Here is a 108,873-nt window from a genome sequence, read left to right on the forward strand (position 1 = left end):
GAGATTACGTTCCTTGGCACCATTTCAGAGCATGTACTTATGGATTCTAGCCGACTATGTTCCTTCCTGTGCTATTTGGGGAGATTACGTTCAGCGGGGAGTCTGAAGATTTAGAACATTTTATGTGTTGTTGTGAAGAACTCAAGGTACTTAGAAGGGAAATTTTTGGGAGCGATGTCATGCATAGAAATTGTTTAAAAATTAAAATAGGAAATAGTTGTAAAGTGGATATTATAAGTTTGAGAAATTTTGTGAGTGCGGGGATGAGACATAGGGGGGGTTTTCTACACCGGGACAAGAATATGCAGCATAGCTTCACATGGAATTGCACAAGAATGTGCAGCGTAGCTTCACGTGGACATTTTTTTTTTAAACGAGATATTTATTATAAATTTGGAACAATATCAATCTTTGGAAATGGTTAACGATAACAAACATGTTTTCAACCGGATGGGTTTTTGAAAGCACATTCAGCATGGCGTGCGCTATTTTTTTTTTTTTTTTTTTTTTTGGCAATTGTAATTTTTATCTGATAATAGGTACCATTCATCGCGTTCATAGCTCTTAAAAATGGAGGGGAGGGGGGCGGGGTGTCTTAGAGTACTTGATTCAAAATTTTACCTTGAGAATTGATGTTGTTAGCAGAATTTTAAAAGGATCGTTTATGAGTGCTGGCGTATCTGATGAAATAATTTAGGGCGTATGATAAATTTAACTTATTTTTTTTAATGCAGTAGTTTTTTAGTAACGGCACTCGATATCCTAAAAGTGTTTGATTCAAACTTTTACCTTGAGAATTGATGTTGTTAGAAGAATTTCAAAAGGATCGTTTATGATTGCTGGCGTATCTGATGAAATAATTTAGGTAGTATGATAAATTTAATTTATTTTCTTTTAATGCAGTAGTTTTTCAGTAAGGACACTAGGTATCCTAAAAGTGTTTGATTCAAAATTTTACCTTGAGCATCGATGTTGTTAACAAAATTTCAAAAGGATCGTTTATGAGTGCTGGCGTATCTGATGAAATAATTTAGGTCGTATGATAAATTTAATTTTTTTTTTTAATGCAGAAGTTTTTCAGTAAGGACACTCGATATCTTAAAAGTGTTTGATTCAAAATTTACCTTGAGCATCGATGTTGTTAGCAGAATTTCAAAAGGATCGTTTATGAGTGCTGGCGTATCTGATGAAATAATTTAGGTCGTATGATAAATTTAACTTATTTTTTTAATGCAGTAGTTTTTTAGTAAGGACACTCGATATCCTAAAAGTGTTTGATTCAAACTTTTACCTTGAGAATTGATGTTGTTAGAAGAATTTCAAAAGGATCGTTTATGAGTGCTGGCGTATCTGATGAAATAATTTAGGTAGTATGATAAATTTCATTTATTTTTTTTTTAATGCAGTAGTTTTTAGTAAGGACACTAGGTATCCTAAAAGTGTTTGATTCAAAATTTTACCTTGAGCATCGATGTTGTTAACAAAATTTCAAAAGGATCGTTTATGAGTGCTGGCGTATCTGATGAAATAATTTAGGTCGTATGATAAATTTAATTTTTTCTTTTAATGCAGAAGTTTTTTAGTAAGGACACTCGATATCCTAAAAGTGTTTGATTCAAACTTTTACCTTGAGAATCGATGTTGCTAGCAGAATTTCAAAAGGATCGTTTATGAGTGCTGGTGTATCTGATGAATTAATTTAGGTCGTATGATAAATTTAATTTTTTTTTAATGCAGTAGTTTTTGAGTAAGGACACTCGATATCCTAAAAGTGTTTGATTCAAACTTTTACCTTGAGAATCGATGTTGTTAGCAGAATTTCAAAAGGATCGTTTATGAGTACTGGCGTATCTGATGAAATAATTTAGGTCGTATGATCAATTTAATTTTTTTTTTAATGCAGTAGTTTTTTAGTAAGGACACTCGATATCCTAAAAGTGTTTTATTCAAACTTTTACCTTGAGCATCGATGTTTTTAGCAGAATTTCAAAAGGATCGTTCATAAGTCCATTTCCCAACTTGGTTCATACCCGTAATAATCTTCTCCATGAGTTGCAGTTCCGTCTTCGCTGCCACTGTAAAATGAGCATCATCCGCATTTAGCGCAATAAGTAACTTTATGGTTTCGCTAACGGGAAAACTCAGGTCAAACGACAAACCCTCCACTGCTCCGCACAAGTCATTAATGAAGATTAAAAACAGTGTAGGCCCGAGCACAGACCCTTGTGGCACACCATATTCAACTTTCTTTGTACCAGATACGGCCCCTCCAACACTCACATACAAAGAACGATTATGAAGAAAAGACCTTAAAAGGCCTAAGAACGCACCACGAAATCCACAATTATTAAGTTTTGCAAGCAGAATACCATGATCGACCGAATCAAACGCCTTTACAATATCGAGTAGAATTAAGGCTATTTTCCTATCAGCATCCAGGTCTTCAGTTACTAACGTTACCAAAACCAGAACGGCTAGTTCCGTTAACAATTCTCTTCAGAATCTAAACTGGGTTGGACTTAAAAGTCTCCGCGATTCTAGAAACTCAACCATTCATTTATCATCTTTTCAAACACTCTACTTAACACTGGGAGTAGAGATATAGGTCTATAATCATTGAAAGAATTCTTATCACCACCTTTAAATAACGGAATAACCTTAGCCGACTTAAAGCAATCAGGAAAAATACCATATTTCATGCACTGATCAAATAGGTACACCAAATGCTCTGATACAACTGGAAATACATGCTTCAAAACTTTCAGGGAAAAATTATCACTACCTGCTGCATTACTCTTCATGTTCCAAACTGTCTTTCGGAGCTCCTCAACATTAATCGGACGCAAAAGAGCAGAAACATCACTAGCCACAGGTAAAAACTGAACAAAAGACTCTTCTGAAGAGGAGGAGGATCCTGTACCTATCATATTTTTTTCCAATATTTCTAAAGTGGTTGCCCATCTGATCAGCTGCTTCTTGTGGCGATGAGGTACAAAGTGGGGTAACAGAACTCTGGGTTGGGCGGATTACCGAGTTGATTGTTTTCCACGTCTTCGCAGGATTTCCTTCCGACTTTTAAGTTCTTCTCTGAAATATTCTATTTTACCTTTTCGAAGTAGCTTATTCAATTCGTCATTATATTTTCTGTACCTCTCTTCGGCGTATGGTGATGTATTAGAATACTTTAACCACCTCCTTTTCGTTATCGCAGCCATCAGTACTTTAGAAATCCAAGGTTTAACTGGTTTCTCGGTATGAACTGACTGCCTTTACATTTTACAGCATGACTTCAATATTTCATTCACTTTACCATATCATAAACAAAACTTTATATTTACATCAAGTTCACTATCTTCAAGAAACTGAAACTTACATTTTTCTAATTCATTTTTAAACCGAAGCAAAACATCTCCATCAATTCTCAATCCATCATTATGTTTTTTTTTTAATTCTTACTTCAGTGTGCAGATATTATTCACACACAGCAGAACGCAAAAGTGATCAGAAACATCATTAATCACAACCGAAACTGAATCATACTTAATATCACAAAAAATATTATCAAAGAGGGACTCAGAATTAGCAGTTATCCGAGTACAAATATTCACCATAGGAAACACATCATAACAAGACATCACATTCAAGACTTCACGAATATTAGGATTAGCACTCACTCTATTTAGGTCAAGATTAAAATCACCACACACGAACAAAGGTTTATTATCATCAGCAAGCTCATCCAATTGCTTTTCTAGGAGCTCCAAGAATTCCTCAGTAGAACCTGACGGCGGGCGGTACACTACAACCACAAAAAAAATTATTTCCCGATTTACATAATTCTAATACCACACTTTCAAACAATTTCCTTATTTACACGCTTTTCATTCCTCACCTTAATATCGAGACCATTCCTAACATAAACTGCCAGTCCACCATGTTGCCTTTTCTCTATTTCTGAACATGAAGTCGATACTATATCAAATAAACTTGTTGTATGATCTCTCAACCACGTTTCTGTCAGAGCAATCCCATCTAATTTCGAAAACAGACACAATTCCTTTAAATAATCCAATGAGCTATCTAGACCTTGACAATTCCCCGATAACAAATTCAGTTCACTGGGTTCTGACAACACATTATTAATTTCAATAGTGCATTTATGATATGTTTTAGGGTGTACCTCACAAAAATCCTGATCTAGATATCTATGGGGAATACCACCTTGTAAATCCTGAAAATTTAACGAATCTCTCTCAAGTGATCTCAATCTTTCCAAATCAACAACTAGAATAATAACGATTCATCGAAGGGGTAGCGAGAGAACGGAGAAACAAAACTACTACTTTACCAATTACTTTTCCATGTTTACACGAAATCGAAGACAGGCCGGCCGTAAAAATATAATAAACCTGAAAAAAGAAAAAAGATTAAAAAAACAAATAACAGAAAAATGGAACAGAAAATAAAAACAAAAAGAAAAACAAATTAACACACAGCTAGCAAAAGGAAATTCCACCACAATAATAAGCGCATCCATTCAACAACATAGGAGCCTACTACCACCTACTCATATTTATCCTTTAAACTAAAATAAAAAAATCTCTACTCTTAAACAAACAAACAAAAAAACAACAAAACATTTTTTCTTTTCATAAGCTAAAGTTTTCATATTTTTTCTAAACAGCCAAACTTAAACAAAACCAAAAAAAAACATAAAAAAAAACAAAAAACTATCAAATCAATCATTCCTTAGTGCCCCTCGGAGCTGCAGAGGGGGGAAGTGCATACGCTAATTCATCAATCCACTCATCACAAGTAAACCTCACTTTTTGACCACCCGGTCGTTCAAACTGGAGATACGGTGGCACTGTATTTGATACCCATGACGTAATACTGATCGAACTAAGACGCGATTTCTTTTCATACAGTCTTTTCCTTGCCTCTCTCACAGAAAGTGGGGCATCATCCCTCACATAAATATTTTGCTGGTTTCGCATCACTTTTCCCTTAAGCTTTTTTCCATTCCTGAGAATTTCGATCTTACTCTCAAGGTTGCTTGCATTAACCTTGAAACATTTCTTGTCCTTTTTAATCTCATTAACCGGAAACTGTGGTATCACTAGTAAAGCCAAACCGTCTGTACATATCTCAGTAAACATTCGTTTAGCCTGATCCTCGTCTTCACAAACTGCGTTCCATACTACCACATTATTTTCCGTCGGTTGATACTCTGTAGCCATAATCCTACCAGACATACGCAAAGTTGTTCTTTGTAGTACTTCACTTCTGTTTGCAGGGTAACAACTTGAGTTTTCAGCATAGAAATTTCATTTCCCACAGCAGTCATACGTGAAATTGACCCCGAAAGTTCAGACCGTAAAGTCATTTGCTTCGATTCTATTGCTTGTATTTTATTTTCTAGTGCTGATCGATCGAATGGACTGAGTTACGAGTATCTCGTAAAATGTCCATCATCTTCGCAAAATCCTCTGACAAGGACTGTAATGATGCCGGAGTTTTCGCCGACTCCCGAGTAATTTCAGACGTATTTGGGGTGCTTGTCGTCATATTCTCACTTAATAAATCCTCATCCTGACGACTCCTCTTATTCTTATTCCTAACCATTTTAATGTTGGAATAAACAAAACTGTCTTACCAGAAAAAGCACCAAATCTGTACCCACGTTGGTGCGAACGTGCTGTAATCTTAGCCGTTACGCACGGCAAACACCTTGATCCGCCTTTAATTGAATTCAAGATCCAAATCTTCTTTCTGTGCATCAACTGGTTACAGCAAATATTCCTTCAGACAGCAATGTATATTCTCAATAAACCTCTATTATTTTGCAAACATTTTCCTCCGATCACAGCACACAGAGTTTAGCATTAATCAAACTATATTCATTTCGTGACGTCACTCACAGAGCAGGCGATAGCAAGCGCCTATAGATGTTAACCGGCTGATGGCTGATTCATAAAAAAGAAAACCAAAAGTTTGAAGCTGAGTACATGTCGGAGCTAGAAATCGGACTAGCTTCAGTATAGGCATTTACGCTGCGATAAAAGTGACAGGAGAAAAGTAAGCGGAGGAGGGGTTACAGAGTTGTCTGCAAGAGCCGTGGTACCCGCTGGGCTTGCCCCTTAAATTGTGGGGACAAAGTAGACAGCCTCCAGCGCTTCCCTTACTTCGCTCGTAAGTGAATTTCTGCTATTAATATTTTTGGCTCCGCCCACTGGCTGAACTTGGACTCTGTGTGATTACGTTCTGTACAAAATATGCCATCGGATTATACTGGTGCGAAAGAGAGATTGATACGGAATGCCGTGTTGAATTTCGCAGTAAGAGTGTATAAAGCGGGAAACCAGAGTGCGGATATAATGAGCAAAGCTGCAGAGTTCTTTGAGTTGGATGATATACGGAATGCAAAGAAATTACTGTGGTCTGAGGCAGGCCAGTCAACTAGGCCAACTAATCGTGACAAACCTACTGACCACATATTCGATATCATAAAAGCAATGCAATACTGCGATGACAACAAAGTCAATTTGCCATATTTTGTTATCTATGAGCCTGACGAGGTTCCTATGATTGCCGAAGAAATCTCAGTGACACTGACCAGGAAAGTGAATGAGCTTAGTGCTAAGTTTGACAGTTTTGTGAGATCCGCGAGTCAGTCCCAACCGGCAGCCTCCTCTGTTCCACTGCAAACTGCGACAGTGTCGACTTATGTAGTTGTGCTAAAGAATCCCCCCAAAGGACTGGACGATCCCGTTTCACGAAAGGATTATCTCGATAAAGTATTTGGAAGCAACTGTGGAAATATTGTGGAACTGAAATCTCGCAAAACCGACTGGAAAGTTGTTCTAAATGATCAAGAGGCTGCGAAATCAGTTGCACAGGCTATTGCTAAGTCCGACTCAAGTATTAAAGCAAAAGTGTCCAGTTCTGCGTTCTTTGGCATAATCAGGCACGTATCCACCAGCGTTAGTGAGGAGGATCTTTTTGGTCTTGGGAATAATTGTGCTGAAGTCTCTCAGATCGGTAAAACGAGATCGTTCGGACTGAAATTTGTGACCAAGCATCATCTAGCCTCCGCAGTGAAATCTTCGCTCATTATAGGCTACGAACAAAATCCAGTTGAGGACTTTCATTTTCTCCAGAGGCGTTGCTACAAGTGTCAGGCCTATGGGCATATTGCAAAGGACTGCTCAAATAAAGCAAGATGCTCAAATTGCGGCGGGGACCATACTAATTCTAAAGACACCCCGTGCCAGAACCATATGAAGTGCGCCCTCTGTGGCTCCGATAAGCACCCCTGCTACAGTTTAAGTTGTCCAGAAGCCAAAAAGGCCCTATCTAAGCGATCACTAGCTCCAACACCCTGAAGATAGTGACGTGGAACATTAATGGCGGAGTACTATCTAAATTACCACTTTTAGAAAACCTTGCTGACAAATTTGACATTGTGCGCGTGCAGGAACATTTCCTGTCGGCTGAGGAACTCCAGCTTTTACATCTAAATAAAAACGTAAATGTGTTTGGCACTCCTTCTAGGACCTTGGGAAGAGGTCGTCCTTCTGGTGGTGTTGCTATCAGTGTCCGTGCCTCGCTTCGCGCCTTGACGTTTAAAGAAGCGGACTTTTATATTGCAGTGAAAATTGAAAATACTGTAGTGCTCTCAGTCTGTATGCCAACGAAATACAAGAATGTTCAATCTGACAATAAGTTTAATATTGCTTGTGGAAAAGTAGCCGCTGTTGCTACATTATGCGCGGCGGGAAAACTTTCATGTATTATTGCCGGAGATATGAACTCTAACTTCTCTGATGTTAATGATCCAAGAGGTCAAATCCTGCTCGACGCCTGCCCAATTCTGAGGGTACTGAGAAATAGAGTGGACGTCACGTATGTGCATAATTCTGGTTCCACGTCCTTGCTCAAATTTCTTCTCTGCTCTCCCGACTTGAGGACTCACGGTGACTGTGAGGTAGATATCGGCTTTTGTGTTTCTGATCACCTTCCAGTGGCTAATACCTTCATTATTAATTACCTCCTGAATAATGCCCCAAATGATGTTCCAAAGGAGAAAAAGTGGTTACAGAAGACTGAATGGCATAAAGCTAATTTAGCCATTTTCGGGTCTGTGTGTGACGGAATCCTGGAAGAGATTAAAGTCCCTTTCCAGCAACTACTCCAAAGCTCGCCGATCGCACATGATGAGAAACAAATACTTCTAAATATCTACTGTAGTGAAATAACTCACGCCTTGTGCTGTGCAGAAAAAAACCGCGGTTCCTATTCGTAAAGTGAGAAGTGGGTCAGAAGTTCCATGATGGTTGGAAAATCCAGCTGTGGTTAATGTATGTCAACAAAGTAAAATGTCGTAGAGTGAGGGGATTGATGCAGGTCGTCCTAAACAAGGCGTTATAAACAGTGTTCGTTTGTATACAAAGCGGCAGTTCTCTAAATTTCTCGCCTTGCATCATTATCGTGTGATTGATGAAAATAGTGAGTCGTTACGAGTCGATCCAAATAAAATTTGGAAGTTCGTCAAAAAGAATAGATCTGCTAAAGCACCTAGCAACGAATCCGTCCCTAGTAAAAGTGAATTGAATACTTATTTTCCGAGCAAGTTTGCTGCACCTGATCCTGAATTGGAGTGCAAGTTTGAGAGAGATCTTGATCTCTGTTTAGAATCTTTGGAACCGGATCTTGGCCACTCAGTGAGTGTGTCGGATGTTCGTTCGGCTATCCTTAAACTAAAAAAGAAGTACTCTAAAGGAGTAGATAATATCTGTGGTATGCATCTGATTATCGGTAGTGAACTGTTAATAGTACATCTAGCACTTATGTTCCAAATGATTTTTAGTTGTGGTCTAGTGCCAGATATTTTTTGTACCGGTGTAATCACCCCTGTCATCAAGAAAGGTAAAGACCCATCTGAATGTTGTTCTTACTGCCCGATAGCCGTTGCTTCCGTTTTTTGTAATTTTTTTGAGTTATTAGTTATTGAGGAGGTAAAGTATGTTTGTAGTACGCCAGATTCGCAGTACGGTTTCAAGAGAAATATTAGCCGCGAGCACGTGCATAGCCTATTGTCTAATGTTTTGTTGGACGCACATGCTAAAGGTGAAACCGTGGTACTTGCAGGCCACGACGTCTGCGGGGCTTTTGATTCGGGTATCCATGCACAACTGCTTGTCTCTGCGTTTAAGAGAGGTCTTGACAGATCTATAATTGCTACTTATAGGAACATGTATTTTAAGTTGAATGTTAGAGTAAGGGTACTAAAAAACCAGAGCCCGACTGTATCCGATTTCCTCATACCAGTACGAAAAGGCATTCGCCAAGGGGCTTCATAATCACCGTCTCTTTATAATAACAGTATCATCGAGGCTCAGAAGATGGTGAAAACTAGCTTTTAATTTTCGTGGAATTGATTTGTCTCTTGTTAATTATGCCGATGACATTTTAAATCTGAGTAGATCCGTCAGTGGCACAGAGAGTAATTTCAGAGTTTTGTCCAACGAATATGCTAACATAGGCCTTGAACTCAACTCAAGCAAAATCGAGGTGGTCGCCTGTAATTATTGTAAGAAGGAGTTGGTGTCTGTAATGTTTTGACTAAGTAATAATACTGTTACAGCAGCAGCGTCAATGGATTAGCTTGGTTTGTCATATGGGTCTAATCTTAATACTACCCGATCCTGTTTAATGATTGATCTCAAACAGAAAGTCCAAAAAGCGTATGGGATGATTTTATCATGCAAACGCCTATATAACCGCCGCATTCTAGCACGGATCTTCAATTCCTTTGCCACCCTTCATGTCTTAGCTTTGTCACCTTTCTGGTCTTTGTTCACTGTTGATGATAAAAAAACAATCCGTACAGTGTTCTATAAGTTTGCAAAATATCTGCTTAGCCTTCCCCCTGGCAAAGAAACCGCCCGATTTCATCACGTTACGGACTCGATGACCCCTTCGTCGTGATCGTGACCAGCAGGGAAAAGTTCCTGAAATCTTTAGACCCAACGCATAGTATGTTTGAAGCTATAGTTAGTACTGCGTAATGGTTGTCTTTTTATGTAAATAGTTTCGCCTTTGGTTTTTGAAGTATTAATTTAAGTTGCTCGTTTGTTTGATGTGTTGTTGTTTTCTTTTCATTTTCTCTCTACTCCATTTTTATTTTTTTTGTATTGTTAAAGATGGGTAATAAAAATCATTCATTCATTCATTCATTAATCAAATACCTATGAACAGACTGCCGTATGAAAAGACATTAAATTGCGTAAAGAGCAAAAAACTGGTAATTGCAAAAATATTTGTATATATTTTAACAAGGGATTTTAGCAATTCAAAAACCTTAAAAAAGAAAACCAAAAATTTGAAGCTTAGTAGAAATCGTTGTTAGAAATTGGACTTACTTTAATAATCAAATATTTTTGAAAAGACACAGGATGAAAAGACGTTAAATTGCATAAAGATAAAAAACTGGTAGTTGCAAAAATATTTGTATATTTTTAACAAGGGATTACAACAATTCAAAATCCCAAAAAAAGAAAAATAGAAGTTTAAAGCTTAGTATATATCGTTGTAAAAAATTATTCATTCTTTAATAATGAAGTATCTTTTAAAAGGCTCCAATATGAAGAGGCAGCAAATTATCTCAAATTGTCTGCGGTTAGAAGACGAGCGACACTGAGAATCCATATATAGAAGCTTGGTTTGTGTCGAGTATATATACAGCACCGCCAGATTTTATATTCTTAAATGGGTGCATAAAAAGCCATACTGAATACCAGATCTTAGGAATGATATTGCTCATATTTAAGTTTGAAGTTCCAGCAGACTGATAGGTTTGGCCAAAGACATTCCAAGGGCCTTTCGACTTTTTACTATTGCTATTATTCTGCTTGGATTCATTTTTATTCTTCTTTCTATCATCCCCACTAAAGGTTGTTGTTGTGACCAAGTGACAGCAGTTTGGCTTGATACTGATTTTTCTGGCTTTACAGAGCTAGGCTTCACCTTGCTAGGTTTCAATTCTGTTTGGTTTAACCCACTATTTCCAAATGAAAAATCATCGAGTATAGAAGAGAAACTAGGCAAAGGAACCGTCATAGTACTGCTGATTCTTGATTTACGCCCTTTTGATAATCCATATACACATAACATGTATTGATTTACTTCAACATTCCCCTCAACAATCTCTTAAACACTCACCTGAATGACCTTCGTCTTTTTTGAAAGTAAAATTCAAACATGCATGCCTTTCTCAATAACATATATTATAATTAAACAATGAACGAATGGCGTACCAAAAAGCTTTTTCCCTGAGGACTGCGGGGAGGTTGACATCCCCAAAGACATAATAACTGGACCCTTCGACAATGCTGGGACAGGGTCACTTACATATAATTTTGATCTGATGTTTTTTAGGGACAGACAGGCTTGGGAGAGGGAGGGGGGCTGGTTGCCTTCCATTCACTTTGACTCTTAAAAAGGGAACTAGAAATTCCAACTTCTTATTAAACGAGCCCAGTCCGATCCGAAGTTTATACGACCCCCCCGTTCCTAAAAACCTTACATGTCCCAGAGCATAACTGACAACCATTGCCCCTGGGCTCTGAGGGTTTGTGTTCAACCTGAAGGCATTGTTATATGCTCTTTGGACTATTGTTAACAAAATGGCTATCTCCAATTTTTGATTGTATGCGTTTGGGGAAAAGAGGATGTCAGGAATGGGGGGGGGGCTAGTTGCCCTCCGATCATTCTGACTCTTAAAAAGGACACTAGAACTTCTTATTTATAATCGAATAAGCCCCCTCCGAGGTTTATATGACCATCCTTTCCATAAGAACCTTATATGGCCTCGGGGCATAATTTACAACCCTTTTCCTGAGTTTTGTGGGGGGATATTTCATCTTTAAACACATAATTTCCAAACCTTTAAACTACGCCGAATAAAATAGATATCTCAAAATTTTAATTGGATGTGTTTTGGGAAATAATGGGGGTTTAAAGGGGGGAGGCCACTGGTTGCCCTCCCATTCCTATCGACTATTCAAAATGGCACTAGAAATTTCGAGTTCCAAAGGAATGAGTCCCTTTCAAAGTTTCTACGGCAACTCCTTCTAATCCAACTGCCCTGGTCTAAAAAACAACCCCCCCCCCCAAAAAAAAGAAAAAATACATTGTGTCTACATTGCTCTTTACTTAGGCAGAGCTTTTACAATGCATATGATCTTAGGACGATTTTTTGAACAAATTACTGCTACTACTACTACTACTACTACTAACAACTCACCGCAGCACCAAGCCACCTGATGCAAACACAGCTGCACGCTCCTCCTCAATCCCAATCCATTCGAAGCCTCCCTCTTTACACCCTCGCAGGAAGTTCCCGTTTCCTTTAAATCTTTCTTTATGACATCCTCCCACCCCAGACGAGGACGACCTGATTTCCATTTAGCTCTAGACGGTTGGCCGAAAAGGATTTTGGAAATCTGTTATCATTCATCCGCAGAACGTGCCCTAGCCATTTCAACCTTTATCTCATTATAGCCCTAGAAAACTGGATTGAACCACGCTTTTCGTACAGCCTACAGTTTGAAATACGGTCAGTCAGCCGGGTACCCAAAACAATCCGTAGGCAATTTCTCTGGAAAATATCTAGTAAATCTTCATCCACTTTTCGGACCGCCCATGCTTCAGAGCCATATTTGACCACTGTCATCATTGTCTCTTCCAATGTTCTAATCTTGGTTTGCAGATTTATCTTCCTATGCTTCCAAGCTTTTTTTTAAATGTGAAAAAACACCCTGAGCCTTGGCTATTCTACTTTTAATATCGCTACCAAGGTAAGTGAAGCTGCCCACCTGATCAATCCTTTCGTTACCCAATGTCACCTTTTCATCTTCACTTATTCCTAACCTTAGTGACTTAGTCTTCTTAACATTATTTTTCAAACCTATTCTAGCACCGTGAACTCGCAAAACCTCTAAAAGTTTATTTATTTTGCTCAAACTTTCATCTAGGATGCTTAAATCATCAGCATCATCTAAATCCAGGAGAGTTTTTCCTCCCCATTTGATTCCTAAGTCCCCCATTGCCTTTCCTGTGCTCCTTAAGACAAAGTCCATCAAAATGATCCATATAAATGGGGATAGTAACTTAACCCCTGATCATAGGCAGCGCAAGGGCGCTGCCTAAGTAAAGAACGATGTCGGAACAATGTATTATTTTTTTTTTCATTAGACCAGGGCACTTCGTATAGAATCAGTTGTCGCAGAAACTTCGAAAAGAGCTCATTCGGTTGAAAATTGGAGTGGCTAGTGCCCTTTTCAATAGTCAAAAGGGATTGGAAGGCAACTAACAGCCCTTCCACGCCCACCATTTCCCCAACCACATCCAATCAAAGTTTTGAGATAGCCATTTTGTTCAGCGTAGTTGATTTCCAAATAAAAATTATGTCATTGAGGATGACACTCTTCACAGCCCTCAGGGCAAGGGTTGTAAGTTATACCCCGGGGGCATATAAGGTTTCTATAGAAAGCATTGTCGTAGAAACTTCAGAAAAAGCTCATTCGATTGGAAATCCAAAGGGCTAGTGCCCTTTTTAATAGACGAAAGTGATTGGAGGGCAACTGACGCCCATCTCACGCCCAAATTTTCCCCAAACACATCCAATCAAAATTTTGAGATAGACATTTTGTTCAACGTAGGTGAAAGTTCGGGAAATTAGGTCTTTGAGGATGACCCCCCACACCTCTCAAGGCAAGGGTTTTAAGTTATGCCCTGTGGGCATATAAGGGTTTTATAGAAAGCGTTGTCGTAGAAACTTCAAAAAGGGCTCATTTGATTGGAAACAGGAATGGCTAGTGCCCTATTTAATAGTCAAAAATGACCAGAAGGCAATTAACATCCCTTCCACGCCCACAATTTATCCAAACACATCCAATCAAAATTTGAGATAGGCATTTTGTTCAAAGTAGTTGACAGGTCCAGAAATTATATCTTTGAGGATGTCAATCCCCCCAGTTGTGGTAAAGCGGTTTTTATGGTTGTTAGGTGAAATTGTGGTTGTTGCCTTTATTCTCCCTTTTTGGAGTAGATAAACTATGACCCTTAGGTAATTAAACTTTGGTAGTGTGCCTTAGGCTAGGATCTGACTAATGGGGCGTACCAGCTGGGTATATTCGAGGGACTAAATTAAGATTGTAGAGAGGTTGGTTATAACACAACACAATTTATTCAGTTAACATACACCAGTACAGGGATTAATAATAGATATATATTCTGCTGGGACTGGTTGTCCGAGGGAGACCACAAGTATCATAAATCTACAATAGTATATAATGCAATAGGATACTTAGACACTTACAATAATCCGACAATATTCCAAGGTATTTCTATATCAACGGACCAGAGGTCAGTCCGGCATAAGATTAGTATCAGGCATTCCCTTCCCATAAAATATATCTTTTATACATTTCCTCAACCACACCTTATCGGGACCCACTGACGCACATAGCTAGGAAGTGGTAATTTCTCAGTTTCTTGTTTCGACTAAATTACCAAGATGCTTTCCCTATCTTACTAAAAATTGTTATTTTTAAACTTTTGTTTTTGTCTCTTGATACTTGTCTAAATTCCGATTTGACAGATTTAGAAAGCGTCATACCATTACTCCCTATTTTAAGAAGAGTTGCCCTTAAAGCTCAATATTTTACTTTTAAAACAAATTAATTTTGTACATAGTTCTTATGCTGCCGTCTTTGGGTCATTCTGTGCATATACCCTCAATGGGTTTCTGTAGGGTCGTGTTTATGGCCAAATATATGCCATGTCCTTTGTTCCAAGGATATCAATTTTTGAAATTTATCCTTGTTTCTCTTTTTTTTCTGTCTTTAAAACTGTAAAATTCTCTTTTCACCCTCATCCATATATACATCTTCTGTTTTAGTTTGACCCCCAGTGGCTTAAGCATTATATTAGTGATTCTGATTAAATTAGATGTCAAGTTATATTAGAAACTATTTGATTAATTGAGTTTAAATCTAATTCCCATTAATAATTTAATTTATCTTAGTGATGTGGTTGATTTACCGTTTGTTTTCCGGGGTTAAAAACGCCTTGGATAAATTACACATAACAATTTTGGTTTTTAAACTTTCACATATTTTTTTCCAATACAAAGCATTTTCACATATTTCAATAATATAAAGCCATTTAGGCTACGTAGCACATTTTATAGGCCCAATTTAAGTTCTGATTTTATCTCACTTTATGATGAACTGGTAGCAATGTTCTGTAATACTTCATATAGTTTCCAAAATATTTTTGACCAGTTATGGTTTGGTATCTGATGGCATGAGCTGTTAGTATCAGGATACAATTGTAACGGCTTTGAAATTTGCTACTTTCCAAATATGCGTCAAAAAACGATTGAAAAAATGGATCCAAAAGGATGTTACGAAAAAGTTGATTTCCAAAAAAACTAAGGCTGTATCTAAAATAAATATTCACATTAGAATACACATAAAGCATAAAGTGTTACATATATATCAAAGAGAAACACTCAATTTTGTGTATATCACTGCTTTCTCTTTTTCTTTTAAGCAAAGGTTAATTACTTTAATCACTTTTCTCTCTTTTTAATCTAAACATACTATGCCGCTTAAATAGAAACATTATGTTTCTTGCTGGCGATTTGTTTCATCCTCCTTTTCAAACTTAATATAGAGCTATGAATCACTTAACTGATTATTTCACTATAAAAATATTTATACGTTGACTCGAAGCCAAGAATTTATATATAACATTAAATCACTAGTACAAACTTAGTTATTTCTAAAAATAAAAACATAGTATATACATCAGCATTGTGTAACAACTTACACAAGCATTGTTAAATCGCAAAACTTAAATGCAACATTTATCAAAAAAAAATTGGTTAAAATTTTTAAAAGTTATTTTAACACACTATATAGTAACATAGTAACATAGTAACATAACAAACTTAATATAGAACTATTAATCACTTAACGGATTATTTCACAATAAAAATATTTATACGTTGACTCGAAGTCAAAAATTTATATATAACATTAAACCACTAGTACAAACTTAGTTATTTCTAAAAATAAAAACATAGTATATACATCAGCATTGTGTAACAACTTACACAAGCATTGTTAAATCGCAAAACTTAAATGCAACATTTATCAAAAAAAAATTGGTTAAAATTTTTAAAAGTTATTTTAACACACTATATAGTAACATATCAATGTACAAAATAAATTTAAGATTCGGTATAACTTTTTTTTCCAAAAATCAAAGCACTTAAAATACCAATTTAATTACAATCAAAAGTATTATTACTGACATAGTAAAGAATTCGCTCCACTATTTATTGTAAATTACTTTTTTACTTTCATATTTATGTACTCGTAGTGCCAACCGTTGTCTGCGGTTCCATATAAAAGTTCTTTTTTTTATAATTATTTTCTTCGTGAGAGATTATGGTTTCGTGCAGACAGGAGGTTTCTACATTCTTCCCTCCGAAGGTTTGATGTTTCCTATAATACCAATATTTTAGAGAACATATAATTAATCCCACAGTGACGATAACAGTTATGAAAAATCCCAAAGTTGAGGCTAAAGAACTCTAATAAAAAGTGTTTTCATCCTTTTCCATTTTGAAAATGGGATAATTACTTTCCGGATTTTTATTTAGATATTCCAGGGTTGTCAAAAATCTGGGTGTTTCTTCTTTTATTTTTTCCGGTATGGATATATCAGTTAATTTCTTTATAAACTTTTGTATTTTTTTTATTTTTTCATTCTTTTGTTTAGAATTGGTTGGTTTAAAAGATTCATGTTGGGTATGGGTTTTACACTTCATTTGTTCATATTTATCTCCGTAATTTCCACAATTCGAGATGATATGATTGTCTCTTTTGTCGTTAAACGACAGGATGGGGGATATTAATCCCAATAGAAGGGCCCATCCCTTCTATCCGTATATCTCTTGTATTCCTTAATCCTGAAGAATTTTACATCTCAACTGCGCCATATAGGGTTGTGGAACGCTGAATATGAAATCATTTTCACCTATTTTTTCCCATAGTTCAAGATTAACCTGGCTCACTATACCAATCGCATTCTTTTGATAGGGGACTTGAGGGTTCCATCTCCTCCCAAAGTGTAATAGCACAGACTTTTCTTGCGCATAGATGTGATATAGTCCATAAGTTGCAAAAAGGTAGTTTATAATTGTGACATTTAATTATTTCTTGTTACTTTGGTATCCTATATTTTAAGTTGGAAACGGCTTTAAATGGTGGCAAATTAATTATCCTAATCCAGCTTGTGGTGTTCGTCAGTTATGTAAGGAAAGTATTTGGTTGGAACTGTATATATTCTCCATTTCTAACTATGGGTACCTTTACAAATATCCATAACTCCCCTCGCTTGATTTGTAAATAGTTTTCCGCCATGCTATGAAAAGTATAGGATATTCTCGAAATTTGGTTCTAGTCCTAGTATTGATTGATAAGGCAAATGGCTTTTTATGTCTTTGAGTACTTTTATTAATTGACTTGGGTTTAAAAGTCGTGCTGGCAAATTTTTCGTCAAACGGGTTAGAAACTCTAATTTCAATTGATTCAATTCATGGAATATTTCCCTGATGGCACTAAATAATAATTGCAGAGCCATCTGAAGATTTATATCTTATATAATTTCACTATTAATTCCTATTATTCGTTTTAGAGTTATTAATACTGCATTGCTGATATCCTGTTTAAAAATTGAAAGCGTATTGATCGTCTGATTAAATTTTTCTTCGATCTTTGATATCCTTGTTTCGTGATGTTTTAAGATTGTTAGTTGTTTGTCTGCTCAGTGTAGAAGATTTTTATTTGTTACTTTGAATTTTCCTATTCGTTTTTCTGCTTCTTACCACGTTGTCTCAGATACTGTACCGAATATATATGCTGAGATCTCCCCTACAATACCGATTAAGCTTCTTTTCTTTCTGATCAATGTATTGTTTGGCTCCTTTTATCTTGTTTTTGAAACGTAATTAACATTCTCTTTATACGTTCTGAAACCCCATTGATCTGGTTTTTCAGTACACTGAACAAAAATGTTACCCGAGTTTGAAATAACGATATTTTCGTTTATTTTCATATTGACTTGGGGTGTGTGAAAGGAGGTGGGTTAAAAAAAATTTCTAATTCTCTTCTTGTCATTTCCAGATTTTTTTTTCAAGTACCGTTATTTGGTTCTGGAGGTTATAAAAGGTTGAAGCATCAAACCTAATGGCAATTTGCCAGTAACCTTCCATGGGTTTGATGGTATTCATCCTGCGAAACGATACTCCTTTTACGACCCTAAATTCGGCCACAATAAGCTGGAATATCTTAAAAACGCAAATTGTTGTCCAAATTCTCATCTGTAATAAATATTCCTTATATAGATCACATATAAACACTAAAAAAAAATTTGAAAATGTTGTGAATTAACGCGCAATTCCTGCGTATTCTGCATATTCTTTGACCGTTTGTAATTGTCTTGCCGTTATCGTCAATTCTTGTAATTCAGTTACTTCCTGTCTTACACCTTGTATTTTACTCTTTTGATAAATAATCCAAGCTGTTATAAGTGTCAATAAACTTACACATACAGTGCCCATTATACACCCTACTAAAAATAATTCATTGAATTGAATGCTTTCGTCCCGTATTAATCTCAGTGTAACTCCTGCTTGACTAAGGGCTATTTCTTGTTCTTGTTCTAGATTTTTCAGTATTTGTGCCCAACTAATAGGTTCTTTAATTTTTTTTCACTTTTCTAGTAGATACTTACTCCTTTTTTATGAAAAAAATCTAATTTGCCTGGTAAAATTGATTTAATTTTTAATGAAATTAATTTAGTGATAGTTTCTTCTGATCTTTTCCTATTTTCTCTATTAAGAATGAAATTATTATCTTTGTTCCATAGGTTAAATTCTGACATAGTCGATATAATTAATGGAAAAATTGGTAATTTTTTGTATTGAATACAAGTTCCGTCCAGAGTAACATTATTTGAAACCAATACTTCGGATACATTTATTTTTACAATTCCTTCAGTTGCTTCTGAAGGTTTGGAAACCTCCCAGTGGTATGCTTTCTGGATGCCTTTTCGATTTTCTAAAATTATATTTTCCCAGGAATTTAAATTTTTTCCATTTTTTGTCATTTTCAGTCCTTGTATGATCAGTTCTAACTTAAAAATACCATTTTCTAAGACGTCCATGACCCAAATTTTTTCTAGAGAAATTATTCTTTCTCCTTTGTTTTCTACTAACACATACGCTGAAGTTGATGTCATGGTGATTATGACCCCTTGTGGGCCCCCTGTTGGAATGGGAAAAGCTTGATACATTGTAAGTAAGCTCTTTTTTCTGAACCAGGGGTAATTTTTACATTTATTCGGAGGTTTCCCGCTAATAGAAAATAAGATGCTTTTAATAGCTTAGCGTACCAGCTTAAGGGGTCAATTGGGTCTAACCCCGAAGGTAAATCATAATGCCCTTCCTCTAATACAAAATACTGTGCGTTTTGCAAGATTGCTTTTAACTCCTTCGGAGGCAACAGAAGTTTCGGAATCTGTCCTAACTCTAATAAACTTAAGGCTCCTTGTACCTCAATTGTATAGTCGCTAAAAATTTGTAAATCTGTCTTTAATTCTGCCAAGCTTGCCGCTAAAAATTCTCAGTAATGGCGTATCTTCTTTACTTTTCTTATTCAGTAAATTTTCTATCTTACTGAATATATTTTGCATTTATTCTAGATTACAATCGAAATTGGGAATTTTTTCATTCTGTGTTAGCCATAACGATTTTTTTTCTTTTTCAATATGAAAATGGGTTTTGCTTGATATTTTTTTCTTTTATTCTTGCCGGATATTGGCTTGTATTATTTCCAAATAATATTTTTGTATACCCTCGAAATCTATGTTCGTTTTATTTTGTTCTTCTATTAGTGATTGAACATTAACATTAGTACGGTGTTTCGTCACATGCATTATAGCTTCTACTTGTCTGTTTATTGCGTACAATTTTGCAAGCACCGATTGCTCGAAGCTATGGGATATATTTGCAATCCTTTCATATCTGGTTTTTTTGCAAAATTATTTTGTCTTCTCGGTTAATGGTTTTCAACAAAATGGCTTCGACTATCTTTTGATAAGCATCCTTTTTTAACCTTATGGTATCTAGCATGCCAGTAATTTTCTACAATTCCACCGTCAACTACTTGTACTTTCTCGCCCTCTAATTTTGTTTTTGTCATCTTAGCACTTTTTTGCAAAAATAATAGCGATAAAATAGCCCACCAGTAAAACTTCCAAATTGTCAACAAAAAATAGATATTACCAGTATGGACACTCCTTTTTCTGTAAGGTTTTTCTTCCCCGCCATATGCTGTCTTACATGATATAGAGCTCTCCAGCATATTGGGGGTTTGAAACAAAAGTTTGGCAAAAAAGTTTGTAGGCCTGATAATTGATTACCACTTTCCCGTTATCTTTCTATACTGTTTTCATTGACAGATCTAGATTGTGTATCGCTTCACAGGAGTGATTTGAGAATCTGATTATTCATTTTATATTACTTTTTGAAACACCTCTATAAGTTCCTTTGAATGTGCTTCTTCTTTTAAAAATTGTAACAATTACTTGTTTTCTTTCGTTATTTTTATGTTAGTTTCCACCACCCCCTTTAATTTTCCCAAAAATCTGATATAATGATATTTTCCTACCTCTGAGAGGATTTGTATTAACACGGTTAACATACATTCTTTAGAAAAGTCTTCTATCACTACGGGGTGGCGTTTACTGGATTTAATAAACTTGTTTAAACCCTCTTTGTCGCTTATTGGTGTTGAGAATTCGTGCGTCATGCCCTAGAAATTTATTTATTTATGTATAATTACCATACTTCTCTTATTGTTTTTTTTCCGCCAAATTGTGTGGTTTTCATCGCAGACATGTGTTTTTTTGCCTACGGTATTCCACGAAAAAATAGAAAAAAGTAGATCGTGCCAAATTCTGTTTTGCGATAGGGGTTATCAGTGCCCATTGCGGTTTCCCTATAATCTCTTATATTATTCGCGACTGGCGTTTATTTTCAGTTTAATTTTTGCCTTAGTTTTATATAGCAATTGAGTGTAATTGTGCCCTCTCACTCCTTTGTTAGGGTTGGTACTTGTATGATTGTAATAGAGAGATTCGGTTTATTTGAATTTCCAAACCTCTTACAACAGTTAAACTTGTCCCTTTCGTGATATTTTGACTATTACCTTGTCCTAAAGGCTTATGGGTTTAGTGCCCGAGTGAAGTTTTCAACAGGTTATTTATTTTTCTAGCCTGTTGGATTTCACCCGAATATTCAGCTCAAACCTTCTCCAAAGTTTGACTTTTATTTCTGATATACATTCAGTTAGCTTGGTGGATCCCCCAATGACAAGAGGTTTAGCAGTTTTCATTTTTAAATGCCGATGGTCTTGTCATTGGTGTCCTTCGCCTGCAATTTCCTCGCCCTGGTTATTTCTGTTAATGGTGTGCTGTGAATTTATTTAATATGTGAAATTATTTATACCTGAGAAAACTTTGTTTTATACAATTCTATACTGTTTAAATTGTGGCACTTTTTATCTAAAGATCTTATTTATGTGTTACCTTCCTGATTGGGTAAGTGTTTATTTGTAATCTTCTACTATTTATAATAAGATTACAGCTAGCTTATGCACGTATTGCGCACTAAATGTAAACTCCCGCTGCCTTTCCTATTATTATTTTTAATTCCCGTCAAAAAAATTTTCTTTCAAATTCAACTTGGGATGCTACCTCAGAGGGTCAAAGGGCAGTAGATGCTTTGCATATACTTAACAACGAGAGACCAGCAGTGATTGAGCTCACTCCAAATTTTCTAGCTTCCAATGACCCTATTTCAGTAGACTACCCTCCTTCGTTTTTTAAAAAACCCCCCAAAATAATTTTTAAATATACATATCAAATGAATCGTCTTTTAATGCTGATTCTAAATATTCATAATTCAATTAGTTTCTTTACACCCATGAAAAGTTACGAGACAATAATTAATTTCTTTTCTGAAACGTTATTTTTGAGTAATGTAAGTCTTATCGGAACACTATTTGCGAAGTTTTATTTTGTCCTGGAGACAAAATTATTGAAGGAAAGCTGTGATTTTATTTATATTTGGGTTTCTTTTACTCTGGGAACTTACGAGTCTCTAGGCTATAATTTTTGAGAGTTTATATTCTATGGTAATAATTTTTACTGACGAGATATATTATGAAGGAAATTTTGACGTTGTTAACATACCGATTAAAGAGAAAAAAATGCTGATGTTTCTTTAGAGGCTCTTTACTCGTCTTCTTTTTATCAGGTTATCATTAGTTTATTGAAATAATAAACAACTGGGAGCAACACTAGTTATCAATTTTTTTGTTTCTTGATCTGAATTTCGGATTCCAAATTTTCTTTATCTTCTCGATATTATTGTCAAGTTTTTCCGTGGTCTCTATAATGTGGTTTAAAAGGTTTCAAATTCGAGCGCAGTTTTGTTGCTTCGTCAAATGTCTTAGCCTCCGTTCCTCTTGACCTTTGGCCTTTTCTTTAGGGATATATCGGATTATGCTGCTGAAGAAGGGACTTGCTGCTGTCTTTCTGGCTTGTTTACTGCTCTCCATAATTTTTCTCTTAAGGGGGTTTTTTGTAACGATGGCCGAGGTTTATTTATATCTGTTTATGCAGAGGAATTATCGGTTTCACATTCTATTAGCTCGCGTCTGGTAGATGGGGTTTGTTCCAAAGCCCATTTTTGTGTTAAGACAGTAGGCGAGTCTAGCGTATGAAAATCAGGCAATTCTTGGGTTTCTTCCAATTTTTCTTCTTCTTTGGATTTAACCTCTGGTTTATTATCTCTTAAACCAGTAGGTTGTTTTTAGGCTCTTCTCTATCGCTTCCATCGCTGTTATCTGATGGGCATTAAACTTTTCCCTTTTTCTCTTGTTTGTTGTGGAAAGATTGTAGCCAAGACTGGGCTAAATATTCCTTCCACTTTTCCCAACTGTTGTGGTCGTTAAATAGGTCATAGAATTCATATGGCCTTCTGATGCATACTTGTGCAATTATTTCATCTATTTCTTCACCTGAGGAAATCTGCCTTAATTTCCATGGTTTTGAGAAAAATCCTTTTTTCATCCTGTTATAGCGCATAAATTCGTACTTTCCATTATGTGGATGTTTTAGAACATAGGTTAACTTATTTGGTAGATTTTTTACAATTCTTTAGGGCCCGTCCCATTTTAGTTTTAACTTTCTTGTCCCTTCTAGATTGGTTTTGTGTACATAGACGAAGTCTCCTAAACAATAATTAGTCTTATTTTTGCTTTGTCTGCCATATTTTTCGTTTTGTTCTGTCTTCGCATCTTCCAAATTGTCTTTAACCTGTTCCATAGTTTTTTTCATTCGCATAAACATTTTTTGTTTATATTGGTCAAGATTGTAATTTATTCTATCATATTATATTTCATCCATTCAAACTCTGGGATCTATTAGGTGTTGTACAAAAATGGCGTTTTTTTAAAGAATGTGAAAAAGCCGTACTAACTGTAAAAACTATAAATGGTGTATGGTCATCCCATTTCTCATTTTCCTCCATTGCGTGTATCCCAGTATGTAAGCCAATTCTCTATGTTTGCGTTCAGCTTTTCCATTAGTTGACGCCATTTCAGATGAGGTAAACAATCACTTTATACCCAAATATTCCTTAGTTTTGCCTAATAATTTGGCTCTAAAAAATGGCCCATTGTCACTAAGTAAAATTCTAGGGAAAACCCTTGTTCCAAAACTAGTCGGTTGACTAAAACGTTTGCAATGGATTTTTCCTTTTTTTCTTTAATGGGAAAAGCGAACAAATATAGGTTGAAATGATCAACTACGGTTAATACACCTCGGTATCATTATCTAAAAATTGTTACATCTTCCGCCACCCCCCAAATTTTAATAGAAATTATTTATCCTACCCCTCATGGGTTTGGGTATGACCCAATTTAGCTCTAGGGGTCTATTATGGTGAATTTTTCTTAGCACACTCTTGGCAGCCTTGTATGAAAGTTTTTACTTTTGAGTAATTTTTTAGAAAATAAAAAAATCCTTTTATTGTCCCGATAGTTTTTGCTTCTCCCATGTGACAGCCATTAGTTGCGCGTGCCATCTGTAGAATTTCTCCTTCTAGCAATTTTGGAATTACTTGATTGATTTTAAAGTTGTTTTTTCTATATTCTTGTATTGCTCTGTAATATCTTATCAAAAGATTTTTACTTTCATCCAGATCAAAATTATCTTAAGTCCTTCAAAAAATTTTTTAAGTGTTCTGGCAGTTCTGTTCCTTTTAATAAAATGGATTTCATGGCTGAAGAAAAATCATCTTTTTATTGATGATTCGAAATGTTTCCATTAGATATCATTTCTACCCCGGCCAGTTCGTCTTGGATGGTTGTTATCAAATTTCCTTCCGTGTCTGGATATCGTGACAAATAGTCTGGTAAAATGTTTCTACGGCCCTTTATATATATTGGGGGTATATGAATATGCTTGTATACGTAGTATACATCGTGTCAGCCGCGCCGAAGTATTTTGCATCGTATTTAACCAAATTAATGATTTTTGGTCTACGCGTAAATGAATTTCTTCCAAGCAAAAATTGGCGAAAATATTCTCTAAAAACTACAACTGCTAGGCATTCACTTTCAACCGTTGAATATTTTCTTTCTGCCTCTGCCAGCGACCTGCTGGGGATAATAATATGGCCCCAATTCCGTACCCCGAAGCATCTGTTTGTAAACAGAAGGCTTGTGACAAATCTGGTAGTTTAAGTATTGGCGCCTGTAATAATTGCCTTTTTATTTCATTCAACGCTTGTATTGCGTCCGATGGACATTAAAATTTGCCTGATTTTTTTCAAAATATTGGTCAAGGGTCGTTCTATTGTCGAATAATTGATCGTATGATCGTAATCATCATATGATCGTATGATCATATGATCATATGATCGTAAATTTTTCTGGATTTGGCAAAATAGTACCTTGGTTTATCAGATGTCCAACAAAAACTAGTTTTGGTACTGCTATTTTTAGCTTTTCTGGTTTTAATTTTAAGCCTGCTTTTTAAAATTTTTCAAGTATTTTTCTAAGTCCAACTAAATGGTCTTCCAGGTTTTCAGTAAATAAAATTACATCATCTAAGTAAGCTAAGGAATCTTTTTTCTTTTCTGGTTCGTTATCTTTTAACACCAAATTCATTAGTCGACTAAAACAGTTTGGACTGAAGGATAAGCCAAAAGGCATACGTTCAAATGTAAAAGTTCTGTCATCATCTAAGATTACTGTTGGCTTGTGCTTTGTTTCTGAATCTAAGGCTATTTGCCAATATCCTGTTATCACGTCAAAACTTGTGTAGTATTTTGAACCTCCCAGCGAATCTAATATCGTATCAATTCGTGGTAATTTCATAACATCTTCTACCGTGACTGCATTAGCGCTCTAAAATCTATGCATAATCTCCAGGTATTGTCTTTTCTTCTGACTTATACTAGTGGAAAACACCAATCGCTAACAGCCTCTTTAATTATACCTTGTTCTTACATTTTTTTTATTCGGTTATCTAGCCATGATTTTAAAAGATAGAGTGTTTTATATTGTGATTTTTTAATTTGACGACCCTGTGTTGGTATTTTTTGCGTAACTAAGTTAGATAATTCGTAATCCGCTTTGTGTCTTGCGAATGTCCATCTAAAATCCCAAAGAATATTTCCCACCCAGGTTTTTTTATGTTTTCCGGTAAATGTTTTAAATCAAATTGTTGCAAGAGGTCAGTTTTTGTCATTCTACACTTTTCGTGTGGTTGCGGTTTCGACGACATTTCGTCGTGGCTAGTAAAACTCACGCTTCATTCCGGGCTGCTAAGAGATTCCGTTTCCGAATTTTAAATCTTTTCCACGAACCCAAGCCCTATTTGGTTTAGCTTTTACTTTATTACTACTTAGATTTGATAATTTTAAATATGTGATACCATTTTCAATTTTAATAACTTGATTTTCCATAAAAGTCGTGAGGTATTCTTCTAAGGTGTATCCCCCTATCATGGCAATCATTGTTTTAATCTTTCTTTCTTTTGTATTTAATGTCGCTAGCACTTAAGCTGTTGTTCCCTCTTCTATTGTGATTTTCCCGTTTATTCTTAAGTTATAATCCGAATCGACACTCTCTTTATCTGTTGTTACACAAATTTGCCTATTATTTTCATTTGGCTGGCTTATGGTTGTTGTAACAGTTAGGGGTTCCCATACGATCCCATATTTTCTTATAGCATCTACTCCTAGAATACAAGGAAATGGTAGCTGCTTACATATTATCACCGTTACTGTTATTTCTTTATCCCCTGTGCTAAATTTTAATGGGCATTCCCGAAAAATTGTCAGCTTGTGACCTGTCACTGATGTCAGGGTACTCTGGCATCTGCTCACGCGATTTTTGACACTAGGAGGAAACCTCTTAAAAACTTCCTTTCGAATTAATGATTTAGACGCATTCGTATCAAGTAAAAATAGTAAATTTTGGAAACACTCTATTTTAAAACAACGCGAAATCGGTAGATTATGATTATTTACATTTGTATCACAGCACTCTAAACTATAAAGGGTTCTTTGTAATGATTCAGCTCTGTCGACCCTTACAGGCTGGTTTCTCCGTCTACTTCCCACTGTTTGACCAAAAGTTTCTGGGGTTATCCCAGTTTTCTTCAACGTTGCAATTTTGACCCTGGGTGTTCTTAACCGTTTGCCTTCTAGGCAGGGGTGCCATTTGGGGGGGGCAGGGGGGCCATGGCCCCCCTTCTACACTTTGAAAATTACCTTCTTATTTATATTTCACAGCTATTTTCTATTTTAGCTATGTGCTATATTAAACCAGCAACTGGTCCAATAAATACGACCAACAAACTGGTGCCCTAATTATATAATCTTGTTTTGAAATGTCTAAGAGCGAGCGAGTCTACACTATTTTATTTCCGAGTAGGGTTCATTCAAAACTAAGCTTCATGCGGTCAGTACCCGTTTGTTATTGTTCTTGTGAAGAATTCGTTGTAAACTATGAGTTTTGTATATTGCCTTTTTTAGTAGCTGGGAAAGGAAATGTGTTCTAGGGTTTCAAGGGGTTTTGGTCAGCAGATTCTTGACGTTGTTGAATAGTTTATGGGATAACTAGTCCCAGTGGAGTGTATGGGACTGTCGTGAACAGGAAATGTAAGTGATTGGCTTATGGGGTTTCTAAGCGGGGTAGTTTCACCGTGGAGTATGGGAGTGATTTTCTAAGTGAGTTTCTACGTGTTTCTTCAGTTCTTCTCTTGCCGTGTCTGAGTGAAGTCATTGTCTACTACTCGTTTAACTATGAGTAAAAAGCCACAACAAACTTTGGATTTTTTTTCGGTGAAAATGCGGAAGAAAAATGAAGAAACTTTAGTGCAAGAAATTGGCAATAGTGTCAGCGCCCAAAGTTTCGGGTTAGTTGAGATAAATTCCCCCACCTGTGACATAATTTCGGAAACAAGCGGAACAATAAATGGCTCAGATCAACATGAAAGTTCGGTCTGCATCACTGAACCCCTTGCGGGTTCCAGTAGCAGTCAAGAAACTCTCTCAGATATCTGTAGGACGCGTCACGACAAACCAGCTCAACCTATTCTTGAGAGATATCCGGCTTCCATTTCTAACGGAAGGAAATTCAGTGCACATTACTATAAGACTTATGAATGGATAGAATACTCAAAAAACTTGAATTCCGTGTTTTGTTTTGCTTGCCGCCATTTTTCTATGGGGACTCTAAGGGCTGGAGAAACTGCTAGAAAAAGGGCTTTCATTGAGTCAGGATTTTGCAAGTGGAAAGACAGTTCTGCTGTATTAAAGCAACATGATGGTTCTGAAAGACATAGGCATTGTATGTCAGCATGGACGGAAATTAAGATAGTGAGTACTGGTACTTCGAAATCTATAGCGAATGCCATAATTCAGTACAGATCTCAAGAGGTTCAGGAAAATAAAGATCATGTGAAGTACATTTTTCGCGCTATTTGCTTTCTTGGCCGCCAGAGTCTTGCTTTGAAGGGTCATGACGAATCGGAAACATCCGAAAACCGGGGTAATTTCGTTGAACTGATGAAGGAAATATATAAAGGTGACGAAAAGCTGAAGGCCAAGTTACAGTGCCGATATGATCACTATTGCAGTCATCAGTACCAAAATGACGCAGTTACACTGATAGGAAATGCCTTGCGCCAAGATATTATTTCAGAAGTAAAATCAGCTAATTACTTTGCTATTCTTGTCAACGAGACAAAAGACGTTTCTAGAAAAGAACAATTAGCGATCCTACTCAGGTACATATCAAATGGAAAAGTAGTGGAGCGACCAATCGGCTGCTATCACATGCACAAATTAGACGCCGAGAGCTTATCCAACTCGATTTGTGAAACTATAGAAAAGCTTGGTGTAGATTCGATGCTGTGTATTGCCCAATGTTATGATGGTGCATCCGTTATGAGTGGGGAATTTAACGGAGTTCAAGCAAAGTTTAGGGAGAAGGTGCCTCATGCAGTTTATGTACACTGTCACGCCCACAGATTGAACTTGGTTTTGACTGACTGCCTAAAAAATATCAGTGAACTTTCTGAATTTTTCTCCGTGGTGCAAAGACTTTACGCATTTATATCATGCAGCAATACTCGTCACGAGCTATTTGTGGAATCCCAGCGTATTAGCGGGCAAAAAGTCTTGGAGCTAGAGAGGACCGTCCAGACTCGCTGGTTTTACGCAGTCCGCTCTATTTCGAAGCTGAAGGCCAGATTTGATTGTATTGTTGCTGTGCTTGCCGCAGTCTCTGATAGTTCCAACGGCGAGGCAGCGTGTGAAGCAAAAGGACTACTGGACAAAATCAACTCTGCCTCTTTTGTTTCAACTTTACACATAATGGAAAAAGTATTAGTCATTGTAAATTGTCTATCAGAGCAACTTCAATCCGGAAGTTTGTTGATTTATAAGGCACTTGCACTGATTTCTGGGACATATGAGACACTCCAAAAGCTGAGAAATGATAACGAATGGAACAACTTAAACAAAAACATATCTGAATTCTTAGCTTCAAACGATATCCAGGAATCAAAATCTCCACAATCTAAAACCAGTGCTCGAAATAAGAGAAGTCAAGCCATTTCCATTCGTCTCAAAGCCTTTCTTTCAAACTCAACAACCGGTAAACGCAATATCAGTCAGCCAGTTGAATCAGACTGCGGTAAACTTCTGTACTTTGAGGTAATAGATTGTTTCACGAGTGATATGGACCAACGTTTCATGCAGAATATGCCTCTGCTCGACGCTTTATCTGACTTCGACCCCTCAAGTTCCAGTTTTTTCAAATTTTCGAAAGTGGAGAGTTTTGTGTCATTATCAAGAGATTCTCGGTGTCGACGACCATGCCATAGAATCTCAGCTTTCTCTTGCAAAGCTGCATCTGTCAAAAAGTGATATTTCAAAAATGGATCTTCTTCGAGCTATCGAAATCTTATCCGACCTCTCAGTTTCCTATTCTGTAGTACTAAAACTGATGAAGCTACTTGCTATTTTGCCTGTGAACACTACCAGTAATGATCGATTCTTCTCGGCATTAGGGCGTGTGAAAGACTATCTGCGATCGACGATGGGAAACGACAGACTCAGTGATCTCATGATAATGGCCGTTGAAAAAGAGGAGGTAAAGAAACTGGATTTGGATAGATTAGTCAACGATTTTGCCAAGCAGTGACCTCGCCGCTACCCTCTGTTTTAGGTCTGTTTGCTAAATGTTGTTCTTTTTTTGCATCTTAATTAAAAAAAAATCGAAAAAAAAATCCTTGCCCCCCCCCCCTCCAGTGTCTTGACTTGGCGCCACGGCTTCTAGGCCTAAATTCAGGGATACTATTAGGTGTTTGCCAAGTATTATTTGTTCCCTGCCTTCCTAAATTTCTTTTCAAAACACCCCTCTGCGTTTTGAACTAATGTCTTGTCTTGTACGTCTGGCCTTCTTTGCGGATTCTATGCTAGCAATCTGACGCATAGTGGTTTGGTTTGCCGCAATAATAACAATTAAACTTTTTATTAAATAGTTTGTTGGGTCGTTGGCTGCTTATAAATATTCTTGATCTATCATTGTTGGTTCTCCAACTACCTGTCTTTGGTGGAGTACTTTTGCAACATGGGGATAAACAAATTCACTACCGCGATCCGTTTGAATTTTTTTATACGAATCCTGTTCGAGAATACTTTCAACGGCCTGAGACACTTCAACACCTCTCTTTGACCGCAATGGAATGGCATATGCATAGCAACTAAAAACAGTGATTGCAAGTAGAATGTACTTTCACGGTGTATTGTGAAGTCTTTGAATCTCATCTAGAGTTAAGAGATCTGCTTGCATTATATGCAATGGGAAAAAGGCTTTAGTTTTTCGATAATGATTTGCACGAAGTTTATGATTTCTATGCAGAGTGTAACTTGTTTCATTTTGTAGATAGTCTTGTAAACTTTTAGTGTGAACACCAGTGACTTTGGAAAGAGTGGCGGGGGAACTTAAACTTCCCACTTCACCAACATTTTCATAAACACTTTTCAGAACTTCAACCATTTTGAAGCAAATGTATGCAAACACTTGCATTGAACTGCACCTACTATATCATCTACAGAGTTGTTCGTTGTTCTAGCTCGCTAATAACCCTCAATAAACAAATATACCCTGGGGCACCTAAATTTCTGCTCTCAGCGTACAATCAGGCAACTAATAAACCCTACGGCTATATCCTATTGGATCTTAATCAAAATACACCCGAGGATTGGCGTGTAGTCACAGATATTTTTGACCATGAAATTACAGTATATCTCCCTGTGAACAGTAAAAAGACCTATTAGTTGCTATCATAACATTGAAGAAACTACATGAAAATAGACATTTTTTTTCAGTTCTAAGCACTTCAAAACCCCCACTTAGGAAAGCCATACTCAAACATGGTATTGATAATGATTTCATTAATCTAATACCTGAACGTTGTTTAAATTTGACTGAGAGCAATGTTCAACTGCCAGAAGTAGTTAAGCAACAGGCAAAGCAACATCGTTCCATTGTACGTACATTGGCCTCTAAAAACAAAGGAAATAATTTTAAAAGTAAATGTCTTCTTCAGGTGGGCGGTAGCTTTTTCACACTTTTACTACAGATAATTGCAGGACTTGTAAACAGTTTTCTCTAGAGAATGGCCAAACCCTATAAATTGACTCCAATAGAACTCGCTCTCTCACCCGTGGAACACTTTGAGGGCAATCTGAGTAAATTCATTGACAACGAGAATATTGAAGATGATAAAAAACTGCTTTTACTTCGAGATGCACTTCGCCGAGTGGACAAACATAAGCCCTATCGTGCAAAGGCCAGTGTTGTTGATCACAAAAAAGAACTATCTCCTCAGGATTCTTCTTCTGGTGCTGCTGCTGCTGGAACACAATTAAAGAAGGAGGAATTGGATTCAATTGTGTCAAGCATTGGAAATATAAGCCCCCACTCATATCGTGAACAAAGTACACGACTCATAATATATCTCATGGAAAGTGGTCAAGATCATATTCAAGTTGATAGCAATGGGAAGGGGATTATAATTCAAGGCAAGAGCTATAATCTACTTGATTTAATCTATGATATGGTTACAAATCGTAAAGGACTATTATCATTTGACGCTCATCTATACATCTTTCTAAATACATTAAACTTCCCCAAAAGCCTTATTAGCAATAGGCAAATTTAAAAAAAAATTAAATGAACATGCACCCTCAACACCACTAAAATATGAACATAAAGAAGAAGAAGAAGATTTTAAATCAACTTTGGAAAATACTAGCGCACTTAGTGGAAACTTGAAAATAGTGAGGAGGAGCAGCACACCACTGATAGCTAGACAAAAGCAAAGACGTATCAAGTCAACGTCACCACAACCACCGCCAACCACTAGTAAACAAAGGGGTAGCAGACGTTACACTACACGTTTACATTCAAAATGGTTGAAGTTCTGAAACGTGTTTATGAAAATATTGGTGAAGTGGGAAGTTTAAGTTCCCCCACCACTCTTTCCAAAGTCACTGGTGTTCACACTAAGAGTTTACAAGACTATCTACAAAATGAAACAAGTTACACTCTGCATAGAAATCATAGACTTCGTGCTAATCATTATCGAAAAACTAAAGCATTTTTCCCATTGCATATAATGCAAGCAGATCTCTTAACTCTAGATGAGATTCAAAGACCGCACAATACACCGTACAAGTACATTCTACTTGTAATCAGTGTTTTTAGTCGCTATGCATATGCCATTCCATTGCGGTCAAAGAGAGGTGTTGAAGTGTCTCAGGCCGTTGAAAGAATTCTCGAACAGGATTCGTGTAAAAAAATTCATACGGATCGCAGTAGTGAATTTGTTAATCCCCATGTTGCAAAAGTACTAGCGAAATATAATACACCGCTCTATCATAGTCATAGTCCTATAAAGGTTGCATTAGCAAAAAAATAGATTAGAATTATTCGGCTTTTAATTTCAAAATATTGCATATTGAAAAATACATCTGACTTTTATTCATCATTTGGACAAAAACATTTTAATTTATGATCAACGACCTTATCGATCACTATCCAACTAAATTCTAATGGACGTTCATCATTCTGATCATGATACAATTGACACCTTTCTTAAACAATATTCCAATGAAACGATTGTCAAGAAGAAAAAATTTAATGTTGGTGATAATGTTCGAATTAATAGAACAACTAATGTTTTTGAAAAGGGTAATTACTTGTGGTCCACAGAACTTTTTAAAGTGGCAAAAATCCTAGACACTAAACCCTTAAATTATCATTTGCGCGATACCAAAGATGAAGAGATTCTCGACGGCTTTTATGAGTATGAACTGCAAAAAGTTAAAAATAATAGTGACATCTATCAAATTGAAAAGATATTAAAGACTCGTACTCGCAGGGGTAAGAAATAGTTACGTGTTCGGTGGCTAAGATACAGCTCGGACTTTGATTCTTGGATCAGTGTTGAAGATATTGACAATGCCCAATGATTTCTATGTAACATTTATGTCCAACGTTTCCGATCCTCTCTACAATGACTTGAATAAAACAAGTGATTTTTGGACTAAACTCTCCCCCGCCATCAAATTTGATGACGGAAAGTATGAAGTGGCTCTTGTCGACTGTATTCTCAAAAATACCTATGACATCCTGAGAAAGGATCGTGTATATGACATAAAAGTTATATTATTCGATTGGTCACTCTTTGTCGAGTATGAATGGGTTGAAGCACTTAAATCTAGCGAATATCCACAAGTTAAATTGAAATATATAGAATATGATGGTATGACAGATTTGTGTCATATAATCAATTGAAAAATCTCATATCGTAGGAATGGTACATTCCATTTTAAGTATTTAATGGAACAGAATAGGATTTACATTACATCACCTGTTGACACTGAAATAATTCATCTCAATGATAATCTGAGAGACGTTCTTGGCTTTAAACAGAGTATGATCAATGGGAAAAACGCTGACACTGTTTACGGGATGGATCAAGTTATTTTTGCTGATTATCCACCTGGTTTCGCCTCGGAGTCTTGCATATTTCTCTATGCATCGTTTGTGGAAACTTCAAGAGTTGGTAATTCAAATGTCCTCCTCCTATGTTTTCTTGAACGAAAAAAAAAACCCATGAACTTGTTCATCACTGTAATATAAAGAATCTTCAGTATGTTCCTGTAAACGCTTCATATTTGGAACTCTGTCAGTTAACACTAAGAAGTAAATTGGGTGATCCTCTAGCAATAACAAAAGGTTTAGCAGTGATTACATGTCATTTTCGACCCATCGTCGGCGACAGTACCTAAAATTAACAATAGAAGAATTCCATTTGTCTGTCCTGATATCAATTGCTATGTTGGTGCTCTGAGTCCACGTCAAATAAGCAATTGATTGGACTAGTACAAGGGGCGTACTACAATGTCTGGCTGTGGTCTTGGTAGCTGGTTTGCTAGGTTATTTCGTTTTGCACTACCCCTTGCCAGAAAATATCTTGTACCTGCTGCATCAAATTTTGCTACCTCGACACTACAGGATTGGGGGTCGGGTAAGAGTTTCAAGGAGAGTGTTAAGGAAAATATTAGATCTTCAGCAAGATCCGTTGGTGAGCAATTAAAAACTCAGCAAAATGGGAAGGGATTGAAAAGGATGCGTGCGCGTCATTCACTCAACAGTCTCTACCCAGGCGGGAAGCGAAGAACATCAACAAGAACTTTGAGGAATAAAACAACGAAGACCAATAAGAAGAAAAAGAAAAATATTGTTAGATCAAAGAAGGATTTCTTCTCTTAAGATGACTTATCTCCCCCACAAGAAATCAAATCCATCAATCAGTTCCTAATTGAATATGTTCGATGCTGAAAATATTGATGTCAGTGATGTCAAGTTTGGCTACTATGAACAATTTCATCCCCAGCAACCCCTCTCGTAAAATATACACTTTCAAATATTTTCCAATGAAGACTATTTCATTGATTTGTCATCAAAACTTATTGATTTAAATGTAGAAGTGAAGAAAAAGTCAGATCATACAACTCCAACTGCTGCGGATGGTCTCTCCTACGAAAACTGTATTCTACACAACCTGTTCAAACAAATTAATTTATTTATTAATGGAACATTGGTGAGCACTAGCAATAATTAATCCAACTATGCAAGCTACATACAATTTAAGATGATGACACCAAAGGCATATAAGGAGTTGAGAGGACAGTGATTGGGCTATGAATATCGATCAGGTTTTGATACTGACGGTGATTTGGCTACTGCAGTGACCCAGGAGTATCATCTATTTTGAAAATTAAATCATGAGATATTCAATATATCCCAATGGTTACCCCCCCCCCCCCCCAATGTCAAGATTGACCTCAAGTCGCAACTAGCTCCATCGAATTCCATTTTGAGAAAAACACTTGCTGCAGCACTCGATGCAAATGTCATTATCACATCGGCAATTCTCCACGTCCGAAAACAACAGGTTTTGAGCTCTGTTGCATTGGCAGTGGAAAAGCTAAGAGCCAATGGCAACAACAATAAACTTCTTGTCCCCCATACGATCACCAATCAACGTCACATTGCCATTGGCTCTCGTAGCTATACCGATTCATCATTTGTCAATGGAGAAATCCCATCAAAACACGCTTTGGCCTTTGTGAAGATAGCAGTGCCGTTGGATCCTGGACTGCACCCCCCCATGATTTTAATTTTTTTGGTCTATCTAGCCTTATGTGTAAAGTGAATGGTATTCCACTGTACACTCTATCATTTGACAAAAAATCCTATAGAACTCTGTATGAGTTGATCATGCAATCCCTAGATCATGACTCCCCACTATTTGAAAATGGAATAACCGATTCAATATTTTCAAAAAATCATGGCATAATTGTTTTGGACTTGTCGGGGACCAAGGATATGAGCATAGTACGAACAGGGAATGTACGTTTAGAGTGCACATTTGCCGATGCTTTGACTGAGAGTATCAACCTAATATCATTGAGTCAATTTGAAACCTATTGGGAGATCACACCCGACGGCAGTTTTCTACTAGACCTAGCACCATGAACACAAACCAAATAATCAACGTATTTAATATAGATCCATACATGTCCCAGTGCATGTTCTATTGCATACCATCGGACTTCTTTGAAAAAATTCAAAGTGTTAACAATACCCTAATCATTGTTAATAGTCCATCGACTTTGAAGACTGGCCATTGGCTATGCATCTTTCAAACAGCGAAGAATATTGAATTTTTTGATCCTTTTGGCCTATCGTATAAATTCTACGCTCCATACATCAGCAACTTTATTGAAAGCAGTGGAAAAACTATTTTTCAAAATCAAAGGATAGTACAGGATTTAACGACTAAGAAATGTGGCTTTCATTCTCTACTCTTTTTCATGTTCAGATGTCATGGTTATACCTACAAGCAGTTTCTCGACATTTACGTTGACTTACCTCGATTGAACGACTTTTTTGTGGAAAATATACCTAAAAGCGTGTTTAATATTGATTTTAGTGCCCTACGAATAAAATTTTCTAAAAATGTATGTGGATTTGTTTATTAATAAAAATAATGTATGTACATTATAAAAACGAATTTTCTACTCTTTAGATTTCATCTTCTACTACGCATAGGTGTTTTTCGATAAGAACTGATGCGGGTATATTATCCGAATTCACAGTATACTGATCCTGATGTGTTGCAATGTCAGGCTCGCATTTTCTGCAATAGAGTGTAACTTTACTCTTATCATGTCTCTTTGTATAGTTAATGATACTATTCTCATTCATTTTGTAGAATTCATATGTTTCAATTTATTATTTGAAGCAATGTCATAAACAGTGTCCTCAAGTGGCAAATCACATTCCGTCACAGCCAAATAAAAATCAGTGGGCTTATAATCATAGTAGTCATTCTCTTCACAACGACGACGTAAAATCCAAATTCTTTTGTTGTTCCAACAGTTGAATCGCTGACCCGGTTCCTCCTCGTAGAAAAATCTAAAGCCACGACGATACCAATCTCTAAGTAGTAACCAAGACTTAAGCATTGTATTCGTTCCAATCATACCAGGATGTGTATTCTCCCATTTGTTAAATTTATCACAGCGGCAATTGAAGAATAGATCCCCTCTATGGAGAGAGTCATCAACCTCTTCAAGACAGGAATTACAACCTTTATTTTGTACGGCATATCCTCTATGCAATTTACACGGGTTGCATAATCTGCTCTTTTCATCGTTCTCATCAATCATTGTACAATTCTCACATGATGACCAGCTGCCCAGTGTAGACATGCATAGCAGACATGTATGGAACATTTTTATCATGTGTTGACACTCTCACTGCTACAATGAAACTGAGCTACTAACAACAAATGGAGTGGGAGAGAGAGAGAGAGAGGAGTGAATCATCATTGAACTACATCTTTCTCATAAAAACAATCATAAATTTCTAAACTAGTGTTTAAAAGCATATCCACAATATCATTTTGCTGTGTCGTGATTAATATGTCAATAAATTGTATAAATGCCGTCGGTCCATGACGTAAAAGCTTCATGCAATAGTCTAATGATGGAGAATCAGTTTTCATTATATCAACAAGCGTTCCCTGAGAAAATATCTTCCTTTGAATAGATAGCTCTTGAAAATCATCATCTAGAATCAAAATTTTTTCCATAAACACAAGATTCCCCATGATTCGCTCTTTCTCAAATCTATCCATTTTTTAGAGTCCTAACACTCTCACGACCAACTTCAGACTAACCATATTTTTTTCTTCAACTCTTAAAAAAATACACGCTAGCCTACTATAGAAAGATAAATATCTTTGATTTAGAAATAGTTTTATTGAGCATAAGTAGAAAAACAAGAATCACTGATTCAATTTGTTTTCATCAATATATTTCACTAGTGCATCTAATGCTACCTGAAGTCTATTTATATGCACAATATTCAGTTTCGCATCAAAACATATTTGCTCCTCCATTTTAAATTTGCTTAATGATATCACGTATCTAGCATACATATCATCCCATTTAAGGCTTAGTCTACAGCCTCGTGTTATTTCCACAGCCACGTTTAATACTCGTATATCTTTGCTACTGCTGCTACCAGCTCCACCATCAACCTCCAATAGTGTAAATACTCCACTCATTTTCTCTACTAATATCGTCTCAAATAAACTATTCTCTCTGAATTCAATTCTCTTACTAATATGAATTGCAATGAAAATCACTCCTTTTATTCAAATCCAATTACTAATCAAGTTATCGTATATGGAGTAACCTCCGCTCTCTCTGATTGGCCCTAAAAAATGGGTGTTGCCTCAAAAACCAGTCTGCTTGCATTATACAATTTCGATTATAGTTTCAAAACGTGTTTGATAACTTTGCTTGGAAAGGTACCAAGGAACATAGGTGTGAGAGGATACTCACTCTCTTTGAAAAGGTGTAGAGCTTCAAGCAAATAGCACGGTAATTCCTATAGCTTTATCCCAGCAAAGTATAAGGCCAAGTGAGGGGGTACTCACTCTCTTTGAAAAGGTGTAGAGCTTCAAGCAAATAGCATTGTAATTCCTATATAACCCAGCAAAGTATAAGGCCATGTGAGGGGGTACTCACTCTCTTTTAAAAGGTGTATACGTCCCAGCAAATAGCATGGTAATTCCTATACGTCCCAGCAAATCCATACGATGCATTCTACTGCCATTTTGTTCAGCGTAGTTGATTTCCAGATATAAAATATGTTTTTGAGGAGGACACTCCCCCACAACCCTCAGGGCAAGGATTTTCAGTTATGCCCTGGGGGATATAAGGTTTTTATAGAAGGCGTTGTCGTAGAAACTTCAAAACAGGCTCATTCGATGGGAAATACAAAAGACTAGTACCCTTTTTAATATTCGAAAGGGATTGGAGGGCAACTAGCCCCCACCCCCACGCCCATCATTCCCCCAAACACATCCAATCAAAATTTTTAGCCATTGTGTTCAGCGTAGTTTAATTCCTGATCGAAAATATGTTTTTTAGGAGGAGACTCCCCCACAACCCTCAGGGCAAGGGTTCTAAGTTATGCCCTGGGGGCATATAGGGTTCTTATAGAAGGCGTTGTCGTAGAAACTTCAAAACAGGCTCATTCGATTGGAAATTCAGAGGGATAGTGCTCTTTTTAATAGTCGAATGTGATTGAAGGGCAACTAGCCCCCCCCATGCCCATCATTCCCCCAAACACATCCAATCAAAATTGTGAGATGGCCATTTTGTTCAGCGTAGTTGATTTCAAGATAGAAAATATGTTTTTTAGGAGGCCATTCCCCTACAACCCTCAGGGCAACGGTTTTAAGTTATGCCCTGGGGGCATATAAGGTTTTTATTGAAGGCGTTGTCGTAGAAACTTCAAAACAAGCTCATTCGAGTGGAAATTCAAAGGGCTAGTGCCTTTTTAATAGTCGAAAGTGATTGGAGGGCAACTAGCCCCCCTCCCACACCCATCATTCCCCCAAACACATCCAATAAAAATTTTGAGATAGCCATTTTGTTCAGGGTAGTTGATTTCCAGATAGAAAATATATTTTTCAGGAGGACACTCCCCCACAACCCTATGGGCAAGGATTATAAGTTATGCCCTGGGCATATAAGGTTTATATTGAAATCTTAGAAACTTCAAAAAAGTCTCATTGGATTGGAAATTCAAAGGGATAGTGCCCTTTTTAATAGTTGAAAGTGATCGGACGGTAACTAACCCCCCTCTCACGCCCACCATTTCCCCAAACACATCCAATCAAAATTTTGAGATAGCCATTTTGCTCAACGTAGTTTAAAGTTCTGAAAAATTAGGTCTTTGAGGATGACAACCCCTCACAGCCCTCAAGGCAAAGGTTGTTAACTAATGCCCTGGGGGCATACAAAGTTTTTTATAGCATGTGTTGTCATAGAAACTTAAAAAAGGGCTCACTTTATTGGAAATTGAAAGGGCTAGTGCCCTTTTTAATAGTCTAAAGTAATTGGAAGGCAACTAACACCCTTTCCACGCCCACCATTTCCCCAAACACATCCAATCAAAATTTTGAAATAGCCATTTTGTTCCACGCGTGAAAGTTCAGGAAATTATACCGTTGAGCAGGACACTCCGCTCTCAGTCTTCAGAGCAAGGGTTATAAGTTATGCCCTGGGGGCATATAAGCTTTTATTGAAATCTTAGTCGTAGAAACTTGAAAAAGGGCTCATTCGATTGGAAATTCAAAGGTTTAGTGCCCTTTTTATTAGTCGAAAGTAATCTGAGGGCACCTAGCCCCCCTCTCTCGCCCACCTTTTCCTCAAACACATTCAATCAAAATTTTTAGAGAGCCATATTGTTCGGTGTTGTGGATTTCCAGATATAAATTATGTTTTTGAGAAGGAAACTCCCCCACAGCCCTAAGGGCAAGGGTTGTAAGTTATGCCCTAGGAGCATATAAGGTTATTTCTGAACGCGTCGTCGTAGAAACTTCAAAAAGGGGTCATTTGATTGGAAATTGAAATGGCTTGTGCCCTTTTAATAGTTGAAAGTGATTGGAAGGCAACTAACACCCCTTCCGCGCCCACCATTTCCCCAAACAAATCCAATCAAAATTTTTAGATAGTCATTTTGTTCCACGCAGTTTAAAGTTCAGGAAATTATACCTTTGAACAGGACACTCCCACCACAGTCTTCAAGGCAAGAGTTATAAGTTATGGCCGGGGGGAATATAAGGTTTTTATTGAAATGTTTGTCTCGAAGAGTTGGAAGATTTTAATGTAAAATTGTGCATTTTGAGGCTTCAGGCACCCTCTCTTCCACCTACACAAGATTCGTCAAATTTTCTTCATAATTGCAGATACGCAACTGGACGTCACTACATATAATTTATGAAACCTCACCTGAATCAACTATTAACCGTTCATTTTACGTAAACTACCTGCTTTCTTAAAAACGAATTAGCCACCGCGCGGTTTTCTATCTCTGAAACTAAGAAGCTTGATAAGTCTTTTTTTTTCTCTTATGACAACAATTATGGCCTTTTTAAGGCCATAATTGTTGTTTAGCGCCACAAAATGGCAGAAAACACAACTTTACTATGGTGCAATTTTTTTGCAACTTAAAAAGGGCAGTAGAACGTTTAATTTCGGTTTGAATTAGCCTTCTCTTGATATTTTAGGATAATTGAATTGATATGATCATCCTACAAAAAAAAAGACAAAGGACAATAGATTTAAGCTCCGAACCTCTGTCATAGGTTTCTCTACTATGCTGGATTGGATGGTTTATGCCGGATGCATACTACCGAAGTAGCCTAAAGTTAAGCAGCATAAGCTACGGGATTTTACTTGTGTCTCTTCACATTGAAACATAAGTTTTATTTTTATTACTCCAAAAATATTCCAAAATGAAGGAAAAAAACTGTCTCTCTTCTTAATTATGAAAAATGCATGTTGCCTATTTCCCCCTATATTTTTGTCAATTGATACCCCTGATTACAACTATAGTTTGTAATATTGACTGAAATGTCATAGATTTCACTTCCAACAATTGAAAAAAAATAGTCCTATTTACCAGAGTAGAAAGGGGTCAGGAGGTCCCACGAGTACACCATATATGGGCATAGAGTCCCTAGGGAGAACACCTGTGCTGTCAGTCCGACGGGGCACCATTTATGGGCATGGAATCCCCAGGGAGAACACATTTCCGAGAAATTGCTGTTCGTCCAGGAGAATTGTTTCCGGGGCGAAGTTTATTAATGTCTTTGGAGTTCGTCCAGGAGAATTGTTTCCGGGCGAAGTTTATTAATGTCTGACAGATGATGTCAAGGTTGATTAATGTCTTTGGAGTTCGTCCAGGAGAATTGTTTCTGGGCGAAGTTTATTAATGTCTGACGGATGATGTCAAGGTTGATTGATTTGTCACGAAAGGGGAATTATCTCCGGGCAAATGTTTTGATCTTAGAGATGAAGAGATTAAAATAGGAAAGGGTTCCCTAGGATTGTCAAACGTGACAGTGTAGGGATACCAAAACAAAAGGAGCACGCAGAAATTACGTTTAGGGGTTATTTTGACGAAACTGATTTTAACATTTTAGGTAATTATTTCGGCGAAACAGTTAGAGTCAATTTTAAAAGAGGATTTTAGAAGAGGATTTAGAAGAGCATTTGAGGGTGAAACGCTGTGGTTATTATAATACACAAGTTCCATTTAAACAGTGTCGTGAGGTCCCCTACCCCAACCCCAAAGGGCTCCAATCCCCTGATCCCAACCCCGAAGCAAGCCCCCGGTCCCCAAAGGTCCTCCGGGCTCCCAAAGGACCACCCGGCCCCCAAGGGCCCCCCGGACCCCCAAAGACCCCCCCGGGTCCCCAAAGAGTCCCCTCTTAATTTTTTAATACTTTTTTAAGGCTTTATTATATCTTTTCAGAACAAGTTATTTTCTTAATGTCCATCCTAAGCCCATTTTACAAGTTGAAGTACCCATCCTTCTCACCCACAACTTTACTTTACGACTTTTTGCACATCCCAAGATCAAACAATACTTTTCAAAAGGCATTTCAGAACAAGTTCTTTTCTTAGTGACCGTCCTAAACCCATTTTACAAATTGAACTACCCATCCTTTTCACCCACAACTTTACTTTGCAGCTTTTTGAATGCTCCAACTCCAAGCAATACTTTTCAAAGGGCACTTCACAACCAGTTCTTTTCTTAATGTCCTTCCTAAACCCATTTTAAAAGTTGAAGTAATTATCCTTTTAACCCACAACTTTAATTTACAGCTTTTTGAATGCTCCAACAACCAGCAATACTTGTCAAAAGACATTTCAGAATAAGTTCCTTTCTTAATATTATTCCTAAACCCATTTTACAAGTTGAAGTACCCATCCTTTTCACCCACAAGTTTACTATACTGCATTTTTGAATGCTCCAACACCAAGCAATACTTTTCAAATGGCATTTCAGAACAAGTTCTTTTCATAATGTCCATCCTAAACCCATTTTACAAGTTGAAGTACTTATCCTTTTCACCCACAAATTTACTTTACAGCTTTTTGAGTGCCCCAACACCAAGCAATACTTTTCAAATGGCATTTCACAATAAGTTCTTTTTTTAATGTACCTCCTATACCTATTTTACAAATTGAAGAACCCATCAATTTCACCCACAAATTTACTTTACAGCTTTTTTTCAGCTTTTTGAGTGCCCCAACACCAAGCAATACTTTTCAAATGGCATTTCACCATAAGTTCTCTTTTTAATGTACCTCCTATACCTATTTTACAAATTGAAGAACCCATCCTTTTCACCCACAATTTTACTTTACTGCTTTTTTGAATGCTCCAACACCAAGCAATACTTTTCAAAACGTATTTCAGAACAATTTCTTTTCTTAATGTTCATCATAAGTCCATTTTAGAAATTGAAGTACCTATCCTTTTCACCCACAACTTTACTGTACTGCCTTTTTGAATGCTCCAACACCAAGCAATACTTTTCAAATGACATTTCAGAACAAGTTATTTTCTTAATGTCATTCCTAAACCCATTTTACAAGTTGAAGTACCCATCCTTTTCATCCACAAATTTACTTTACAGATTTTTGAATGCCCCAACACCAAGCAGTACTTTTCAAAGACTTTATTATATCTTTTCAGAACAAGTTCTTTACGTAATGTCCTTCCTAAACCAATTTTACAAGTTGAAGTACTCATCTTTCCCCCCACAACTTTACTATAAGGCTTTTCGAATACCCCAACATGAAGCAATACTTTTCAAAAGGCTTTATTATATCTTTTCAGAACAAGTGCTTTATGTAATTTTCTTCCTAAACCCATTTTACAAGTTGAAATACTTATCTTTTTCCCCACAACTTTACTTTACGACTTGTTTGCACACCCAAACATCAAGCAATACTTTCCAAAAGGTTTTATTATATCTTTTCAGAATATTTTTTTTTCTTAATGTCCTTCATAAACCAATTTTACAAGTTGAAGTAGTTATCTTTTTCACCACAACTTTACTTTACGACTTTTTTGCACACCCCAAGATCAAGCAATATTTTTCTAAAGGTTTTATTATATCTTTTCCGAACAAGTTCTTTTCTTAATATGCTTCTTAAACCAATTTTACAAATTCTAAATTTTTCCTTAGTAGATACAAAAGGCTATATCATAGTTGTGAATATTTTCCTGGAAGACAAAAAGTTCTAGTTCAATTTTCAATTTTCTCAACGAAGTCAAGGAAAGTTCAAGTTCTATTCTGAATTTTCTCAATGAAAAAGAAATAAGTTATTGATCATTTCTATTTTTCCAAATAATATAAATATTTTCCACTTTAGTTCAGATCTGTCTGGAAGAGATGAAAAATTTTAAATACTGTTCCAAATTTTTCACAGAAGATAGAAAAGTTCATGTTCACTTCTGAATTTTACCAAAGAACACAATTAAATTCTAATTTCTCCAGAGAAAATAAAAATATTCCACTTCAGTTCTTTATTTCACAAAGACATAAAGAAATTTAAAGTTCACATCTAAATTTTTCGGTGGAAAGATAGAAAAAGTAATACCATACTTGTGAATATTTTCCCGGAAGATAAAAAGTTCTAGTTCAATTTAAAATTTTCTCTTCGAAGAGAAGAAAAGTTCAAGTTCTCTTCTGAATTTTACCAAAGAAAACACTTCAATTCTAATTTCTACATAGAAAATAAAAATCTTCCACTTCAGTTTTAAGTTCACCAAAGACATAAAGAAATTTATTCAATTCTAAATTTTACCGTAGTAGATAGAAAAAGCTATACCATACTTGTGAATATTTTCCCGGAAGATAAAAAATTGTAGTTCAATTTTTAATTTTCTCAACGAAGTCAAGGAAAGTTCAAGTTCTATTCTTAATTTTTTCAATGAAAAAGAAATTAGTTATTGATCATTTCTGTTTTTCCAAATAATATAAAAATTTTCCACTTTAGTTCAGATCTGTCTCGAAGAGATGAAAAATTTAAAATACTGTTCCAAATTTTTCACAGAAGATAAAAAAGTTCAAGTTCTCTTCTGAATTTTACCAAAGAACACAATTCAATTCTAATTTCTCCAGAGAAAACAAAAATTTTCCACTTCAGTTCTCTATTTCACAAAGACATAAAGAAATTTCAAGTTCAATTCTAAATTTTTCGGTGAAAGATAGAAAAAGTAATACCATACTTGTGAATATTTTCCCGGAAGATAAAAAGTTCTAGTTCAATTTAAAATTTTCTCAATGAAGTGAAGAAAAGTTCATGTTCCCTTCTGAACTTTACCAAAGAACACACTTCAATTCTAATTTCTCCAGAGAAAATAAAAATCTTCCACTTCAGTTTTAAGTTCCTCAAAGACATAAAGAAATTTTAAGTTCTATTTAAATTTTTCCGTAGTAAATAGAAAAAGCTATACCATAGTTGTGAATATTTTCCCGGAAGATAAAAAGTTCTAGTTCAATTTTTAATTTTCTCAATGAAGTGAAGAAAAGTTCAAGTTCTATTCTGAATTTTCTCAATGAAAAAGAAATTAGTTATTGATCATTTCTATTTTTCCAAATAATATAAAAATTTTCCACTTTAGTTCAGATCTGTCTCGAAGAGATGAAAAGTTTAAAATAATGTTCCAAAATTTTCACAGAAGATAAAAAGTTCAAGTTCTCTTGTGAATTTTACCAAAGAACACAATTCAATTGTAATTTCTCCAGAGAAAACAAAAATCTTCCACTTCAGTTCTCTATTTCACAAAGACATAAAGAAATTTAAAGTTCAATTCTGAATTTTTCGGTGGAAGATAGAAAAAGTAATACCATACTTGTGAGTATTTTCATGGAAGATAAAAAGTTCTAGTTCAATTTAAAATTTTCTCAACGAAGAGAAGAAAAGTTCAAGTTCTCTTCTGAATTTTACCAAAGAACACACTTCAATTCTAATTTCTCCAGAGAAAATAAAAATCTTCCACTTCAGTTTTAAGTTCCCCAAAGACATAAAGAAATTTAAAGTTCTATTCTAAATTTTTCCGTAGTAAATAGAAAAAGCTATACCATAGTTGTGAATATTTTCCCAGAAGATAAAAAGTTCTACTTCAGTTTTTAATTTTCTCAACGAAGTGAAGAAAAGTTCAAGTTCTCTTCTGAATTTTCTCAATGAAAAAGAAATAAGTTATTGATCATTTCTATTTTTCCAAATAATATAAAAATTTTCCGCTTCAGTTCAGATCTGTCTCAAAGGGATGAAAAATTTAAAATACTGTTCCAAATTGTTCAAAGAAAGTAAAAAAGTTCAAGTTCTCTTCGGAATTGTACCTCAGAAGCCAGTTCAATTGTAATATCTCCAGATAAAACAAAATTATTCCACTTCAGATCTCTATTTCACAAAGACATAAAGAAATTCAAATTTTAATTCTAAATTTTTCGGTGGAAGATAGAAAAAGTAATACCATACTTAGTAATACCATACCATAGTAATACCATATTCACCATGAAGATAAAAATTTCCACTTTAATTCTAAATTTTCTCAATGAAGTGCAAATTGTTCAAGTTCTCTTCTAATTTTTCCAAGAAAATAAAAAGGTTCCGCTTCAGTTCTGTTTTTTTCTCAAAGAGATGAAAAATTTAAAGTTCTATTTTAATTTAAAATTAAATTTTATCTCCTTTGTCTTATGGATTTACCCATCAAATTTTTAAATTAGAAAATGATTGACTCGTTCTACTATTAAAGACAATAGTTCAAATTTGTTCATCTAACCTCCAAAACAATAGGTTGGGTTAGGTATAAATAAATATTAATAAATAAATAGAAACATTTCTACATGTTTAAGTTAGGTTAGGTTAGGTTAACTTATCATGAGCGCTCATGATAAGTTAACCTAACCTTTTCTGGCAGTATGGTTAGGTTAGGTTAGGCTAGATTAAGTTAGGTTAGATTAGTTTAGGTTAAGTTAGGTTAGGTTAGCCTACGGACGCTTCTCTTAGGTTAGGTTAGGTTAGGTGAGAGACATGCAACAAGTTAGGTGTATGATTAGGTTAGGTTAGATTAAGTTAGGTTAGGTTAAGTTAGTTTAGGCTAGGTTAGCCTACGTACGCGGGTGTACTTAGGCTAACCTAGCCTAACCTAACTTAACCTAACCTAACTTAATCTAACCTAACCTAATCATACACCTAAGTTTTTGCCTGTCTCTCACCTAACCTAACCTAAGTGAAGCGTATGTAGGCTAACCTAACCTAACTTAACCTAACCTAATCTAACCTAACTTAATCTAGCCTAACCTAGCCATACTCGCTGGAAAAGGTTAGGTTAACTTATCATGAGCGCTCATGATAAGTTAACCTAACCTAACCTAACTTAAACATGTAGAAATGTTTCTATTTATTTATTAATATTTATTTATACCTAACAGAAGAGAACTTGAACTCTTCTTCACTTCGTTGAGAAAATTTTAAATTGAACTAGAACTTTTTATCTTCCGTGAAAATATTCACAAGTATGGTATTACTTTTTCTATCTTCCACCGAAAAATTTAGAATTGAACTTTAAATTTCTTTATGTCTTTGTGAAATAGAGAACTGAAGTGGAAGATTTTTATTTTCTCTGGTGAACTTAGAATTGAAGATTGTTGTTTAGTAAAATTCAGAAGAGAACTTGAACTTTTCTTCACTTCGTTGAGAAAATTGTAAATTGAACTAGAACTTTTTATCTTCCGGGAAAATATTCACAAGTATGGTATTACTTTTTCTATCTTCCACCGAAAAATTTAGAATTGAACTTTAAATTTCTTTACGTCTTTCTGAAATAGAGAATTGAAGTGGAAGATTTTTTTTTCTGGAGAAATTAGAATTGAATTGTGTTCTTTGGTAAAATTCAGAAGAGAACTTGAACTTTTTTATCTTCTGTGAAAAATTTGGAACAGTATTTTACATTTTTCATCCCTTTGAGACAGATCTGATCTAAAGTGGAAAATTTTTATATTATTTGGAAAAATAGAAATGATCAATAACTAATTTCTTTTTCATTGAGAAAATTCAGAAGAGAACTTGAACTTTTCTTCACTTCGTTGAGAAAATTGAAAATTGAAGTAGAACTTTTTATCTTCTGGGAAAATATTCCTAACTATGGTATAGCTTTTTCTATTTACTACGGAAAAATTTAGAATAGAACTTTAAATTTCCTTATGTCTTTGGGGAACTCAAAACTGAAGTGGAAGATTTTTATTTTATCTGAAGAAATTAGAATTGAAGTGTGTTCCTTGGTAAAATTCAGAAGAGAACTTGAACTTTTCTTCTCTTCGTTGAGAAAATTTTAAATTGAACTAAAACTTTTTATCTTCCATGAAAATATTCACAAGTATGGTATTACTTTTTCTATCTTCCACCGAAAAATTTAGAATTGAAATTTAAATTTCTTTATGTCTTAGTGAAATAGAGAACTGAAGTGGAAGATTTTTGTTTTCTCTGAAGAAATTAAAATTGAATTGTGTTCTTTGGTAAAATTCAGAAGAGAACTTTTTTATCTTGCTGTGAAAAATTTGGAACATTATTTTAAATTTTTCATCTCTGAATTGTGAAAAGCCATTTGAAAAGTATTCCTTGGTGTTGGGGCACTCAAAAAGCTTTAAAGTAAATTTGTCGGTGAAAAGGATGAGTACTTCCACTTGTAAAAATGGGTTTAGGATGGACATTATGAAAAGAACTTTTTCTGAAATACGCTTTGAAAAGTATTGCTTGGTGCTGGAGCATTCAAAAAGATATTTTAGTAAAGTTGTGGGTGAAAAGGATGGGTACTTCAAATTGTAAAATGGGCTTAGGAAGGACATTAAGAAAAGAACTTGTTCTGAAATGCCTTTTGAAAAGTATTGCTTGGTGTTGGGGTATTCAAAAAGCTGTAAAGCAAAGTTGTGGGTGAAAAGGATGGGTACTTCAACTTGTAAAATGGGTTTAGGAAGGAGATTAGGAAAAGAACTTGTTCTGAATTGCCCTTTGAAAAGTATTGCTTGGTGTTGGAGCATTCAAAAAGCTGTAAAGTAAAGTTGTGGGTGAAAAGGATGGGTACTTCAATTTGTAAAATGGGTTTAAGACGGTCACTAAGAAAAGAACTTGTTCTGAAATGCCTTTTGAAAAGTATTATTTGATCTTGGGATGTGCAAAAAAGTCGTAAAGTAAAGTTGTGGGTGAGAAGGATGGGTACTTCAACTTGTAAAATGATTTTAGGATGGACATTAAGAAAATAACTTGTTCTGAAAAGATATAATAAAGCATTAAAACAGTATTAAAAAATGGAGAGAGGACTCTTTGGGGACCCGGGGGGTCTTTGGGGGTCCGGGGGGCCCTTGGGGGCCGGGAAGTCCTTTGGGAGCCCGGTGGACCTTTGGGGACCGGGGGCTTCCTTCGGGGTTGGGGTCAGGGGATCGGAGCCCTTTGGGGTTGGGTAGGGGACCTCAAGACACTGTTCAAATAGAGCTTGTGTATTACAATGACAACAGAGTTTTACCCTCAAATCCTCTTCTAAATCCTCTTCTAAAATCAAGTTTTAAAATTGACTCTAACTGTTTCTCCCAAATAATTCCCTAAAATGTTAAAATCAGTTTTGTCAAAATAACCCCTAAACGTAATTTCTGCGTGTTCCTTTTGTTTTGACATCCCTGCGCTGTCACATTTGAAATTCCTATGAAACCCTTTCCCGCGTTAATCTCTTCATCGCTAAGATCAAAACATTCGCCCGGAGATAATTCCCCTTTTGTGGCAAATCAACCAACATTGACATCATCCGTCAGACATTAATAAACTTCGTCCAGAAACAATTCTCCTGGACGAACTCCAAAGACATTCATAAACCTTGACATCATCTGTTCGACATTAATAAACTTCACCCGGAAACAAGTCTCCAGGACAAACACCAAAGACAATAATAAACTTCGCCCCGGAGACAATGTTTCTGGACGAACATCAATTTTTCGGAAATGTGTTCTTCCTGGGGATTCCATGCCCATAAATGATGCCCCGTTGGACTGACAGCACAGGTGTTCTCCCTAGGGACTCTATGCCCATATATGGTGTACTCGTGGGACCTCCTGACCCCTTTCTACTTACCAGTTGGCGTTACAATTTGGTATTGTACTGATTATTGGCACCTAAATATACAGTTTTGTGATTAAATAACGCTAGGCTAGTTTCAGCTTCAGTCTTTTAGTATCTTTGTATAGTTTTCAATTAATAATAAAAAAAATGCAATAAGGTGCCAGAGAAAAGGAAGCCAGCCAGTAACATGTGTATTATCTTACTTATCAAACAATTTACCTCACACTTTATTGTGTGAGCTAAGATTAGGTATTTTGTCTTGGTGGAAGCGACGAGAGACTTCAGAGCCATGGCTAATTGGAGTAAAGCCAAGGAAGATAGTCTCAGTGAGAGACAAAGCAGGCACAGCCCTCTTTCAGAATCATAGGCAGCGCGCTAGCGCTGCCTAAGTAAAGAACGATGTGGGCACAATGTGCTTTTTCTCCAGCCGGGCACTTCGTATCGAAGGAGTTGTCGTAGAAAGTTGAAAAAGGCCTCATTCGATTGAAAATTGAAGTGGCTGGTGCCCTTTTAATTGTCGAAAGTGATTGGAGGGCTAATAGCCCCTCCCCCCCCACCCATCATTCTCCCAAACACATCCAATCAAAATTTTGAGATAGCCATTTTGTTCAGCGTAGTTGATTTCCTTATAGAAAATATGTTTTTGAGGAGGACACTCCTCCACAACCCTCAGGGCAAGGGTTCTAAGTTATGCCCTGGGGGCATAAAGGTTTTTATAGAAGGCGTTGTCGTAGAAACTTCAAAAGAGGCTAATTCTATTGAAAATTCGAAGGGCTAGTACCCTTTTTAATAGTCCAAAATGATCGAAGGGCCACTAGCCGCCCACCACGCCCATTATTTCTGCCAATACAACCAATAAAAGTTTTGGGATAACCATTTTGTCCAGCGAAGTTGATTTTCAAAAAGAAAATATGTTTTTGACGAGGACACTCCCCCAAAACCCTCAGGGCAAGGGTTTTAAGTTATATCCTGGAGGCATATAAGGTTTTTATAAAAGGTGTTGTCGTAGAAACTTCAAAACAGGCTCATTCGATTGGAAATTCAAAGGGATATTGCCTTTTTTAAAATTCGAAAGTGATTGGAGGGCAACTAGTGCCCCCCCACGCCCGGCCGACCCCTAAACACATCCAATCAAAATTTTGAGATAGCCATTTTGTTCAGCGTAGTTGATTTCCAGATAGAAAATGTATTTTTGACGAGGACACTCCCCCACATCCCTCAGGGCAAGGGTTTTAAGTTATGCCCTGGGGTATATAAGGTTTTTACAGAAGGCGTTGTCGCAGAAACTTCAATAAAAGCTCATTCGACTGGAAATTAAAAGGGCTAGTGTCCTTTTCAATAGTCGAAAGTGATTGGAGGGCAAGAAGCTCCCCCCCCTCCACACCCATCATTCCCCCAAACACATCCAATAAAAAATTTGAGATAGCCATTTTGTTCAGCATAGTTGATTTCCATATAGAAAACACATTTTACACGAGGACACTCCCCCACAACCCTCAGGGCAAGGATTATAAGTTATGCCCTGGGGGCATATAATGGTTTTAGTGAAATCCTTTTCGTAGAACCTTGGAAAAGGGCTCATTTGATTGGAAATTCAAAGGGCTAGTGCCCTTTTTAATAGTTGAAAGTGATTGGACGGTAACTAACCCCCCTCTCATGCCCATCTATTCCCCAAACACATCCAATCAAAATTTTGAGATAGCCATTTTGTTCAACATAGTTTAAAGTTCTGGAAATTAGATCTTTGAGGATGACAACACCCTCACAGCCCTCAGGACAAGGATTGTAAGTTATGCCCTGGGGGCATATAAAGCTTTTATAGAAAGCGTTGTCGTAGAAACTTCAAAAAGGGCTCATTTGATTAGAAATTGAAATGACTTGTGCCCTTTTTAATAGTCAAAAGTAATTTGAAGGCAACTAACACCCCTTCCACGCCCACCATTTCCCCAAACACATCCAATCAAAATTTTGATATATCCATTTTGTTCCACGCAGTTAAAGTTCAGGAAATTATACCTTTGAGCAGGACACCCCGCTCACAGTCTTCAGAGCAAGGGTTATAAGTTATGCCCTTGGGGCGTATAAGTTTTTATTGAAATCTTTGTCGTAGAAACTTGAAAAAGGGCTCATTCGATTGGAAATTCAAAGGTCTAGTGCCCTTTTTAATAGTCGAAAGTGATTTGAGGCTAACTAGCCCCCCTCTCTCGCCCACCTTTTCCTCAAACACATCCAATTAAAATTTTTAGATAGCCACTTTGTTCAGTGTTGTGGATTTCCAGATAGAAATTATGTTTTTGAGGAGGACACTCCCCCACAGCCCTCCGGGCAAGGGTTGTAAGTTATGCCCTGGGGGCATATAAAGCTTTTATAGAAAGCGTTGTCGTAGAAACTTCGAAAAGGGCCCATTCGATTAGAAATTGAAATGACTTGTGCCCTTTTTAATAGTCAAAATTAATTGGAAGGCAACTAACACCCCTTCCACGCCCACCATTTCTCCAAACACATCCAATCAAAATTTTTAGATAGCAATTTTGTTCCACGCAGTTAAAGTTCAGGAAATTATACCTTTGAGCAGGACACCCCGCTCACAGTCTTCAGAGCAAGGGTTATAAGTTATGCCCTTGGGGCGTATAAGTTTTTATTGAAATCTTTGTCGTAGAAACTTGAAAAAGGGCTCATTCGATTGGAAATTCAAAGGTCTAGTGCCCTTTTTAATAGTCAAAAGTGATTTGAAGCTAACTAGCCCCCCTCTCTCGCCCACCTTTTCCTCTAACACATCCAATTAAAATTTTTAAATAGCCACTTCTGTTCAGTGTTGTGGATTTCCAGATAGAAATTACGTTTTTGAGGAGGACACTCCCCCACAGCCCTCAGGGCAAGGATTGTAAGTTATGCCCTTGGGGCATATAAGGTTTTTACTGAACGAGTCGTCGTAGAAACTTCGAAAAGGGCTCATTCGATTGGAAATTGAAATGGCTAGTGCCCTATTTAATAGGCGAAAGTTATTGGAAGACAACTAATACCCAGTCCACGCCCATGAGGTCCCCTTAAATGTCGAATAAAATTTTGTAGAGAGCCATATTGTTCAACGAAGCTCAAAGCTCAGGAAATAAAACATTTGAACAGTACACACCCACAACAGCCTTCAAGACACGGGTTCTCAGTATTGCCCTGGGGGAATATAAGGTTTTTATTGAAATGTTTGTCGTAGAAACTTGAAAAAGGGCTCATTCGATTGGAAATTAAAATGACTAGTTCACTTTTAATTATCTAAACGTGATGGGAACGCAACAAGACCCCCTCTCACGTCAAACTTTTCTCCAAAGACATCCAACCAAATTTTGTAGATAATCAGTTTCATAAATGTAGGGGTAATTTTTCAGAAGTAGGTCTTTAAAGATGACAACCCATCCCCCCCCCCACAACCCTCAGGGTAAGGGTTTTAAGTTATGCCCTGGGAGCATGTAAGGTTTTTATTTAAATTAATGTTGTAAAAACATCCAAAAGGGCTCATTCAATTGAAAATTGAAAGGGCTATTGCCCTTTTAATAGTTGAAAGTGTTTGAAGGGCAAATAACCCCCCTCTCACACCCACCATTTCCCCAAACACATCCAATCAAAATTTTGAGATATCCATTTTGTTCAACGTAGTTGAAAGTTCTGGAAATTAGGTCTTTTAGGATGATGACCCCATCAGAGCTTTCAGTGCAAGGGTTATAAGTTATGCCCTGGGGGTATATAAGGTTTATATAGAAATTTGTTTTATAAATTTGAAAAGCGGCTCATTTGATTGGAAATTTAACTTGCCCTTTTTAATAGTCGAAAGTAAGTGGAGAGTAATTCCCCCCCCCCCCAGGGCGAAGGTTGTAAGTTATGCCCTGGAGGCATATAAGGTTTTTAATGATAGAGTTGTCGTAAAAACTTCAAATGGGGCTCATTCAATTGGAAATTGAGAGGGCTAGCGCCCTTTTTAATAGTTAAAAGTGATTGGACGGTAACTAACCTCTCTCTCACACTCACCATTCCCCCAAACATATCCAATCAAAATTTTCTGATAGCCATTTTGTTCAACGTAGTAGAAAGTTCTGGAAATCATGTCTTTGAAGATGACAACCCCCCCCAGCCCTCAAGGCGAGGGTTGTAAGTTATCCCCTGGGGGCATATAAGGTTTTTATTGAAAGCGTTGTCCTAGAAACTTCAAAAGGGCTCATTCACTTTTAAATTGAAAGAGCTAGTTGAAAGTGATTGGATAGTGACTAACGCCCCTCTCACACTCACCATTTTCCCAAACACATCCAATCAAAATTTTGAGATAGCCATTTTGTTTAACATAGTTGAAAGTTCTGGAAATTAGGTCTTAGAGGATGACAACCACCCTCTCAGCCCTTAGAGTAAGGGTTGTAATTTATGCCCTGGGGGCATATAAGGTGTTTATAGGAAGTGTTGTCGTAGAAACTCAAAAAGGGGCTCATTCGATTGGAAATCGATAGGGTTTGTGCTCTTGTCAATAGTTGCAAGTTATCGGACAACGTGGCATTTTTATAGCAAAGAACGATGAGGGTATGATATATTATTTTTTTGTTGTTGTTGTTGTTTAGCCCACGACCCATCTCATCAACGATAAGATCATAGAGACTTCGTAAGGGATTCGTCTATTTGAAAAAAAAAAGGGTTGATGCCCTTTTTAATAGTCGAAAATGATTGGAGGAAATTTAATCCCCCTCCCACGCCCACCCTCCATTTTGACTTTATGTTTAAAAACTAATTGTTGCCATAAGATTAAATCAAAATGCACTCTGTTAATGCTAATTCCCAATAAGGCATTTCAGCAGTATCCCAAGAATGACTGAGGGTTTTATATTCAAACTTTTGGGGCTGCTTCTGCTCTTAAAATTTAACCAAGTCAAAACAGCGTAAGTGTATCCAAGCTATCAAAGAAAGTAAACAGATTTTTTTGCGAATGGTATCAAGTTTTCCATTTCAGGTCAACTAGACGAGGTATGAAACTAAATTAAACACTTTTCAAAACCCCATGCCTTCCCAAGGCCAGAACATAATTTGCACTTTACTGAAAAAAATACAAATGAATGTGCATTGTCGGTTTAATATACATATACTGATATTTGGTAATCAAAATCTTCATATTATTTGATTTATTAAAGTTATAAAAGCAAAAATATTTATATTTTTTTCAGTAAAGTGCAAATTATGTTCTGGCCTTGGGAAGGCATAGGGGTTTTGTGCCCAACTTATGTTAATTTATGCTCGTTTTGAGTTTAACTCGGTTATTTATTGTAATTTCTGTTCGTTTTGAGTTCATTTATTTATCGATGCTGATTTGTGGCAGTTTCACGCTTGGTAGACTATTTGATTTTATTTTTTCTCATTTTTTGTTTAATGGAGTTGTTAACTTTTCTTTGAAAAACTTATTTTGTGGAAAAAGTTTTTTAATTAATTGTATAGAAACGATGTCATTTCACTTGTTGATAGATAGTCCATCATCCGTCCTTGGGCAGAACTGAGGTAGATAGGCATGGAGTAAGGGTATTCAAAGGAGCTTTGTCTACTCAAAAAGCCTACTGGAATCACATTGGGGATTATCGAGATTTTTGGGTTGACTTATTACGGACAATATCCGCTGTGAGCTAAACTGCTTGTTTAGACTAGCTAAACAAATATTTACAATTTAATTATTCTATAGACCCAATCCTAGAATCACATAGTAGCCATTGTAAAATTTTAGATGAACTGCGTATCGTGGATAGTGTCCTAGTAATTTTCGTTCTTTGAATTGAACAAACTTAGGGAATTTTACATGCATAGAATCACCATAAAAAATCCTTTTATGTATATATACCAATTAAAACTCCCTTTTTAAAGAGTTTTTGGCCCTTTAGTGCCAGTTGCTCCTTACTTACAGTTTCTCATACCACAATCTGCCGTTTTCTGATAAATATTAAAATTATTCCTGAACATATTTTCATGGTAATGCAAAGGGCGATAGAGCCAAGCGTACATTTCTCTACATACTACACAGAGTTATGGTGCAATAGCCCTTAACCTCAACGTTTTCATCTGCAAGATCCCCACGATATCTACAACTTCCCCAGAATCCCCGCTCTGCAGATTTTTCCAAAAAGAGGATGACACTTCAGGCCACTTACTGACAAATTGCAGCGCTCCAGAGATACAACCCAATAAAATCTTTCTACTGCTGCTGGAAGCATTTCGGGGTCTAGGTCCCTCAGCAGAAAAACCCCTCATGCAGCTAAAGTTGGACCAGTAATCCCAGAGGGAGATCTACTTAACCTTCTTGAATTTCTACGATCTTACAGACTGCTAGATACACTGTTGTAGGCCGTTTGAACCTCTGTGAAGTCGTCGTTTGTTGACAGTGGGCTAGTACCTGAAGGTGAAGGCCTCTATTTTAGAAGAAGAAGAAGGGATTAAAACAATTTTGTTCCTTTAATTTGAAAGGTGGCCTGAATGTTAATTTACTATTTGGTTTGCTCGTATATTATAGGCTATGCAGGTTCAATGCTGATCTAAGTAGACTCAGCATTCACCCGTGGGCTATAGTTTTTGTCCATTAGGATATTTATTTATTTATTAATACCGACAGCGGTAAGCTAGGCTATACAAAAAGCTTGTCGCACTAATATGAGTAATGAGTGGTAGCCTAGGCTAACACTTTTGTGCTTCCCCTCCTGAACTAAATATTAGGCTATCAACGAGTAGCCTACCAAAAGAGAAGTGCCATTTGATCTCCTATTCATTATTCCTTCTAACTATAGGCCTAATAGCCTAGTATGGCTGTGACAATTGCATCCCAGCCCTCCTGCTCCATAGGGTAGCGTAATAGCCTAGCCTAGGGCCATAGTTCAAGCTTATTCCTAGGCTATGCAAAAAAGCTGTTTGTCTTTTGTTTTCTTTACTAATTTGCATTGGTTTACTCATTGATGAGTAAGAAGTTCTCAAGTGCCCCACTTATGGTTTAGGCCTAATACCAGATTTCTTGAGTTGTTGGGGTGTATCTCCCCCTTATTTTCATAAATGAGGCAAATTTTCTCAAGCTTGTAGCTTTTTAATGGATAAGATTAGGTAAATTTGTACTTTTCAGCATAGTTTAGCTAGCATAGAAGTTAAAACATTAGGTCTACTTGATAATATTTTTTATTCCCTTTCATGATTCAACAATTACTTCTGAGGAAAATTACATTTTGAGCCCTTAATGGGACCCCAAAAGGCTTAAACAGTCCATAGCAGCCTAACCAAATGTTTGTTTTTAGTTTTCTACACTGTTAAGAATATGAGTTGAAGATGGATTTGAAGCATAAGCTAAGGTATTATTTAATTATACAGTTATATTATTTTTTTTGTGTGAAATGAAATAGTAAGTTTTGGTGGAAACTATTACTACCAACAACTCATTACAGCAGATAGCTGCCTGAGTCCTGTGCACTCTATTCCTTGACACTACTCTATTGGTATACTCTTAGACCCTCCTGTGAAAAGACCATAGACCTGCCTGTAAAAGACCATTTTAAATATTTTCTTATGATCTTTTCCAACCTAATTTGAGGATTGTCTCCATTTTGTTTGGCCTCAACTGGATTGCCAAAAACCATGGCTCTGGGTAACCTATTATCCTTCAACAATAAAAATTAACCCTTATGACCTTTGACATGAAAAAAAACAACAACACAGAGATATAAAAAATACAACATTAAAATGGGGCAATTTTCAGCCAGTGGACAAAAAGAGGCATAAAGACAATAACAGATATTTCAGTAAGGACCTCTGCTCAACTGTTCTCAGTGGTTAAAAAAACCTTTTGATGTGAATTTTAACAGAGTGACTGAAATGCATATCTAATACTATTCTTAGACATTGGAAAACATCTGTCATAACTTCTTCTACTTTTTGAAGCACTCATGTTTTAGAGCCATACTTAACAAATTTCATTTCTACAACTTCTAGATCTTAGAATCTTAATTTCAAAACACATCTTCAAGTTCTTTCAGTCTTTTTCTTTCAACCGTAATAAAGCACCCTGTACTATGACTGTTCCTTACTTTATATCCTCATTGCATCCACCATCCTTGCTAAAAATGCTAGTCTACATAAGTAGGGAATAGGCAGGTGAAGGTACTGTTGCCCCCTAGATCTCATAGCCTCCCTGTAGATTTGGAAAAAAACAACATATTTTTGGTTTGGAGAAATACCTTCCCCTCACATTTTCTTGAATTGGTGCCCATGGTAGGTGAAGGGGTCCACCTTGGTAATTTTAATGGTTATTAATGTACTTTCTTTGTCCACACTAATTCTAAATTTCAGGGACTTGGTTTGTCTTAAAACTAACCTTATTATGAACTCACCTAACCCCCCCCCCCCCACTTCCTCTCTTCTGCATACAAGATGTTTTGTCTGAATTTTTCCTGAAAATATAGAATACCAATAAATTTGTTACATGTAAGAAATAACAAGATACAAAAAATACTGGTTCAGTGTCCTATAAGGCCCTGTGGAGAAGAAAGAGGTAAGAGGTATATGACAAAGCTCCTTTCTGACAGAAATTTAAACCAAAAACATTTTCTGATCTAATTGTATGTGTAAAATACCTTAAAAATGCCTAACTAGTAATAATCTGAGTACAACTCACAAGCTCCTCAACCCTTTCAACAGTGTAGTTGAAACTAATGGATAAGAATCCAAGCTTGTTAGCATTAAAATGTTGGCTTGTGAAAGGAAACTAAGTGTATGTTTGTGTCAAATTTTAAGTTGTTGTCCTAGGCCTACACTAACAGCAAAGGTTAAAAAATGAAAAATTTTGCTCTTTCTATCTTTGATGTTATAAGTTAAAATATCTTAGCAATAAGAATTAGTGCTAGATTGCATCACTCAAGTCTTGCCCTGTAGGATAATAACTGTTGAAATCTTCTTTTAAGGTCATTTTTGTCAATGGTTCATCTAAGGATCAATTTACTGTCCAAGTGAGTAACATTGTGCTGAATTTTATGCTTAAATTCTCCTACTAATTTCTGATATCCCATTATAACTCCTCTGTTCTTGCACATTTTGAAATTGAGCTGGGGGAGGGGAGCAAGGTTGAGGCTAAAGCCCCTCTATAAATATCAAATTTTAAATTATGATTTTTGTAATTTCTTATGTTTTTATATCAATCAATCAATCAATATACAATGTAATTTGTATATTTCCCGTGTTTCTTTTTGTAATTTTATCTGTCATAAATAAGCTCTTTTTTAGACTAATTTAAAAAGCTTTTTCCACAAAACAAGTGTTTCAAAGAAAAATAAAGAGCTCCATTAAGCTGAAAATGAGTAGAAATAAATTCAAATAATCTTCAAGAGTAAAACTACCACAAATCACCATCAATAATGAATGATACCCAAAACGAACAGATGTTACATTAAATAATCAAGCCAAAATCAAAGCAAGCAACAACCAACATTAGTAGGACTGACAACCCCCATGCCTTCTCAAGACCAGAACATAATTTGCACTTTGCTGAAAAATCAAAACAAACAAAAATAAAATGACCATGAATTGTCAGTTTAATATATATATATATATATATATATATATATATATATATATATATATATATATATATATATATATATATATATATATATATATATATATATATACAGCTACCCCCCCCCCCCCACACACACACACATGTCGTATTGTCCCGAACTGCATCTAATATAAAATTTGCCATATATATATATATATATATCTTGAGAAGGCATGGGGGTTGCCAGCCCTACTCATGTTAATTTCTGCTTGTTTTGAGTTTGACATGGTTATTTATTGTAATTCTTGTAAAATTTTATACCTCCTCAAGTTGACCATGAAAATTGAAAATTATTATCATTCCCAAAACATCCTATCCATGATCTTTGACAACCTGGATACACTTACACTCTTTTGATTAATTTAAATTGTAAGAGCAGAAGTAGGTTCCTTTTGATTTAGTTTTAAAGCATAATGGGTAAGTTGCATAATTCTGGGGATTGACATACCCAATATCCCTTGAGACATAATTGCTGGATCATTCTACTATGCTGAACAAAATAGTTGTCTCAAAATTTTGACTGGATGTGTTTAATTTTTTAGAACTTTTAATTTGAATCAAATTTGCTCCTTAAAAGTTTCAATTTATTTCCAGCTATTGTAGAGTGGCACTGCCTATGATATTGCTTATATGCCCTTTTTAAAACCTGTATGCGTACAGGACCAGATTTAAAGCTTTGATGCTCTTAGGCCCAAGCGTTTTTGCTGCTCCATTTTTGTAAGATTTTTGGGGAAGTCCCCAAAAATTTTGGGATGTTGGAAACATTGAAGAGAATGCAACTGATGAGCCAAAAGTAATGAAAGAGAGAGGAGCTTGCACATATTGCCTTTTGGTCAGATGATCTTCCCCTTTAAGCTTTCTCTGAAAGTTCCTACTTAATACCCAAATCAATTATCGAGGTACACTCTTTTGACAATGTACATGCATATAGCCGTCTAGGCCCCACCCTCAGGGTACCTTCCTAGACCCCACCCTCTTCCTCATTTACATAAATGATATGACAAAGGAAGCCACAAATAACATCACGCTTTACGCTGATGACTCCAAGCTTTTTTGGAACAGCTGTTCAACAAAGCCTGCAATCAGACCTCCAGAAGATCCAGAAGTGGACAGGTGAATGGCTACACGAGTTCAACATGGATAAATGCAGTGTGCTTCATCTTGGCAATAACAATCCTCATCACCAGTATACCATGCATGACCAGAAGGCGCAGTCTGATATTCAGCTACAAACCAGTCGTGAAGAACGAGACTTGAGAGTAATTGTTGATGAGCAACTGAAGTTCCATGGGCATTGGCAACAAGCGGTGTCAAAAGCTAACTCAAGTCTAGGCCTGCTGAAACACGCTATCACCACCTGCTCCCATACTGTCTTCCTGAGACTTTACAAGGCCTTTGTTAGGCTGCTCTTGGACTTTGAAACATGTCTGACCTCCTCTACTTATAATCATGACACCATACTAACTGTAGGAGTTCAAAGACATACCACAAAATGCATCATGAGTCTGCAAAATATGCAGTATGATAAGAGACTGGAACACCTAAAACTACCAATGCTTGTCTTCAGATGTTGCAGATGTTATATGATGCTGACCTACAAATATAATAATCAACCAAACAACACCCTCCTCAGGTCAACACACCACTAGACACTCATAGAAGCTAGCAAAGCAAAGAGTGAAGATCAGAATGCGCCAACACTTTTTTACCAAGCGCATCACCAACAACTGGAACAAACTTCAAGGCAAAACCATGACTGCACCCACTAGTGCCTCCTTCAAGTCAAGACTTGACAAAGAATGGAACAACAAGCTATGGAAATATAAGTGGGACAGTCCATCCGTCTCAGCTGTCAACTAATGCAGCATCATTGGGCACATATCACAGTGACGTTCCAAATTACCATCATTGACGCGGAGCAAAACGGATCCAGCATGGATCTTATTTCGCTCCAAAGTGCAAATTAAGGTAATTAATTAATTAAGGTAACAGCATCATTTTATTTATTTCAAATTTCCATCAACGTTTTAAATTAAATAGTGGGGTAGTAGTAGTGGTAGCAGTAGTAGTTATGGTAGCTGGAGTAGTAGTGGTATCATGGAAATATTGCCTTTTTGGTCATCTCCTTTATCATTTTCTGAAAGTTCCAAATTAATATATTCAGTCATTCCTGAGTCATGCCCTTTTAACAGTCTGTATACATATAACATGTCTTGATTTAGTTCAACACTCTACTCAACATTCTCCTAAAGTCTCACCTGAATGCCCTCTGTCTTTTTGGAAAGTAAAGTTCAAAATACTTACCTTTTTCAATAAGATATACTAAATGTAAATAATGAACAAATTGCCCTGAGGACTGTGTGGAGGTTGACATCCCCAAAGGCATAATTACTGGATCTTTCAATAGGTAGTCAGCGTTTACCCCCCCCCCCCCAAAAAAAAATACCCCTACGCGGAAAATACCCTGCCCCCGGGGTTTACCCCCTGGAAAATACTCCCCGTGGACCCCCCCCCCCCTGTGGAAAATAAGGTTTTCTAAATTAAATAATTTTTATAAGTTTTCTTGTTTTATTTTCTGTTGGGGGAAAGAATTTTGGTATTTGTGTATTATACACTACTCACTCAAGTTTACGCCATATAAAACTCCAGAGCAAATCGGTTTCTTCGTTACTTTCTTTCAGCTTTGCATGAGACAAGACAAAGACAAGTGACAGAATAGATGGGAAATATATAATTTGGGCTATATATTTGCACATAAGGAGGGGAAAGTATTTGGACAGTTTGAAGTCAGGAAACAATTCTTAGTTCATAATAAGTAGAATAATTGTACCTAACACATTTTGAATGCAGACCTGCTGTACTTTACCCCCCCCCCCCTAATGTGAAAATATATAGCCCTCCAACTGAAAGTAATGAGCTTCTCCCGAAGTCATATATATATATATATATATATATATATATATATATATATATATATATATATATATATATATATATATATATATATATATATATATATATATATATATATATATATATATATATATATATATATATATATATATATATATATATATATATATATATATATATATATATATATATATATATATATATATATATATATATATATATTTATATATATATATATATATATATATATATATATATATATATATATATGAAAATTAATCAGAAAAAAGTTAATTAGATTACTTGAGCTAGAATATAGCTTAATTTTATGACCTACATATGTAATAGTTTATATTTATAGCATTGGATTCATTAGTTTCAGAAGCAAGGATGCATACGGTCAAATTGCATCTGTTATCCTTAGCAATGCTAGATTGGCTTTTAGTTTTGAGAAGGAAGGATGCATAAGGTCAAATTACATCTGTTATCCTTAACAATGCTAGATTATTTTGAGGTACTTAGCTTTTAGTTTTGAAAAGTAAAGATGCATAAGGTCAAATTGCATCTATTATCCTTAGCAATGCTAGATTAGCTTTTAGTTTTGAGAAGCAAGGATGTATAAGGTCAAATTGCATCTGTTATCCTTAGCAATGTTAGATGATTTAGAAGTACTTAGCTTTTAGTTTGTTATAGTGACCATACTTTGTTCTTGATCTGTATTGAAGCTAGTTTTATGTGTCCACTTGGAGATAATCAGCTAAGCCTGAGTGAGATAATGGTATCTATGTCAGTATATTTTAATTAAATATTTAATCTTTAGAAATAATTAGGTTATTATTTAATATGATGTATTCTTTGCAGTCTACTTTCCATAATTCTCTGTTGTGATTTCCATAACTCTGTTACTAAGGCATTATATTTTTATCATATTTTGGTATATGTCACTATGACTAACTTTAGTTCTTTAGTGGGGTTGCTATAAAATGTAGCCTAAGTACCATAATTTCTATCATCATTTGTAAATCTGCTTTCATTTTATTGTTTTGGCTTTATTGTCTTAACTTATGTTCATGGCCTCCCTCAAGCCACTCGGCTTGTTCCCAGGTGGCCATAGGAGAACGCTCACATATATGGTGGGTACCTTCCTAGGAGGCACGGACCTAGGGGGGACCTTGTCCCTGGGGGTCCATAATAGAAACTGGGGCACCCTCAGCGAGGACATAAATAGAGGCAGAGGAGGGAGGAGGCCCCACAAATATACACTTAATAGGGCCCACCGGTGTGTCCACAAGTCCCATGAGTTACAAACCTTCTCCCATTAATGGGTTATATTGCATGGTGATGCAGAACACAATTGTGGGAGGATCCTCTATAGGAAGACAACTGCGGCAGGACGTAAGATCCAATTTTATGGACAACTACCTCTGCAAAGGGCTGCCTCGACCCTTTCGGGGTACCTGCAAGACTGGGGACCTTACACTCAATTCTATTCCCACTTGAGGAGTGGCGCCCATCGAGAAAATTATAGCCTAGTAAATGACACAGCATTTGCACAGGATTCTGATTAATGGACAATTCTTCAGGGCATGGTATGATTTGATTGGCGTTTTCGGGCTGAAAAACCTCTTCCTAGCTAATTTATGGACGATGGGTTGCCTCCCCCTAGTAGCATAATATTTGTAGGCATAAATATATAATGAGTCGGAGGTAATAGGCTTGAGATTATCTGAGCAGGATTTCGACTCTTGTTGATAGAAGAGCATCGCCAAGTGCTGAAAACCATGTTGTGACCAAGATGGGCCCAGGATTGCACAAAGCCTCCATTCATGGAGGTCCCAGGGACTTCTTGTTGTCTGGTTCTAAGCTGGCTTAAGCGCTTTGGTGTAGACTTGAGAAGATATGTGATCCCCATCCTGCACTAGATCCAGGATCATTGCTTTTCCTGAGGCCAAAATAATTTCAATGATTTAAAGAACATGAACATTGGAGCTTGTAACGTTACAGCATTAAAAAATTACCATCGTATCTAAATTTCGATTGATGAATTTAGACGACTCAAAGTGGACTTATCAGGAATCTCAAAAACTCATATCCCTAGGGTAGCAAGCATGGAAGTAGGCCAAAAAGACTTTATTTACTCAGGAAGGACGGATGGGGGTATACAAGCAGAGAATGCTGCTCATGATTAATCAGGTAATTGCCAGATCTTCTTTCGGCTTGGAAGATATTTATAATAGAATACTCATCGCTCATTTTATGACTAAAAAGTTCAGGGTATCAGTTATAGTAGTATATGCCCCTGTAGAACCGACTGACAGGGATACTAGTGACTCAAATGAATTTTACTTACAGTTACAGGAGCAAATAGACAGGGTCCCAGGTAGAAATATGATGTTTTTACTAGGGGATTTTAACGCCCATGTTGGTAGAAATAGGGATAGATGGTATCCTAGCCTAGGTAAACTTGGTGTAGAAAAAGAAAATGGTAATGGATACAGACTTTTGTAATTTTATAGGTATAACAATCTAGTTATAACCAATAGGCTACAGTGCTTGGTCATAAAATGGCTCATAAGTCAACATAGTATTCACGTGATGGTAAGACAGCAAACCTTATTAATTAGATTATAGTAAACCAAAGACTGGCAGGACCAATACAAGATATTAGGGTATATAGAAGTGCTGTTATTGATGTTAAAAGTAAAGATCACCATCTAGTAGTGTCAAGGGTTAATTTAAAGCTGAAATTTCTGAAGGGTAACTATCTCCTGGGAAGTTATGATGTTGGTAGACTCCAGGATAAGAATTTGAGAGAAACTTTCCAGGAACAGTTGAATACTAAACTTGAGAGTTTAAAATTTGATAATGTGGAAGATGGTTGGAATAATTTTAGAAAAATAATTTGTGAAGTTGCTGAAAGTGTCTTAGGGAAGAAAGCTAGGACTGCAGCAAAGAATATTAGTGAAAAAGCGTTATGTTTAATAGAAAGGACACAGGACTTGTGTACAAGAATTATCTGAGTGATAGATCATATGAGAACAATAGAAATGTAAAGAAAGTGGAGAAAGCATTAAAATATGAACTAAGGAAGTTTGAAGTACAGGCCGTGGATAAAATTGCCGAGTACCTGGAATACGCTGCTAGAAGGCAAAATAGTAAACCAAATTGTACTTGCATATCAATGAATTAAGAAAGAGTTCTCTATTAAGACCTTGCCCTGCTAAAGACAAGAATTGGGCAGCTGTTCTTGGGAAGGGATGAATTAAAGAGGGATGAGCAAAACATCCTGACAGTTCACTAGATAGTTGTGAAGTTGATTTACCAAATATAGAGGATCGTGACAAAGTACTGGATACCTTTGACGTAACGGAAGCTCTGCGTTTCGTCCAATAATCACCAACAAAGTTATAAGGATTCGAAAATGATAAGGCTCCAGGTGCTGATAGTGTGGTAAATGAGTTTCTTAAATATGGTGGCTCTGAGGTTAGAAATAAGTTACTGAAGTTTATGAATATGATTTTTGAAAAAGGGGAAGTACCCAAAGATTTTAGGAAAACCTTAATTAAGCCACTTTATAAGAAAGACGATACAGGTGAGTGTGGTAATTATCGAGGCATTAGTCTGGTCTCTGTAGGTATTAAATTACTTAGTAATATGATACTTTTTAGACTGAGAGATTCCATAGCCTTATTAGAAAACCAGAATGGGTTTTGGACCCAGAATTAAAAGTTGTAAAGAATAAAGCGAAGTTTTGGCTACGAATATGGGTGTCTTGCGATTGGCCAAATCGAGGAGCTGTCTTCGATCTGAAGCAAAGTACCGAGCGTGCTTATAAAAAACGTTTACGGCAGTCTAGGGTATCTGGTTTTGATTTTCCTGCCGCGAGACAGGAGTGGTCTCATGTTATGAATTTGGATAAGCTTAGTAGTGATTTTTCTGAAAGTCCTATAGCAGTTCATACTTGGGTGTCGTATTATAATGATATTTTTGGCAAGGTGAACCGGGAAGTTGAAAAGCTTTTTAGTAACCTTCTTGAATCGTGTTTGCCTAATCGTATTTCTCAGAGTAATGTATGACCAGTTTCTACTGTTGATATTGGTCAAGCTATTAAGAACATGCAATCTAGCTCTGTTGGTCAAGACGGAATTTTTTCTTATCATCTAAAAGTACCGTAGTTTGCCCAACTTTGATAGATCATCTTCAGCTACTGTTTCAGATGTGTTTATCTACTTCTATAGTTCCCGACAGTTTTCTCTGTGGCACAGTCACCTCGGTTTTGAAGCGTGGAAAAACTTCGTCAGAGTGTAGTTCTTATCGACCGATTACTGTGTTGCGCACTCTTAGCAAAATCTTTGAATATATTTTTCTCCCTTTCATTTCAGGAAATGTTAATTTTGCTGAAAACCAATTTGGCTTTCAAAAAAGGCTGGTATGTCAGCACGCTCATCGTGTTCTAGCTTCCCTCCTGTTGCAATCTGTTAATGATAAATCTCCTCTTCATATCTGTGCTCTTGATCTTTCGAAAGCTTTCGATAGTATAGTCCACTCACATGCAGTCTATTCCCCTTTTTCCAGCAATATTAACCTTTCTATTGTTGTTTTGTTACGGTACTGGTATTCTAACTCTTTTATTCGGGTAAAATGTAATGGAGTAGTTTCTGATTCAAAGGTGTTTCTTCGGCGTGGGGTCCGTCAAGGTGGTGTGCTTTCTTCAACTATATTTAAGTTATATATTGCTCCTATCCATTCATCTTTGCGTCCGACCTTCATTTCTGATGGTATGTCTCGTTACTTACTTATTCGGACGATATTTTCCTTGTCAGTCCTACAAAGGCAGGACTCTCACATTCAGTTAGCTGGATCTCAGATTAGTTCAGATAAACTGGGACGATGTTAGACATTGATAAGTGCGAATATACTTCATTTAATTCGAGTGCAAGTCTCCCTCTTAATTGTGGTTTTTGCTCTATTCCCTGTGTCTTTTTTTTTGGTGGCTTGGTCTTCACATTACTAATAATCTCAAAACACTTCGGGCTCTGACAGTTTCTAATGCAAAAAAAAAATTCGGATTGAATATTCAAAAATTGTTGCAAATAGAGGGAGGTACAATAGAAAAGCGATTGGGAAATTATATTCTTCATTTTGCGATCATTCTATTCTTTTTTTATCAGGTTTTCTTCCAATGCTGAAGTCTAAAGATCTAAACTCTATCCGAACTTATTATTTTAAATTTTCTCGGTTCCTTTTGTGACCCCCTTCTTGGTTCCGGAACCGGCATCTAATATCGCGATTCGGCCTCCCTGATTTACGGGAAAAAGTGACTGTGCTTGCGGCAAAGCTGTCGTTATCTGCAGGTCTTACTGCGCACCATAATTTACGTCGTTTTATGTAAATAATTTTTAAGTGTGTGAGTTTGCTTTTTTGTTGTTTTAAGAGAAGAACAATGCGGTTTTAGAAAAGGTAGAGGATACGTAGACAAAATGTTGACTTTTAGGTTAATAATAGAGAAGTACCAAAGTCGTCAAACACCTTTAGCCCTTAGCTTTATAGATTATGAGCAAGCATTTAATTCTGCTGATAGAAAAGATTTAGTAAAGGTTTTATCCTTGTATGATATACCAGACAAATACATTAAAGTGATTAGTGCTATGTACAAGAATAACAGGATTTTCGTAAGTCGCTAAAGAACCATTGTTTTGATGTGTATATTTTGAATGGATTATTCCACGCCACTTAAGTTTTGTTTTTGAGGAGGGTTTAGTTGCAGCTGAATATGATTATAATTATTATAATTTTGTTGGGTGTTGTTTGGAGGTTCGTTGGTTTTCGGGTCCGATAAGTTGAGCTCTAATTATGTTTTTTTTCTATTTCTTTTTTTTTCTTTTTTTTCTCTTTTTTTTCGGTTTCTTGTTTTTTTTATTTATTAGGAGGGTTTTCTCCCGCACAAGCATTGCTTCAGGGAATCGATGATGCATATATTTTTTTTTAAATAATCCCATTGTTACTTAAAACACTGCTGCGGTTAAGGTAGGAAATGAGGTTAGCAGCTGGTTTTGTATTAAATCAGGAGTTAAGCAGGACTGTGTTCTATCCCCCTTTGTATGGATATTGTGATGGACTTTGTCTTAAGGAGCACAGGAAAGGCAATGGGAGACCACAGAATCAAATAGGGAGGAAAAAGTATCCTGGATTTAGATTATGCTGACCATTTAAGAATCCTAGATGAAAGTGTGAGCAAAATGAATGAGCTTTTAGAGGTTTTGCGAGTTCAGGGTGCTAGAATAGGTTTGAAAATTAATGTTAAGAAGACTAGGTCACTAAGACTAGGAAAAAGTGAAGATGAAAAGGTGACATTGGGTAATGAAAACATTGATCAGGTGGGCAGCTTCACTTACCTTGGTAGTATTATTTGTAAAGATGGTGGGAGTAGTGAAGATGTTAAAAGTAGAATAGCCAAGGCTCAGGGTGTTTTCTCACAGTTAAAAACAAGTTTGGAAGAATAGGAAGATAAGTCTGCAAACCAAGATTAGAATATTAGAAGCTACAGTGATGACAGTGGTCAAGTATGGCTCTGAAGCATGGGCGCTCAGAAAAGCGGATGAAGATTTGCTAGATGTTTTCCAGAGAAATTGATTAAGGATTGTTCTGGTTACCCGGCTGACTGACCATATTTCAGACAATAGGCTGTACGAAAAATGTGGTTCAATACCGCTCTCTTGGGCTATAATGAAAAAAAGGTTGAGGTGGCTTGGGCACGTTGTACGGATGAAGGATGACAGATTGCCGAAGATTGTACTTTTAGGCCAACTGTCTAGGGCTAAACGGAAAGCAGGTTGTCCTCGTCTAGGACTGAAGGATGTTATAAATAAAGATTTAGACGAAATGAGAACTTCGTGGGAGGGTGTAAAAAGGGAGGCTTTCAATAGCTTGGGATGGAGGAGCTGTGTTGACCTCAGGAAGCTTGGTGCTGTGGTATCAAACAGTTCGTGGTAACGAACTGTAAGTAAGGAGCGACCCGGCTCAATGGTAACCAAAACTCTAAAAAACGGAATTTTGATACTATTAGATACATCAAAAGAATCAGATTTTAATTCTTATTTCAAAAATATAAGTTTTATTAAGTCTCATCTTACCCCTCAAAAGTTACGCGCCTGAGAGAATTTGGCCGATTTTCAAAAAAAGGTGGAAAGACCCCCTAAAAGTTATAGAACCTTCATGAAAATCACACCATCTTATTCAGCGTATCAGAGAACCCTACTGTAGAGGTTTCAAGCTCCTATCGACAAAAATGTGGAATTTTGTATTTTTTGCCAGAAGAAAGATCACAGATGCGTGATGCGTTTTTTTTTTCAGGGGTGATCGTATCGACCCAGTGGTCCTAGAATATAGTGGGATGGCTCATTGGAACCGAAATTAAAAGTTCTAGTGCCCTTTTTAAGAGACCAAAAAAAATGGAGGGCAACTAGGCCCCCTCCCAGGCTCATTTTTTCCCCAAAATCACCGGATCAAAATTTTGAGATAGCCTAGCCATTTTGTTCAGCATGGTCGAAAATATTATAACTATGTCTTTTAGGATGACTTAATCCGTCGAAGCCCCCGGGGGGGAGGCTGAAAGTTATGTACTTTACCCAATGTTAACATATAGTATTGGTTATTGGGAAGTATACAGACGTTTTCAGGGGGAATTTTTTTCTGGTAGTGGGGGTGGGGGTGGGTCGGGGGCTATATGGGAGGATCTTTTCATGAAGGAAGTTTTCCTGGGGGAAGGGACATTGCTATGAAGGGGGCGTCGGATTTCCCATCATTATTTAACAAAAGATCAGAAATTAATTATAAAAAAAACAAGTTTTCCAACTGAAAATAAGGAGTAACATCAAAACTTAAAACGAACAGAAAATATTACGTGTATGATTGGGTTAACTCCCTATTCAATACCTCGCTCTTTAAGCCAAAGATTTTTTAGTACTTTCATAAGAACTATGTATTCTAAGTAACGGCAGTTGTGATTAAGGGTTATTTTTAAATAATTGGAACAAAATTTTAACTTTAGCTTCAAGAGCGAGGTATTGACTAGGGGGCAAGCCTCCTAATATACGTATTAAAAATATATGAATATAGTAGTTCGTTAGGTAAGTTAATTCATAAGTTAAGCATATTTATTTCTGATTTGAACGTCCGCAAATATAACTACATATCTGTTAAAAAAGCCACCTAACCAAACAAAAGTTAAATGAGTATGAGAATGTTGCTTTAAATATTTGGCCTTGTTATTAAGGGTTTGTATTTAAGGAATTGGTATAGAAGTTAAACTTTATCTTAAAGAGCCAGGTAGTGACTTAAAGGTGAACTGCTTAATACGTGTTTTGAAAACATATAAATATTGAAGGTCAATACGTAAGTTAATTCGCAAGTTACATATATTTGTTATTAATAAAAACCTTTTTAATTAAAGTTCAACAGGTTTTGAAAAAGACACTTAACCAAAAAAAAGTAAAATCAATATACTCATTTTGTTTTAATTAGTCATGTACGGTGAGCCCAAATCAAAACCTGTATAAGTTCAAAATAGTTCAAAAATTAAATAAAAAAACAAGTTTTTTTTACTGAAAGTAAGGAACGACGTTAAAACTTAAAACGAACAGAAATTATTCCGTATATGAAAGGGGCTGTCCCCTCCTCAACGCCTCGCTCTTTACGCCAAAATTTAACTTTCTCATAAATCAATTTTTTTAAACAATACAATTTTGTTTTAATTGCAAATTTTGTCTTAATTAACTTTAACGAAAATGACACCATCAGATTCAGCTTATCAAAGAACAATATTAAAGAAGTTTCAAACTCCTATCTACAAAAATGTGGAATTTTCCATTTTTAATTAACTTTAACGAAAATCACAACATCACATTCAGTTTGTCAGATAACCCTATTAAAGAAGTTTCATGCTCCTATCTGCAAAAATTTTGAAATTTAGATTTTTTGCTCGAAAAAAGATCACGATGCATGTTTTTTTTTCAGGGGTAATTGTTTCGACCCAGAGGTCATAGAATATTGTGAGAGGGCTCATTCGAACGGAAATTAAAAGTTCTAGTGCCCTTTTTAAGTGACCAAAAATTGGAGGGCAGCTAGACCCCCTCCCACGCTCATTTTTTCCCCAAAGTCACTTGATCGAAATTTTGAGATAGCCATTTGGTTCAGCATAGTCGAAAAATGTAAAAACTATGTCTCTAAGGATGACTTATCCCCCCCACAGTCCCAAAGGGAAGGGCTGCAAGTTTCAAACTTTGCCCATTGTTTACATATGGTATAGGTTATTGCGAAATATACAGACATTTTCCGGGGGGATTTTTCTGGTAAGGGGGGGGGCTAGGGGAGGGGTTTACATGGGAGGATCTTTCCATAGAGAATTTTGCATGGGGAAGGGAATTTTTCATGATGAGGGTACCATATTTCCAAGTATTATTTAAAAAAAGCTCAGAAATTATATTAAAAAAAAAAACATTTCTGAAACTGTAAGTAAGGAAGAACATGAAAAACTGATACTAAAATAAATTATCAAATATTTTAGGGGGTTCACCCTGTCTTTAATACCTTGCTCTTTACGCTAAATTTTTTCTTTGCACTTTCAAAAGAGATTTTTATTCGAACTAAAAGGCATTTTTGATTTTACCGTAAAGAGACCAGGGGGGGAACCCCCTCATATCAAACAGTTCGTGATAATGAACTGTAAGTAAGGAGCGACCCGGCTCAATGGTAATCGAAACTCTAAAAAACGGTATGTTGATACCAATAGATACATAAAAAGAATCAGATTTTAATTCTGATTTCAAATATATAAGTTTCATCAAGTTTAATCTTACTCATTAAAAGTTACGCGCCTGAGAAAATTTGGCTGATTTTCGAAAAAAGGGGGAAAGGCCCCCTAAAAGCCATAGAACCTTAATGAAAATCACACCATCAGATTCAGCGTATCATAGAACCCTACTGTTGAGGTTTCAAGCTCCTATCTACAAATATGTGGAGTTTTCCCTTTTTTGCCAGAAGAAAGATCACGGATGCGTGTTTTTTTTTTTTTTTTTTTATTTTACCAGGGGTAATTGTATTGACCCAGTGGTCCTAGAATATCGTTGGAGGGCTCATTGGAATGAAAATTGTAAGTTCTAGTGCCCTTTTTAAGTGACCAAAAAAAATGGAGGGCAACTAGGCCCCCTCCCACGCTCATTTTTTCCCAAAGTCACCTGATAAAAATTTTGAGATAGCCATTTGGTTCAGCATAGTTGAAAATCTAATAAATATATCTTTTATGATGACTTAATCGCCCTCAGTTCCCGGGGGAAGGGCTGAAAGTTATGAACTTTACCCATTGTTTACATATAGTATTGGTTATTGGAAAATGTACAGGCATTTTCAGGAAGGATTTTTTCTGGTTGGGGGGGGGGAGGAGGTTGGAGGAGGGGGTTACTTGGGAGAATCTTTCCGTGGAGGATGTTTCCTTGGGGTAAAGGACATTTCTATGAAGGGGGCGCCGGATTTCCCAGCATTATTTAAAAAACGATCAGTAATTAGATTTTAAAAAAACAAGTTTTTTCAACTGAAAGTAAGAAGCAACATTAAAACTTAAAACGAACAGAAATTATTACGTATATGAGGGGGTTCGCCCCCAAGTCAATACCTCGCTCTTTACGCTACAGTTTTTTTTTAGTGATTTGAAAAGAGCTATCTATTCTAGTTAAACGGCCTTTGTGATTGAGGGGTTTGTGATTTAAACAAAATTTTAACTTTAGCGTAAAGAGCGTGGTATTGACTAAGAGGAGAACCCTCTCATATACGTAAAAACAAATACGTAATAAAAAAACCATAAAAAAAAGCGATACGGCTCAATAGTAATCGAAACTTTAAAAAATGGAATTTTCATGTCAATAAATGTACCAAAAGAATGGGCTTATATTGCTGATTCTAAATATATAAATTTTATTAAGTTTAGTATTATTCATCAAAGGCCCCCCTACGAGTGAACGAATTTTAATGAATATCACACCGTCAGATTCAGTGTATCAGAAAACCCTTTTACATTGGTTTCAAGCTCATATCTGCAAAAATGTGCAACTTTGTATTTTTTGCCAGAAGAGATCACGGATGCGGGTTTATTATTTTTTTTTAAGGGGTAATCGTACCGACCCCGTGGTCCTACAACATCAAGAGAGAGCTCATTCAAACGTAAATTATAAGTTATACTGCCCTTTTCAGAGACCAAAAATGCTGGAGGGTAACTTGGCCCCCTCCCACGCCCCTTTTTTCCCAAAATCGTCTGATTCACAAGGGAACAAATTTTTTTGTACTTTCATCAGAGATATTTATTATAATTAACGGCCTTTGTGATTAAGGAGTCATTCTTAAAGAATTGGAACACGATTTGAATTTAACGTAAAGAGCGAGATATTGACTAGAGGGCGAACCCCATAATATACGTAATAAAAATATACGAATATACAAATTCGTTACGTAAGTTAATTTGTAAATTACGCCAGAACCAAATTTAGAGAAAGCCATTTAGCAAAAGAAAAGTAAAATTAATATGCAAATTTTGTTTTACTCATTCAATGATGGTGAGCCAAAGTAAAAGCTGCATTAACTAAAAAACGATCAGAAATTAAATAAAAAAAAACAAGTTTTTTAAACTGAAAGTAAGGAGCGACATTAAAACTTAAAACGAACAGAAATTATTCCGTATATGAAAGGGGATGTCCCCTCCTCAAGGCCTCGCTCATTACGCTAAAGTTTTTTATTGTTTGAAAAAACAAAGTTGTGGGAAAGTCAAACTTCAGCTTAAAGAGCGAGGCGTTGAGGAGGGGGCATCCCCTTTCATATCGGAATAATTTCTGTTCGTTTTAAGTTTTAATGTCGCTCCTTACTTTCAGTTTAAAAAACTAGTTTTTTTTTTATTTAATATATATATAGCTCATTAAGCTCATACAGGAATCATGATTAAACATTTGCCAGGCGAGAAAAGTGAAATTGGATTTGAGTTTGAAAGTGTAAAAACTGATAATGCGAAAGTTAAATCCTTGCAGTGCTTATTTGATCTAGTAGTTATGGGCTCAGAAACACAAAAAGCTACATTTTTAGGCCACCGGTTAGCCTGTAGAGACATCTTTTGGGCTAGTCTGAAAGGGAATCGTTTCCCCCTCCCTGCTTGCTTGCAAATATTTTCATACGCATGGAAGCTTGCTAAGATATCCAGTATTATATTGCTGTGACTGAAAAAATATTTAGTTATACATTATGAAGCAGGCATAGAAAATTCTTCAGGGACTATACTTGAAAACTCAGGTATAACTACATACAAACTTGAAAACTCAATAAATTTGGCAAAATATGAAAATGGTGATCTAAAAAGGATTTGGTTCAACTTTCAGTACTAGGACTACCATTCATTTGGATATTTCTAATGTAAAATAACTTGGAGTAATATGGTCCTTATTATTTGGAAAGATGATTTTAACTAAATTAGACTCTTTGTCACAATATGGAATATATTGTTTGTATAAATATACGTTCATTTTCTATTTTTGAAATTTGAATGTTTTTCTTTTCAAAAATTCAAGGTGTGGAAATGTTTTTAAGAATGAAAACGTTGCATCAAAATTATTAAAGAAGGAAAATCAAGGCCATTGTTCACTTTTGCATGAGTAAATCAGCAAAAACTCAAAATGCACAAGAAAAAAAAAATGCAAAGTCCTGCTAATTGTGTCCTGCTCTTTGAAATAGATTATAGGACGAAATTTCTGTTCCACTTAGTTTGATCAGTGGTGTTTTGGCCATAAAAAAATTAACAGTCAAGCTGCTTTGTCTGTTGCAGAAATGGTTGGCTTTTAAACAGCAACACTTAGAAAGTAGAAACCTTTGGTCAGGAATGAAGAATAATATTTCTTATCTGAATTGTATTCTGCATTGCTCTGTTCAGTGGTCAGAAATTAAATATTAAAATTTTCTTTCTTTCAGGGGACTGCTATGTCAGTTAGCTAATCAGATGATCCAACGCCAGTGGTTTCAAGCTAGAACTTTACTTATTCCAGCCGAAAGTAATGGGGAAACACAGACAATTAATGATGGTAAGAAAATTAGATATTCCAAACATTTTCTTTTATATTCCATGTTTTACGATGTATGGGTAGTTCTGTAATAGAATAAATAAAGTCTTTTTTTTTACATTTAGAAGAATCACTACCTAAACAGAGCTGCAATTCTTTGTTTGTTTTGGATATTTATAGTATACCTTAAGTAATTGTTGTTACTGAACTATTGATAAGGTTTAATGCAAAAACCCATGGGCTATGTAATACAAAAAAAAGACCAAAAACAAAACACAACTTCAATTAATACAAAAAAACACAACACAAAAAAACAACAACAAAAAAAACACACAGGCACAACAAGGTAAACAGCAAAAAACCATATTGACTCATACACACCTTAAAAATCTATTCACTCAAACATAATTTCCTTTGTTTAGCCTGTATACAATAGAATTTGCACAACTGTTTAGTTGTGCATTCATCTCAGACAGCTGTTCAATTAAGCAACACTCACTGCCAAGGCACTCTTCCAAAACATGCATTCCCCAACTTGAACAGCTCTACACCCTCGCATACAAAATGAAAGCGTTCTCAAACACACATCAGGCAAAAGTAGGGGCCGGTCGCCATTTCAGTGAGCAAAAATATTCTCTATTAATTACTATGTGGTGTGCTCAATTAAGAAAAAAAAAATGTCTTAATCAGATTTTGATTCATTTGGTCGCTACCAATAAACTTAATATTGCTTACTTTGGCGATGAGGTTTTATTTTTTGAACAAGTTTATTTATCTTTGACAAGTGTATGTTTTTGAGAAAAGGGGTTTATTTTGTCAGAAATTGTTGGTGGAATCTCTTAATAATCAGTTTAGTAAACCAAAAAGAATGGAAAACAAATGAAGTTGTGTTTTCAGGCAGCCACTGGGTTTGAAGCATGTTTTGAGCGAGTTCGACAAAAATAGTTTTCAGGTTCTCCGTGTTTAACCAGTCACACTTTAAAGCGTTTTCATCTCACTAGTTCCAAGCACCCTAGACGCGGGTTCTTAAAAATGGTAATACGCCAAAATGGCATGGTTGGACACGGGTTTTGAGAAGACCTAAACCTCAGTTGAACACAGCATTCAGAATGATAATCTGCACAACCCGTGTTGAACTTTGCGTTGGACGTGCTATGCCTGAAAATGGAGCTTAAGATATTTTATGAGTTTCCATTCAGGACCAAGGGATAGGTGCTTTCTGGTATTTACTTAATTATGAGTAAATATGCTTAAGGTTGATAAAAACTTCGTCCAAGATGTTTCAGCAGTTAGGGAGGGTTCCTGCTGTATCTAATATATTCCTTCCATATTCCTTCTGAACCGATGTTGCCAAATTTTATTGTTTATTGCTCATCACTTCTAGTGGAAATATTCTACTTGGTCCTATAAGTATATATAAGTTTTGTCCAATTATAAACGAAAGGAACTAATTTTATTTTGGTTAGTTTACTTTGGAAGCCGATGTCTTAAAAGCTACTTTGTTTCTCAACTTAATTCACATTAATTTTATATTCACCAGTTTTAGAACCTTTTGTTACAGATAAGGCTATGTTCTATATTTCGTGTTGGCTGATTTAATATAGCAGATTACTAGTGGCGATATTACTTATAACTCATTCGACTACTAAGGGGCCTTTGGCTAACATAGGTTTGGACGCTCCTCATCCATCGAATTCCATTCAAGGCTTCAGTTTTACTCCCTCCCCCCCCCCCCCCTATACGTGGTTTCATTCCGATTTGTTCCAAATTGAAGTGATTCAAAAAGGGTATTTTTAGTAAACATTTGTAATATTTTTATTTATCCGGCTAAATTCTCAAAATTCCAGGATACCAGGGGATTTCCGATTTTTACCAAAAAAGGACGAAAATGCTTTTAGGTGGTTTTCAACAGGGAAGGTTGCTTGCAATCCTACAATTATGTTCTATGTGTTGTACGTGGGTGGATTCAGAAAGATAACATAACCTTTTTATTATGCAGATACATACACCGCTACAGTACATTGTACTGGAGTATCTATCTTACAAATACTTTCTTTCTGTATGTCCTCCGTATATGGGTTTGACAACTCTAGCATTTTCTGTTATCTTTTCAGCCATTGCTTCCCACTGGTGCTGAGTAATGTTGCATAAAACTGGTCCAGCAAATTCCTAGTTTCCTTTAGTTGGCTAGACCACATTAAGCTGTGTAGAAAGCATTTTTTTTTTTTTTTTTTTTTTTTTTTTTTTTTTTTTTTTTTTTTAGTAATTCACACAGGCACAACAAGCCGACAAATGGCTCAGAAACTAGCCACAAACACTAATATTGACATGTATTATTAAACGTGGTACAAGCCTTAGTGTCATAAGATTACACGACCAGGTGAGGTCTCGTGAAAAATGTGGTAATTATCTTAGGCTGTTAGGGTAGTTACTACATCTTGCTTGAAAACGTGTCGTACATATTAAAATAGTCCGACACTGACAGCTAGTTTATGGATTTACATTTTAGTCTTTTCTGTGTCATATGAACCATAGTTTAATAGATACTTAGCAATCAATATGTTTTTTTTCATTCTTTTCTTTATTTCTTCTAGTGATTTCGAAGTTTTCTAAGCTTGTAAAGAAGCAAGTGGCATATGAGCCAGGAAAGAACGAGCGAGAACATCTTCTACAGATACTGCCAAAGAAACAGTCAGAACTGCCGTCTAGGAGAATGCTGGTAATTCTTCGTAGATACATTAATTTATAGTTGACGATAGACAGCATTGGTTTTTATGAACTCCATGTGCTTTTTCTCTCATGCTATTGGCTAAGGTTTTCTAAGGTGTATTCCGCGTTTCTTTGCAGGGCTTCTTCATTATTTCACGTTTTCCTGGAGAATCCCACCGTTCTTGCCGGTACATGGTGGGTGTTTACATGCTTGTGTTTCGCAATGATTTTTCTATCTTATATTGTATTTCCACGTAGCAAATTTTTGAAAGTCTGCAGTCCAATTTTACGCAACATCTTACTTCATGTAATGGGTAGTGTCGGTAACTTCCGGCCAATCACTATCTGGTCGGATTGAGACTTTCATATTTTTTGTGGGGGGGGGAGGTAAGGTTACGTAGCTCACAAAACGGTGTAAGCTACATTTTTTATGCTTTATGCTTCTTGTATGACAGCCTCTTCGTCTGGTTTATCGTAAATCTTATCGAGAATGCAGTTCCTAATTCTCATTAAATTGAAAAAAAGAAGAAATTTTCTTCAAACCAATTTTTTCTCGTTGAATCACACTCAGTTAAGACACATTACTTAGAAGAGCACGATAATGATTTTGAAAGTCTATAAAATATCGTTACATTGTTGCTTACTGTAGTGTGTGCACTTTGGGAGTGTTTCTTCTGCTCTATTCGAGTTTACTTCAAAAGGTTAGTTTTTCTTCCTTTCTTTTGAGCACTGAAGGCGTTTTGGCGGAGCTCCTTGCTGAAATATCTATTTTTATCATTTTCGCTTCTTTTCTATCAACTATTCATCTATTATTTTTTTCTTTTTTGTCATACTTGTGTGGCCTTAGAATGTATTAATGTCCATCACTGCTATTGTAATTATCTAAAATACGGTTTGGTGTAGATTTAACGTGCATTTTTCTAGTTATGAGATTTAAAATTAATTTTTTAAGTAATTGTTTTACAGGATAGTTATGACTCTGCCATTGTACCACTTGCGTCGGATATTTATCTACGTGAACGCTATCGAACCTATCATAATACTGTCCGAGTTGGCCGTCTTTTAGAAGATCTTGACGTATTTGCAGGTATCTTTGTAATTCTATAATTTTAGTTGGCTTATGAAAGAATGAGAATGTAAACAAGTACATAAATATTTTACAAATATCATTAGGATAAAGGAGAAAGATCCTCCAGAGTTATTGCTGGTGCATAAGACGTCGAATCGACGTTTCAGTTGTTGGATGTTTTTAATGGGACAAGTATCGGGCCTGTTCCCCTACCTTACCGTAGTGGGAATTGACCCCTGTGTCTCGTATTGCCAAGCAGAGCATCAATCCAATGTGCTAACAATGCCGAAAAATAAAAAGCCAACTCGAACAGCGGCAAGTCGCGTATACCTTAGGTTGAAATATAATGCATTAGGTAGATATTGCTTCAAATATTAAAAAATGGACATACGAGTTAAAAGCGACCAAAGAACTCCTACCCTTTCCCTCTACATAAAAAGTGAACTCCTACCCTTTACATAAAAAACCTACCCTTTACATAAAAAAACTACCCTACCCTTTACATAAAAAGTGAACTCCTACCCTTTACATAAAAAAACTACCCTACCCTTTACATAAAAAGTGAACTCCTACCCTTTACATAAAAAACCTAACCTTTACATAAAAAAACTACCCTACCCTTTACATAAAAAGTGAACTCCTACCCTTTACATAAAAAACCTACCCTTTACATAAAAAAACTACCCTACCCTTTACATAAAAAGTGAACTCCTACCCTTTACATAAAAAACCTACCCAGTTACATAAAAAAACTACCCTACCCTTTACATAAAAAGTGAACTCCTACCCTTTACATAAAAAACCTACCCAGTTACATAAAAAAACTACCCTACCCTTTACATAAAAAGTGAACTCCTACCCTTTCCCTCTAAAAAGGGACAATTAGGATATTTGGGCATGTTAGCCCTCTTCATAGTATCCTCTCCGTGGAGGAGATAGTGTTAGTATCTCTTCATAGTAAAATTTGCTGGATCTCTCATTGTAAATTTCTGGAATAAATTTCTGATATACTTGGTGTTACTTGTCTGATAAACTTTCGTAAAGAATTTAATTTCTATAAAATGTTATGAATATTGTATGGAGCAGCAGCACTTCTTTCACCAGGGGTTACAACTAGGGATGGAAGCACCCCCAGGGACGTGAAAAAGGATGGGTTGTTCTTGGATTGAATATCTACGAAATTATTTAACATAATGCATTGTCTCTTCTAAAAAGAAGGGAGGTGGGAGAGATCAGATTCTGAAATTCAAAGGAAGTTGAGCTAGAAAAAGACAATAGATCTCTTGATTAAACATCCCTTCTGGATTTAAAAATGATCTTAAAATAAGGCAATTGTCCCGGAAAAAAAAAGGTTTGGTTTCGTACTTATGGGGCAAAAAAAAAAAAAAAAAAAAAAAAAAAAAAAAAAAAACTTAACAACAGTTACTAAAGGCAAATCTCTAAAAGACCTCAAAGCTAAAGGTAAATCTATAATTTATAAATTTGTTTGTAGTAGAAGATAGTTGAACGTATGTATATTATATTCAAAGCCTAAGCTGCACTGTTTACTTATGTGATTTCTATTTCATCTTGTTTTTTTTTTTTGTTTTTTTTTTATGAAGCTTTAGACACTTTACGAAGTGCTTGAAACTTTAGCAGAACCATTTGTAGTAATCCCTTTGACTAACGTTTGGCAAACGTCGAGTAATTATGTCTTTGGGGATGACAACCTCCTCCCCCGCAGCCCTTAGGGCAAGGGCTATAAGTTACACTAGTTGCCCATTATGAAAATATAAAATTTCAATGGAAGTAGTGGTTGCATAAACTTCGGAGGGGGTTCATTCGATTGGAAATCGGAAAATCTATCGAAAGTTTGAGGTAGCCATTTTGTTCAATATTGTATAACATTTAGTATGACATATAACAATTATAACATTCAAATCACCATTAATTAACACGAGTAGGGCTGATAACTCCCATACCTTCTCAAGATCAGAACATAATTTTAACTTTACTGAAAACAAAATACATTTTAAATGTTTTGACTTTTTTATATTTAATAGATCAAAAATTATTCAGATTCTCAGGAATAAATATCAATCCACATTCTTTTTTTTTTTTAAGTAAAGCGCAAATTATGTTCTGGTCTTGAAAAGGCATGGGGGTTATCAGCCCTACTTATGTGAATTTCTGCTCGTTTTGATTTTGACTCTGTCATTTATTGTAGTTTCCGTTCGTTTTGGATTTCATTTATTTATTGATGGTGATTTGTGGTATTTTTAGGCTTGGGAGATTATTGGACTTTATTTCTGCTCGTTTTTGGTTTAATGAAGCTCTTCACGTTTCTTTGAAAATCTTATTTTATGGAAAACGTTTTCTAAATTAACATGTAAATAAAAACCATTTTTTTTAAATTCAGTTAGATTTGCTCCGCTCAGTTTATTCAATTCAATGCATATTTTATATAAGGCATAGATAGCCATTACAAGCAGTAAAGAAAAAGAAAAAAAAGTCAAGGATAAAAAGAAAAGCAGATTAACATGAAAAGCTAAATATGGAAAAGAAAGGCTAGAAAGAAAAATAGAGCCCGTATGCCTTTGATGATAAAAAGTTTAATTAAAAAAAACAACCGCTAAATGCCCTAGATTAAGGAGGGATGAATTAAGATTATAAAAAATGCCCCAAATCTTCAGGGAACGATGGAAGGCAGAGCTTTCAGCGCGATGTGGTTGAGGGAGAAGTCTCCCAGTGTGTTTGTCTGAAGTGACTTAACGCTGTGTTGAGTTTGTGATAGTATGAGTTTATAATAAGTTTCAAATGTGCCATTTCTCGTTGATTTTGTCAAAGTTGGTTACATTTTCTAAATCTAGTCTTGATTTTGTTTCGTAGTTTGGCTCTGCTACAAACACGTTAAAAATCCAAAACAGCGACCTGAAGACCCAAGTCCATACAGTATCGTCACTGCATTAGTAGATCAGATTAATTTTGGAAAGGAACTTAAGGTACGTACTATTTATGTTTTACTCTTCCTTATTAAAATTTATTATTAATGATTTTATTATTATAATTTTAATCTGTTATATATCTTATTATTTTTATATATTCTTTTCTTTTTATTGCTATTTATTCTTTCTATACTTTCTACTTTTCAATGTTTTAAAAGTATTTTCTAAGACCAAAAATGTTTTAAAATGTGGAATATCCTTGTTTATTTATTGTTGCAAGGCTTAGTAAATAGGTAGCGCAAATGCTATTTGTGGTAAAACATGAAGCCGGTATTGGGCGTAGCTGGAAACACATTATTGCCTTGATTTAGAGTTGAGGGTAAGTCAGTTTGATAAAAATGGTCGTCCCTTCCATTGAAATACCAACCCAAGTATTAGGTTTTGGGATACTGATTGGTGAAAAGAATGTAGGATTTATAAGGCTTTCACTTAATCACAAATTGGGATCAATTAAAAACAACATAATTGCCTCCGAAGCCTAAGTGGAGTAACTGAAAAAAATAACTGGTAATAAGTATACTATGAATCAACATAGAGTAAAGATATGTCATACACGTTAACATAATTTCAAATTATTCAGTTAGCGTTAGTAAGTGACTATTAGATCATCTCTAAGTGGAATGCAGCTTTTATACACGTTTAGATACATATTTGGCATGCAATTTTTTTTTTTTTTTTTTTTTTTTTTTTTTTTTTTTTTTTTTTTTTGAAGAAAGAAGTGGCTAAAAACAGAGAGCATCATCTTATTTTTCTTTGTTTCTTTGAAGTACTAAAAATGCCTGCTTTAAAAGGAAAAATTGCTGTTTGAACATCTGTTCTCCCTTACATTTTCCCTTATCTAAAATTGAGAAGGTTGGGTATGAAAACCCATGTCTTCCCTCTTTACATCCTGGAAATACTTTGCTCTAGATAAACTGTTCTTCCCTATACATAGGGAAGAACAGGATTCTATTCCAGGATTGATCTATTGATTTGTGAGGATTCACTATGAGAAAAAAATAATCGTTTTCTTAGTCGTTATCTGCTTTAAGACATGCATATTTGACTTTTTCGGGGGTGGGCTACTTAGCTCCGCTACTTACTAGTAAAGAATGACACTAGTCCAGTAGTATAGCAAAAACTCTTGCTCAGTTTTAAATTAAAACAATGTTTTTTTCCAAATTGGCCCAAATTCGGGTTAATAAAGACCTAGTTTATGTTGAAGTTCAAATACATAAGCCCCCTTCTTTCATTTCATTTATTTCCCATTTGTCTCAAGTTTTAATAGTCGAAAATATTTAACTTGCCCCAAAAAGGTATGAAATGGCTTTTTCACATTAATATAATCTACGATGATTCTGAAGTTGTCAATAATAAACATCAATCAATCACAGCTTATAAAATTACTGAGACTGTGTAGAGTACATTTACCTATGTTGATTCTTTTACCTCTGAAAAGGATCCCTATACTAATAGAAAGAGTTTTGAATATGCTGTGTTTTGTATTTTAAAACAAAATCTTTTATTTGTTTCATAGAATGCTTTGCCAACTGATAAACGAAATTTCTCCTTCATGCTGAGCAAACGTGAACTGAATATTCCCAATATGAAGATTCTTCTTTTAATTGTTATCTGCTTATAGTGGTATCTGTCCAACAAAAATAATAATGAACAAGGTAAAAGACCATTATATAAATACACCAAATATTATGGTAATCACCCATCTTCTTGAAAGTAATAGAAAGTAAAAAAAAACGGGCTGCTGAGATTTTGAAAGTTGCTAAAGCAGCATTCACATGCGTGTCTAGCTAGAATCTCATGCCTAGACACGTTTCTGGCCAGAAATCAATGTCTAAGAAACTATCGTTCCCAAGAAGAATTAAGTGCTTAGCTAAAACTACAAATTTAGTTTCAAATGGATTACAGTTGTCATTAATAGCCAATCAAGAGAACTTACGCGGGTAAAACTTTCAAACTTGTAATCCCTGTTTTGACTGTCACAAGATAATAGATGAGACAAGCCAAACTATTGCCTTAGTGTGCTTCACTATTATGTCTGGTGTTGCATATTTGCCTAAAATGAAAAAAACAATTAATGACAAATATTGAATTTAAATTTAAAAATGTAAACATAGATGATGAAAATAGCAGAAATTGACACATTCTGATTGGCTGTAGTCAAAAATCCTAGACTTTGAGTTCTAGAGTCTAGAACTGGATAGGTAGCTGTAACTTGTCTAGCAAAGCACCAAGTCTTACTTCTGAACGGTAGTTGTTTAGACATTCATTTCGGGCCAGAGACATGTCTAAACGTGGGATTCTAGCGAGACATGCATGTGAACGCCGCTTTAGAAAACACTTTTAGAAAAGCTGGAACAATTCGTAGATCCTATGCTGTCATTGTGAATGAACATCATATAAAACACAGGAAAGAAATTGTGTGTCCCTTAATGGGAATTGGAATATTTCAGACGCAGTCAAAGGCAGCGAGCAAGACTGTCAGTAACATCGTAATTGGGCTAGCGTTCACCACTGTTGAACACGGAGATCTTACCCATCAGAGAAAAGGTGGAGCAACGTGTGTTTTTATGCACGTGTTCAATATACCCCTATTAGTGGCTACATTCTATTAAAATTTCAACCTAATCAGAGAATTTTTTTTTTTTTTTGGTTTGAAAAATTTCAGGTCTACTCTATGGACAATATATTACACTTTTTCTCTGATCAAGCTGAAATTTTCATACAATATAGTCACTAGTCCAGGAACTCCCAAAAGCGAAAAAATTGTTTTTTTTTAGAAGTATGGGGCAAAAACCGGAGTTATGCAGATTATAGGAGTTTCTGCTATAATCAACGAAGTCAAAGAGAATCTTAAGCAGAAAAAATTTGTACCATTTAGTCAAAAATAACATCTAAAATGCTGTGTCCAACGAGTTGACGCCATTTTTGTATATTTTATAATAGTGTACGTTAGTATTTTTATATCATTCTTTACTAGTAGTAGAGGAGCTAAGTAGTTCGCCCCCCCCCCCCCCAATAGAATTAAAATGTGTGTTTTTTTTGAAACTCCGTGAATGGAAAAGTGAGTTACAGTATCCTAATCAAACAGCGCTTAAATAATTGGCTGTGAAATCATGCATTAAAGATTTATCTTGGAATGGAACCTGCCCCGCGTTCAACAGAGCTTATTTCAATTGACTGCAATAACTTGTGAATAAGCGTAATTATCGTGATCTATTGAACACGGTTTGACCATCAAAATGAATTTCTTGCGTACAATAAAAATAATTCATGCAAACCCATAGAACATTTGAAACTAACCAACAATATTGTTAGCTCGAACTGATTGATAGATGTACCAAGAATTCTCTGTTTGTAAAAGAACGAATTACAGCTTATTGAACTCTGAAGCTGAATAAACAGATTAAGTAATTGCAGTAGGTTTCAGTAAATACTTTAGATCACAAATCAGTTATTGTAATTGCCCATTGAACGCCAAAAATTACAAAATCAATTGCAATAACTTTATTAAACGCAGGGCTGGTATTGGCCTACTAGATTAAGAGTATTTCCGATATGTTTTGCTTGCAAGAAACTTATTTAAAGTCATACATAAGTTCATCACTCAGCAATTAAAAAATATTAGATAAGAGATATTTCTGTAGGATTTTTAAAATGACAGTCCTTTAACATTGTTTTAAACCTACCCCTTATTTTAAAATTCTAACATTTTCAGCCAGATTTTGATATTCGTCTGCGCGGACATGTAACTTGGGTTGGGACATCATCTCTTGAAACCAGCCTTGAGGTTGATCAGCAACTAGAATCTGGAGAATGGCATACTGTCACTAATGGAACGTTCGTCTTGGTTGCACGTGACCCGCTTAATAAAGGCTCCGCTATTATTAACCCTTTAATAATCGAGACAGAGAAGGAAAAAGAATGCTATTTGCGTGGAGAAGGTGTGTGCCCCTGAACTTGAACTGTCTTTGTACTTTGTCTTTGTACTTGTGTCTTTGTACTGTGATTTTTTTACTTAATGTTGTTATCATGCGTACACTGGGCCAAATTTTTGGAAGAAGTGGGGGGAGAGTCATCATGTTTTTGGAAGAAGTGGGGGGAGAGTCATCATGTTTTTGGAAGAAGTGTGGGGGGGGGGGATTCATCATGTTTCTAATGAGAAAGTAGTAGGTCCTGATGCTTCAGAACGATTTGTAATACAGCCAGATCTTTCTTAAGAGTTGTTAGGAAGAAAACTGTTATATCCTTGTCGGGACCCTTAAATCCAAGGAGGATTATTATTTTGGTCAAGAGAGTTCGGTCTTATTAAAAGTGCGCTTTACGTTATACACTGTCAGGAAAGCAGGGAGGGGGAGGGGACTCTAAGGTTTTCTCAAAAGACCCTCACCTTACTTGGAGGATTTAGGATATTCAGGCTTGAAAACTGACTACTGGGTATCACATCGTCCTGTAAATTTTTGCTTTTCATGAGCTTTGATGATGATTGTTTTATAGAAGCTATGAGACCAGAAAAAATGAACTGTTAGCTTTTTGTGAATTATATGCTCTGGAATTTTTGATTACCTACAACGTGAGGATTGGGAAGGAAGGTTATTTTCACTAGAATTACACAGAAAATAGTCATTTGGGCAATATGCGTCAATATATATATATATATATATATATATATATATATATATATATATATATATATATATATATATATATATATATATATATATATATATATATATATATATATCATTTGGGTAAAATCGCTTATAGGCATTGAATCAATGTTTGGGTTGGAATTCAAAAATGTCATACAACAAGATTGTTAGCTTCCTATTCTCGCAAGCTCAAAAACAAGTTTTGGCAAATATAAGAAGAACTAAATTCAAGAGCAATGCCGTATTTTTTGATTGTACGTTTACCGATCAAATTTGGGTCTTTCTATCGTTTTATCATTTTAGATTTAATTATCGTTTACCCTAATCTAGACCAGTACCACTTACACACTGGTTGGAAATTAATCCTCCCAATTTCCTCTCTATCATCAGTCATTTAAATATCTTACTATTTGATTTTCTTTGTTGTGGAAAATATTTACAAAAAAGCTTATTTTCGAAACGTCATTATATTTCTTTAACTTATAGAATTTTTTAGCTTCTGTCACTAAGCTCTGTATTGTTGAACTGATTAATTTTCATTCGCCCAAGCATTTGAATTTAATGATGGAAATAGGTGGCGTTGTACTGTTTACTATAATAGATGTCAATTTCCAGTCTTCTCAAGTATTCCATATTATATTCATAGGCATTTAAAATTGAAACTGATCTTCGCAATATATATATTTAAATAATTTTTATGGCAAATTTGTATTTATGCTTCTGCATAGTTTGCCTCTTTCTTTGTAGTGGTTCCCTGTGTTTCAGCAGGATGAAACCAGGTGGTACTATCTTCCAGAGGTATGAAGTTTTGCTCAGATAGAATCCCTCCAAGGGTCTTACTTGTAATTAATTATACGAGAAGTAATTAATTAACTATACATTTTTCCAAAATATTTTTTTTTAATTGTTTATTAGTGATGGCGTTGTCATATTTATAATATATGACAGAATATTAGAAAAATCTTAATAAGTGATTGGAAAATTCTTTTAGTGAACTTAAATGTGCATATTTCTAATAACTTTTAGAAATTTCTGTTTATTTCTTAGATTTATTTTCATCTTCACAAATGATTTTATTTAGTCTTTGAAATAGATGGTGTCATATTGTTTGCTGTAATAGGGCGAGTCCTCCTTCTGCAGGCATTCCATGTTGTATGCAAAGGTAGTTAAGTATATTAGAATTTGTGGATAATAGTGTTAAACCTTATTGTTTGTGTTGCTAAACTTGAAATTAAGTGACTTCTTGCTGTGCCAGTTTTTTTTCTGCGAATGGGCTTGATCCCGCAACGATATCGAATTTCGATTCCTGCAACGTTTCAACGATACCATTGCATCTTGCAGCGGTATCGAGTTTTCCATCGGCTGAGATCTTTTTTTCATCTGCATTTTCAATATATGTCAGTTTTATCAGATTTTCTTTTAATTTCTTCACTAATGCATTCGAAGTTGCTTAGGTAAAAATTCCTTTTGTACATCTTCGTTCAAGTTAGTCTGTCTTACGTCCCTTTATAGAAGTTGGAACAGAGGTTGGTTTAAATTTAAACCACTCTTGCGGCACAAAACAATTGAGTTTTAAAAACAGTTAAATAAAAAGGGAAAAACTAAAAAAAATAGAGGAACAAATTTTAAAGTCATAGACAGAGAAAGACTAAAGTGCTTAATAATTTCTTGACATAAACCAAGTGACCTAGCTTTGAGAAACTTTCCTTTTTGTGAAATCAAATAATTAATTAATTAATAATAATAATTTATTTGTGACTATGCGTACAAAAACATTCCGGAGGAGTGTAGCAAAAGAAATACAAAACGAGGCTATACAGAAAAGGAAAAAAAAGTCAATTTTAAAAAGAATTAGCATTTAAATCATTCAGCGAATCAGATGATCAGACTATCAATCACATTGAAGAAGACAAACCAACAGAAGATAACAGTTTCATTTTGTCGATCAGCAAACATTTTTTTGACAGAGATAGAAAATACGATATCGTCCGGATACCTATTCCAATAATTATTCGGGATGTCGTCCGATAATATAATTATTATGAATATAATTAAGAATACTATGAAACTCTTAAAAAACCTGAAAATGATATGGGAGTTGCTTTTTATTAGAGACCAAGAAAAATTTCCGAACAGGTTTAAAAAAGAATGTATGTTGTTAAGAGTGCGCATTACAGTGGAGAACAGCATAGTTATTATACAATATGGAAAACTCTTACCTTCTCCATTAACGATTTTTGGGACAGATCGGTCTCGCACATTTCTTCATGACTCCGCTTTCGTGCGTGCACAATGACAAACTACTAAGTAACAACTGAAGCTGTTACTATTTACGCAAAGGGAAACTTCCCTTTGAGCGCGATGTGATGTGTCCCATTTCTGAACAAAATTTTCCATACTTTATAATATTTATGCTGTGTTATTATAATATTTATACTGTGTTATTTATTATCAAAATGATTCTTTACTCTTGCGAGAAGCCTGTACTAATTTTCTTCTCAGAGAATAAAGTTTAAGCTCTCTTGTGCCTGAGAGCTACGCTGAGATGGCTCTTCCGTCTTCTCTGGCTACCAAAATAAATCCCATGCTGCATCGCTTGTGATTTCAACCCCAAGGCCCCTGGGTAGAAACGTCTACTTGGTCGTCAAAGAATGAAATGGTCCAATAGTCTACATCAGTTCTTAAGTGGAGCAGAAATAAGACTTGAAGGTGCACTCGTGTGGATATTCTGGAGGAGGATGGTGTCTGCTCTATCGGCGCTGGCTCCAAACGGCAGAAGAATTAATTTAGGTCTTTTGTGCCTCCAAACGAAGCGCCTAAATAATTAATCGAATCGGAAGACAAAATTATGGCTGAACCAGCTTTAATTGCGCTGTTGGATGAGATCTTTGATCCGAAAATGAGAGGCACAGTTATGGGAGAAGCAACCGTAAAAACCATTTCATATTGTCTGGAGTGAACAAACACGTATTTCTAATATGCGACAGAGTATTAGAAAAATTAGAAAACTTATTAGAAAAGAATTTTAACAAACGTGTTATACAACATTTTAGAGTGTCAAGGGAAATTCAGCTAAAAGACGGGTGTTGTTGGCACAAGCCAAGTGATTTTAATCATATAAATATGATCTTCTGCTTAGTTCCTTGAAAAACGTAGACGCCAGTTTCATTTTTCCAGGAAAATCGAGACATATTTTTACTGAAAAAGTTTATTAACTTCCTCGTCAGTTCACTTTAAGAACTAACGCAAAAACATGTCCAATAAAAATAACAAAGCTATAGTTAATTAATGCATTTTTCAGGTTGTCTATGCTCTAGCATTGTCTTTCCATGTCGGGGCAACAATGAACGTAATATACAGTTAGTGTTTTTTTATTTATTGTTCTCAGTTCAAATCAGAAAATTGTCGCATATCTCACTACGAATTTGTGTAAAAATAGTTAATTGAGTAATGAGTTAGTATAAGTGATTAAATTTAGCAGTAAATTTGGGGAATTTTGGTTAGTAAATTGGAATCACTGGTCTATTTTACAGATACTTTTTAGAGATCTGTTTCACACATTTTTACAAATACTTTTTAAATTGAATTAAAATAAGGAAATCCATAGATGTTCACTTTATGACTGTTTTAACGGTTTATTCTTGTTGTATAGAAAATAAGAAGCGACGTCTTTTAATGGAGAGAGAATCCCTGATTAAACTACCACCAAGTGAAGACGAAAGGCAACTAATTCATAAAGTATTTTTGAAAACTATTGATCCTGCTGCAGTGTCGTTTAAATCCAGGCTACTGCCACCGAACACAGTCTGGATGGAAAACGCTAAATTGAAAAATATGTTTATCTGTCACCCCCAGGTATTTAAGCTTCTTCTTTTTTTTTTAAGTGCACGTGTTATTAGATTTATTATTTGGAAAGGGGTCACCGAATTTCATCAATCAAGAACGCCGGGTGGCACGTGCCAATCGTTACGAAAGTGTACCAGGCGTTGCGGAACTTTGCTACGCGTTGCGGAATTTTGAGGCGCACATGGTACTCCAGGATGTACACCCGATGGCTGAGTGGCCAACCCCTAGTTATTGGGAGGACTCCACAGAACCTTTATTTGACATTTTTAAAGTACCGATACTCCTATTATTAGCATTTATATTAGGACATACATAAAAAATAATAAAAAAAAAGAAAAACAAACATAGATAGATAGATAGATAGCTCTCGTAAAAACAGTGAAACCAATCCTTCATTTTTTTCTCTCTCTGCATATACAGAAAAATTTATGTAGAATTTGTCTCACAGTTATTTTCCAGTCTTTCAAAATTATAGCTGAAAGTAAAGAATTCATTTATAGCCACTTAACTTTTGGCATTCTATGTCTCGATTGTTACGTAGCTAGGTTTGATCCATTTAACTCTCCTGTTTTATTGAAAACAACCTTGTAGTTTCCTTTTTTTTTAGTTCATTTTTGGTAGCTTTCTTCTTTCCCTTTGTTCTTGTATTATATAAAAGCCTATGAAACTAAGTTACGTACACGTAGAGCAGAAGGTGATAAGAGAGGGGCTACAACAGTGGTACCCAACCGATTTTAGCCCATGTCCCACCTAGGCATTCTAAAATCTTGATACCCCCTCGTGATATTTAAATTTTGCTATTCAAAATTTTACGTGAATTCACCCGAAGGAAGCTTAAAAGGCTTTAAAGACCTAAAGGCCTAAAAGACCTAAAAGGTCTTAGAACTTTTATTTGGGTCGTCCTCTAGGCATATTTTATCCTAATGAAAAATATTGTCTGAATAACACCTTTTATATAATGTACAATGTCATTGTAATACTATTATGTATCTTTTTTTGTTCTTAAGTACATTTGAATGCCACGTCATTCTCATGAAAAATGGACCGGTGGAGCCTGCGCTCACATTGGGAACCACGGGTCTTGTGGCTCATCATACTGAATTAGTAAAAATTAACTTTTTTTCCAATTTTCCTATAATTTATAGCTTTGTTTTGCTCAGTTATCCCACCAAGAAAAATTTCTTGGCGGTAGATTATTAGTAATATTTTGTTCCTAGTCTTGCTGGATCAAGTTTCTTTGTTTGTTTTTCTTTCGGTTTGTAGGGACTTCAGTATCCAGATTTATCTGGATATTCACCTTTAAAATCATCGGTTGATTAAATATACCCTAGACCCGTGATTTCTCTCCCCGGCTCTGATCCTCATCCCCGACCGAAAAATTGCTCAATTCGCTATAAGATGTAACTGACAATTATGTTTTTCCATATTTGAATAATTAATCAAATATATGGATTTTTTTAGATTTCCAAAAAATATCTTGATGATAATTATATTATCTACTTCAACATGTCTGAGAACCCCAGAAGGCAAGTTTCACTTCTATACACAAAAATAAGAGCATCCATTATTTTTTTGAAGAAGGTCGATCATAAATTGTATTTGTTTTGTTCTCTTCCAGGGTTCTCTTCCAGGTTGGTATCAAACTTGTGTTGGTAAAACACTAAGAGGGGATTAGTATTTGAGCTCTAGAAATTTGAGCTTCTCAAATTTCTCTTAGAAATTTTAGCTCTAGTTGTTTTTTTTAAAGTAAACCAAGAGATATTGCCAAAATAAGATCCATTTCTGATGATTGGGCCTTGTTTGTTTTTTGCAGCCATGTGTTTCATAAAAATAATGAATAAGGAGCTTCTAAAAGGCGCTAATGGTGCAGTGAGCCAATCAGCAATTTTTAAGGAGCACCATTGCCATACTTGAATTGAAGTTTATTTCATTATTGAAGTTTATTTCTTTATAAGTACAAGGGAAGTACTCTTCTTATTTCTTTTAAATTCATAGCGAAGTTCACAGTTAGTAATTTTATTGCTCACCTTGAACTTAAGCAAAGAAGGTTAGTAGCTAATGTAATTCATTTTTTATGCAATGGAAGAATTATAACATAATCTTAGAAATATATAACTTAATAGAATGCAGTTTAAGGAAGGAGAAATTTAGGTAAGGGAAAATCTATCGCCTTACAGAAAAAGTGAATAAGCTTAAAAAGTCTCAATTGAAAGTGAGTAGAAAAGTAGTAGACATTGAAAAAGTGAGTAGTTATTCTGACAAGACATTGTTAGTGACTATAAGTCTTTATATAAAAAAATAGTGCAACTGCACACACTGCACAGCCAACCTTGAAACTGCACAGCGTATACACAGAATCCATTAAAAAAACATTAATGGAAAATTAACATCGTGTTCTAATCACTGTATCCAGACTCTCTTTGTAGAACGTCTTGATTATAACGTATCTAATTAATATTTATGATATTCTCATAGACATATTAACGTATAGGAGAGTATTCTAGAGACAGAATGTGTTTTTGTGGCCTCTATGCGTTGTTTTGTGTGTGCCACTGGCAAAATCTCCTGAAGTTTCTTTCTTGGTGTTCGAAGTGGCTGATACAGACACACACTGTTTGGCTCAATGTGCTTCTCTGTTGCCATTGACTGCCTCAATTCTTGCTAGAGGCTGCGGTTCGCCTCTTACCAGATTCCAGGTACAGCTGCAACCTTGATTTGTAGTGGCTCTTTGCCTGCATGCGTATTGTGCGCGTTACAAATAAATTTAATTTGGCTGACAAAAAATCGTTCGTCAATGAAAAAATGCGCTTTGAAGATTATTCGTTGTCAAGATATAGGGACTTCCGAATAATCAATTAAATTTTAATTATGAATTGGTTTATTTTCGCGCTTTTCTCTATTTTGTCTTTTGCTGCTTCTTTTCTTGATTTGTTCTATTACTGTCTGAAGATGTGTTGCTTCAAAGTCATTAATTACTTTGTATTAAGCTTATACGGAAGATGTATTAAGCTTATACACCGAGCTCTGCTCTCAGTTGGCTAGAGAGCAAATTTGGTTATAACTATTTGTTTTAATAAAAATTTATTAATAGAGATATTAAAGATGGTCTGTGGGTGAACAATTTTTTATGCTGCCGAAAACGCCAAAGAGATGATTTGCAGACGCCACACAGATGATCTGAAGACGCCACAGAGACGATCGAAGACGATCTGTGTTTTTTTTTTTTTTTTTTTGATAGTGTAAGAAAGTTGAAGATTACTGCTTTAATTAATGAACGTTTCCGGTAAATGTTGAAAAAATTGCTCTTGTTAAACCAGTTAATTTTGTTGTAAGAAACTGTATTTTACCCTTCTATAAGTGCCATTATTAAAGACCAAATACGGAAATTCTTCTTATTTGCACTTCAAAAACGTCGGGCTGTGACCAGGCCTCGACCAGCGCTTCAATTTAATGTATAGTTTGTAAAATAATATTAAGTAGTATCCAAACTAGAGGTTTAAACCATTTCTAATTTCAATTTCGACTGGTCCTCCCCACGTCCTATAGAGGAAATAGGCCTAAATAACTGTCACTAGGGAATGAAGACAAACTTGGGAAATCTTTCTCGTCTTTTACTCATTTTTCAGAAAATATGAGTGACTGTCTTTCATTTTTGGTATGGTGATATTTTGTAAATTAGCTTAGTCTTGTAAAAATAGGATATCCATCTTCTAGCTTTCTTTTGTTGTTTTTTTCTTTTGTTAACTATCTATAAGGTTACTGACTTTTTGGAAAGTTTTTAAATAGTTTTTGTTTCCATTTTAGAACCGCAATATGTACAACAAGATCTTTGGTGGATTTTTAATGAGAGTTGCCTGTGAGTTGGCCTGGGCCAATGCTTATGTCTTTTCGTAAGATTTGTTTCAATTATTTTTTCAATCAATCTGATTTTATTTGAAGATCCTGCTAAACTCTCTTAAAGTCAAGGTAATGAAAGTGGGGCTATGCGTTACATAGAGAAAATCCAATATGAGTAATCATATTATTTTCTCAGTATTTTGTTTTTCTGATCAATGGAAATTAAATTATATGAATGTTTTAAGTATTTCAGTTGTAACGCTTTTAATCTTAAACTTGATTACCCTTTATCCCATTTTTTGTGTCATTTAAATATGTTTTATAGTAGTGACCTAGAAGCTTCTAAGTTATATATATATATATATATATATATATATATATATATATATATATATATATATATATATATATATATATATATATATATATATATATATATATATATATATATATATATATATATATATATATATATATATATATATATATATATATATATATATATATATATATATATATATATAAATAAATATATATATATATATATATATATATATATATAAATATATATATATATATATATATATATATATATATATATATATATATATATATATATATATATAGATAGATAGATATATATATATATATATATATATATATATATATATATATATATATATATAATTTTTATGATATTCCCTTAGACGATATACTTTTATGTTATTCCCATAGACCTATTAATGTATAGCAGAGTAGAGACAATGTGTTTTGGAGACCTCCAAGCAGTGTTTTATCTATGACACCGGCAGATTTTCCCTAAGTTTTTTTTTGGGCGTTTGAAGTGGTTGATATAGGCATATACTGTCTGGTTCCCTGTTCTTCTCTACTACTATTGACTGCCACTATTCTTGTTAGATTCGTAGTGGCTCTTTGCCTACTTGCGTATTGCAATGTTTTTTTTCTACATTTTCTGGTATCTATCATGGTTGCTCAGGTGTGGGCAACCAGGTAGGGGCACGGCCTATAGTAATCAAAAATTACAAAACGCTTTTAAAGGAAATGTCAATTGAGAAAAAATCGGCATTTGAAGTTGATTAAGGAATGGTAACTATGATTTCGATTAACCTTAATGGTAGAAGTATATGTATATTTATATGGGAATTTAAAAATATAGCCCATCAAAATGGTGTCAGAAAACTGTAATATTGGAATTGCCATTACTATAAACCTCATACAGGGGAGCTACAACCACCGGCTTGAACAACAAGGAAGACTACTTTTTTTATGGGTAGCAGGGATGTGTCCCTTTTTTTTCTCTGCTACTAGCGGGGCACTGGAACATAGAGGGCTGTTCAAAAGCTCATTCAAAATTCAGTTTATAGATCCATGAAGGTGCTAATAATTACGGTGATGGTAAAAAGTAGTCCTGGGTTATTTGAGATTTGAACTTTTGTTCTACATTATTAGAGCCATCTGAGAGCCACATCTGAACCGTAACTGCTGTGAATTTTAACTTCAGTTTTCTCGAAATTAAGGTGTATATTCGTCCTTTCTTTATATCATTAAAAATATTCCACGATTACATAGCAGAGAAAGTAAAGTAATAGAAAGAGCCTAACAGATTGCCATATAATTAGTTCTCTCGCCTTGAAAAGAAAGTCGTAACGACGTTAGTCAAATTTATAGTACTTTTCTTGCTTTCTCCAATTCTCTTATATGGGCTACATTTTTATTTCCAGAAAATGCATGCCAAGGATGCTTCATATTGATGATATATTATTCAGAAAACCGGTTGAAGTTGGATCTTTACTATATTTGGCTTCACAGGTAAATATTTAATCAAATTGGTTAATCATTTGGTCCTTATTGTTGGGTAGACGCAAAAAGCTGAATGGCAAAAACCCTTCCGTTATAACATATAACGTATTATAAGGTTGCAACCTTTTGTAATTTATGAACAAAACGATCTGAGCAACTGAGCTACAGAGTCAACAGCAACTGCAGTTCACACTTAAATTCACATCAAATACTTAAATTAACATACCCACACCCTTAAATTTATATTAAATAAAAAGTACTTAAAAATTATTCTAACACAGTACAGCAGAAATAATAAAAGGTTAAATTATATCATTCAAAATTGTCATCTTGATAAAATTTTCTGGTAGCTGGACTGACTGTTTCCTGGCCTAGCATGGAGCATCAACAGAACCTAAAATGCACCCTAAAGAAAAGAATTTAAAATACTTAATACAAGCATTCGTCAAATGTGTAAACTCTCAAATATTTTAAAGTACGTTAAAAAGCAACGCATGTCATAATACACACCACAACATATATATATATATATATATATATATATATATATATATATATATATATATATATATATATTTATATATATATATATATATATATATATATATATATATATATATATATATATATATATATATATATATATATATATATATATATATATATATAAGTCAACAAGACAAAACTTGACAGTCCATTACTGTCGTAGCAATTGAGCCCACGGGTGGCCGCAAATACATAAACTAAAACGCCGGATTTTGCCTATCACTCAGAGTAAAAATTCGTCAGCACGGGCCCAAGTACAGCAAATGAGCAAATTTATTGCAATAATTTGTCATAAAATCGGTTCTCCTAAAAATCATATAATTAGTTTTATAACATTATCTGTAATTGTACTTAGGTTCTGCGAGACATCATTCACGCGATCTATGAAATCTTGAAGACTCTCGTCTGCAATTATCATTTCTGAGTCGCAAATGTCGCATGATTGTTGTAAGACTTACATCAGGAGGATAAAATTCTCAGGTATCAACTTGCGCTAAAAGAAAGGAGTCCTAAGATAGATCCTTCTGGGACTCCACCCTTTACTTTGGATGTAGCACTTTTAATATCATTTAATCGAAACCCATCTGTCTTCTATGTAAATTGAATACTATCCTTGATACACAATCACAAGGTCCTAAACATCAATGTATCAAAATCAGCCGCGCTGTGAGCCTTTTTATAATCGGATAAGGTTGTTCACATTATTTTTCCAATCTTAATCTTAGTTTTTTAATTTGTACATTTTCTACTTAATCTTCCTCAATTTAACTTATTTTATAGGTTGCCTTTGTATATGGAAATCGAATGGTCGTTCGAGTTAGTGCCGAAGTTGTTAATGCAGAAAGTGGAAAGCATGACCTGACAAACAATTTCTATTTCATTTTGGAGGTTGATCGAGAGGTACCAAAAGTGATGCCGAAATCGTACGAAGGTAACTCTTATTTATAATATTTGGTCTTGTAATATTCCACAACGTCTCCGGGATTTAATTATATTAAAGAAAAAGAACGGTTTCTATGAATATTATTATAAATTTCTTCACTAAAACACCAGGGAGTCAATCAACCTTATTCCTACATATAGGAGACTTGGAAAGGGGGGGGGGGGGTGTAGGGAACCAGACTGATCCCAAAACCCGTTGTTGAAAAATAAAAATTGTGTTTTTATGATACAATTTTCATGTTCATCTCATATCCTCCCGCCCTATTCCACTTTTAATCGTCGGATCTGTATCTAGAGCTACTCGGAGTTGTTTGGGGACGGAGGGGGGGGGGGTATTCAACAGGGGGTCCAGGCTCAAACTTGGTGGTTTTTTGTTGTTGTTTTTCTTTGGCTTCACAGATACGTGATTTTTTTTGTGCGTAATATAATAGTGAAAATGTGAATGAAAACTACTCAGATCAAGATTGGGAATTGCCTCCCTGAGTTGAAAAAAATGATAAATTTTGTTTCAATTTTTCTCTAAAAAGTACTTTAATATGAGAAGTAAGATATGAAGAGTCCATACGGAAATGGTTTGGATCAGGCATATTAGATATTAGATATCTCCTCCCCTTGATCGCCCCTACGCCAAAATCAAGAGACTTTGATTTTTTCCTATAATGCCTTATGTTTTTCATACAATTTGTCTAGGCTATTGTGTATTTTCAATCGAAGTTTTGTTCTTCTAAAATGTCGTCTCTCCCCTCAAAAACCATCTTATGCTCATACCAGATCAAGCGTCTATGAAAGGGGGCCATTAACCTCTCACTAGTTTTATGATAATGCTAAAATTTCCAAGGATGTGCATCATTTTTTAGATAATTAGTCTGCTGTTGTTTATTTCGTTACACCCACAGCCTTTCCAAATGTGAGCCCTTGAAGATACATTTCTGCAAACTTACCTGGCACACAAAACAGCTAAAACACATATTTAATAATATCAGCATTGACAAAACCTGATGCAACAAAATGCTTTATGCTGCAAATATAATAATATAAGAAGGAGTAAATTACGATTTTTCTTCACATCGCCAATAGTTTGAGACTAAAAAGCCTCAAGATTATCATATTTCTTGCATTTATGAATATTCTATTTTTCGTCAAATAAAGTAATGTGTAATCAAGTACTATAGAGCATAGTATCCTTCATTTTTATACAGTTTGACTGTTTTTTTTTTTAGAATTCCCAGAACTAAAATTCTTTAGTAATACCTGCTCAAGTAGATAGCCGGAGAGTATACCATTTATGAAATACGAAACCGTCCTCCCTCTCGAAAAAAAAAATGACTTTCCAGCCTATCAAAAGATTGCTTCTGAGCGTTTATTTTCCTTGCGATGCCTAACGAAATTAAATAAGGTTGTCCCTTGATAAGAATTTAAAAAAATTGGACATGACAGTTGGTAGATCAACAAAGCATAACAGGCTCATTTTTATAATTTAATATAAAGCGTATTTTATAATTATTATTATAGGTTCTAATTTAGCATAAAAACTTGCACTGGCAAGCATAAAACAAAAGATTAGCTAATTTTTTTTTAAGGAAAGAGTTAGAGAAAGATGGCCAAACATTTTGAGAATAGGCTAAACCGTGATAGGGTTGCAAGAAAAGATGTAGAAAATAGTTAAACACTTTGGATGTGAAGGAAGATTCTGTGCGTGTTGATTTTTCGTTCCCAGCATTTAATTAGGCACATCTAGCCTTGCGCTTGTGACTCGTTACGTCAGATAATGAACTAGATTTTGTATTATGTTTCTCTATTTACTTATTACAGCGTATATTTGGCTACAGCTATATGACCCCCTAACCACGGTTAGGTAATTCCTAGATTATTCTTTTCTTTTTGTTGTTTTAGTTTATGGTATGTTTTTGGTCGGAATGAAAATATCAAATTTGGCTAGTGAATTTCTTTTTTAATTCTAGAAGCTATGATTTTCTTGGATGGAAGGAGGCATTTGGCAGATCCAGAAGGAACAGCTGAAATCACTTCAAAATTGTAATTGTTATATTGCAGCCAGAAAGCTCTTATATGCTTGAGTCAATTTGTCTCTTTAATCATTGGGCATGTCGCCCCATCTCTCCGACAAGGAGACATAGGTAAATGGACTGCATGAATTAATCAGATTCTGACTAAAACTTTGATCTAAAAAGAATGTGACTCGAATTTAATAGCATTGGTAACTTGCCCCCTTATCCCATGAATGGGGCGATTTTGCACTTTGCATATAGAAAATGGCTTTTTTGATTTCAGCAAAATCAAGTTTTTATATACTTTCTCTAAAACAGTAAGGCATTCAAACAACAGTATTTAGTTATAATTTAGTAATAAGCGAAAAATCAACATTACTCAGCTCACATAGAAACTTGTTTATGACACGGTTACATCTTCCCTCTATTATTTACACCTAAAATTGTTTGGTTTCAAGATCGTTTCTTCGGGTGTAGAAAAGGAACAAAAATAGTGGAGAATTTAAAGTTTTTTGTATATTGCTAGTTTTTCTGGTTGCAATGTATGTGTGTATGTTAAATGTTACAAACTGTCTATAAAATTATATTCGGATCTATAGGTGCCTTCATAGTTGCTGGAAGACTAGATAAGTTTTTTCACCGTGGCCTTTCAACACATAAGACCGAGACCAGGTCTAGTCATTTTCTTTTGTTTTTGGGGTGGGAGGGAGAGTAGATTTTTCTTAGATCTATAATCTATCTAGCTGATTGCCCATGTCAGTAAATCTTAGCCAATCATTAGAGTATATACCCAAAAACAATATTGTAACGTTATACAATGTGTACCTAAAGCCTGAAGCCAAGCAAGTACTTTTCATCATGCAGTCAGTAGGCTTCATTAAGATGATGATGATTTGTATGCTTAGTTTTGGTCTGTCTACCATGTTTTGTCTCAGGGTTAGAGAATCGAATTGAAACTTTCAGGAATTTTTTGAGGGGAAACGGTAACGGTACTTTGAATTTTGTGCTGAGGGAAAAATATTTCTCCAATCCTAACAAAAAATAATGGTATTTTTTTTTATGTCTGTCATTCGGCAAGCTCTGCTGCTTTTTTAATATAAATAACCAGCAGGGATAAGAGCAGATGCGCCAATTCACGGTAGTTAGGGGGGGGAGCGAAAATCTAGGGGGGGGGGCAACCTTTTTGTTTTTCCAGTGAAAGAATAAAAAGGATATTTTAAAGTGAAAATACTAAAAGAAGAGAAATTTTTCTAAATCTAGAGGGGAAGGGGCAAAAAATCTTGGGGGAGGTCAGCAAAGCCTTCCTCCCCTCGAATGACACCGTTGGTTGAAAGGGAAGACTCGTTTAACTAATTTCATCAAACATCTAAATGTTATCATTGACCTGAATCTTATTTAGTATTCAGATGGGAAACTAGGTAGAAATCAGATTGTTTTGTGTCGGAGGAAGTGTCAGACAAAAAAACCGGGTGTGCATTGAACATACTATTTTTCAACTGGGTGGGGGGGGGGCAGAAAAGGGACTCCCTCATTTCAGTAGTAAGGGTAATTTTCTCTTGTTTCGTGTGTAGGTACGAATAAGGATGCACACGAATATGAAGAGGTAGAACGCATGTTTAGAGGTAGAAAATTTCAAAGCTGTCAATGAAACTTTTTTTTTTTTTTTTACGCAGTTAATCCAACTTTGGCTCAAGAAGCGTAATTTCTTGCAGTGTTCCAAATGGGGCTTCGAGTTGCATAAATCTTACCGGTGTTATTTTGTGATTAACAACTAAAACTAGTCTTGGCGTCAATTTACTAATTAACTACTAGAATAAGCGACTTTGATCGCCTTTATGCTAGATTAAACAGTTTCTGTTGCTTATTTGTAACGTTAATATTTTACATTGCTTTTATTGTTTTGTCATATGTATTTTATTTGTAATCTTTCACAAAGTATTTGTATATTTTATTGGTGAAGATGTTTGCTGTAATGTCTAAGAAGTGTTTCGAATAAATACACGAATTACTAAAGCTCGTGTCTCCCCTCAAAAGGGGAATCCGGTATTAAAACACTTAGATCAGAGAGGCCATTTGCAATAATTCAATACTTTATTTGAACCCCAACCCAAGGATTGAATGTAACAAGAATGCTGTGGTCAAATTAAAAAGTACAGCAAAAGTATACCTTTCTACTTGATTGTACAGCTCTCTGCTAGAGTGTCTAGGTTCCTAATTTAAAAATCCCCTGGTAGAATGTGTTTACATGAATGGCTATACGAGTTTTCTGTTGCTCTTTTCTAATTATTGCAACCAGGACTGAGGAGTCAGAGTTTTAGTAAATTTTTTGCTGAAAGGAGTCGGTATATTGAAAATGTCTGGAATCGGAGTCGGTTATAACTAATAATATCTAGTTCAATAAAGCTTTAAAACAGGGCAGAGCAGTCGGAGTTTTATACATTTTCGCTTAATAGAGTCGGAGTCAGTATATTGAAAATGTCTGGAGTCGGTTATAACTGATAAAATATAGATAAATGAAGCTTTAAAACAGGGCAGGGAAGTCAGAGTTTTGTACATTTTTGCTGAATTGAGTCGGAGTCAGTATATTGAAAATGTCTCGAGTCGGTTATAACTGATAAAATATAGATAAATGAAGCTTTTAGACAGGGCTGTGGAGTCAAAGTTTTTGTAAATTTCCGCTGAATGGAGTCGCTGTATTGAAAACTTCTGGAATCGGTTATAACTAAAAAAAATCTAGTTGAATCAAGCTTTAAAACGGGGCTGTGGAGTCGGAGTTTTTGTAAATTTTTGCTGAATGGAGTCGGTGTATTGAAAATGTCTGGAATCGGAGTCGGTTATAACTAAGAAAATACAGTTAAATCAAGCTTTTTAAAACAGGGCTGTGGAGTTGGAGTTTTTGTAAATTTTTGCTGAATGGAGTCAGAGTTGGCGTCGGTTTATTGAAAATGTCTAGAGTCGGAGTCGGTTATAACTTATGACTTACTCCACAGTCGTGATTGCAACTCTCCTTGAGAGTTGTATTATACCGAATATAAGAAGACCCATGCACATGTATCAATATAGAATTGTTTGGTGTGAATACGATCTGAACGCACTAAGAAAGAACTAAGTTCTTTTTTCAAGATGGTGCGCCGCCTTAGTTTAACACTAAACATGGCAAAGTTTTAAGATTTAAAGAAATGTCTCTAAGAGATCACACTTTAGCACACGCGACTAAATTCATTATAGCATGTTTTTAAGATTTAAAAATACGCACTTAAGAGATCTTATTACATGTAAATTACTGAATTAGGTAAATTTGATTTATTAATCTAATCTTTTGTTGATCTTCTAGTCTGATTCTCAAAACATTTTGAAAATTTTCCAAGCAGCTTTTTACCCCTTTCATTTAGTAGGAATAAATGTAAAATAAATCATTGATTCAAGAAGTGTTTTGCTATATCTTGTAGAAAAAATATCCTTGTTTGGAAACAAACTGTTTTACTGTTATCAGTAAAATTCTTAGAAAATTGTTAAAAACGTTAACTTAGGAGAAAAGATACTCCATATTGTTCTAGAGTTTGCGTAATGAAAATTTTACATACCTTAATCTTAATGTGAAGTCCACAAAAAGTTCGGAACAAACTACAACCCATCCGGTGCCGTGCGAACAGATTTAAAAACTCCTTCATACCCTATACCATTAGTATATTTAACAAGTGACGTTTTTCCACGTCGCTGTATTTAATAACTAAGCGTTCATTTTTATTGCTACGTTACTACTACTAACAACTCACCGCAGCACCAAGCCGCCTGAAGCCAACATAGCTACGCACACTCTTCCTTTATCCCAATCTATTCAAAGCCTCCCTCATTACACCCTCCTAGGAAGTTCACATTTCCTTTAAATCTTTCTTTATGGCATCCTCCCACCCTAGACGAGGACAACCTGCTTTCCGTTTAGCCCTAGACGGCTGGCCGAACAGGACAATTTACGTTAACGAACAATTAGAAAATGTTCAATCTCACCTGTAGCTACAGATATTCAGGCATCAGTTCATCAATTAAGCGATAATTCGATTGCGCCTTCGGCGTGTCATCAGTCTTATATATTTAAGGCCAGAGACTTATGAGCTTAAACACCTTCTTCAAATTATATCCAATAATCAGGCTGGCCCAAGAAATTATCTTATAGTTCACGTCTTCTTACTAAATGCAATTTGAATTGCAGTAGCTGATTGCATCACTGTCTGATTGCTAGCAGGTGAATACAGTAAAAATATTAAATTGTTCATATGATGGTATTTGCACCGTTGATATCAAGCGTTTCAACTTGGTGTAAAAGTTTAATTTCTGTTTTCATTTTGCTGACTAGGTTCTGAAGAATATTTTTGAACCGAGTGAATAACGGTCTTCCCCTAGGGGTATCCTTGGTAAAGGGGTAATAAAACGTAACCTAAACTTGTATATCATCGAATATTACTACTACTCACCGCAGCACCAAGCCGCCTGAGGCCAACACAAATACGCACGCTCCTTCCCCATTCCAATCTATTCAAAGCTTCCCTCTTTACACCCTCCCAGGAAGTTCCCATTTCCTTTAAATCTTACATGTTGAGAAAACGTAAAAAATGAAATCTCTTTGAACTTCAAAACGGGATTTGCTAAAAATATAGATATTGATTCTGAGAGATGATATGGGGGTTACATATAGCCGACAAATTCTAAACTCGAATGTAAAGCATTGAATGAACGATAAGTTTAATACAACATTTATCTGAATGTGTATGTTTCTCAGCCATGAGTTTAGGGTGCCAAGTCATACCGAAATCCTTGTAATTTGGATTAAAAATACATTTATACCCAACATTTCAGCTTACTATACATAAAATCAACTTAATTATTGAGGCCATTGTCTTTAAAAAAAACAAAACAAAATGCTTCTTATTTTAGCATGGTAAACATAATAATTACATTAAACTCATTAGTGCTGTACGAGAATAATTTTGCAGCAGTTAAGGTAGGAAATTAGGTTACTAATTGGTTCGGTGTTGAATCAGGAGTTAAGCAGGGTCGTGTCCAATTCCTGTTTATATGGATTAGTTTGATGGAACAAGGCAAGGGCTATAACAGAATATGATAACGAATGGGAAGGTAAAGATCTCCTAGACTTGATTATACAGGTAACTTGAACTTCCTAAATTAAAATGTTAGCGAAATGAATAAATTTTTGGAGATTGTGAGAGTTCAGGTGGAAGAATAGGTTCGAAAATTATTGTTAAGAATACTTAGTCGCTGGCACTAGGGAAATGAGGGCGAAGATGCAATAGTAAGCAACAATAAAAATCGATCAGGTGGACAGCTTCACTCACCATAGTGGTTAGAATTATCAGCAAAAATGGTGGATGCAGTGATGATATAAGATGTAGAATAGCCGAGGTGCAGGATTTCCAGGAAATTAGCATGGGTGGAGATAAAGAGTGAAGCTATGAATATATTAGGGTGGATGAGAAGCATGCACACCTGTGTTGGCCTCAGGCGGCTTGGTGCTGCTGTGATTAATTAGTAGTTGTAATTCAAGTGTATGCATTGACACCTAAATCGTAAATAGAGCATGAGAAAGCTACTTGGAAGTCTTCCGGCGACTAAGAACCAAACAAGATTGATTATATACTCATTCAATAGTGACGGAACCTATCAATATCGAATGCAGTCTCCATAGAAGGAGATTTAATTCAGATTTTCCGATGATGTCTGAACTTCAGTTGCACATCCGCAAGTACAGACAGTCTACGAAGCTAGACGAAAAGGAGAAGCACGTCCTAATCCAAACACTGAGGGAAGACACGATAGATAGAATGAATATTTCATCAAAAATCGATACGTATGATTACACTAGATCCGATCGTCCTAATGACATCCTTAGTAGCAAATAATGAACTACCCATAAGTTTGAAATTCTCTACTGATAAAAAGAATCAAGAGCAGAAATAGATATTTAAACTTAAATAAAGCTTTTAGCCCAGATGATATTCAGAGTTGCTAAAATTTTGGATCGATTTTAGAAATTCGGTTTCATTATTTGATTTGGTCGTACAGCTCTTATTGTCCTACTATATGGATGTCAAGCTTTTGTTCGCTTCTGTAACCACCCTCCAGGATATATGCTAAGGTGATGAATCTGTTCTTGAAGCAAATCTTTCTTCTACTAAGCCACTGCTTGATTTGAAGTCGCTTTATAGTCTCTCACGTTGTCGTTCACTTTCTTTTAGCTACATGGCGATGTTCCTGCGGCCCTTAGAACTGTTCTATTTCTTGCCTCTGATCAATCTACCTCTTATCATTTTCGTAATTTGGGCCCCATTTCTATTCCACTCATCCCGTCAGAGAGATGAGACCCCTTGAATGCCTGGAATACCCTACGCGAGTCATCTAGAAAGTTACTCGTTTAGCACCTTCGAACAAATTATAAATTGTGTGCTTTTTTACTGGCATTTTTTTCAAACCATGATTAAAAAACTACTACTATTTTTCTTTATATAAAAGGGGAAAGGTTGATAGTAGTAGCTAAGCTCAAAGCATCACTACCAAGTCAACCATAACCTTCACAAAAATCCTTAATGACTGCCTCAAATTCTTAGCAAACGAACTGCTGTATACCCGCCTCCCCCTCCCAATCGGCTCCATTGCTAGGAACCCTAGATCTAAGACAGGTACAACTTGCAATAAAATGGGAGCCATTAATTTGTGTTGATTCATTTTGTTTTCAGCCCTGGATGTCTATTAGCTTTAAATAACAACTACTTAAAATATATCGGGCGAAAACTAGGATTGGCCAAAAAATATTGTAACCATTCTGGAAACATTAGGCACTGTCAGCATAATTATAAGTGCATCTCTCCCATAGCTTATGATTAATACCGATTTATCTGTTATTTGGATAATTCGAACTAAGGACAATTACTTTTTAATGAAGGGTATGCGGTGCCCGCCCAAAGAATTTACAGTACAAAATACAAAGTCGGTGATTGAGCCCTGGAACTGCATAGTAAAGCCAGGTTCTACTAGCCCCCTATACCTATCATTTCAAACCCTATAGCCTGAATCTTTTAAAACCTTGACAGTCCCTTTAATGACCAATGGAAGAAAAACTACCATCTCCTCCTAGTTTTCCTTCAAAGCAATTTAATGAAGATTTGATGTATTTATTTTCGCAGAATATCCCACAATCAATTTTAATTATTGTATAATGTTTACCCCCTATTCTGCCTGCTTTTTTCTGAAATTTAATGTATTTTTTCCCGCAAGTGCATGAAAAACTGAATCCATCATCATTATTTTGAGAATATACGTTTGCTTTTCGTTGGATAAAGTCAGGAACAGAAAGACAGCTTTTTCGATGAGATAAAACTTTTCGTCGGATACAGGAACAAACATCGCTCAGAAAGACAGCTTTTTCGGTGAGATAAAACGTTTTCGGTGAGATAAAACTTTTCGTCGGACAAAGCCAGGAACAAACATCGCTCAGAAAGACAGCTTTTTCGGTGAAATAAAACGTTTTCGGTGAGATAAAACTTTTCGTCGGAAAAAGCCAGGAACAAACATCGCTCAGAAAGACAGCTTTTTCGGTGAGATAAAACGTTTTCGGTGAGATAAAACTTTTCGTCGGATAAAGCCAGGAACAAACATCGCTCAGTAAGACAGCTTTTTCGGTGAGATAAAAGTTTTCTTATCAGTTATTGAGGCTAACTTGACTCGCCTAAAATGACGCCTTGTATATGTCAAGCTGAAATATTTCGAAGGCCATTATGGGGATTCGTATACGCCATTCAAAGGTAATTATGACACACAGTGTTTCTCCGAAAAATTATTTGTTTGTGAACCAAGGGTATATGATATGACGTTAAAATATAGCTATATTTTGTCAATCGGGGAAAAAAATCCGGAGTCGTTGCTACAAAGAAAATTCTAATTATATGTTTTGTATCGAGCAAAACTAAAGAATTGCAACTAAAAATAACCCATATGTTTTAGTTTTTACTGAAACATGATTGATACTTTACCGGTAGAGGTCAAGAAAATAAAACCACTATAAACCGCAAGTTTGATAACTATGGAGATTGACACGTAGACTTTATTTTGCACAAAGTACGTAAAATTTTTTAGGTTACGGATACTTTTTTTTTCAATTCTATACATTCTTTCGCATACAATCCATAAGAACGCCTTAAAATAAAGGACAATAATTTCTTCACAATAACAATAGCAAAAACGAAAAAGGAACTACCCAAGAAACATTTTCCTCAGATTCCCGAGTTAATTTATTTTTTAATGAAATCCATACAATTAGTTCTGCTGCTGAATCTTTGCAGTTTATTCGCAGAAAGAAGGGTGTCATTTCATCAATCCCTATTTTTCCGTTCAGAAAGTCTTTCTTAACCAAATTTGGCTAAGAAACGGTACTGATCCCGAATACCACGATACTCCTCAATAGCCTAAGCAAATCAAGTACTTGAAACGTGGTGTCCAAGATTAGATTCCTAATGTGAAGTAAAACACTCCAAACTACCGTTGACTCTAAGGAGACAAGGCTGGGAAATGTTAGCATAACGGAAGACTAAGTTCCCAATCTTACGGAGCAAATTTTGTCCATAACGAATACACTACCAAGTAGACTCAACCTCAACATAGAATTTACGCTTCGCAAGTTTATATTATGTTATGGAAAAGCCACCACAGCAGCAACGAAATTGATTTTCTGAATGAGCAACTGATACATTATAAAAATGAATAAATAAACTCGAAAGCCTTTCATGCTTGATCAGACCTTAAATCACCATCTCCATTTCATATTTTTGAATAACTTGGTTACGATGATGGTGATGATTTTAGATGCCTATTGTAAAAGGACTTGTTTATGTGTGAAATGTCATACTTATTATACCGTAAGTTAGCCACTTAATATAGAAAATCACGTGCAAAGTGTGAAAACCACTAAAGGCCATTTGAAAAGCTT

General features: G+C 35.5%; 1 protein-coding gene across 4 annotated transcripts; it reads left to right on the top strand.

The window, feature by feature from the left end:
- The first annotated feature begins 21,229 nt into the window (after positions 1 to 21,229).
- LOC148950888 (acyl-coenzyme A thioesterase 9, mitochondrial-like) lies at positions 21,230 to 101,892 on the top strand. Of its 4 annotated transcripts, none has more exons than XM_089090494.1 (12): positions 56,316 to 56,344; positions 58,816 to 58,860; positions 75,381 to 75,490; positions 78,064 to 78,188; positions 79,145 to 79,265; positions 82,116 to 82,228; positions 85,947 to 86,172; positions 90,533 to 90,735; positions 94,531 to 94,616; positions 96,306 to 96,393; positions 97,711 to 97,861; positions 99,834 to 101,892. In XM_089090494.1, the coding sequence occupies exons 2-12, from the start codon at positions 58,829 to 58,831 to the stop codon at positions 99,908 to 99,910; spliced, it is 1,332 nt and encodes a 443-aa protein (XP_088946620.1). In that variant the 5' UTR covers positions 56,316 to 56,344; positions 58,816 to 58,828; the 3' UTR covers positions 99,911 to 101,892. The 4 variants fall into 4 exon arrangements, with proteins under 4 accessions (XP_088946622.1, XP_088946620.1, XP_088946621.1 ...); XM_089090493.1 differs by lacking the exon at positions 56,316 to 56,344 and adding an exon at positions 57,133 to 57,210; XM_089090496.1 differs by lacking the exons at positions 56,316 to 56,344; positions 58,816 to 58,860 and adding an exon at positions 21,230 to 21,248.
- Positions 101,893 to 108,873: the final 6,981 nt, after the last annotated feature.

Source organism: Artemia sp. Qi Xiang Cuo, chromosome 6 (genome assembly GCF_049724085.1).
Source record: "Artemia sp. Qi Xiang Cuo chromosome 6, ASM4972408v1, whole genome shotgun sequence".
NCBI lineage: Eukaryota > Metazoa > Arthropoda > Branchiopoda > Anostraca > Artemiidae > Artemia > Artemia sp. Qi Xiang Cuo.

Excerpts from the sequence above, each read along its gene's own strand:
- LOC148950888 (XM_089090493.1), top strand. The coding sequence starts at position 57,188 with ATGGATTTGAAGCATAAGCTAAG. Across the intron at positions 78,189-79,144 it reads TGCCGTCTAGGAGAATGCTG|GATAGTTATGACTCTGCCAT; the intron begins GTAATTCTTCGT and ends ATTGTTTTACAG. Across the intron at positions 82,229-85,946 it reads ATTTTGGAAAGGAACTTAAG|CCAGATTTTGATATTCGTCT; the intron begins GTACGTACTATT and ends TAACATTTTCAG.